General features: G+C 33.2%; 2 pseudogenes; one reads left to right on the top strand and one right to left on the bottom strand.

The window, feature by feature from the left end:
* Positions 1-44,743: 44,743 nt before the first annotated feature.
* On the bottom strand, positions 44,744-46,467 carry LOC141496504 (GTP-binding protein 10 pseudogene; annotated as a pseudogene).
* Positions 46,468-49,205: 2,738 nt separating this feature from the next.
* On the top strand, positions 49,206-129,613 carry LOC141496503 (heat shock cognate 71 kDa protein pseudogene; annotated as a pseudogene).
* The last annotated feature ends 14,566 nt before the right edge of the window (positions 129,614-144,179 follow it).

Raw genomic sequence — 144,179 nt, 5'->3', positions numbered from 1 at the left:
CTGCTACCCTCAGGTTACAAGTTATAGATTTCTGGTACTCTTCATTGCCTTGAGACTAAAACTCAGAACTACTATCTAGATCCAAGCATGTGCAATGCAAAAAAGATCTTTATTCTAGTGCAGAGATGGGGAAACTCTTTTTTTCTGCTAAAGACCATTTGGATATTTGTAACATCATTAATGGCCCATTCAAAATTATCAACTTAAAAGTTAGTCTATATTTGTTAAATGTGTCTAAAAAGCTCCTAGATTTATTAAATCGAGAGTCCTGTCTGTGGTTGTCAAGTTAGTTCCAGAGGAAATGATTTCCTGGGCAATATAAAGTTTCATTCCCCTTCTCTATTGTTACCAAAGGGTCTCTTTAAGCTCATTTTGATCAGATTTATGCTTTCTCAGTGTCAGTTGAGATGTCTGGAAGAAGCTGATTCAGTTACCCCACAATTCCTGCTACTGATTTCTTGTTGCAGCTTCCACTGTACTATGCTGAATTATAATGTTAATGTGATAGACTTTTTCCAAGACCTTCTCAATTGCCTTGAGCTAAAAAATAGTTTTTTTAATAGTTCTGATGTTCTTCAATTGGTTTTGAGACATTTTAAGAAGTTTATTTGAGGGGAATTTAGGAGGGGTTAATCAAGTTCCTGCCTTTTCTCTATCATATGGATTTGGCTTGCTGTATTTTGTAACAATTTAACTTTTGCAAAGCATTTTAACATTTATCATCTCATGGAATTTTCAAGTCAATATTTTGTGAGGTACTATTACCTATTCTACTGATATGGTTGAGAGAGGTGAAGTTAATTACTCAGGTCACACACTCAATACATAAAGACATACATATGTACATATATAAATATACATACATACATTATATATATAATGTGTGTGTATATATTTATGATAAAATTTAAATCTAAGCCTTTTTTGAGTTCAATACCTATCACTAAGCCACCTAATTGATGCCATTCCAATCTTTCCATCCCTTTGAACCGGCATCAGCACTTTACATCTGCAGTCTTTTTGTCTTTGGAAATTTGCGTATTGTATATCTCAAACATTTTTGAAAGCATAAAGGACTATTACTCTGAAACTAGGATGTTTTCAGGTTCATTCAATTTTGGTTTTTTGTTTTGTTTTGTTTTTTGTTTCCATGCTATACATTGATCAAAATTGAATGTGTTGAGAGACAAAACATATACTTGAGGACAAAATAAAATATTAGAGATAGTAAAATTATGTAGTACATAAGAAATATTTTTAAAACAAATTGAAAGTAATGATCTTTGGATTTTGTTTTACCCTTTTTTACAATTCTTTCTCTGGGTATAGATGGTATTCTCTGTCACTGATACCCTAAAATTGGCCCTGATTATTGCACTGATTGAATGAGCAAGTCCTTTAAGTTTGATCATCACCCCTGTGGTGCTGTTAGGGTACATAGTGTTCTTCTGGTTCTGCTTCTCTTGCTCAGCATCAATTCATGTAATCTTTCCAGGCTTCTTGGAATTTCCATCCCTTTTGGTTTCTAATAGAGCAATAGTTCTCCATAATATACATCTACCACAATTTGTTCAGCCATTCCCTAATTGGTGTACATACCCCTCAATTTCCAATCTTTACCAGCACAAACAGAACTGCTATGAATATTTTGGTACAAGTGATGTTGTTACCCTTTTTCATGATATCTTCAGGGTACAAAGTTGTGATATTGCTGGAATAAAAGGTATGCACATCTTTATTGCCCTTTGGCTATAATTCCAAACTGCTTTCCAGAATTGCTGAATCAGTTCATAGGTCCACAAACAATACATTAGTGTCCCAGATTTTCCACATCCCTTCTTACATTGATCATTTTCCTTTTTGGTCATATTGGCCAAGCTAAGAGGTGTGAGATGGAAGTTTAAACATGCTTTACTTCTCATTTCTCTACTCAGTAAATAATTAGAACAATTTTAATACATTTACAGATGGCTTTCATTTCCTCATCTTCAAATTGCCTTTGCATCTTCTTTGACCATTTGTCAATTGGGGAATCAAGTGTTTGTTTGTTTTTTTAATTTGACACAGTTCTCTATATATTTTAGGAATGAGTTCTTTGTCACAACACTAGTTGTAAAAGTTATTTCCTAATTTACCACATCTTCTGATATTGTTTATAGTGGTTTTGTTTATGAAAAACCTTTTTAATGTAATGTAAACAAAACTATCCAGTTTGTTTTTAATATTGTTCTCTATCTCTTCTTTGGTCATGCACTGCTCCCCTTTCCATAATTCTGACAGGTATACTATTCCTTGTTCTCCTAGTTTGCTTATAATATTGTCTTTTATATCTAAATCTTGTACCTATTTTGGTCTTGTCTTGGTATAGAGTATGAGATGTGGGTCTAATCCAACTTTCTGCCATACTAATTGCAATTTTCCCAACAGGTTTTATTGGAGAAAATTTTTATCCCAGAAGCTGGGCTCTTTGGGTTTATCAAAGAGCAGATTACTCTAATCATTTCCTGCTACCTCTTTGTACCTAGTCTATTCCACTGATCCACCACTCTATTTCTTAACCAGTACTGGATAGTCTTAATAACTGATGCTTTATAATATAATTTTAGATCTGGCAAGGTTAAGGCACCTTCTGATATTCTTGACTTTTTGTTTCTCGTTGGGAATATAGGTACATATTTTTTTTCTAGCTCATTAAAGCAATTTTTAAGAAGTTTCATTTATATGGTGCAAAGTAGATAGTTTAGGTAAAATTGGCATTTTTATTATATTAGTTTGATCTCACCATAAGCAGTTGAAGTTTGTCCAGTAATTTAGATCCAATTTTATTTGTGTGAAATAGTTGTTTTCAGCGAGGTTATGAGTCTGCCTTGGCAGGTAGACTCCCAAGTATTTCATATTTTCTGAAGTTATTACTCTTTCTACTTCTTGCTTTTTTTATCTTGCTAGTAATATAAAGAAATGCTGAGGCTTTATCTGGGTTTATTTTATATATCTAATGACTCAGTTAGAGTTGTTAATTGATTCCAGTAGTTTAAGAGTGAGAATTTAGTTTCTTCATTCCCATTCTAATTCCTTGAATTTATTTTACTTTTCTTATTGCTGAAGCCAATATTTCTAATACCATATTGAATAGTAGTAGTGATAATGGGCATTCTTGTTTCACCCCTGATTTTATGGGGAATGTCTCTAGTTTATATCCCTATTGCTCATAATGTTTGTTAATGGTTTCAGATTGATATTGTTTATCATTCTAAGGAAAAATCCATTTATTCTTTTGCTCTCTAGTGTTTTTAGTAGGAATGTGTGCTATATTTTGTTAATTTTTTTTAGAATTTATTGAAACAATCATATGATTTCTGTTGGGTTTGATTGATATGGTAAATTATACTAACAATTTTCCTAATATTGAACCAATCCTGCATTCCTAGGATAAATCCTGTTTGGTCATAGTGTATTATCCTAGTGATGACTTTCAGTAATTGCTGTTAAGATTTTATTTGAGGTATTTGCATCTATATTCTTTAAAGAAATTGATCTATAATTTTCTTTCTCTGTTTTGGCCTGCTTCTCTGTTTCTCTTCCTGGTTTAGGTATCAGCACCATATTGGTACCATAGGAGTTAGGCAGAGGTCCATCTTCACCTTTTTTTCCAAAGAGTTCATGTTGAAATAGAACCAAGTGTTCATTAAATATTTGATAGCATTCACTTGTGAATGCATCTTGCCCTGGAGGTTTTGTCATAAGGAGTTCAGTCATGATTTCTTGGATTTCTTTTTCAGAGATATGGTTATTTAAGTATTTAATTTCCTCTTCTTCAATCTGGGCAACTTATGTTTTTGTAAATATTCATCCAGCTCATTTAGATTGTCAAATTTATTGGCAAATATTTGGGCAAAATAGTCCTGCATTATTGCTTTTATTTCCCTCCTTATTGGTGATGAGTACACTATTTCCATTTATGATACTAGCAATTTGATTTTCTTCTTTTTTAATCAAATTAATCAAAGATATATCTACTTTATTGGGGTTTTTTAATAAAAATAACTCTTGATTATATTTATTATTTCAATAGTCTTCTTGCTTCCAACTTTATTAATTTCTCCTTTAATTTTAAGTATATCTAACTTGGTATTTAATTGGGGCTTTTAAATTTCTCTTTCTTTAATTTGTTTAGTTGCATGCTTAGTTTATTGATTTCTTCTTTATTTTATTCATGCAAGAATTTAATGACATATGCCCTAATAACTATCTTGGTGGTATCCCATAAGTTTTGATATGTTGCCTCATTATTGTCATTGTCTAAGATCAAATCATTAATTCTATCCATAATTTGTTGTTTAAGCCACTCATTCACTAAATTTTTTAAATTTAGTTTCCAATTAGTTTTAGGTCTATCACTCCATTTTCCACTAAGGCTTGTGACTTTTATTGCATTATGATTTGAGAAGGAACTATTCACTATTTCTTGATTTCTGAACTTGATTACACCTAATATGGTCAATTTCAGTGTAGATGTGTTATACTACAGAAAAAAATATTCCTATCAATTTTCTCCAAAGATCTATCAGGTCTAGTTTTCCGAACATTCTTTTTTACCTCTTTAACTTCTTTCTTGTTTATTTTATGATTAAATTCATCTACTCAGAGAGGAAGGTTGAGGTCTTTCACCAATAGTTTTGCTATATATCTTCCTACTCATTCAGCTTCTCCTCTATGAATTTGGCTGCTATACCACTTGTGCATACATACTTAGCATTGAAATTACTACATTGACTATGGTATCTTTTAGGATGGTATGGCTTCCTCCATTATATCTTTTAATGAGATCTATTTTTTGTAGCTGCATTGTCTAAGATAAGGATTGCTACCCCTGCCCTTTTCACCTAAGCTGAAGCACAATATATTTTGCTCCAACCATTTACCTTTAGTATATATGTAGCTTTCTGCTTCAAATGAGTTTCTTGTGAGCAGCATATTGTAGCATTCTGGTTTTTAATCCACTCTGCTATTCATTTATGTTTTATAGGAGAGTTCATCCCATTCACATTCAAAATTGTAACTAATTCTTTATTACCTTCCATGCTGCCTTCCCTCTATTTTTATTTTTCCCCCTTTTATCACCGTATCCATTTTGACCAGTATTTTGTTTCTGAATACCAACTCCTTCAGTGTGTTTTTCCCCTTATACCCAATCCCTTACATTTTCTTCCCCCTTTCCCCTTCTTCCTTTACTTCCTTCTGTCAGTTTCTGTTTTCTTCCCCCCCCCTATTCCCCCACTTAGTACTTGAAAGGTTACATATGACTCTAAACTTAATTGATTCTCTGTGTCTCAATCCTTCTTTGAGCCAAATCTGCTGAGAGTAAGATTAATTCAGGTCACAACTTTTCACTTTTCCCCCTCTACTGCAATGGGTCCTTTGAATCTCTTCATGTGATATAATTTTCCTCATTCAATCTCCTCCATCCTCCCATCTCTCATCTTTTTTGTTAGGTTTTTGCAAGGCAATGGGATTAAGTGGCTTGCCCAAGGCCACACAGGTAGGTAATTATTAAGTGTCTGAGGCGGATTTGAACTCAGGTACTCCTGATTCCAGGGCTGGTGCTGTATCCATTGTGCCACCTAGCCATCCCTGTCTCCTCTTTTTAAAGAGATTTTATTTTTAAAATCCTTCTATCACAGTCATGGACAAATCATGAATATCCATTACTTCTGGCTAAGTGTATTGTCTCTATTAGAGTTAGAATTCTCAAGTTACAAGAATTTTTCTCCCAGGTGGGAAATATAACCAGTTTCAGCTTATTACATAACACTTTTTTTCCTTTTCCTTCTTTAACCTTTCCATGTATATCTTGAGTCTTCTGTAAGAAGTTCAAATTTTCTATTTAGCTCTGCTTATTTCATAAGGCACATTGGAAAATTAGTTAAATGTCCACCTTTTTTCCTGATAAGGAAGACTCAAGTTTTGCCAGATAGTGAATTCTTGATTGCATTCCAAGCTCACTTGCCATTCAGAATGTTATATTCAAGGCCCTTCAATCTCTTAATGTTGATGCATCCAGGTCCTGTGTAATCCTTATTGTGGCTCCTTGATATTTAAATTGTTTCTTTCTGACTGTTTGCAAGACTTTCTCTTTTTATTCTAATGGTCCTGGAGTTTGATCATAATATTCCTTGTTGTTTACATTTTGGGATCCCTTCAAGAGGGATTGATGTATTTTTTTTTCAATAACTATTTTGCCCTGTTTCCAAAGTATCAGAGCAATTCTCCTTCACTATATACCTGAAGTATGGAGCCCAAGCTATTTTTTACCTCAATGTTTTCAGGAAGTGTAATGATTCTTAAATTGTTTCTCCTGTATCTATTATCCATGTAAGTTGTTTTCCCAATCAGATATTTTTCATTTTCTTCTATTTTTTCATTTTTTTGTTTTTGTTTAATAGACTCTTGTTGTCTCATGAAGTCTAGATTAGTTTCCACAGATTCCAATCCTTCTTAAGAGAAGAATTTTCTTAATTTACCTTTTGTACTCCTTTTCCTTATGAACAATTATGGTTTTGAAGGAGTTTTCCATTTGCTCAATTGTAGTTTTGAGATGTCTGATTGTATTTTCCTTTTCTTGTTGCAAGATGCTAATTTGCAAAGTATTAATTTGCTCCTTCACTACTTTTCCCAGTTTTTCCACTTACTTTTTAAACTCCTTCCTGATTTCTTAGTCTTTCTAAGCTGCTGAACAATGCATATTCTCCTCTGAAGCTCTAGTCCTCTGTGAGCTAGGATCCTTGTCTTCAAGGTAATATTAATTGGACCTACTTCTCACTGCCCTTTATTCAATTTCCTGGGATCTTGTGTTGGGGAAGGGACTGGTTCTTAGACATTTATTGTTGAAATCACTATAGGCTTTGCTCACTGGGTTTAGAAGCTCTAAATTGGGCTAGCACCTCTGAATTGTCTGTGACTTTGATTAGTGGCCCACTCCCTAGACCTGGGGGGTCCATGGGAGGCAACATTATCTGGTCATCCTTGAACAAATTAAACTGGGTCCTGAGTCTATATAGTTAATCTTCTTTATCCTTAATCAGCACTGGGGGAGATCTGCCACTCACACTTGAGCCTGGTTAGAGTTGCTACTGCCTTTGTTCTAGGAAGAGTTACTTTCTGCCAGGGATGCATGGGGAGGGGACTCAAATGGAAGCACAGGGACCCCACTGAAAATATAGGCCTCAGTACCCTGGTCTTCCCAACCACCTGAGCTGACCAAATCAATATATAACTGCATTCTGCAGCTCTCCCACCTGCTATGCTGGAATTGTCCCTCCATCCTAACTGTAACTCTCCTGCCTGCCACTCACACAGGCAAAAATTCCACAACTATTCCCAGGTGAGTCCCCCAGACTAACCCCAGTGTCCCTATGCTGGCTCTCTGCTTTCTACATCTGGCACACCCACACTCCTCTGAGATAGACTTTCTTGATATATGTTCATTTCTTGGTTTTGTGGATCTAAATTCTTTTAAGAGGCTTGATTCATGTTAGTTCTGAAATAAATCCCAGAGAGCTTAGGACAGTGCCTGGCTTCTCTCTGCCATCATGACTAGAAGTCCATTCAATTGTTGCTTTGTGTTCACTCTTGAATATAATTTGCATTACTTTGTATTTACTTGTCTATACACATAATGCTTTTCCAGAACAACAAATGCTCTTTGATGCTTGGAATTATTCCATGCTTACCTTTATATCTCAAAAGCCTAGCCAAAAAAAATAGATACAGAAAAAACCCTATTTGTTCACAGATACTAGTTTCTGACAAATTGAATTCATATAAATGCTTCTTGTTGACCATGAATAATCTGAAATAAAACATGGTAATACTTCAAAATAGAAATAATGATAGGGATTATTGATCAAGAGAGCTTCCAGAATAGAATGTAGAAGACCAACATATCCTATTTTAGTAAAAACCACAAATTCACAATAATTAAGAAATATCATGAAACAATAAACAAAGTAAAATTGGAAAAATAGATGATTAAAAGGTGGAGAGGGACAAGAAAAAAAGACAGTATCAAATAATAAAGGAGGGTGCTGAGGGTACAGACAAAGTTACATTATCAACACTGTTGCTTTCTTCCTATATATTCTACATAGCTTACCCCCAAAGGCATGGAAATAATTTAGAGTTTATTTAGATATTTCTTTTCTTTACCATTAATTATGTATTTTTATATGAATACTTTATTTATTCTCCAATTATATACAATAGGAGTTTCTAACTATTATTTTTGTATGTTTTTGAATTTTACAATTTTCTCCCACCCTCTCTTCACTTTCCCTTCCTCTTCCTTCACCCACAGAAGGCAATCTGTTAATTTTTACAATGTTTCCAAGCTATGCATTGATCAAAATTGAATGTGCTGAGAGAAAGAAACATCCTTGAGGAAGAAATAAAATATTAGAGATAGCAACATGATGTAGTATATAAGGCAATATTTTTTTTAAATGAAGGTAATAATCTTTGGTCTTTTTTTTAAACTCTACAATTCTTTCTCTGGATATAGATGCTATTCTCTATCACAGATACAACAAAATTTTCCATGATAATTGCACTGATGGAATGGGAAAGTCCATCAAGGTTAATCACTACTATGCTGCTGTTAGGGTATAAAAACTTTATGATTCAGCTCATCTCCCTTAGCATCAGTTCATGTAAGTCTTTCCAGGATACTCTGAAATCCTATCTATGACCATTTCTAATAGAACAATAATGATCCATAATATAAATATGACGCAATTTGTTCAACCATTCCCCAATTGATGGACATCCCCTCAATTTCCAATCCTTTGCTACCATAAAGAGTGTTTCTATGAATATTTCTGTACAAGTGATGTTTTTACCTTTTTCCCTGATCTCTTCAGGGTACAGATCAAGGGGTGGTTTTGCTGGATCAAAGAGTATGCATATCTTCATTGCCCTTTGGGAATAATTCCAAATTGCTTTCCAGAAACGCTGGGCCAGTTCACAGCTCCACAAAGAATTCATTAGTGTGCCATATTTTCCACATCCCTTCCAACATTAATCACTGTCCTTTCTGGTCATATTGACCAATCTGTGAGGTGTGAGGTGATATCTCAGAGATGATTTAATTTGCATTTCTTTAATCAGTAATGATTTGGAGCAATTTTTCTTATGTCTGTAGATAACTTTTATTTCCTCATTGGCAAATTGCCTTTGCAGATTCTTTGATAATTTGTCAATTGGGGAATGGCTTGTTTTTTTGTTTACAAATTTGAGTCAGTTATCTAAATATTTTAGGAATGAGTCCTTTGTCAGAAACCCTAGTCATAAAAATTGTTTCCCAGTTTACTACATGTCTTTTGATCTTGGTTAGAATGGTGTTGTTTTTGCAAAAGTTTCTTAATTTAGTGTAATTGACATTAGCCAGTTTGTTTTTGTAAGACGTTCTCTATCTCTTCCTTGGTTATACACTGCTCCCCTTTCCATAATAATTCTTTGTTTGTTATGATATTATTTTTTTCTAAAGCCTACTCCCATATTGATCTTAACTTGATATAGGGTATGAGATGTTGATCTAATACTACTTTCTGCCAAACTATCTTCCAGTTTTGCCAAAAGTTTTTAATCAAAGAATGACTTCTTATCCCAGAAGCTTGACTCTTTGGGTTTATCAAACAGCAGATTACTATAATAATTTCCTGCTTTCTCTTTTGCACCAAGTACATTCCATTGATCCACCATTCTGTTTCTTAGCCAGAACCAGAAAGTTTTGATGACTGTGTCTTTATAATATCATTTTAGCTCTGGTAAGACTAAGACACCTTCTATTGCACTTTTTTTCATTAAATCCCTTGATATTCTTATTTTATTTTGTTTCTTTATATAAATTTAGTTACAAATTTTCTAGTTCATTAAAGTAATTTTTGTAAGTTTGATTGATATGATGCTAAGTAAGTAGTTTAATTTAGGTGTAATTTTCATTTTTATTATATAAGCTCAGCCAATCATGAGCATTTGATGTTTACCCAGTCATTTAAATCTGATTTTATTTTTGTGAAAAATGTTTCATACTTGTTTTCATAGAATTTATGTATCTTATGCTGTCTGATGTTACTTTAAGTGGGAATTCTCTTTTTAATTCTTACTGCTTTATTTTGTTTGTAAAATATAGAAATGCTGAGGATTTGTGTGGTTTTATTTTATATCCTACAACTTGTCTAAAGTTGTTAATTTTTTCCAGTAGTTTTTTTAGATGTTTTGAGGTTTTCTCTAAGCATACCATAATGTGACCTTCAAAGAGTGAGAGTGTTGTTTCTTCCTGCCCTATTCTAAATCTTTCAATTTCTTTTTCTTCTCTTATTTCCAAAGCTAAACTTTCCAATACAATATTGAATTGTAGTAGTTATAATAGGCATCCTTGTTTCACCTTTGATCTTATTGGGAATGTCTCTATCTTAGCCCCATGTTTGTTGATGCTTTCAGATAGATGATGCATATCATTCTAAGGAACAATGCATTTATTCCTACATTCTCTAGTATTTTTTATTAGCAATGGGGACTGTATTTTGTCAAAGGCTTTTTCAGCATCTATTGAGTTAACCATCTGAATTTGTTAGGTTTGTTATTGTGATAGTCAATTATACTAACATTTTCCTAATATTGAACCAACCCTGCATTCCTGGGATAAATGCTCCTTGGTCATAGTACATTGTGCCAGTGCTAACTTGCTATAATCACTTTACTAGGATTTCATTATCCATATTCATTAGGGAAATTGATCTATAATTTTCTTTCTCTGTTTTTGGCTCTTGCTGGTTGAGATATCACAACCATATTGATACCATAAAAGGAATTAGGAAGAGTTCCATCTTCCCCTATTTTTTCAAAGATTTTATATAGAATTGGAAAACTTGTTCCTTAAATGTTTAATAGAATTCACTTCTGAATTCATCTGGCCCTAGAGATTTTTTCTTATGGATGGCTAGTTGAATTTCTTTTTCTGAGATAGGGTTATTTAGATATTCAGTTTCCACTTCATTTTACATGGGAAACATATTTTTTGTAACTATTCATCCATTTCACTTAGATTAACAAATTTATTGGCATACAATTAGGCTAAAGAGTTCTGAATTATTACTTTAATTTCCTTCTCATTAGTGGTGAGTTCACCTTTTTCATTTTTAATACTAGTAATTTGATTTTCTTTCTTTTTTAAATCAAATTAACCAAACATTTATCTTACTTTATTGTTCTTTTTCATAAAAGCAGCACTTGGTTTTATTTATTCTTTCAATGGCTTTTTTGCCTTCCATTTTATTAATTTCTCTTTTTTTTTGAGTTTTGGAATTTCTGATTTGGCATTTATTATGGGGTTTCTGATTTATTCTTTAATTTGTTTAGTTGTATGCTTAGTTCATTGATTTCCTCTTTATTTTAATCATGTAAGCATATTGTGATATAATATCTTCCCTTATAACTGTTTTGGCTGTATCCCATAAGTTTGGGTATATTGTCTCATTATTGTCATTGTCTAGGTTGAAATTGTTAATTCTATCTATTATTTGCTGTTTTGATCCAATCATTCCTTAAAATGAGGTCATTTAGTTTCCAATTAGTTTTAGGTCTTTCTCTCTATGGTCCATTTTTGTCCCTGATTTGAATACTATACAGCTTGGCACATACATATTCAGTAATGAAATTGTTTCATTGTGTATAGTACCATATAGGTACCTTCCTCATCTCATTTAATTTAATGAGCTCTATTTTTGCAGTTGCTTTGGCTGAGATAAGGATTGCTAAACCAGCCCTTTCCCCTCAAGCTTAAGTATAATATATTCTGTATGTATCTTCAAATGAGTTTCTTGTAAGCTATCTATTGTGTGCTTCTGGTTAATCCACTCTGCTCTGCACTTATGTTTTCTCAGAGAGTTCATCCCAGTCACATTCAAAATTGCAATGACTAATTCTTTATTGCCCTCCATGCTATCTTCCCTCTGTTTGCACTCTTCTCCTTTTTTCACCTTATCCCTATTGCTCTGTATTTTGCTTCTCGATACCACTTCTTTCAATGTGTTTACCCCCCTTATATCCAACCATTCCCCTTTCTTTCCCTTTTCCTTTTGCCCCTTCTTCCTTCCATTCCATTAGTTCCTCTTTTCTTCCCCCCTCCCCTTTTCCCCCTTCTTAATATTTGAAAGCTAAGATATGTTTCTAATCTTAATATAATCTGTGTTTGTCAGTCCTTCTTTGAGTCAAATCTGATGAGAATAAGATTTAGGCAGGTCTCATCTACTCCCTTCTTCTCCTCTATTCCAAAAGATTCTTTGAAATTCATGCAACATAATTTATCCCATTCAATCTCCCCCATCCTCCTATCTCTTTACCATCTCCCCTTTTATATGAGATATTATTTTTTAAATCATTCTATCAGAGTCATGGATAAGTCATAAGTGTCCATTATTTATGGCTGAGTATATTCTCTCTAAGAGAGTGTTGCAATTCTCATGATCTATGAGCATCTTTCTCCCAGGTGGGGATATAACAAATTTCATCTTATTATGTAACAATTTTACTTTTTTCTCTTTTTTGCCTTTTCATGTATCTTTTGAGTCTCTTGTTATAATTCCAAAATTTTCTATTTCACACTGGTCATTTCATCAAGAAACATTGGAAATTTAGTTAAATGTCCATCTTTACCCCTGATAGAGAAGGCTCAGTTTTGGAGGATAGTGAATTCTTGACTACATTCCAAGCTCCTTTGTTCATTGAAATTATCATATACCAGACCCTTCAATCCCTTAATGTTGATGCTGCCAGGTCTTGTGTAATCCTTATTGTAGTTCTTTGTTATTTAAACTGTATCTTTTTGATCATTTGAAGGATTTTCTCTTTTTTTCTGATAGTTTTGGAGTTTGATCACAATATTCTTTTGTGCTTTCATTTTCAGATCCTTTTCAGGAGGGTATCAATGTATATTTTCAAAAACTATTTTGCCCTTTGTTTCCATGATATCAGGGTAATTCTCCTTCACTATATTAAGAAGTATCAACACTTCAAGTCCATATTTTTTTCTCCTCAATGTTTTCAGGAATCCCAGTGATTCCTAGATTGTCATTCTTGGATCTATTCTCCAGGTCAGTTGTTTTACCAGTCAGAGGTTTTTCATTTTCCTCTATTTTTTCGGGATTTTTTGGTTTTGTTTAACAGATTTTTGTTATCTCATGAACCCATTAGTTTCCACAAATTACAATCTTTTTTAGAGAAGAATTTTCTTTACTTATCTTTTGCAACTCCTTTTCCAATTGGTCAATTCTGTTTTTGAAGGAGTTTTCTATTTGTTCTCTCATGGTTTTTAGAGAATTATTTTCTTTTTGCACTTGTTCAATTGGTTTTTTTTAAGTTCTTTTTGCAAGATGCTAATTTTCTCTTGAAAAATGTTAATTTTCTCTTACATTGTTTCCCCACTTTTTCCAAGTGTTTTTTAAACTCCGTCCTGATTTCTTCTAAGAAGAAATTTCTACTAAGAAGAAATCTAAGATTTCTAAGAAGTCTTTCAGGGCTGAAGATCAATTCATATTCTCCTTTGAAGCTCTAGTCCTCTCTGAATTAGGATCCTCACCTTCAAGGCAACATTAAATGGACCCCACTTTTCACTGGTCTTTCTTCATTTTCCTAGGATTTTGTGTTTGGGGGAGGGGTGGGTTAAAAGACCTTTGGTGTTGAGGTCCCTAAGGCCTTGCTCACTGAGATTAGTAACTTCAAGTGGGCTGGCCAGCAGGGGATACTAGCCACATTCTCTGGAATGTCTGTTGCCTTGATTAGTGGCCCACTCCCTAGGTCTGGGGGGAGGGAGGAGAGGGATGCAGAAGTACCTTGATTTTCCTTGAACAAATTTAGCTGGACACTCAGACTATATAGTTAATCTACTTAACCCTTTATCAACACTGGATGAGATCTTCTGCCTATACCTGACCTGGAAGCATGGGGTGAGGCAGGGATTGCTGTGTTTGTTTAGGGGAGAAACACTTTCTCCCAAAGGAATAGGCTGGAAGGGGACTCAACTAGAAACACAGAGACTTTGTTGAAAGCACTGGGGTTCTCAAACCTGGTCTTCTTGACCAGCTGAGCTGACCAGATCAATGTCTAGTCTTTGTGCTAGAGTTCTCTCACCACTGTGCTTAGGCTTTACTGCCCCCCCCCCCCCACTGCCTACACAGTCAAAGCATCCACCATTGTTCTCAGGTTATTCCACTTGCCTCATCCCACTGCCCCTGCACTGGGTCTCTTGTTCTCTGACCCTGGTTAACCCACACTCGCTGTGTCATGTTTTCCTTGGTTCTGCTCTGGGTTCTTTGGGTCCAAAACCTGTTAAGAGGTTTAATTCATGTTAGTTCTCAGGGAAAGGCAGGAGAGCTTCAGACAGTGCCTGGCTTCTGCCTGCCACCTTGGCCAGCAGTCCTAATTATACATTTCTACAAAAGATACCAAAAATATAAATAATGAAGTCAAGTTAAAAGTCAAGTTAAAATAAATTGAATGGATCTTCTCTCCATGATTTTAAAGAAAAGAATTCCATTTTCAATCAACTAGTCATGCTATAATTTTGTCCTTCAAAGTAATGCATAATAACATTTATATATTTCTATATTACACATTAATTCCACATATGGTCCAGAATTTTACCTTTTTTGTTTTTTCAGGGTTTTTTGAATAAGCTACTAAAAACTGGTGAATGTCAGAATTTTGGTACTAGAGAAAGTTTCTATGGGGAAAATTTGAAATTTTACAAGATTTTTAAGAAATGCTTTTTATTTTCTTCTTTTGAAATGGGTCTTCCACAGACTAATCCAGAAATTTATGGTTAGCTGCCCTAGGTTATTTTCATTTTACATTTATCAGAATCAAACCAAAATAAAGAATGAAAAATGGCCCAAAGTTGCCCTAAGTGAAAGCAGAAAGTTTACCTTCTTTCTTGAGCTGCCATTTCATCATGACTGGCAGTTTCACCTTATATACTGAATTGCAAAGAAAGAATGTTTGTTCAATTGAAGTGTTGAACAGAACACCTGCCCTTTACAATATATGAACAATCCTTGCTTGTACAAGATTTTCCAACTGTGGATGAGAAAATGAAATATCATTATATTTTTGCTTTACCTTGTCAAAAGTCTCAAAGACTTCAATATAACCAAAGAGACATATCTGAGTTGATACTGAAATCACAAAATAAAATGTCTTTCAATTTCCACTATAAGTTTACTATGGTACATAATTTTATTGAATTATAGCAATAAGAGTATAATTCTTTCCCTGTTTCATTATAATTTTTAATAATTAAGAATGTTGTATGGCTATAAAGAAATGAGACAGGTCATTTTTTAAAATTCCCATTTCAATATATATATATATGTACATATATATATATATATATATATATATATATATATATATATATATATATATATACATCAGAATTAATGAATTAATGCTGTAGTTTAAAGTATTTCCCTCAAGGCAGAATAAACCTTGCAATGCCACAATTTAGCAAACTATTATGAACATCATCTTTGAATTTGTTTCAGACCAACTTTATCGGTCACAAAATAAAATCTAAGCTCAAGATTTCATAGACACAGGACAAGATCCTTTTTCACATTTATTTTTCTTTATAATCCTTCTTCCTTCATTTGACTTTGTCTGTCTCTCTTTCCTTATGCCCCATGACCAAACGATCATCACTAGAGAATCTTCAGATAGGAAGGAAAGAAATTCTCTATCATGAAATGGGAAATAAGTCTGGTATAGACCAAGGAATCTTGGTTTATAGAAGTCTAAGTTCCTGATTATATAGTATGTAACTCCAGAATTGGAAGATTGATTCAACAAGGATCACTTTGATTAGGATAACAGGAATAAATATAAGTGACAGGGATGTGCCATTGGAAATCTTCTTATAATGTCATTCATAGAAAAACTATTTAAAAATAAATATAGTTTTTTAGATAATAACATTTACTTAAGTCTTTCCATTGGGCTGGGGTGCTGTTCTAAGAATATGGGAATGAATTTAAAATGTAGCAATGTCCTAGAAGTAGTGATTTTGGAGATGTAGTTCTTCTTTACAGATTAATAATATTAATGAGTGAAATTTCTTAAACATAATAAAGACTATTTTAAGAAAAAAAGACTGATAGGAAAAATTCATCAACATATCACTGAAATGGTAAAGGGTATAGAGTCCTCTTAAGGACTGATATGAGTTAACAGTTAATAAGACAGAAGGAATATGATGACCTTCATGTTAATTTGAAATGCTAAATTTTTAAAGATGTTCATGATGTATGCATATTCTTACAGAGATATTAAGGTTTTCTTTTTTATCTGTTTGTTTTAGCAAATTAAGATAGTCGGATTTGTACTTTTTAATAAAGGAGATGGAAAAGTATTTGAAAAAAAAATTATTCTTTTTATCTTCAAAAGGCCAAAATAACAACACATACACACACTGCACACACACACACACACACACACACACACACACACACATATCTAAATATAAATAATGATCAATCTTCAAATAAATTGATAAAGTAGGGAGTGAAAGATTTCAACACATAAGGATTTTATCAGGTCTTAGTAGATGAATTTTGGTTTGAAGCACCAGGAATTTTTATACTGGCTTTTTTTTCCCTTTCTGTTCCTTCCTTTTCTTCTTTCCAAAGTATTCTTTCCAGTTGTTGATTCTAATTTCTCTTTATTCTTAGGATGATTTTGGTTCATTTTGTGGTTTTTTAAATACATTATTACCTAATAGTTCTTTGGGGATATTCAAAGATCTTATGTCACCAATAATAAAATTATACAAGACATTTCAAAGAATTGTAAACTGTTAGATGAGTAAATTTCCTCTAGCAATGTGAATTGGCACCATTTATGATGCATATTGACTTAGAATATGGCCTACATCATTGACAAATTATATGTCTTGCTTCAGTTCCACAACAAGTACGTATGAAATTCAGGATTTGAAACAAAGTCATTCTTGGCTTCAACATTGACTTTATACAAAATACAATTTTGTATCTTTTCCAAATATAGGATAACATCAATACCAAGAGAACAGGGCTTGTAGTTGGCATACCTGTGACATATTGTATTACTTCATACTTCAGTGATTCCCAATTTTATCTGTGTACTTCTTATAATAATATAGATAATAGATTTTCCATTACTTAGAGAATGGTCTTACTGAGACTGTTGGATAAAAGTAATTCATAGTCTGCTTGCCAGAATCTGGGAAACATTCTAAACATTCTTTCTCTTTTTAGCTGGAAAAAAATCCTTCTCTCTCTCTCTCTCTCTCTCTCTCTCTCTCTCTCTCTCTCTCTCTCTCTTCCCCTCAGTATTTTTTTCCTTTCAAATTTCTCTTTTGCCCTAAACATAGAATAAACACTCTATTGTATAAATTCCTTTGCCTAAATTCCTCCCTAAGATTGGAATACCTTTACTTCCACTTTTTGTTTATTGATTTCCTGGCCATTCTGAAAATGCCATCTCCTCAAGGAAGCATTCCATGATAGGGTCAATAAATCTTCTAATTCAGATTACATACTTTATTTTATTTTATAATTTTCTTCAGAGACAATACTGAATTAATATGCATTAAATGAATTTGTTTCAAAATTATGTCCCACAGCTAAGTTGTAATTCCACATATGAAAGAAGAATTACATCTTGTATATTTGTACTGATTGTGTTATCATGTCAGTGAAACAGTCTCCAAGTATCAGGGAAAGGAAAGATGCATATCCTCTCAAGAATCTATCCCTGTTTATCTGGGTGATTTGAAAAAAAAATTCATCTAAAAGTGACATTTGAAAAGGATGTATTATTTTAAAGCAAGAGTCAAGCTTTAATTAAAGAAATCAGTTGGAAGGATTATTGATTGTGAAGACTAAAGAAATACGATTTGTTGAAAATAAAATGGAGATCTCAAAGGGCAGATTTAGATGATTTAAGAAATGGGCTAATCTGTTTAAAGTAAAACTCGGGAAGGAAAAGGATTAAATAGAATACAGATAGGAGATGTAGGGAGATGTAGGCCCCTTTGAGATTTAATAATTTATATTACATTGAGAAAAAATCACTCCCCATGTCAAATTAAGTTTGAAAAGAAAAATAAATAATGACATAATGTATGGACATTTCTGGACACTTGTTATGATTTTTGCAATGTAATTATTTAATTTTAAAAATGATTTATGCATTGTAATAATATATTCCATTCATAATTCTTGTAACTCAAATAATTTTAATATGTGAGGGGACATCAAAAGCAAATTTATGAAGTTAAATATCTAGCTTAATTTCTCCAATTCATCTATTTCTGTTTAGCAGAATATAGCAAATTTAGAAGTAGTCTGAAACAATTGCACCTTTGACCCATGACACTAGGTTCAGAGAGTACTAACAAAACTGGAATTCATTTATTTTTTAAATTTCTTTAGATTTTATTTATTTTGAGTTTCACAATTTTTCCCCTAATCTTGCTTCCCTCCCCCCACCCCACAAAGAAGGCAATTTGCCAGTCTTTACATTGTTTCCATGGTATACATTGATATATGTTGAATGTGATGAAAGATAAAATGTATAAAGAAGAAAAATAAAATATAAGAGGAAAGCAAAATTACATAATATGATAAAAATATTTTTCTAAATTAAAGGTAATATTATTGTCTTTGGCCTTTGTTTAAACTCCACAATTCTTTCTCTGGATACAGATGATATTCTCCATCACAGATAGCCCAAAATTGTCCCTGGTTGTTGCACTGATAAAATGAGGAAATCCATCAAGGCTCATTATCTCTCCCATGTTGCCTTTAGGGTGTACAATGTTTTCCTGGTTCTACTCATCTCACTAAGCATCAGTTCATGCAAGTCTCTTCAGGCTTCCCTGAATTCCCATCCCTCTTGGTTTCTAATAGAACAATAATTTTCCATAACATACATATACCAGTTTGTTAAGCCATTCCCCAATTGAAGGATGTACACCTAATTTCCAATTCTTTGGCACCACAAACAGGGCTTTTATGAATATTTTTGTACAAGTGGTGTTTTTACATTTTTCATAATCTCCTCAAGGTATATACCCAGTAGTGGTATTGCGGGATCAAAGGGTATGCACATTTTTATTGCACCTTTGGGCATAATTCCAAACTGATCACCAGAAATATTGAATGAGTTCACAGTTCCACCAATAACGTATTAGTGTCTCAGATTTCCCACATCCCTATAAATATTAATCATTGACCTTTCTGGTCATAATGGTCAGGCTAAGAGGTGTGAGGAGGTACCTCAGAGATGCTTTAATTTGCATTTCTCTAAGAAGTAATGATTTAGAGTAATTTTTCATATGACTACAGATGGCTTTGATTTTCTCATCTGTAAATTGTCTTTGCATATCATTTGACCATCTCTAAAATGTGGAATTACATTTTTTAACTTGACTCAGTTCTCTGTATATTTTAGAAATGAGTCTTTTGTCAGAAATACTAACAGCAAAAATTGTTACCCAATTTTCTACATTTCTTTTGATTTTGGTCACAGAGCTTTTGTCTGTGTAAAAGCTTTTTAATTTAATGTAATTAAAATTATCTACTTTGTTTTTAATGATGTTCTCCATCTCTTCTTTGGTCAAAAATTATTTCCCTTTCCATAGATCTGACAGGTAAACAAAACCTTGTTTCTTTTGTTTCCTTATAATATTGTTTCTTCTGCCTAAATCCTGTATCCATTTTGATCTTATCTTCATACAGGTTGTGAGGTGATGGTCTAACCTAAATTTCTTCCGTAATAACTTCCAATTTTCCCAACACTTTTTTATGGAAGAGAGAGTTTTTATCCCTATAACTGGGATCTTTGAATTTATCAAACAGCAGATTATTACAATCATTTCCTGTTATTGCACCTAGTCTTTCCCACTGATCTACCACTCTCTTAGCCAATACCAGACAGTTTTAATGATTGATGATTTATAATATAATTTTAGCTCAGGTAAGGCTAAATTACCTTCTTTTGCACTTTTTTTCATTGAATTCCTGGAAATTCTTGACTTTTTATTTCTCCATAAGAATTTATTTACATTTGTTTTCTAACTTATTAAAGAATTTTTTTGGAATTTTTACTAGGTAGGGCACTAAACAGGTTGTTTAGTTTTGGTAGAATTGTCATTTTAACTATATTACCTCCACCTATCCATGAACAGTTGATGCTTGCCCAGTTATTTAAATGATTTTATTTGTGTAAGAAGTATTTTGTTATTGTTTTCAAAAAGTTATTGAGAGGTGGCTAGGTGGTGCAGTTGATAGAGCACTGACCCTGGAGTCAGAAATACCTGAGTTCCAATCTGGCCTCAGACACTTAATAATTACCTAGCTGTGTGTCCTTGAGCAAGCCACTTAACCCCATTGCCTTGCAAAAAAAAAAAAAAAAAAAGAAAGTTATTGAGTCTGCCTTGTCAGATTAATTCCCAGCTATTTTATATTGTCTGAGATTACTTTGAATGAGATTCCTCTTTCGAGTTCTTTCTGCTGTACCTTGGTAGACATAAATAGAAATGTTGAGGATTTATGAGGGTTTATTTTATATCCTGCAACTTTATCAAAGTTGTTTATTATTTCTAGTAATATTTTAGATGATTTTTTTCTTATTCTTTTGGTATACCATCATTTCATCCTCAAAGAGTGAGAGTTTTGTCTCTTCCTTTGCAGTTCTAATTCCTTCACTTTCTTTTTCTTCTCTTATTGCTGAAGCTAATATTTGTAATATAATATTAAATAGTAGTGGTAATAATGGGCCTCTTTCTTTCACCTGTGATATTATTTGAAATGTCTCTAGCCTATCCCCATTGCATATAATGCTTATGATTATTGCAGATAGATACTGCTTATTATTATAAGGAAAATCCATTTATGGCTACACTGTCTAGTGTAAAAACATCACTTGTACAAAAAAAATCATAGCAGCCCTGTTTGTGGTGGCAAAGAATTGGAAATCAAGTAAATGTCCTTCAATTGGGAAATGACTTAACAAACTGTAGTATATGTATGTCATGGAGAAAGCAGAAGGGATGGGAATTCAAGGAAGCCTGGAGGAATTTAGATGAACTGATGGTGAGTGAGATGAGCAGAACCAGAAAAATATCGTAGACCATAACAACAACATTGATGTGATAATCAACCTTGATGGACATGCTCGTTCAATCAGTGTAACAATCAGGCAAAATTTTGCCCTGTCTGGATGGAGAATACCATCTCTATCCAGAGGAAGAACTGTGGAATTTGAACATAAACCAAGGACTATTCCCTTTAATTTAAGGGGAAAAAAGTTGATATCTTATTGTCTGATCTTGCTCTCTCTTATACTTTATGTTTCTTCCTTATGGATATGATTTCTCTCTCATCACATTCAATTTTGATCAATTTATACTATGGAAACAATGTAAGGATGGGCAAATTACCTTCTTTGGGGGTGGGGTGGGGGAGGGAAGTAAGATTGGGGGGGACATGGTAAAACTCAAAATAAAATCTTTAATTACAAAAACTGACAGAATTTACTTGTATATCCATCTGGCTCTGGAGAATTTTTTCTTAGGGAGTTCAATAATGGTTTGTTGTATTTCTTTTTCTGAGATATGGTTGTTTAGTTACTTAATTTCCTTTTCACTTAACCTGAACAACTTATATTTTTATAAATATTTTTCCATTTCATTTAGATTGACAAATTTCTTGGCATAGTTTTAAGCAAAATAATTCTGAATTATTACTGTACTTTTCCTCTCATTGGTGGTGAGTTTACCTTTTTCATTTATGATACTAGCAATTTAGTTTTCTTCTTTTTTCATTTTAAATGAAATTGACCATAGGTTTATCAATTGTAATGGTCTTTTTTCATAAAATCAATTCTCTGTTTTATTTATAGGTTCAAAAGTTTTCTTGCTTTAAATTTTATTAAGTTCTCCTTTAAATTTTTGAATTTCTAATTTTGTATTTAATTAGGGTTTTTTTGATTTGTTCTTTCTCTAATTGTTTATTTGCATATTCAGTACATTGATTTCCTCTTTCTCTAATATATTCATGTAAGCGTTTAAAGATATAATACATCAGGGGTGGCTATGTGGCACAGTGGATAGAACACTGGCCCTTTAGTCAGGAGTACCTGAGATCAAATCCAGCCTCAGACACATAATAATTCCCTAGCTGTGTGATCTTGGGCAAGCCACTTAACCCCATTGCCTTGCAAAAACTAAAAAAAAAAAAATAAAGATATAAGATATCCCCTGATTGCCACCATGAATGAATCCCATAGGTTTTGGCATTTTGTATCATTGTTGTCATTATCTAGGATAAAATATTTAATTATTTCTATAATTTGTTGCTTCATCCACTTGTCCTTTAAAATGTGGTGATTTAATTTCTAATTGGTTCTGGATCTCTATCTCACTGGACCAACATTGAATATGATTTTTATTGCATTATGATTAGAGAAAGATGTGTTCACTATTTCTGCATTTCTGCAACTGATTTTAAAGTTTTCATGCCCTACTACATGGTCGATTTTTCTGTAAGTGCCATGTACTGCAGAAAACAAGTATATGCTTTTTCTATTTCCATTCAATTTCCTCCATAAGTCTATCATATCTAGGTTTTCTAATAATCTACTTATCTCCTTAACTTCCATCTTCTTTATGTTAAGATTATATTTATCTAAATCTGAGAGTGGGAGATTGAGGTCTCCAATTAGTAGTTTTGCTGTATATGTCTTCTTGTTGCTCTTTCTACTTATCGTCTTACAAATTTGGATGCTATACTATTGGGTGCAAGCATATTTAACGCGGAAATTACTTTATTGTCTATGGTACCTTTTTAGGAGGATATAGTTTCCTTCCTTATCTCTTTTAACACTACCTCTTTTTGCATCTGTTTGCCTGATATAAGGATTGTTACCCCTGCTTTTTCCACTTCAGCTGAAGCAAAATATATTTTTTCCAACCTTTTACCTTACTCTTTATGTATCTCTATGGTTCAACTGAGATTCTAGTAAGCAACATATTGTAGGATTCTGGTTTTGAATCCACTCTGCCAGTTGCTTATGTTTTAAGGGAGAGTGCATCCCATTCACATTCAAAGTTATAATTACAAATTATTTATTGCCCTCTATGCTATCTTCCCTCTGTTTGTATTTTTCCCCATTTTTACTTTATCCATATTCCCCAGTATTCTGTTTCTGAATACTCCCCCTTCAGTTTGTTTGCTCTCCTTTATCAAATTCCCTCCCTTTTCTTTCTCTGTTCCCTTTTACCCTTCTTCCTTCCCTTCCTTCTATTAGTTACCCTTTTCCCTCCCCCTCCCCCTCTCCACATCCCCTTTTCCCCTTTTAATACTTGAAAGGTAAGAAAAATTTCTTAATTTAACTCTATGTGTGTGTGTGTGTGTGTGTGTGTGTGTGTGTGTGTCTGTGTGTCTGTGTGTCTGTGTGTAAGTTAACTTTAAGCCAAATCTGCTCGGGGAAGACTCAGGTGCTTCTCACCACCTCCTTCTTCCCCTCTATTACAAAAGGTCTTTGTACCTCTTAATGTAATGATTTACCCCATTCAGGATCCTCCAACTTCCAGTCTCCTTACTATCCCCCTTTTTAAGGAGGTTTTGTTTTTTAAATCATTCTATCTGAGTCAGAGAAAAATCATGAGCAGTTCATCACTTCTGGCTAAGTATATTTGCTCTAATAGAGGTACAATTCTCAAGAGTCATTAGAGTCTTTCTCCCAGGTAGGATATAGCCAGTTTCATTTTATTTGATAGCAGTCTCATGGATAAGTCATGAGTGTGCATCTCTTCTGGCTAAGCATATTCTCTCTAATAGAGTTTGAATTCTCAATAGTTATGAGAATCAACCAGGTGGAGATATAGCCAGTTTCATCTAATTGGTTAGAAGGTTTTTTTTTTCTTTACCCTTTCTTTCCTTCTTTTTTTTTATCTTTTCATGTGTCTCTTGTGCCTCCTGTTTGATGTCTAAATTTTGTATTTAGCTCTGGTATTTTCATCAGTAAATGTTGGAAGTCTCCCATTTCATTAAATGTCCATCTTTTTCCCTTGAAGAGAAGGCTCAGCTTTGCGGGGTAATGGATTCTTGCCTGCATTCTGTGCTTCCTTACTATTCAGAATATCTCATTCCAGGAACTTTGATACCTTAATGTTTATTCAGCCAGGTCCTACATAATCATTACTGTCTCCTTGGTATCTAAATTGTCTCTTTCTGACTGCAGGATCTTCTCTTTTATCTGATTATTCTGGAATTTGGCCACAACATTCCTTGGTGTTTTCCTTTTAGGATCTCTTTGTGGAGATCATAAATGTATTCTTTCAATAATTAATTTTGCCTTCTGGTTCCATGATATCAGGTCAGTTTTCTATCACTAATTCCTTTAACATTAAGTACAGGCTTTTTTTCTCTTCAATGTTTTCAGGAAGACAAATAATTCTCACATTATCCCTTCTTGATCTATTCTCGATGGCAGTGGCTTTGCTGATGAGTTATTATACATTTTCTTCTATTTTTCTATTTTTTCATTTTGTTTAATAGTCTCTTACTGTCTCATGAAGTCATTAGTTTCCACAGACTCCATTCTTATTTTTAAAGAAGAATTTTCTTCATTTACCTTCTACAACTCCTTTTTCAATTGGTCAATTGTATTTTTGAAGGAGTTTTCCATTTGACCAATTGAGGTTTTGAGAGATTTTCTTTTTGTACTTGTCCAATTGTATTTTCCAGTGATTTGTTTTCTCATTGCAAGATGTCTATTGTCTCTCCCAAATTTTCCAATTAATTTTTAAACTCCTTCCTGATTTCTTCAAGGGTGGCTTTCTGTGCTAGAGAGCTGATCATATTCTCCTCAGAGGTTCTAGAGCTCTCTGAGTTAGGGTCTTTATCTTCTAGGAATTTTTCTCTCCTTTTCACTGGCCTTTGTTTGTTTTCCTAAGACCTTGTGTTTGGGATGGGCTGGTTCACACAGATTTGGTGTTGGTAACCCTAGAGGCTTTACTCTCTGGGTTTAGTAAATCCATGTGGGCAGTTCAGTTGAGGGTGCTGGTTACTTTATCTGGAGTGTCTGTGACCTTGATTTGAGGCCCTCTCCTTTGGATGACCTTTGATGTATCATCTATATTTAAACAGATAATTCAATGATATCACATATGTGGTAATTCTCTCCAAAATTTGCATTCCAGTTCTATTCATAATCAACTACTCATCACAGGGTAATAATTTATAGTACTTGTCTTTAGTCCATAAATTCCTTGTTATGACTCTGGTCTGTGTTTTTATTTTTCTTTTCTTTTCATGTCATCTGCTTTTCATGTTTAAAAAATCTGTTTTTCAATTCTATTTACTTAAATGACCTTTTATTACCACACAATATGTGTTGCTATACACATTTATACAGATCAAATTGTGATTGTCTTGATATATGGAAAACCTGTGGTTTTGATTCTATAGTTGTTTCCCTATTACATATTACATAATGTTTTAATTAGAATGACTACATCCTTAACTTTGGAAGAGAGAAATTAAATTAAATTAAATATCTTTAGTTAAGTTCTCTCCATATAAGTTATTATAGTAGGTATTGGCAATGCAAAGCCAGAAGAGATGATCTCCCATGTTAAAGGTACTTCTATTGCACTTGTGATCAAAAGGGGGCTTATGTGTTGCATATTATAATTAGACAGATAAATAAATACCTAGAATATATACAAAGTCTTCAATTGATAGGTTTCCAAACAAGCTACAAACCCAGCACAAAACTCCAATATTAAAAATCTTGCTTTAAATCATGCCTCAAATGTTTTGAATTGAATATTCATCATACTAAATTTGTTTCTCCTGTCTCTCTGTCCAGCATATACTATTTTATATCAAAAGTTTAAAATAGATTGATCATGCTAGTGTCACCCAGGATTATGATAACAATACTTTCCCATCAAATAATTCTTTGGGGATGACTAGATGGCACAGTGGATAGAGCACCAGCCCTGGAGTCAGGAACACCTAAGTTCAAATCCAGTCTCAGACACTTAATAATTACCTAGCTGTGTGGCCTTGGGCAAGCCACATAAACTTATTTTCCTTGCAAAAACCTAAAAAAACAATTCTTTGATCTCCTGATTATATTGTGTTCACATCCATTCCATAAAAAGGAACAAGAGGGAATTTGATATCGTAATAAACTTAGGAAGTGTAAACTTCAAGCAAAATGGATGATTAAGCAAATACTTCACTTTTTTGATTTGGTTTTTAATGTTGTTTTCTTTTAATAATTCTTTGGTATAGAATCATGCTTTCATTGGCATAGATGGTTCCCTTTATGAAAACTACTAGAATTAATGCAATTTCATAGCTCAACTATACCTTAAATATAGAGATTAACTTGGTTCTCCCAAATTGAAGACATCAATTCTCACAAATTTATTAATAGCCAAAAATATGACTTGGAACACAGGTCTTCCTGACTCAAAAAATGACCTTCTTTAGATTAATACCATATTGTACCTTGGGATTTAACATTAACATTACGTACTAACACTGACCTCATCCATAAATTCAAATCCTTTATTGGATTTTGTCATTGTCATTATCAGCATCAGTATAAAAAAAACATTTATTGGACAGCTGTGAGGTGCTTGGGATCCAAATATGTTTAAATCATAATACTTGTCCTGTGGGAGTGTATGCTGTACATATTTCCTAAGGAAGCCTAGATTTTGGGAAAGAGTATTAACCTGGGAGTCATAAAATTTGAATTCAATAGTCTTTCCTTTGCTACTTTCTGGGACAGTCTTTCCTCATAAAGTTAAGGGTGTAAATTCATCTAATGAAATCACACATTATTTGATATTGGATGATATGCACAAACAAGACAATATGTAATACTATTAAACAAAGGGTAATTAACTGTAGTAAGTAGGATACTGGGCTAGAAGTCATAAAGAACTGAGTTTGAATCCAATTTCTACCATTTTATATATGTATGATCCTGAAAAATCATGAATTTCCATGAATTTCAATTTTTTTGTGTTTTGAGAGTGGTAATAACTGATCGGCAAAAAGGAGATAATATCACCAATAGGATGAGGTAGTTTTAAATCTCAAGGAACTATATTTAAAAATGCCTTGCAAGCTTTAAATAGCATAAAATATGAACAATGGTGATGCCGATGATGAGGATAGTGATAATGATGTTCAAATGAAATAAAAATCCAAATATAACTTTTCATCAACCATGCATATATTGTGGGCATGCATTTTTAGAATCTATAAGTACAATGATTGGACTTGATATAAGGGACTTTCTTTTTAATTTTTTTCCCCTTATTTAAAGCTTTGAGTTTAAGTGACTAGCACAAGGTCATACATCTAGGCAATTAATGAAGTGGCTCAGTCGGGATTTGAACTCAAGTTCTCCTGACACCAGGGCTAGTGCTTTGTCTACTGAGCCACCTAGTTACCCCATAAGAACCTTTTGACAGGAATCTTTTTAACTTTGAAAATGACTTTCTCTTACATAATACATAGTATTTATTATAAGTTTCACAAGCCTTACTTTCTGCAAAGCAATTCAAAGCAACTATCATTAGTTAAATTCACTCCATGTCTAAATCACAGTGGTAGATACAGGGTGACCAAATGCCAAAAGAGACAGTATTTAAACTCAATCAAAGTTCATTACACAGTAAACCAAAAAAGGTTGTAGATGATGATATTCAAACTAGCTCTCTTCTAGATTTTCTTTCTCTCCATCTTAACCACTAAAATATTATAATTTTTGTACATTCTAACCATTACATTAGAAGAAAGAATGAAGCTGGGAAAGCTTCTCTCTTTCAACTAGTTTAGAAAAGAGCATATATTTTGTTTTGTTTTGGAAATTGTTTTCCCTTAAAACAAAATGTTGAGTTTCACAGGAAACAATTACAGATGTCTCATCCAAATTACATTTCATTTTATTTACTATCAATATAGATGCCAACAGACAAAATAAAAATGGTATAGACTTCTAACTGTTATGCTAAGAAAAGGATTGAGGTTTAGATACAGAGGATATAGTTTAAAATTCTTCTGTATTTTCTAATGTTGAGAAAGCTTTTGGGTTTTTTTTTTGCTTTTTTTAGCTATAAAAGGAAGTAGTTTATTTGGAACAGGTTATCATAATTTTATTTTGTGTTCTAGAAACCTTTTGGCAGAATAATATAACCTATGAACCCCTTCTCAAAATAATGTTTTTAAATGCATAAAATAAACTACATAGTGCTACACAGGAATAAAGACTTTTTCCCCCCAATCTGTGTTCATGAACCCTCTGAAACCTATCAGTGGATCTCCCAACTCACCCCAAATCAGAATCCTCTAACAAAATTGGCATTTATGTGTCATTGTGATGGGGAAAATACTATCACACTCTTCAGAATTGGAAGGAACCTTAGAAATTATCTGTTCCCTCTCTTCATGTAAGTGAGGATCTGGCTCCACAGCCTTAGATTCTGGGGTATCTGGGGAACCATAGCTTCTGGGGTATCTTTGAATGATGAAGCAATCAAATTTTTAATGATATAAAAATAAAGAAATCCACACAAGAGATCAAAAAAGAATGCAGCCTTTTTTTCTTTTTAATCAATGACAAAAATAAATAATTGTAGAGGGAGCAAAGAAGATATTGGTGAATGACAATTTTGAGGACCCTTACACATCTTTTTTGAAGTTTCTACCTCTGAATTATTGCCGATATGCTTTAATGATGCCACATATGAGAAAACAGAGGATTGATATTAGTTCTAAAGATTTCATTAAATAGAAATTTATAAGGATTAAGGAAAAGTTCCAAGTAACTGGTTTGAATGATATTAAAAATTGTTCAAAGATCAGAAAGAAATTCAGAAGCAATAGAGTAGCTTCACTTGAAGGAGGAGCTTTATAAAATGACAGTGATGTGCCATTCAGAAGAATCTTCTATTTCTACTTATCCATCAGTTGGAATATTGTTAGGGTTTTTATCCCTTATACTTTCCCAGAAAAAGACACAGGGGATGTCACTTATTTAAGTAGTCTACCAGTGATTGGCCATCAGACTGTTTCATTCTTGTGATTTTATGTAGAACCCTAAAACTGACTTTTCATCACTTCATCCAGAGAAGAAATGATATTATGTGCATCCTTTATAAAATTAAGATGAATATAATAGTCAATAATGAATAGTTTAGAGAACTGCAAAAAATTAACTAATTGAATTCATTGAATGATCTACTGTTCAGATGCTAAACTTAATTCAGTGTTTTTTAGAGTTGTACTTGATTGCAGTTCTTGAAGTTCTTGTGCTTTGTACACTTAACGTTCCTTTAACATGTCTATTATGACATGACAGAATATTTATGGGTATGTGAATACACATAAACATATATATATATATATATGTACAAAGATAGACACATATGTCTATCTTTATGTCTGCATATATTTATATGTCCACTATGCATTGAAAGCACTTTTATGTAAGTTTTATGTAATAAGGTTGCCCCCTCCAAAAGGCATGCCAATTAAGTTGTAATAAATGTTATAAAATTATTGTAGTATTTTAGTTTTCAATTTAGTTTTCTGTATATATTCCTAAATGATGTAGTTGTTAATGCCTTGTATTTTCCATTGAATGCACACTACAGAACAGGAGCAGGAGTTAAATATATACATTGTGAGTCTTGCAGACCTAAAGATATTTTGAATAATGTAGATTTAATGACAATTCATCTATGAAAAGAGCCTCAAATGGAATGCTGTTTTTGAAATCAAGCTCCCCAGCCCTACAAAATTGGCTACATTGTGATAAAACTTGTGGCTTATTACAAAAAGAAAAAAAATTCTATTCCAACTTTCTCATTTTTCTAAAAAGAAAACAATTAAGACAGATTGGACTATTATTTAAATTTGCATGTTCTGACCTAAAGTCATCAATATTTTCACTAATCTTTGCCAGATTTCTGAGAGTAAGCTGATCTTAGATTAGTCAATTATCAAAATATATAATTTATTCCCTTCTAGAGAAACAGAGTATTGTTTATAATAGCTGTGAGGAAATTTTGTTTTTTCTTTCAAGGGCCATATGGATACTTACTGCATCATTCAAGGGTCATAAAAATTATCAGCTTAAATATTATACTGCTTTATTTAATTAATTCACACCTAAGAAGCCCCTAGATTTAATGGATGTTGAGTCCTGCCTGCTATTGCTATGGCAGCACCAGACCAATTGATTTCATAGGCCTTATATGGTCTGTGAGCTGGACATTCTCTGGCCCTGGTTTAAAGGGTAATATATCCAGACTTCAGAAACAATCATAATTAGCCCCTTCATTTTTACAGATGATGAAACTTGTATCCAGGGATCCAAGGAAGTAAACATCAAAAGTAGCATTTGAAACCAGGTACTTAAAGTCCAGAAACTCTACCTCTTTCCACTGTAATAAATGTTTTCTTACCAAAGCTTATACTCTATTGCCATATCTTTTAAGAATTCAGGCATCTGCTTATCTCAGTGGTCCACTAGAACAGGACTTTGGTGTAATAAGATTATTATTTGATTTGAAATTCTACCAGCATCAATAGGAATGCATTTTAATCTACGTAGAAGGAAATAAAATAAACATTAATGTCTAAAAACTTACAATGTTTTCCATTTTCTTAGAATTGTGATACTAAGCATACGTGGAAATTTTATTTTAAAATAATTAACTGAGACACACAGAATCAAGTGTGACACTGGTTATCCAACAAAATTTTGATCCAAGCTTTCTATAAACCCAAAGACCTTTAAAGAAAAATCATATCATTTCCTTTTTCTTCTTCAGACATAGTAATAGAGATTTATAGTAATTAGGGAGTGGGAGAAGACTTTGAATATTACTTTTTTTCACCTACCCTGTGATTCCTGTTGAAGACTATATATCCACATTATGATATGTATATTATGTTAATATGATATGTGTATATATATATATATGTGTGTGTGTGTGTGTGTGTGTGTGTGTGTGTGTGTGTGTGTGTGTTAAGGATGTCTGAAAATGCTTAGATTCAGAATTTAGCTTCTCCATGGAGATCAGAGTGAAATACCTGTGTTTAAATTTTTAGGAACTGAAACAGTGAAATTTCTAAAATGAATGAACCATTAAACTGTTTGAAGTTAGATACTCTGTTTTGTGTAGTAAGAAACAGGTAGCTAAGGGGTTGAAAGTTGTGAATTATGGGATAGTAGAAAGAAAGAGAGAGAGAGAGAGAGAGAGAGAGAGAGAGAGAAGAAAGAAAGAAAGAAGGATGGAAGGAAGGAAGGAAGGAAGGAAGGAAGGAAGGAAGGAAGGAAGGAAGGAAGGAAGGAAAGAAGGGAGAAGGAAGGAAGGAAGGAAGGAAGGAAGGAAGGAAGGAAGGAAGGAAAAGAAAAGGAAAGAAAGCTAAATAAAGTGGTGGAGATACAGATGATTGAAGTGTGGATGTTTAACCTGAAGGAGAAAAAATTCAGGTGATTTATGTGTGTCTATTTGGAGGGATGAGTGGTGGTATATGAGAACATAATCTTGATTGAACTGTTATTATACAAATAAGAAAAGAGACTTCTTTAAGTGTGTCTTACAGGATCGAAGCAGGAAATAAGGATCAAGTTTCAGAGAAACAGATTTCAGGCAAAACATAAAGTTGCAAACTACTAGAATTCTTTCAAAGTGGATTTGATTGCCCCAAGTGTACAAATAATTAGTGGGGTTGTTATAATGTGAGTAAGGAACCTCTGTGTTGAGGAACAAGTTGGAACTTGCAATATTTGAGTTACCTTTCAGTGGTGAGGCTGAATGATTATATTATACATATGTATGTATGAATATATATATGTGTGTGTGTGTGTGTGTGTGTGTGTGTGTGTGTGTGTGTGTGTGTTTCTGTATGAAGGGTTTTAAAATCATTTACTTTGCAATGTTTCTCTGAGTTAGTTAAAGCAAATGTTCACATTCTCCCATTTTTGGAAGAGGAACCAAAACTGAGAGACAAGACTTATTCAAAATCACCCAGAAAATAAATTTTAGACCTAGGAACCAATTTCTTTAAGTTCAAAAATAAAGTTAAGGTCATTGATAGTATACCATCCTTTTATGTCTCCTGGATGCTAAAGATTTCCTATTAGGACATGAAACATCCTTAACTGCTTCTAATTTGTTTGATATGTGCATACTATAACTAAAAACATGTGGATTGGTGCTATGGTATAGTGAATAGAAAATTTGCCTCAAAACAGGGAAGACCTGGATTCAACTTCTGCTTTTTACAAAGACCTTATGACTTTAGGCAAGTCACTTAATCTATCTGTGTCCAAGATAATTCTTTAAGAATATAAATTGCTCATTTCATTAGTGAAACAATCAGGGACAATTTTTGCCATATCTGTGATGGAGATTATCATCTATATCCAGAGGAAAAAAATTGTGGAATTTGAACAGACCAAAGACTATTACCTTTAATCTAAAAAAATCACGTTATCTTATGTGATCTTGTTATCTCTTATATTTTGGGTTTTTTTGTTACTTAAGGATGGTATTTCTCTTTCAACATGTTCAATTTTGATCAATGTAATGCATGGAAAAAAATGTAAAGATTATCAGATTGTCCTGTATGGGGGTTGGGATGAGGAAAGCAAGATTAGAGGGAAAATTGTAAAATTCAAAAATAAAGAATTTTTTTAAAAAATCTGAAGAAAGAGAATATAAATTGCAGAAAATGCGTTGACCTATTTTGGTAGAGTGGCTGTCTTTCCCTAGGAGCTAACTATATTAATGAATTCATAGGTTCAGTCCCTATTGCTATTTCTAACCTTATCCCTATTGCCAATAGGCATAGTGCCTGGCAAATATTAAATAATAAATGTTTATTGATTACATGACTATCCCTATCCAAATGCTGTATACATAGAGAGTATGAAAGGGCTTGGAGTTAATTTTTCTTTAGTAGGAATAAAAATGAAATCAAAAATTTTACTTTGTTCTTAGAGTTTGTGAGCACATAATCAATATGAAATACAATGCAAAAAAACTAAAATTCATAACTTGGATTCCAAAAAGACCAGAATCCCATCATTTCCAACATATTTCACTAGGGTGAGTTGCAAGTAACTTTTCATTACCGTACATCTTTCATCCATAATTTGGCAACTCCCTCCAACTAATTATTCAGTTTCTATAGTGTTTTTCCATTATGATATCTAACATTATATCTAAGACATCTAGAACATGATATTAATCTATCTTCCTATATTTCTTACTAGACATTTGCCCTTTAATTTGAAATGAATGCGTCTTAATATCTTTATGTCCTCCTTGAGGTAGTAGACTAGTTCCCTCTCTTCTTTTAAAGTCTGTATGCCCAACAGTTAAGCATGTTGTCTGAAACACAACAAGTATTTAGTTATTATTTTTTTTAATCTTCAAGTTCAGGAAGTCAGGAAATTTCAAGTTCTTCTCTAACTTCTTTGATCAACGAAACATATAAGGAGAATAATGCAGTACTTTAGATGGAATAAGATTTTCTTCAATAATTGTCTTTAAAAGCCCCAACTGTGGGGCAGAGTCAAGATGGTGGCCTGAAACTGAGAAGATCCTGGAGGTTTACCCAAAACAACTGTAAATGAAATCTTTTCAAACACCTTAAAGCTAAATATCCTGTGGGGGGAAAAATGAAAAGAAAATGAAAAAAAAGTAATCAACTTATAATATCATAGAGGAACTTTTGTAAGATCTATCTCACATGGGTAAAAGAAGAGGGTACTCCAGCACAGGCAGAACATCTGGAAAGATAGCAGAAGGCTCTTACACACAACATAGCAGAGTAACACTGAGGGTCCCAACCCCAACTCAGAAGAAAATGTTCAGACTCTGGGAATACAGAATGCAACAGATGGAACTTGGTTGGGCTATCCTAAAGGGGGGAACAAATTGTTGCATAGGCAATGCCATAACTAAGTGAAAAGCTGAGGGCCAGATCCTAGCCCCAACACAGAAAGCTTCCTATGCCTCAGAAGAAGAACTAGACTATCAAAATGAGCAAAACAGTCCAAAAAACAAAAAAAAAAACCTGTGCTATACATGAAAGTTACTGTGCTGATAGTAACAATAAAAATACCATCCTTCAAGAAGAAAGATATGATAAAATGCTTACATGTAAAGCCTCAAAGGAATTTATGAATTGGTCTCAAATCAAAAACAAAGATCTCTTACAAGAGAGTAAAAGGGATTTTAAAAAACAAAGACAAGAGGAAGAATAAAAATAGACAAAAGAAATGAGCCATGCAGGGCAATAATGAAATACTGACTTGAAAAGTCAATTCCTTTAAAAGTAAAACTGGCTAACTGGAAAAAGAATAAAACTGATAAAAAAGTAAAATTAACCAAATGGAAAAGGAAATCAAGTCATTTAAAAATAAAATGAACAAGCTGGGAAAGTAAATAGAAAAGCTAACTGAAGAAAATAAACCTGTAAAAATGAGAATTGGATAAGTGGAAACTAATGAGACACCAAGATTCCATCAAACAAAACCAAAAATTGGAAGAATAGAAGATAATGTAAAGTTACCTCTTAGGAAAATGATTGATCTGAAAAATAGATGCACAAGAGATAAGTTATGAATTACTGTTCTACCTGAAAACCTCAAATAAAAAGCAGCCTGGAAAATATCTTTTGGGAAATTATCATAGAAAACTGCCCTAAGAAGACAAAATAATCCTTGAAAGAATCCATCGAATACATCCATGGAGTGATCCCAGAATGAAAACTAAAATGGATATAGTAGCCAAACTTCAGAATTCTCAGCTAAAGTATAAAATATTGCCAAAAGATGCAATTTACCTCCTTCAGTATTGGAAAAAAATATTATTGTCCCAGTCAGTGCTCAATAAATTGCGTCAATTTTGGACCAAAATAAAAATTTCAAAAGATCATTTTTAGTTATAGTTAATTTTATATTCCTTCTTAGTGTCCTGTAAAATGAACTTAACACAACTAAATAACAAAAAAACTGCAGAAAATACCTATTTTTCAATATAACATATTCCCATACTGAATAAAGTAAAATACCAAGGAACCATAGTCAGCATTATAAACGACTTTTCATCTTCAACATTAAAGTATCAAAGGGCCTGGAATGTGATATTCTGAAAGCCAGAGGACCTTGGAATATAAACAACAAACAAATACCCTGCAAAATTCAGCATCTTCTTGTAAGGAAAAAATTGAACTTTCCATGAAATAGATTTTTTAACTGAAAAAGAACAGAATTGAATAGAAAATTTGATCTTTAAACAAAGAACTCAATAATTGTATAAAATGGAAAACATAAAAGTGAAAAAAACATTTGTCAAAAAACCTTTAACTGTTTTCACAGCTAAATGGGAAGTCCATACTTGTAACTCTTGAGAAGTGCATTTCTCATAGGGTAGTTTAAAAAAACATACTTAGAGGGTATTGGAATAGATTGATCATAAAAGTGATGATGGTTTACAGAATACTAATTTAGCTCATGAAGGAAGAATATATTTGGAAGGAGGATGTGCATATTTGTGGATTGTGAAATGAATTTGCTGTGCATAAAAGTTTGCTTACAGTTGGATAGATTATACTTAGAGTCTGTGAATAAAAATGGCTCATGAAGTGCTTCTGCTAAAGACTCTTTAGTTCATGAGAATTTCTATAGAAGGTTGTTAGAAAGTTGGCATGGTAAAAATTGATTACAATTTGATGGTATTTATAACCCTTGAGAATTGTATTTCTAATGGGACACTTGAGAAGATTGTACTTGGATAGAGACTGTGGGTATGAAGTGACTATGAGGTAATGATGCTTAAATCAATCAATCAATCAGTCTGTAGATATTATATTTCTATCAGAAGAGATAAAAAGAATATATCTTGATGGAGGTTGTGAACATAAAATATTTTTGGAACAATCAAGACATTATACTAGGATTATACTAGGAGAAGGTAAGAGAGAAAAGGTAAATATCACCACAAAAAGAACTATTATAGTAGAGGGAAAGAAGAGAGGATCTGAGCACTAAGTGAATCTTGCTCACTGTAGATTTGACCCAAAGGTGGAATAACATACATTCTCAATTGGGTTTAAAAATTTATCCTACCCTACAGGGAAGCAGTGGGTGGGGGACAAGGGAAAAGAAGAATGAACTGATAAAAGAGAGGGTGAAAGGAAAAGTAAAGCTAAAGTTAAAATTAAAAATAAAAGAAAAATGGGGAGGGGAGATGAAAAGAGAAAAGCATTGATAGAAAGAAGGGCTGATAGAGGGGCAACAGTCAGAAGTAAAACATTGATGAAGAGGTATAAGGTGGAAGAAAAGAGAATCATAAAAAGGGGAAAAAATATCATGTAGGGATACAGAGTTAGTAATCCTAAATGTGGATGGGATAAACTTTCCCTGAAAATGGAAGTGGGGAGCAGAGTGGATTAAAATCAGAATTCTACAATATGTTGTTTACCAAAAACCTATCTGAAGCAGAGATATACAGACAGGGTCAAGATAAAAGGCTGGAGCAGAATATATTAGGGGCAACAATTCTGTTCTCATACAAAGCAAAAGGAAAATCAGATCGCATTAAAAGGAATAAAAAAGGAAACTTCATTTTCTTAAAAGCTACCATAGGTGATGAAGTAAGATCAATATTAAATATATATGCAACAAATGTTATAGCATATGAACTTTTTAGATGAGAAGTTACATTTGTTACAGGGACAGCAAAGCTTTAATAGTGAGGGGGACTCAACCTCCTTCTTCCATAATTAGATAAATCTAACTACAAAATAAAGAAGAAATTTAAGAGGGTAAAAGGAATTTTAGAAAACTTAGATATGATAGATCTCTGCAGAAAATTGAATTGGGAGGGAAAGAATATACCTATTTTCTGCAATACATGTCACCTAAACACAAACTGATCATTAGGGCATTAAAACTCACAGTCAAGTGAAGAAAGGGAGAATATTAAATGCATCCTTTTCAGATCATGATGCAGTAAAAATTGCATACAATAAAGGACCATGAATAGCTAAAATAAAAAACTAATTAGAAACTAAATAACCTAATTTTAAATAAAAGAAATATTCAACAATTTCATCCAAAACAATAATAATGATGAAACATCATAGAAACTTATGGAATAAATTCAAAGCAGTTTTTAGGGGAAATGTTAAATCTCTAAATGCTAAAATGAATAGAGAAATCAATTAATTGGGTTTGCAAGTAAAAAATAAGAAAAATGACAAATTAAAAATCTCCATTTAAATGCCTTTATAGAAGTACTGAAAATTAAAGGAGATAATAATGAAATAGAAAATAAGAAAACTATTGGGGGCATCTAGGTGACACAGTGGAAAGAGCACCAGCCCTGGACTAAGGAGTACCTGAGCTCAATAATTGCAAACCATGTGACCTTGGGCAAGTCACTTAGCCCCATTGCCTTAAATAAATAAAAAAAATTAAAAAGCAGGAAAAAGGACTTCTGGCCAAGATGGCAGAGAGAACACAGACACTATGATAGGTGCTCTCTCTTTCCCCTCAGAAATAACATGAGAGAAACCTCTTAATAGAAATTTGATCAACAAAACGAAGAAAGAGAAGCTAGGAAAACACCTACCAAGAAGTTCTGTCTCAGGGGACCATGGGTGAACCAGGAGAAGAGAGCAGAGGATCAGCTTCAGACACCAGCTGGCAGAAGACAGAGGGTCAGCCTCAGTAAGAGAATTTGGTGCGTCACCGGTTCCAGATCCAACTTTAGCTGTGGAGACTTTGGCCTGGGGGAGAGGAGCAACAGTAAGGTGAGTTCCAGCACAAAGTCTCAGAGCACTCCTGGAGAAAAACCAGCTGTGCCAGGGACCTGAGCTGTGTACTTTCAGCAGAGCCCTTTGCCCAGAACAAATAATAAACACCCTGCCCTACAACCACCACCACCTCAGAGCAACAGAGTTCATTCAACAGAAAGAGATTAACTCCGTCCCCCAGGGCCCAGCCCAGTGCTCAAGGTCAACTCAGACCCTGCTGCTGAGGACCTCACTCTAGAGAAAGCAACCAGTAACCCCTATTATATGGCCCATGGAATTACTAAGCTAAGTGAACAAAGCCTCTAGAATCTTCAAAAGCAAACCTCTGAAAGCCAGCTTCCTGCCCTCTAACACAAGATGAAATAAGGCCAGAGAAAATAGAGGCCCATGGAGAATACTTAGAAGAGACAGATCCTAACCCAGAGAGATCTAGCACTGCTGAGGAGAAATTTGTCTCCAGCTCAGAAAGACTTCCTTGAAGAAATCATGAAGGAGTTTAAAAATCAATTGGAAAAAAATGGTAAAAGAAACTCAAGACAAAACTAACACGTTGCAAGAGAAAATTAACATTATGCAATAAGAAAAACAAATCCTTGGAAAATGCAACTGGACAAATACAAAATGAGAATAACACAGATCTTCAAATGGGCAAATACAAAAAGAAAATGATTCTCTCAAATCCACGATTGGGCAAATGCAAAAAGGAAATGATTCTCTCAAAACTACATTTGGGCAAATAGAAAAGCTCTTCAAAAACAGAATGTATGAACTGGAAAAGGAGTTGCAAAAGATAAATGATGAAAAATTTTCTCTTAAAAAAAAAATGGAATCAGTGGAAACTAATGAATTCATGAGACATCAAGATTGTTCCAGAACTATCAGATAAAAGAAAAATTCCAGGACTATCAGATAAAAGAAAAAATCCTGCAAGCAACCAGAAAGAAAAAAAAAATTAAATAGCAATGAGCCACAGTAAGGATTATATAGGACCTGGCCTCAGCAACTTTAAGCAATCCAGGGCCCTGGAATGAGATATTCTGAGGAGCAAGGGAGATTTGAATGCAGCCAAGAATCCACTACCCAGAAAAGCTGAGCCTTTTGCTCCAGGAAAAAAGGACATAAAATGAAATGGGAGACTTCCACGATTTCATGATGAAAAGACCAGAGTTCAATAATAAATTTGGACATCAAACAGGAGGTTCAAGAGACACATGAAAAGGTAAAACAAAACTGCTATACAATAAGATGAAACTGGCTATATAACTACTTAGGAGAAAGATTCTCAAAACTATTGAGAATTGCATCTCTATTAGCGAGAATATACATAGCCAGAAGTGGTGGACACTCATACCTTTTCTGTGACTCAGAATGATTTAAAAACAAAACCTCCTTAAAAAGAGGCAGAGTAAGTAGAAGGGTAGTTGGAGGAAGACAGAAAGGGGTAAATCTCATTATATCAAGATTTACAAAAGACCTATTGTAATTGAGAGAAGGGGGGGGGGTGAGAACCACCTGAATCTTCAGCTCATCAGGCTTAAAGTCAATTTAGACACACTTAATCAGGTTAATAAACTTATCTAACCTTTAAAGCATTAAAAGGGGAAAAGGGGAGGGAGGATGGGGAGGGGGAGAAAAGGGAAAAGGGAAAGAGGGGGAGGGTTGATATAAGAGGGCAAACAATAAAAGTGGTGATATTCAGAAACAAAGCACTGAGGATATGGATAAAGGGGGAAAAGGGGAAAAATACAAGCAGAAGAAAGATAGCATGGAGGACAATAAGGAATTAGTAATTATAATTTAAAATGTGAGTGGGATGAACTCTCCCTTAAAACTTAAGCAAATAGTAGAATGGATTAAAAACCAGAATTCTACAATACTCTGCTTACAAGAAACTCATTTGAAGCAGAGAAATACATATAGGGTAAAGGTAAAAGGTTGGAGCAAAATATATTTTGCTTCAGAAAAAGTGAAAAAAAAAAGCAGGGATAGCAATCCTTATCTCAGACAAAGCAGCTGCAAAAATAGATAGAGTTAAAAGAAATAAGGAAGGAAACTATATCCTTCTAAAAGGTGCAATACACAATCATTTCAATTCTAAATATGTATTCACCCAATGGGACAGCATACAAATTCTTAGAGGAGAAGATGAAAGATGTATAGAGATGTAAACAGCAAAACTCTACTAGTGGCAGACCTCAGCCTCCTGCTCTCAGATTTAGATAAATAAATAATAAAAATAAACTAGAGGGAAGTTAAGGAGGTAAATAGATTGTTAGAAATCCTAGATATGATAGACCTATACAGAAAACTGAATGGGAATAGAAAGGAATATACTTTTTTTCCTTCAGTACATGGCACTTATAAAAATTGACTATATACTAGGGCATAAAAACCTAATGATCAATTGCAGAAAGGCAGAAGTCATGAATACATCTTTCTTTAATCATAATGCAATAAAAATCATGTACAATACTGGGCCAGGGAGATATAGGTGCAGAACTATTTGGAAAATGAATAACCTCATGTTGAAGAATGAGTGGATCAATCAGCAAATTATAGAAATAATTAATTATTTCAACCTACATAATGACAATAATTATACAACATACCAAAACCTATGGGATACACACACAACAACTGTCAGGGTATATAGTATGTCTTTAAATGCTTACATGAATAAATTGGAGAAAGAAGAAATCAATGAACTAAATATACAACTAAAAAAATTAAAGAAAGAACAAATTAAAAACCCCCAATTAAATACCAAATTAGAAATTCTAAAAATGAAAGAAATTAATAAAATTGAAAGCAAGAAAACTATTGAACTAATAAATAAAACCAAGAGCAGGTTTATGAAAAAAAAAACAATAAAATTGATAAACCTTTTTCAATTTGATTAACAAAAAAGAAAGAAGAAAACCAAATTGCTAGTATCATAAATGAAAAGGGGGAACTTACTACCAATGAGGAAGAAATTGAAGTTGTATTTTGGAATAATTCTGACCCACTTTATGCCAAAAGAAATTGACAATGTGAGTGAAATGTATGAATATTTACAAAAATATAAGTTGTCCAGATTAAATGAAGAGGAAATTAAAAAACTAAATAAACCTATCTCAAAAAAAGAAATTCAACAAGCCATTATTGAACTCCCTAAGAAAAAATCTCCAGGGACTGATGGATTCACAAGTGAATTCTACCAAACATTTTAAGAACAATTGCTTCAGTTCTAAATAAACACTTTGGAAAAATAGGTGAAGGCAGAACTCTGTCTAACTCTTTCTATGACACCAGTATGGTGCTGATACTTAAACCAGGAAAATTTAAAGCAGAGGCAGAAAATTATAGACCTATCTCCCTGATCAATATAGATGCAAAAATCTTAAATAAAATCTTAGCAAAACAATTAAAACAAATTTTCACTAGGATAATACATTTTGATCAAGTAGGATTTATACCAGGAATGCAGGGCTGGTTCAATATTGGGAAAACATAATTAATTATATCAATAACGTATCTATCAGAAATCATATGAGCATATCAATAGATTCTGAAAAAGCTTGTGATAAAATACTACACCCATTCCTAACAAAAACGTTAGATAGTGTAGGAATAGATGGTTGGTTCCTTAAAATAATAAGTAGCATATCTCTGAAGCCATCAACAAGCATTATGTGCACTGGGGATAGGCTAGAGGCATTCCCAATAAAATCAGGGGTGAAACAAGGAAGCCCATTATGACCACTACTATTCAATATCATATTAGCAATGTTACCTTCAGCAATAAGAGAAGAAAAAGAAGTAGAAGGAAATAGAATAGAGAAGGAGGATACAAAACTATCACTCTTTTCAGATGACATACCAAAAGAATTACAAATAGTCATCTAAAAATTACTAGAAATAATTATCAGCTTTAGCAGTGTAGCAGTATATAAAATAAATTCTCATAAATGCTCAACATTTGTACATATGACAAGCAAGATATAGCAGAAAGAGAGAGAAAGAGAAATCCCATTAAAAGTAACCTCAGACAAAATAAACCCTGGGAATCTCCCTGCCAAGGCAGACTCAAAAAAAATTTTAAAACAATTAGAGGGAGGCTAGGTGGGGCAGTGGATAGAGCACCAGCCCTGGAGTCAGGAGTACCTGAGTTCAAATCCAGACTCAAACACTTAATAATTATGTATCTGTGTGGCCCTAGGCAAGCCACTTAACCCCACTGCCTTGCAAAGACTAAAAAACAAAACAAAAAATAAAACAATTACAAAACTCTTCTCACACAAATAAAATCAGATTTAAATACCTGGGCAAACATCAATTGTTCATGAATATATTAAGCTAATATAATACAAATGACAACTCTAGGAAAACTAAACTACTTGTTTAGCACCTTACCAATCAAAATTCCAAAAACCTACTTTAATGAGTTAGAAAAAGTTGTAAGCAAATTTATATGGAAAAATAAAGTCAAGAATGTCCAGTGATTCAATGAAAAAAATTGCAAAATAAGGCAGCTTAACCTTGCCAAGTTTAAAATTATGTTATAAAACATCAATCCCCAAAACTGTCTGGTATTGGCTAATAAATAGAGTGGTGGATCTGTGGAATAGACTAGGTGCAATAGCAGGAAATGATTATAGTAATCTATGTTTAATAAACCTAAAGATCCAGCTATTGGGATAAGAAATCTCACTTTGATAAAAACTGTTGGTAAAATTGGAAGTGAGTATGGAAGAAACATAGATTAGACCAACACCTCACACCCCTTACCAAGATAAGATCTAAATGGATACAGGATTTAGACAGAAAAAACAATATTATAAGCAAATTAGAATATCAAGGAGTAGTATACCTGTCAGATCTATGGAAAAGGAAGCAGTTGCTGATCAAGGAAGAGATGGAGAACATCACTAAAAAATAACTAGATGATTTTGATTGCATTAAATTAAAAAGCTTTTGTACAGACAAAACCACTTTACCCAAGATCAAAAGAAATGTAGTAAATGGTGAATTTTTGCAACTAGTATTTATGACAAAGGAATCAAATCTAAAATATACAGAGAACTGAGTCAAATTTTCGAAACAAGCCATTCCTCAATTGACAAATGGCAATTTTCAGCTGAGAAAATCAAAGCAATCCTTAGTCATATGAAAAATTGCTTCAAATCATTACTTATTAAAGAAATACAAATTAAAGCATCTCTGAGATACGACCTCACACTCCTCAGACTGGACAATATGACCAGAAAGGACAGTGATCAGTATGAAAAGGATCTGAGAAATCTGGGACACTAATACATTGTTGGTGGAGCTGTGAACTCATTCAACCTTTCTGGAGTACAATTTGGGATTATGCCCAATGGGCAACAAAAATGTGCATACCTTCTGATCCAGCAATACCGCTATTGGGTCTATACCTGGAATAGATTATTAAAAAGGGTAAAAACATCACTTGTACAAAAATATTTATAGCAGCCCTGTTTGTGATGGCAAAAAATTGGAAATTTAGTGAATATCCTTCAATTGGGGAATGGCTTAAAAAAAGTGGTACATGTATGTCATGGAATACTATAGCTCTATTAGAAACCAGGAGGGACGGGAATTCAGGGAAACCTGAATGAACTGATGCTGAGCGAGATGAGAAGAACCAGAAAAACATTGTACACCCTAACAGTAACGTAGGGGTGATGATCAACCTTGATGGACTTGCGCATCCCTTCAGTGCAACAACCAGGGACAATTTTGGGCTATCTGCAATGAAGAATACCATCTATATCCAGAGAAAGTATTATGGATTTTGAACAAACAACAAAGACTATTACTGTCAAATTATAATAAAAAATCATTATATTATGAAGTAATTTTACTTTGTCATACTTTATTTTTCTTCCTTAAGTAAATGATTTTTCTGTCATCATGTTCAACTTAGATCAATGTATAACATGGAACTAATGTAAAGACTAACAGAATGCTTTCTGTGGGAGGGGGTTGAGGGGAGGGAAGCAAGAATGGGGCAAATTGATTATGAAACTCAAAATAAATGAAATATTTATAAAAAATAAAATGAAATGTAAATGGAACTTAAAAAATAAAAATAAGAAGGAAAAAGACAGAAAAAAGAAAACTATTGAATAATTACAACTAAGATTTGGTTTTATGAAAAAAATCTAGAAAATAGATAAAACTTTGGATATTTTAATTAAATCAAAGAAAGAAGAAAAACAAATCACCAGTATCAAAAATGAAAAGGGTGAACAGAACATCAATAAAAGGTAATTAAAGTTTCAACTTGGAGATTGTTTTTTTCCATCTCTATGCCAACAAAATGAAAAGTGGAGTAAATGAATATTTACATAAACATGAGCTACTCAGAAAACTTGAATACTAAACAAATTGTTGAAATAATCCCATTTAACTAAAAGAAATTGAACAAGCCAATGATAAACTCCCTAGGAAAATATTTCCAGAACCAGATGTATTTACAAAATGAATTACACCAAACATTTAAGGAACAATGTAATCTAATTCTATAGAAACTACTAAAAAAAAACGGGTGATGAAGGAATTCTGTCAAACATTTTTTCAGATATATTGCTGATATGATGCTTATACTTAAGCTATGAAGAGTCAAAGACAATTATTGACCAATCAACTAATGAATATTGATGCAGAAATTTTAAATAAATTTTAAGAAAAAGATTATAAATTATCACTAAGATAATACACTATGATCAGATACATTTCTTTTTTTTGCATAAAATGTTTTTAATGCATTAAAAATATACAAAATAACAAAAGAAACAAATTATATTGAATTAGAGTTAATAAAATATTTTAAAACTAAGTTTATGGACCCTAGGTTAAGAAATGTTCTGAAAACCCTAATAACATATTAAAAATAGTAAAAATCCCCTTTATAAATAAATATTTTAAATGTTTTCACAATCTGCAAAGACATTGCTAGTGTCTAACAGTGTCATGTAAAAAACACTTGAACATTTTCTGACTGACCATGTATTTCATTACATGCCACATTTCTTGAATACCGTTGGGAAGTAAATGCTTAATTTATTTCTTGTCACTCCAAATTGCTGTCTTCTCCCCAACTCCCTATAAAAGGTAAGGTTCTTAAGATGACATGTGAAAAGAACAAAAGATCTGGAAGGATACTTTCATGTGCAAGCATGAAAACATATCATAGGATCGCATACTGAGTGGGACGTAATCTTCAAGGTCATCTAATTTAATTAATAGTGTGAATGACATTTTAATGAAATTTAGTTAATTCCATTCTTGTATATTTTTGATGATGACTCAACATATGATTATTTTGAGTTCTGTAAATTAAGCAACTGTTTTTTAGTGAACTTTTCATTTTCCTGATTGGATTGTCCATCTAGAGATATTCTTAGACAGTTCTTTAATTCTTCAATTCCTTCTCCAGTTTGTACAGATAATGGGATGATATGCTGGAACTCCATAGTTTTCCCTGGAATTTCATCTTTTTCAAAGAGATGTGAAAAATCTTTAGGATTCTATAGTTGCTTCACAAGTTCATTGAATTTATCTTTAGCATCTGGTAAATCCATTTTATTAACTGCAAGTAGTGAAGGTTTCATCATAAGGTCTTCTTTGTATAGCTCCAGCTCTTTTGTAAGCAATGTTACAGTTTCAAAGGCAGATCTGAATTTAGTTTTTGAAGAAAGCTGAAACCCAGAGATATCAACAACAAAAAGAAGCTGTTTGGTTCTTTCTATACGTTTGAGAAATTTATGTCCCATTCCTTTGTTCAAATGTGCTCCTTATATTAAACCTGGAAGATCATCTACAGATATTTGTTTGAAATCCTTAAACATAATCTTTCCCAACTGAGGTCTTAATGTTGTAAATGCATAATCTGCAATCTCAGGTTTTGCATGGGAAAGTTTACTTAATAAGGATCTTCCAGCATTTGGAAATCCAACAAGGCCTATGTCAGCTATAAGCTTTAGATCAAGGTGAATTATTCTTTTCTGGCCCTTGGATGGCAAGAAATTTGAAAGCAAATTACCCCCCAAGTCCTCCTTTTGCTATTAAAATTCTATCATCCTCTTTGTTGAGTTCTCCTATAATTTGGCCTCTCTCATCTACTACTGTAATGCCCACAGGAACAGCTATTTCATAATCCAGGCCTTTCTCTCCCTTTAATGCACTGATTCGGCTGTTTGCTGCTTCTCCTGCCGCAAACCGTTTCTGAGAATATTTATCCTTGATTTTTTTTTAAGCTCATTCTCCTTTTGGCTACCACCCAGATATCACCACCTCTGCCGCCTTCTCCACCCAATCGAGGCTAACCCATTCCACCGGCTCCTCCTTTTGCAAAGAGTCTTAGATTGTTGATGAAGTTTCCATACTTCTTCAGCAGGGAGCAGCCCTGGCGCACCGTGGCGGCGGCGGGACCCCTCGGACCGGGCCGCGGGGCCCGACACCGAGCCCTGAGCCCCCTTCCGATCAGATACATTTCATACTAGGTATGAAGGGATGGTTCAAAATTTGGAAAATAAGAGGCAGCTAGGTGGCACAGTGAATGAAGCACCAGCCCTGGAGTCAAGAGTACCTGGGTTCAAATCTGATCTCAGACACTTAATCATTACCTAGCTGTGTGGCCTTGGGCAAGCCACTTAACCCCATTTGTCTTGCAAAAATCTAAAAAAAAGTTGGAAAGTAACATAATTGACTATCTGAATTACAAAATTCACAGAAATTTTATGATTCTCTCAATGGATACTGAAAAAGCCTTTGATAAAATAATACATCCATTTATAGTGAAAATATGGAGGGCATAGTGCATAGGAATAAATGGAGTTTTCCTTAAAATAATAAGCATTCTTTAACTAAAACCATCAACAAGCAATATATGTAATAGAAATAAATTAGCTACATTTCAAAAAAGATCAGGGATGAAACAAGAATGCCATTGATCACCACTACTAATCAATATTATATTAGAAATTTTAGCTTTAGCAATAAGAGAAAGAAAAGCAATTGAAGGAATTAGAATTGACAACAATACAATTAACAACTTTAGCAAAGTAACAGAATATAAAATAAACACTAATAAATCATTAGCATTTCTATATTTGACCAATAAAATTCACGATCAAGAGAATGAATGTGAAATGCATTTAAAGTAAGTCTTCTTGGAAATCTACCTGTTAAGAAAAACTCAGAAATTATATAAAAAGAATTACAAAATATTTTTCACACATAAATTCAGATGTAAAAAAATGGGAAAATATCAATTTCTCATGGTTAAACCAAACTAATATAATAAAAATGATAATTCTACCCAAATTAAATTGCTTATTCAGTGTCATACCAATCAAATAATCAGAGCTAGGAAAAAATAGCAATAAAATGTCAAGGGAATGAATGGAAAAAGTTCAAAGGAATGTGGCCTGGTTATACCAGACCTAAACTATATAATAAAGTGATAGTCATCAAAACTGTCTAATAATGGCTAAGAAATAGAGAAATAAATCCATAGATTAGATTGAGTGCAGTAGGGGTAAATAACTATAATAATCTCCTGTTTAATAAACTCAAAGACACTGGCTTCTGAGATAAGTATTCAGTATTAGACAAAATCTTTTGGGAAAGCTGGAAAATAATGCAACAAAAGTAGGCATAGATCTACTTTGTACACCCATTCAAAAATAAGATTGAAATGAGTACAGAATGTAGACATAACTGGTGATACCATAGACCAATTAAGAGAACAAGAAATACTGTCAGATCTAAAGAGAGAGAGAAGTTTATGACCAAACAAGAGATAGGCAATATTATAAATTGCAAATTGGATGATTTTGACTATAGTAAATAGAAAACCTTTTGCATTAATAAAACCAATATCATCAAGATTAGAAGGAATGCAGAAAGGTGAGAAACAATTTTCATAGGTAGTATTTCTAGTTAAGACTCATTTCTAGAAAATGTAGAAAACTGAATCAATTCATAAGATTAGAGGTTATTCTCCAACTGATGAATCATCAAAGTATATGAACAGGTAGTTTTCAGATGAAGAAATTAAATCAATTTATATTAATGCAAAAAATGGTCCAAATTATATTTTATAGAAATTGCAAATTAAGATAATTCTGAGGTACCAACTCAGACCTATCAGATTGGATAAGATGACAAAAAAAGGAAAATGAATGCTGGTTAGGATGTGGGAAAATTGGTACACAAATGCACTGATTTTGGAGAGGTGAACTGAGCCATTCATTCTGTAGAGCAAACTGAAAGCATGACCAAAGGGCAATAAAATTGTGCATACCTTTTGCTCCAGTAATACAATTACTATATCTATTAGATTGCTCTGTATGATCTCAAAAAGATAATAAAAATCAAGAAAAATCTCACTTGTTCAAAAATATTTATAGCAGCTGTTTTTGTAGTGGAAAAGAATTGGAAATTGAGGGGATGCCTATCATTGGGGAATAGTTGAACCAAATATGATTTGTGAATATTATGCAATTCTATTTTCCTATAAGAAATAATGAACAAGGGCAGCTAGGTGGAAGAGTGGATAGAGCACTGTCCCTGGAGTCAGGAGTACCTGAGATCAAATCCCGCCTCAGACACTTAATAATTACCTAGCTGTGTGGCCTTGGGCAAGTCACTTATGCCCATTGCCTTGCAAAAAAAAAAAACCTAAAAAAAATAATGAGCAAGCAGACTTCAGGGAAGCATGGAAAGACTTCTGTGAACTAATGCTGGGTGAAGTGAGCAGAGCCAAACACTATCAGGATGAAACAAGGATGCAAGGAAATATCAATAGCAATATTGTAAGATGATCAGCTATGTTCGATGCAGTTCTTCTCAGCAGTTCAGGGATCGGGGACAAATGGAAAATGCCATTCACATTCAAAGAAAAAAATCTATGGATTTTGAATGCAGAGCAAAGTGTAATACATTTACTTTTTTAATACTTATTTTTTCTATCTTTATCATTTTATCACTTAGTTCTAATTCCTCTTTCACAAAAATGACTAATATGGGAATGCATTAATTATGATTTTACATAAACAACTTTTACAAAATTGTCCCCTACTATGGGGATGGGGGTAATGTAAGAAAAATGTGTAACTCATAAATTTGCAAATCAAAAAATGAAGGAAACTATTTTTGCATGTAATTGCAAAAATAAAGAAAATAATTACAAAAATGTCAATTACACTATCTATTCAGACAACTGGTATGGTTATTCAGGTATATGAAAGCAAGAGAGACATGACAAAGTATAACAACTTACTTGTCATATGTGAGATCACAGAAATACTCCTAGCACCTAGGGATGTTCCACAGATTGAAGTGACATTTGCCATTGATGCAAAAGACATCCTCAATGTTTCTGCTGTGAATAAGAACAAAAGCAAGGAGAACAAGATCACCATCAATGACAAAGGTCATCTGAGCCAAAAAGACATTGATCGTATCATTCAGAAGGTTGAGAAATACAAGACTGAGGGTGAGAAGTAGAGACACAATGTGTCTTCAAAGAATTTCCTGGAATCATACTTTCTACATAAATCTACAAAAAAGGAATGAAAAAAACTCAAGACATAAATGGCAATGAAGACAAAGAGAAGATTATTTTTAATAAATAAAAGAAATATTTTAAAATTTATTTTTAGTTTTACAATTTTCCCCTTATCTTGCTTCCCTCCCCACCCCAACAGAAGGCAGTCTGTTAGTCTTTGCATTGTTTCCACGTTATATATTGATCTAAGCTCAACGTAAGAGAGAGAAATTTTATCCTTAAGGAAGAAAAATGAAGTATAAGAGATAGAAAAATTGCCTAATAAGATAACTTTAAAAAAAAATTAAAGGTAATAGTCTTTGGTCTTTGTTCAAATTCCACAATTCTATCTCTGGATACAGATAATATTCTCCATCACATATAGCCCAAAATTGTGCCTGATTGTTGCACTGAAGGAATGAGCAAGTCCATCAAGTTTGATCATCATCGCCATGTTGCTATTAGGGTGTACAATGTTTTGCTGGTTCTGCACATCTCGCTCAGCATCAGTTCTTGCAAATCCTTCCAGGCTTCCCTGAATTCCAATCCCTCCTAATTTTCAATAGAACAACAGTGTTCCATGACATACATATGCCACAGTTTGTTAAACCATTCCCCAATTGAAGAACATTCACGGAGTTTCCATTTTTTGCCACCACAAACAGGGTTGCTATGAATATTTTTATACCAGTAATGAAACAGAAGATTCTTGACAAATGTAATGAAATAATTGACTGACTGCTTAGAAGGAAGAATTTGAGCATCAGCAGAAGGAATTGGAGAAGTTATACACCACATCTTTAATAAGTTATACTCCAGTGCAGCGGTAATGCCAGGAGGTATGTCAATAGGAATGGGTGGTGAATTCCCAAGGGTTATAGCAGACCCATCTGGAGGTTCTAGATGCACCATTAAGAGGTCAACTAAATGCACAAAAAGCATGAGCATTCCACATAACTTTCCAAAAACTGAAGGATTCAAATTTATATGCAAGGCAGTTAGAGTTTATAAGTAACATTTAAGCTTCTGTGTAAATCTGGGCATGCAGAATCCTTGAATCTGTTTAAAGGGAAAGAAGTGAACAAAAATGCATGGAATCAGTACTGCAAATAAGTGGAAATGCAAATTTTGTTCAGGAGAAAACATCTACATAAAATTGCCACCATTAAAAATGTCAGTTATTCAAACATGGGTAAAGAAGGTAGAAATAAACAAAAAGTTCATACCAGGGAAATGTTCTGTTTGGTGAACAAGCTCAATACACAGCAATAGTAGGGTATGGTAGGCAAAATTTAACTAGAACAACAGATATGATAGTAACTCTGCTGTCCTCAGGCCTGATCAGATATCAACTAAGGCATTGGGTTCATTTCAGGGTGTTTTTCATTGCATCAAGGACAATGGTAAAATGGAGTGTGTCCAGAATAAAGTTGCCAAAAGGATGACCAAAGTTTAAAGATTAAAATACTATTCTAGAATACTATGAATATTTATTCAAGGCAATAGAAGATCTGACAACCATCTTTAAATACTTGAGTAGCTAGCTGTCATGAAAAAAGAATTAGGTTTGTCTAACTTGGTCCAAAAATGAAGAATTAGGGGAAATAATTGGAAGTTGCAAAAAAAAAAAAAGTAATTTTACTAGAATATAAGGCAGGGACATGGGAAAGAAGAAAATAACTATTTTAGAACTAAGGACTCAACTAATGAATTGATCAGGAAATATACATTAAGCCATTATTATCAGTTCAGCACTATGGGAGATACTGAAGATACACATGCAAACATGAAATACTTTCTGCAAGTAAATTACATTTCATCAGAGTGACATGGTGAACAAATTCAAGATATATAGATAGATAGATGATAGATAGATATACAAAATCCATGCAAAACAGCTTTGATGTGGAAACAACTGGAAGAATTATAAAAATTCTCTTAAAGTAGATAATACTTTAGGTGAATTAGAGTTTATGGGAAACAGATGAGGGATTAAATTTGTCCTGGAAAAATGAAATCTATTTAATATTGGCACAATAAAAACATCAATTACACAAAGATGGAGTAAGGAAGAAAGAAATAAACACAAGTTAATACCAAGAAAACAAGCTCGATATGCAGCAATAAGAAGATATGGTAGGCAAAAGTTAACTAGAATAATATATTTCATAGTAACTCTGCTGTCCTCAGGTCTGATCAGACATCAACTGAGGTACAGGTTCAATTCAGGAGAGAGAGAGAGAGAGAGAGAGAGAGAGAGAGAGAGAGAGAGAGAGAGAGAGAGAGAGAGAGAGAGAGAGACTATGGACTAATTGGGGACAGATTTAGAAATCACAGAGAGGAGTTTATATGGCATTTTAAGGCAAAGAAACTTCTTTAGCGTAGGAGTGACAAGATCACTTTAAGAAGTGTTTTAGGAAGATTAATTTGGCAATGGAGTAGAGGATATTTGAAGAGAGATGGGATGGATGCAGGAAGATAAATTAGGATTCTAATGCAATCACCCCGATAAGAGATGATGTCAACCTTGACTATTTTGGCTTTGGTAAGAAGATTAATGGATGATGTGTACAGGTGGAATGTTGGAGATGGCTGAAATATGTGCTTGTGTGGAATTGTTATTCTAGGAAATCTCATTAACAAACCTACAAGAGATTCCACAAAATTTCTGAAGCCTTTGACAGATTATATCTTTAATCAAATCAAAAGAAAAGGGCATTTTCACCTGACATTCAAGGCCAGCCATAGGGGAATTATGTCTCTGAATTTAAGGAGTTTCCAGTTAAAAAATATTTCCCTTTTCAGGAAGTATGATCTTTCTGAGGGAAGGAGGGAACTGCCTTATTTAGATATTTATTTTTCACTCATATGTATTACTGACAATTTTTTGCTTTTACATAAATTAAATTTATATAAACTCGCCACATCTCTCTCCCTTTTCATTCACATTATGAAGATTAATTATATATAATAAAGAGGTATTTTTTTAAAAAAGAAGGAAAATAAAATGAAAAAAGAGGAAATGTCATCAGAAGTGATCACTACTACATTAAAAAATCTTAAAATTATGCAGTCTTAAAATATATTTCACTGCCAAGGATCTCCTACTTCTGCGAAAGGTAGATGTGAGGGTGTTTTTTTTTTTTCACTTCAGGACTGTGCTTCTTTATAATTTGACAGTATTTATTCTGATTATTTGCATGTTTTATTTCTATTCATATTATTGCACTCAATTATATATTGTCTTTTTAGCTCAACCTAAGTAATTATGCATATATTTGTGTAGATCTTTACAACAATTTCTTATTCATCCTTTGTTATTGGAAAATAATCTTCCAATACATTGATTTATCAAAATGTGCTTAGTCCAATAAATGAGTATTTTGCTTCCAGTTCTATACTACTATAAAAAAGTACTACCATAAATGTTTTGATATTTAGGGTACATTCTACTTTTCAGTATTCTCTGAGGCATGTATGTCTATAGTGGAATCATTGGTTCAAAAGATATGTACATTTAAATCACTTAAATTGAGTAAATCCAAATTGTTTCCTAAAACATGTACTGATTTACAGTTCCAACAGTAATGCACTAATGTTTTGTCTTTATACAACCTTTTCCATATTGCCTATTTCCTTACTTTTGTAATATTGCCAATTTTCTAAATATGAGAACTACCAAAGTTTTTTTTTGGGGGGGGATTCAAGGCAATGGAGTTAAGTGACTTGCCCAAGGTCACACATCTGACCAAAGTTTTAATTAACATTTCTCTTATTATTAGTTAATTGGATAATTATTTCATGAATATTAATGGTTTGAAAATCTTTTTTCTTGGAACTTCTTGTCCATAACCTCTGACCCCTTAATTTCTTGGAAGCAAGGTTTTCAGAGAGAAAGCGAGAGCACATTACACAAACACACACACACACACACACACACACACACACACACACACAGAGACTAAATATATATATATATATAAAATTTAAAGTATAATATAATGTTATCATAAACTACATATATGATTGCATATATATCTAGTTTTATGACTGTACCTATGTGTAGCTTAAAGATACAATATATTTCACATATTATAGTATATATATGTTTGGTTCCTTTATATTTGAGATACTAAAACTTCAATCAAGAAAGTTGATACAGATTCCCATTCCCCAAATCCATGTACTAATTCTCTTCTTATTTTAAGAACATTAATTTTCCATGAACAGAAGCTTTTCAATTTTATGTAATCATAATTATCTATTTTATCTTCTTTAGTTGCCTCTATCTCTTCTTTAGCTAAGAATACATAACCTACTTATAGTTACAAGAGACATATTATCTGCTTCTCTTTTTTTTTGATTACATGATTTTTAAAGTTTAAATATCATTTGATTTAAATGTGAAATAGGAGGGAAAATTAGTATAAACCTAAATTCTGCCATACTATTTTTTGGTTTCCCAACTGTTACATTTTTAAAACAAATACAGAGTTCTTTTCCCTAGATAGTTAATTTCTATGGATTAATGTAGCAATTTCAGTGAGTTTAAATGGTATATTATGCTCCTTTCTCTGAATTAAATGATTCTTTAGTGTATTCTATTCATTTCTGAGATTCAGAGATTCTTCTATATTATTGTTACTGCTTAATACCATAGAACTAGTCATCAATTCTACCTACCTGCAAATTCCCCTGATATTAAATACTGTTACCAAAAAAATGCAGAAGAAACTAAAAATTCTGATATCTTTAGAATACTTTTGAAACGATTTCCAAAAGGAAGTATTGGAAGGATGGATGAGTGTATGCGGGGTGTGTTTGTAATATGGTTAGTTTCTGTAGCCTTAGATCCATCTCATCTCAGGTCTTGAAGCAAAGAAAGCATCACAGCTTTTTTAGGTGTGGTGCAGACGATTATGGCATATCTACTTTTGTTAATTTAAAAAAAAATTTATTAAAGATTTTCTTTGAGTTTTACAATTTTCCCCAATCTTATTCCCTACCCCCACCACCCCTATGGAAAGCAATCTGTCAGTCTTTACTTTATTTCCATGTTGTACGTTGATCTAAATTGAGTGTGATGAGAGAGAAATCATATCCTTAAGGAAGAAACAAAAAGTATATGAGATAGCAAGATCAGACAACAAGATATCTGTTTCTTTTTTCTAATTAAAGGGAATACTCCTTGAACTTTGCTCAAACCCCATGGCTCTTTATCTGGATACAGATAGTATTTTCCATTGCAGATGCCCAAAATTGTTCCTGATTGTTGCACTGATGTAGCAAGCAAGTCCATCAAAGTTGAACATAACCCTCATGTTGCTGTAAAGTTGTACTGTGTTTTTCTGGTCCTGCTCATCTTGCTCAGAAACAGTTCATGCAAATTACTCCAAGCTTCCCTGAATTCCCATCCCTCCTGGTTTCTAATAGAATAATAGTATTCTATGGCATACATTTACCACAGTTTCCTAAGTCATTCCCCAATTGAAGGACATTTACTTGATTTGCAATTCTTTGCCACCACAAACAGGGCTGCTAAGAATATTTTTGTACAAGTGATGTTTTTAACCGTTTTCAACATCTCTTCAGGGTATGGACCCAATAGTGGTACTGCTGGATCAAAGAGTATGCTCATTTTTGTAGCCCTTTGGGCGTAGTTCCAAATTTCTCTCAAGGAAAGTTGAATGAGTTCACAGTTCCACCAACAGTGTAATAGTGTCCCAGATTTCCCACATTCCTTCCAACAATGGTCATTATCCTTTCTAGTCATATTAAACAGTCTGAGAGGTGTGAGGTGGTACCTCAGAAAAGATTTAATTTTCATTTCTATAATAAGTAATGATTTAGAGCAATTTTTCATATGGCTATGGATCGCTTTGATCTCCTCATCTCTAAATTGCCTTTGCATATCCTTTGACCATTTGTCAATTGGGGAATGGCTTTTTCTTTTAAAAATATGACACAGTTCTCTGTATATTTTAGAAATGAGTCCTTTATCCGAATCATTAATTTTAAAGATTGTTTCCCAATTTACTACATTTCTTTTGATCTTGGTTACAGTGCTTTTATCTGTGCAAATGCTTTTCAATTTAATGTAATCAAAATGATCTAGTTTGTTTTTGGTGATGTTCTCCATCTCTTCCTTAGTCATAAACTGTTCCCCTTTCCATAGATTTGATGGGTAAACTAGTCCTTGATCTTCTAATTTACTTATAGTGTTGTTTTTTATGTCTAAATCCTGTAACCATTTGGATCTTATATTGGTAAAGGGTGTAAGGTGTTGGTCTAATCTAAGTTTTGTTCCATACTCACTTCTAATTTTCCCAGCAGTTTTTATCAAAGGGAGAGTTTTTATCCCAATAACTAGACTCTTTAGGTTTATCAAACAACAGATTACTATAATCATTTCCTGCTATTGCACCTAGTCTATTCCACTGGTCCACCACTCTATTTCTTAGCCAATACCAAACAGTTTTCATGACTGATGCTTTATAATATAATTTTAGATCAGGTAGGGCTAAGCCCCCTTCTTTTGCCCTTTTTTTCATTAAATTCCTGTAAATTCTTGACATTTTATTTCTCCATATGAATTTTCTTACAACTTTTTTTACTCATTAAAGTATATTTTTTTGTAATTTTGTTTGATAGGGCACTAAACAGGCAGTTTAGTTTTGGAGGAATTGTCATTTTTATTATATTAGCTACCTGTCCATGAGCAGTTCATATTTGCCCAGTTATTTACATCTGATTTAAATTGTGTGAGAAGTGTTATATAGTTGCTTTCAAAAAGTTTCTGAGTCTGTCTTGGCAAATAGACTGCCAGGTATTTTATAATGTATGAGGTTACACTGAATAGGATTTTTCTTTCTAGCTCTTCCTGCAGTATCTTCTTAGACATATATAGAAAAGTTGAGGATTTGTGTGGGTTTATTTATAAGCTGCAACTTTGCTAAAATTTCTAATTGTTTCCAGTTGTCTTTTGGATGATTTCTTGGGATTCTCTAGGTAGACCATCATGTCATCTGCAAAGAGTAAGACTTTTGTCTCTTCCTTCCCAATTCTAATTAATTTAATTTCTTTTTCTTCTCTAATTACTGAAGGTAATATTTCTAATATAATATTGAATAATAGTGGTGATAATGGGCATCCTTGTTTCACCCCTGATCTTATAGGGAATGCCTCTAGCCTCTCCCTATTTAATATAATGCTTGTTGATGCTTTTAGATAGATACTGCTAATTATTGTAAGGAACAGTCCATTTATTCCTACACTCTCTAGTGTTTTTAATAGGAATGGATGCTGCATTTTTTCCAAAAGCTTTTTCAGCATCTATTTATCAATATATGATCATATGATTTATGATAGGTTTGTTGTTCATATAATTGGGTATACTAACAATTTTCCTAATATTAACCAACCCTGCATTCCTGGAATAAATCCTACTTGATCAAAATGTATTATCCTAGTGATAACTTGTTGTAATAATTTTCCTAAAATTTTATTTAAGATTTTTGCATCTATATTCTTCAGGGAAATAGTTCTATAATTTTCTTTTTTTAATTTATTTTTATTAAAGATATTATTTGAGTTTTACAATTTTCCCCCCAATCTTGCTCCACCCCAGAAAGCACTCTCTCTCTCAGTCTTTACTTTGTTTCAATGTTGTACCTTGATGCACATTGGTTGTGATAAGAGAGAAATCATATTCATAAAGAAGAGAAGAGAAGTCTAAGAAGTAACAGGATCATACAATAAGATATCTGTTTTATTCTAAATTAAAGGGAATAGTCCTTGCACTTTGTTCAAACTGCACAGTTCCTTATCTGGATACAGAACACACTCTCCTTTGCAGACAGCCCAATATTGTTCCCGATTGTTGCACTGATGGAATGAGCAAGTCCTTCAAGGTTGAACATCACTCCCATGTTGCTGTTATGGTGTACAGTGTTTTTCTGGTTCTGCTGATCTAATTCAGCATCAGTTCATGCAAATCCCTCCAGGCTTCCCTGAAATCCTGTCCCTCCTGGGGGACAGGATACCACATCATACCACAGTATGCTAAGCCATTCCCCAACTGAAGGACATTTACTTAATTTCCAATTCTTTGCCACCACAAACAGGGCTGCTATAAATATTTTTGTACAAGTGATGTTTTTTACCCTTTATCATCATCTCTTCAGCATATAGACCCAGTACTGGTATTGCTGGGTCAAAGGGAATGCACATTTTTGTTGCCCTTTGGGGATAGTTCCAAATAGATCTCCAGAAGGGTTGGATGAGTTCACAGCTCCACCAACAGTGTAGTAGTGTCCCAGATTGCCCACAACCCTACCAACAATGATCATTATCCTTCCTGGTCATATTGCCCAATCTGAGAGGTGTGAGGTGGTACCTCAAAGAAGCTTTACTTTGCATTTCCCTAATAATTAATGATTTAGAGCATTTTTTCATATGGCTATGGATCGCTTTGATCTCCTCATCTGTAAATTGCCTTTGCATATCCTTTGACCATTTGTCAATTGGGGAATGGCTTTTTGTTTTAAAAATATGACCCAGTTCTCTGTGTATTTTAGAAATGAGTCCTTTGTCAGAATCATTTGTTGTAAAGATTGTTTCCCAATTTACTACATTTCTTTTGATCTTGGTTACATTGGTTTTATCTGTGCAAAAACTTTTTAATTTAATGTAATCAAAATCATTTAATTGGTATTTGGTGATGTTCTCCAACTCTTCCTTAGTCATAAACTGTTCCCCTTTCCATAGATCTGACAGGTAGACTAGTCCTTGATCTTCTAATTTGCTTATAGTATTGTTTTTTAATGTCTATGTCCTGTAACAATTTGGATCTTATCTTGGTAAAGGGTGTGAGGTGTTGGTCTATTCTAAATTTCTTCCATACTACCTTCCAATTATCCCAGCAGTTTTTATCAAAGAGGGAGTTTTTATCCCAATGGCTGGACTGTTTGGGTTTATCAAAGAGCAGATTATTATAATCATCTCCTGCTTTTACACCTAGTCTATTCCACTGGTCCACCACTCTATGTCTTAGCCAATACCAAACAGTTTTGATGACTGATGCTTTATAATATAATGTTAGATCAACTAGGGCTAAGCCACATTCTTTTGCACTTTTTTTTCATCAGGCTCATGGCAATTCTTGACTTTTTATTGTTCCATAAGTATTTACTTACAATTTTTTTTCTAACTCGTTAAAGTAATTTTTTGGAATTTTGATTGGTAGGGCACTAAACAGATGGTTTAGTATTGGTAGAATTGTCATTTTTATTATATTAGCTCTACCTATCCATGAGCAGTTGATATTTGCCCAGTTATTTAAATGTGATTTAATTTGTGTGAGACGTGTTTTATAATTGTTTTCAAAAAGACTCTGAGTCTGTCTTGGCAAATAGACTGCCAAATATTTTATATTGTCTGACGTTACTTTGAATGGGATTTTTCTTTCTAGCTCTTCCTGCTGTTTCTTACTAGACATATAAAGAAAAGTTGGGGATTTATGAAGGTTTATTTTATAACCTGCAACTTTGCTAAAATTGCTAATTGTTTCCAGTTGTTTTTTGGATGACTTCATGGGATTCTCTAGGTAGACGATCATGTCATCTGCAAAGAGTAAGACTTTTGTCTCTTCCTTCCCTAATCTAATTCCTTCAATTTCTTTTTCTTCTCTAATTGCTGATGCTAACATTTCTAATACAATATTCAATAGTACTGGTGATAATGGGCACCCTTGTTTCACCCCTGATCTTATAGGGAATGCCTCTAGCCTCTCCCAATTGTATATAATGCTTGTTGATTGTTTTCGATACATACTGCTAATTATTTTAAGGAACAGTCCATTTATTCCTACACTCTCTAGTGTTTTTAATAGGAATGGATGCTGTATTTTTTCAAAAGCTTTTTCAGCATCTATTGATATGATCATATGATTTATGATAGGTTTGTTGTTGATATAATTAGGTTTACTAACAATTTTTCTAATATTAACCAGTCCTGCATTCCGGGAATAAATCCTACTTGATCATAATGTATTATCCTAGTGATAACTTGTTGTAATTGTTTTGCTAAAATTTTATTTAAGATTTTTGCATCTATATTCATCAGGGAAATAGGTCTATAATATTCTTTTTGTGTTTTAACTTTTCCTGGATTAGGTACCAGTAGCATATTGGTTTCATAGAAAGAGTTAGGCAGAGTTCCATCTTTCCCTATTTTTCTAAAGAGTTTATATAGGATTGGAACCAATTGTTCCCTAAATGTTTGGTAGAATTCATTTGTGAATCCATCAGGCCCTGGATTTTTTTTGGGGGGAGTACAATAATGGCTTGTTAAATTTCTTTTTCTGAGATAGCGTTGTTTAGGTATTTAATCTCTTCTTCATTTAACTTGGGCAACTTATATTTTTGTAAATATTCATCCATTTCACTTAGATTATCAAATTTATTGGCATAGAGTTGGGCAAAATATTTTCAAATTATTACTTTAATTTCCTCCTCATTGGTGGTGAGTTCACCTTTTTCATTTATGATACTAGCAATTTGGATTTCTTCTTTCTTTTTTTAATCAAATTGACCAGGGGTTTATCAATTTTATTGGTTTTTTTCATGATACCAACTTTTTGATTTATTCATTAATTCAATACTTTTTTTGCTTTCGATTTTATTAATTTCTCCTTTAAATTTTAGAATTTCTAATTTCGCATTTAATTGGGGATTTTTGAGTTGTTCTTTCTCTAATTTTTTTTTACTTGCATGTTTAGTTCATTGATTTCCTCTTTCTCCAATTAATTCATATATGCATTTAGAGCTATAATATATCCCCTGACAGTCTCTTTGAAAGAATCCCATAGGTTTTGGTATGTTGTTTCATTATTATCATTATCTAGGATAAAATGTTTAATTCTTTCTAGAATTTGTCTTTTGGTCCACTCATTTTTTAAAATGAGGTTATTCAGTTTCCAATTTGTTCTGGGTCTATATCTCCTTGGCCTAGTATTTCTTATGACTTTTATTGCATTGGGATCTGAGAAAGATGTATTCACTATTTCTGCCTTTCTGCAGTTGATCATTAGGTTTTTGTGTCCTAGTACATGGTCAATTTTTGTATAAGTTCCATGTATTGCAGAGAAAAAGGTATATTACTTTCTATCCCCGTTCAGTTTCCTCCATAAGTCTACCATATCTAATTTTTCTAACAATCTATTTACCTCCTTAACTTCTTTCTTGTTTATTTTATGATTCAATTTATCTAGATCTGATAAAGGGAGGTTGAGGTCTCCCCCAGTAGAGTTTTGCAGTCTATGTCTTCCTGTAGTTCTTTCAACTTCTCCTCTAAGAATTTGGGTGCTGTCCCACTGGGGTCATATATATTCAATATTGAAATGACTTTATTGTCTATGCTACCTTTTAGGACGATAAAGTTTCCTTCCTTATCTCTTTTAATGCTATCTATTTTTGCTGCTGCTTTGTCTGAAATAAGTTGCTACGCCTGCTTTTTTTAACTTCAGCTGAACCCAAATATATTTTGTTCCAACCTTTTACCTTTACTCTATATGTATCTCTCTCTTTCAAATGAGTTTCTAGTAAGCAGCATATTGTAGGCTTCTGGGTTTTAATCCACTCTGATATTTGCTTATATTTTAAGGAAGAGTTCATCGCATTCATATTTAAGTTTATGATTACTAATTCTTTATTGCCCTCCATGCTATCTTCCCTCTGTTTGTATTTTTCCACCTTCCCCCCCCTTTATCCATATTCCCCCGGATTTTATTTCTGAATGCCACCCCCTTCAGTGTGTTTGCCCTCCTATATCACAACCTCCCCTTTCTTTCCCCTTTCCCTTTTTGCCTTCCCTCCCTTTTCTTATTCATCCTTTCCCCCCACTCCCCTTCCCTTTCTCCACCCCCCCTCCCCTTTTCCCCTTTTAATATTTGAAAGTTTCGATGTTTTATAAGTTAACTGAATATATGTAGGTTGACTTTAAGGCAAGTCTGATAAGAAGAAGATTCAGGTGTTTCTCCTCTGCTCTTTTCTTTGCCTCTATTATCATAGGTTTTTGTATCTCTTAGTGTAATGAGATTTACCCCTATTCAATCCCCTCCCTCCTCCAGTCTCTTTCTTGTCTCCCTTTTTAAGGAGGTAGTGTTTTTTTAGATCATTCTTAGTCATAGAAAATTTTGAGTGTCTGTCCCTTCTAGTTCAATATATTCTATTGAATACAGTCAAAATTCCTGAGAGTTCTCAGAGTCTTTCTCCCAATTGGGGTTAAGGCCAGTTATATCCCATTAGATAGCAGTCTCATGGATAGGTCATAAATGTCCATCCTTTCTGGCTAGGTGTATTCTCTCTGTTAGAGTTACAATTCTCAATATTTATGAGAATCTTTACCCTCCCCATGCTGGGATATATTCAGTTTCATCTTACTGGATTGCATTTTTTTTCCTTTTACCGCACCCCCCCCCCTTTTTACCTTCTTATGTGTCTCTTGAACCTCCTGTTTGATGTCCAAATTTTCTGTTTAGCTCTGGTCTTTTTATCATAAATTTTTGGAGTTCTTCCATTTCTTGAAATGACCATCTTTTTCCCTGGAAGAGAAGGCTCAGTTTTGGAGGAAAGTAGATTCTTGGCTGTATTCCAAGCTCCCTTGCTCTTCGAAATATCTCCTTCCAGGCCCTTCGATCCCTTAATGTTGATGCAGCCAGGTCCTGAGTGATCCTTACTGTGGCTCCTTGATATTTAAATTGTTTCCTTCTGGCTGCATGCAGGATTTTCTATTTTATCTGATAGTTCTGGAGTTTGGCCACAAAATTCCTTGGTGTTTTCATTTTAGGATCTTTTTCTGGTGGAGATCAATGTACTCTTTCAATAACTTCTTTACCCTCCAATTCCATGATATCAGGGCAGTTTTCCATCACTAGATCCTGTAATATTACGTCCAGGCTTTTTTTCTCTTCAATGTTTTCAGGAAGTCCTATAATTTTTAGGTTTCCTCTTCTCAATCTATTCTCAAGGTCAGTGGTTTTGTTGATGAGGTATTTTACATTTGCTTCCATTTTTCCTATTTTTTGATTTTTGTTTAACTGACTCTTGCTGTCTCATGGAGTTATTAGTTTCTGTAGACTCCATTCTTTTTTTAGGGAAGGAGTTTTTTTCATTAATCTTTTGCAACTCCTTTTCCAATTGGTCAATTCAACTTTTGAAAGAGCTTTCCGTTTGACCAATTGAGATTTTGAGGGAATTAATTTCTTTTTTCATTTGCCCATTTGAGGATCTGAGGGATTTATTCGCATTTTGTATTGGTCCAATTGATGATGTGAGAAATTTATTCTCATTTTGTATTTTTCCAGTTGAGGATCTGAGAGATTTATTCTCCTTTTGTATTTGTCCAATTGTTCTTCTAAGGTTTTGTTTTCTTGTTGGAAGGTATTGATCGTCTCTCCCAAATTTTTAAGTTCCATCTTTATTTCTTCAAGGAAGTCTTTCCTTGCTGGATACCAGATTGTATTCTCCTCAGACATTCCAGGTCTCTTTGACTTAGGGTCTTTCCCTTCCAGGAATTTTTCTATTGATCCAGCTTTCCACTGACCCATCTTCATTTTGCTAAGAACATGAGTTGGGGGGGGGGGCTGGTTCTCCATGGCTTGGGATTGCTAAAGGCTTTTTTCCCTGTTTCTCTGGCTGGCCAGTAGGAGGTGTTGTTTGCTTTCTCTGCAGTGTCTGTAACCTTGGCTGAGGCCTTCTCCCTTTGCTTGAAGGGAGGAGTTGCAGCTATTGAATTCTTTTGCCTTCAAACAATGGTGTACTTTACCCTAGCCTGAGGTCATTCCTCAGCTGGGCTGGTTCTTCTGCTCACACACCTGAGCCTGAGGTAGAAGTAGTTTGCATTTGTTTGCTCTGGGAAGAAGTCTGAGTTGTAATGGGGCTCAAAGTTCCTCAGACAAAAGGAGCCCAGGGATGGTATCTGCAGCTCTCCTGCACCAGAACTCCATCCCCCCCCAGCCCCGTCCCCAAACTCCAGGGGGACAGCACCAACACCAGCACCTCTGCTGCCCTGCAGACCCAAGCCCCTGTCATCCAGCCCCACATCTGATCCAGCAAGTCCGGCTCTCAGGCCCTCGGACTCCTGGTTTCAATTCAGCTGTTAATCTGGCTGATCCAGGGCTGATCCTCTCTTTGAACCCAGACTCACCCACCTGACTTGGGCCAAAGCTGCTGCCAGAGCCAAATCCTGAGGTAGATGTTCTTCTCCTGGCTTTTCTTCCTGGGTTTTGTGGGTCGGATTTCTTTTAAGAGGTTTGTTTTATGCGATAGTTGGGGAAAGAGCAGGAGACTTTAGAACTGTGCCTGTCTTCTCTCCACAGTCTTGGCCAGAAGTCTAGGCTATAATTTTATTTCTCTGTTTTAACTCTTCCTGGTTTAGGTAACAGCACCATATTGGTTTCATAGAAAGAGTTGAATTTTCCCTATTTTTCCAAAGTGTTTATGTAGAATTGGAACCAATTGTTACTTAAATGTTTGGTAGAATTCACTTGTGAATCCATCAGGCCCTGGAGATTTTTTCGTAGGGAGTTTAGTGATGGCCTGTTGAATTTGTTTTTCTGAGATAGGATTGTTTAGGTATTTAAACTCCTCCTCATTTAACCTTGGCAATTTATAGTTGTTAATATTCATCCATTTCACTTAGATTATCAAATTTATTGGCATAGATTTGGGCAAAATAATTTTGAATTATTACTTTAATTTCCTCCTCATTAGTGGTGAGTTCACCTTTTTCATTTATGATACTAGCAATTTGGTTTACTTCTTTCTTTTTTTAATCAAATTGACCAGAGGTTTATCAATTTTATTTTTTTCATAAAACCAACTTTTGGTTTTATTTATTAATACAATAGGTTATTTTGCTTTCAATTTTATTCCTTTTTTCCTTTAATTTTTAGAATCTCTACATCGGTATTTAATTGGGGATTTTTAATTTGTTCTTTCTATAATTTTTAGTTGCATATTTAATTCATTGATTTCCTCTTTCTCTAATTTATTCATGAAAACATTTAAAGATTTTTAATATATCCCCTGAGAGCCACTTTGAGTGAATTCCATAGGTTTTGGTATGTTGTTTCATTATTGTCATTATCTAGGAAAAAAATGATTGACTTTTTCTATAATTTGTTTTTTGGTCCAGTCTTTCTTTCTATAAAATGAGATTATTCAGTTTTCATTTGGTTCTGGGTCTATATCTCCTTGACCCAATATTGCATATGACTTTTATTGCATTGTGATCTGAGAAAGATGTATTCAGTATTTCTGCCTTTTTGCAGTTCATCATTAGGTGTTTTTGTCCTAGTACGGGGTCAATTTTTGTATTAAGTTCCATGTACTGCAGAGAAAAAGGTATATTCCTTTCTATCCCCATTCAATTTCCTCTGTAAGTCTACCATATCTACTTTTTCCAACAATCTATTTACCTCCTTAACTTCTTTCTTGTTTATTTTATGATTCAATTTATCTAGATCTGAGAGTGGTAAGTTGGGGTCTCACACTAGTAGAGTTTTGCATTTCATGTCTTCCTGTAGTTATTTCAGCTTCTCCTCTAAGAATTTGAATGCTATCCCATTGAGTGCATATATATTCAGCATTGAAATAATTTTATTGTCTATGGTACCTTTTAGGAGGATAAAGTTTCCTTCCTTATCTCTTTTAATACTATCTATATTTGCTGCTGCTTTGTCTGAGATAAGGGTTGCTACCCCTGCCTTTTTCACTTCAGCTGAAGCCAAATATATATTATACTCTATATGTATCTCTCTGCTTCAAATGAGTTTCTTGTAAGCAGCATATTGTAGGATTCAGTTTTTTAATCCACTCTGCTATTCGCTTGCGTTTTAAAGGAGACTTCATCCCATTCACATTTAATGTTATGATTACTAATTCTTTATTGTCCTCCATGCTGTCTCCCCTCTGTTTCTATTTTCCCCTTCCCCCACCCTTATCTGTATTTTCCATTATTTTCTTTCACAATACCAACCCCTTCAGTGTGTTTGCCCTCCTATATCACCTAATCCTTCCCCTTTCTTTCCCCTTTCCCTTTCCCTTTTCCCTTCCCTCCTTTTGTTATTTCCCCTTTCCCCCTCCCCCTCCCTTTCTCAGTCCCCTCTCCCCTTTTCCCCTTTTAATAATTGAAAGGTTATATTTGTTTTAAGTTAACTGAATATGTGTAAGTTGACTTTAAGCCAAGTCTGGTGAGAAGAAGATTCAGGTGTTTCTCATCTCCTCCCTTATTCTTCTTTATTACCATAGGTATTTTGTACCTCTTAGTGTAATGAAATTTACCCCATTCAATCTTCAGCTTCCACCCATTTCCTTCATGTCCCCCTTTTTAGGGAGGTAGTGTCCTAGAAAATTCGGAGTATCTGTTACTTCTAGCTAAGTACATTCTATCTAATAGCATTAAAATTCTGGAGAGTTATTAGAGTCTTTCTCCCAAGTTGAGTTATGGCCAGTTTTATGACATCGGGTAGCAATCTCATGGATAGTTCATGAATGTCCATCACTTCTGGCTAGGTAGATTCTCTTTGTTAGAGTTACAGTTCGCCAGGGTGATGAGAATCTTTTCCCCCATGCTGGGATATAGCCAGTTTCAACTTACTGGATAGCAGTTTTTTTTTGACTGCCCCCCCCCTTTTTTACCTTTTCATGTGTCTCTTGGACATCTTGTTTGGTGTCCAAATTTTCTATTTAGCTCTGGTCTTTTTATCAGGAATTTTTGGAATTCTTCCATTTTGTTAAATTTCCATCTTTTTCCCCTGGAAGAGACAGTTCAGCTTTTCAGGATTGTTGATTCTTGGCTGCATTCTAAGCTCCCTTGCGCTTCAAAATATCTCATTCTAGACCTTTTGATCCCCGAATATTGATGCAGCAAGGTCCTACATAATCCTTACTGTGGCTCCTTGATATTTAAATTGTTTCTTTCTGGCTGCTTGCAGGATTTTCTCTTTCATTTGATAGCTTTTGAATTTGGCCACAACATGCCTTGGTGTTTTCATTTTAGGATCTTTTTCTGGAGGGGAATGATGTATTCTTTAAATAACTACTTTGCCCTCTGCTTCCATGATATCAGGGCAATTTTCCATCACTAGATCCTGTTATATTAAGTCCAGGCTTTTTTTTCCTCTTCAGTGTTTTCAGGAAGTCCAATAATTCTCAGATTGCCAAACTTGACCTATTTTTGAGGTCATTGGTTTTTCTGATGAGGTATTTTACATTTTCTTCTATTTTTTCTATTTTTTTTAATTTTGTTTAACAGGTTCTTGCTGTCTCATGGAGTCATTAGTTTCTGCAGACTCCATTCTTTTTTTTTAGGGAGGAGTTTTATTCATTAAACTTTTGCAACTCCTTTTGCAATTGGTCAATTCTACTTTTGAAAGAGCTTTCCATTTCCTCAATTGAGGGGTTTTTTTTAGTTTTTTTTTTTGCAAGGCAAATGGGGTTAAGTGGCTTTCCCAGGGGCACACAACTAGGTAATTATTCAGTGTCTCAGACCAGATTTGAACCCAGGTACTCCTGACTCCAAGGCCAGTGCTTTATCCACTGTGCCACATAGCTGCCCCCCCAATTGAGGTTTTGAAAGAATTATCTTCTTTTTGCATTTGCCCAATTGAGGATCTGAGAGAATTATTCAAATTTTTTATATGTCCAATTGAAGATCTGAGAGATTTAGTCTCATTTTTGTATTTGACCAATTGTATTTTCTAAGGATTTGTTTTCTTGTTGCAAGGTATTAATTGTCTCTCCCAAATTTGCAGTTGATTTTTAAACTCCTTCCTTATTTCTACAAGGAAGTATTTCTGTGCTGGAGACAAGATCATGTTCTCCTCAGAGGTTCTAGTTCTAAGTTAGGGTCTTTTACCTTCAAGAATTTTGCTATTGAGTCACTTTTCCACTGGGCTTTCTTCATTTTGCTAAGACCTTGAGTTAGGGAGGGGCTCATTTAAAGGGGTGTGGTGATGGGATACCTAAAGGCTTTACTCACTAAGTGCAATTTCTCTGGCTGGCCAGTAGGAGTTGCTAGTTGCTTTCTCTGATGCGTCTGTCACCTTGATTGAGGCCTCCTGGACTTGATTGATCCTCCTGGACTCACCCACTGCTGCAGAAGAAAAAATCCTGAAGTAGATGTTCTTTCTCCTGGCTATTGTTTCTGGTTTTTATGGGTTGGATTTCTCTTAAGAGGTTTGTTTCATATCATAGATGGGGAAAGATCAGGAGACTTTAGAACTGTGCCTGTCTTCTCTCCATCATCTTGGCTGGAAGTCCCCAGGTATGTCTACGCTAATGATATAAATGATATATTTATCTATTTAGACATTGACACTTTTTGTTCAATGGCTTGTTATTTTCCTTCTATATGACAATTCACAAAATTATAACAATATAATCTCTCCCAATAATAGTAAAATTTATTCTATAGTCCATATCAGGCACATAAGCAATTTCTTCTAAGACTAGCCTGTCTAAAGGAAAAAGTATTCTATTCTCCCTTTTTATTCAAAAATATTTTCTTTTTTGTTTACAACTATGATGTAGTTATATACAGTAAAGCTACTAGTCAGTTTTAATCTGGGATGAAATGATAACATTTGGTTTAACCTGGATGGTTTAAATTTAACTCAAATAACATTATATCTGTGTAAATGCACATATATAATATACACATATGTATTATATATGTTATATTGATACAGTATATAAATGGATAAAATATATGTATATTTAATTCAACTGATATAAAAAATAGTGCTTTCTGTATCTTGTGCCAATAAAAACTATTATAGAAATAATCTTAGCACTTTAAAAATACTTTATTTTGTTCTCTCCTTCTTTAATTTTTGTATAATTTTTTCTTTAAGTAGTATGCTTCAAATAATTCCATTAGCTTTCTTTTTTCTGCTTCCAACTAATGTATCAGCTTTTCATGTAATCTTTATTTTTAAATGGACATGTATAACAAAATTTGATGGTTAAATTGTATGATAATTTAATATACTTTCAGGGACTTTTAGCTTGATTTTTACAGATTCTCCCTAATATGCAATTTGATTCAAGATGTTTGATGAGAAAAAGAAAACCATTTAAGTCTTTTTTTCAAAAGGAAGACAAGTATCTAGGGGAAAAAAAAATCTGTACCATTTTTAGAAATGTGTATTTTAAGCACACATTTTTCAGGGCTGATAAATGTATAAAATCTCTTCATGAAAACTTAAGCAAATAGTTAGGAAAGCATATGAATTTGCCATTGAAAAGCTTTGGGAAAATGTGATTTTTTTTCTATAAACAAGCTTATTTGCTTGTTACTTATCATTGTTCTTAAATTGTGTTTTCTTTAAGAGATGACTTACTGAATTTAGCAAAAAGTCAATGAGAGAAAAGGAGTTTGTTCTTGGATTTTGATCATGAAGGGGCACTGGCAGTGACAAAGCCCCAGTTACTTCTTCCCCTCCTTCCATTTAGCATGGCAGTGACTGCCCAGGGAAATGGCAAAGAAAGAAATTAAGAATAGATGGTTTCCAGGGTAACTGTTGTACATAAGGTAATACATAAGTACATTTTCAGAACATTTTTTTCAACAATGTGAAGGAAAATATGCCCTGTTTCATATTATAGACACAATGAGCACTCAAGAATAAAGGTATGTAAAAATAACATACATTCTAAGAGAAAAAAATGAAAAATACAACAAATGAAGAGGGGAAGGAAATTGCATACCATACAATTAGGTTTGTTTATATATTATTCATTGCTGTAATAAGAAATAAATATTACTATTACTTGAGTTAAAAACAATCCTGGTTCTTTGGATTGGACTTTCTAAAACTGGATAGAAATGCAAAAATCAAAACTAGAATAAAGGATGAATTTTTATTTAAATTTTCCAGCAAATTGTTTCATTTGACTTTATGTGCAAGGGATTTTTGTTTGTGGGAGTACTCACCTGAGGAAGCAAACTCTTATCACCTGGTGTCCTCAAGCAAAGGAGACTTTTACTGGTTGATTGGACAGTGCCAGAGGAGTGGGAGTGGACCAGGGACTGGGGAGGATATTTAAGCATTTGTATTTGGTTTAATAAATCTAGAACTTGCCATTTTTTGTTCTGTCTCCTCAGCTTTCACTTGAGAACTTGACTAAATCTGGACTGAGTCAAGTCATAGTTTATGAATAAAGGATAAGCTAGATAGGGACATCACTATTTTGAGAAATCTTGTTATTCAAGTAATCATAGATTTGAAAATTTTCCACTTAAACACTATGAGTTCACAAATGCGATATTGGGGTGATGATATGGAGCACTTAAATATATATATATATATATATATATATATATATATTACTGAAGCCTGAATTATATTGAAATGAGTTGCTATACCAGAAAAAAGTCAAACCTTTAAAATTAGACCTATTCTGCTTCCTTCACCAGATTTAATCTTGTGAAATAGAGAAGAAGGATAATAGTAGGACTCACTTTGCCTGGGAAATGAATATATCCTCCTCTCAATGTTCTCACCCAGTTACATTCCTGTTGGTAATTTTTTTGTCCTTCATTTTCCAAGAAGACCACAACATCAGGGTGGTAATGCTGTGACAAATACAAGAATTGGATTTGAGTGAGGGGGATGCTAAGTCACCAGCTTCACTTTATCCTCCAGAGTCTTCTGTATCCAGTGGCTGGATATGAATCATAATAACTGGAGATGAACCTAGCTGCATGGCAATTAGGGTTAAGTGACTTGCCCAAGATCACACAGCTAGTAAGTGTCATAGTTGGGATTTGAACTCCCACCCTCCTAACTCTAAGGTTAGTGGTCTATCCACTTCACCATCTAGCTACCCATTCCTGTTGTAAGAGGCCTAAGGAATAGTCAACAGTTTGTGACCATAGAGGGTAGAACCAAGATGATGGAATAAAGTTAGGTATTCACCTGTTAGAGTTCTACTATATCCCTTCTGACAATTTTAAAAATAATGAAGCAAACCATATTATCAGGTGAGAGCATTGTTGAAGTGTAGAGTGAATAATTTTGATGATTTTGAATTAAAGTTATCTTGCATGAATAATACATATGTAGCTAAGAATAGAGGAAATGCAAGAAAATTCACAAAAAGCTTTCATGGACAATTTCTGAAATAGAATGTGATGGAGTTGGGATATTGCTATGTTGTAGGAAATGATGAGCTGATTGATTTGGAAAAGTACAGAAATACTTCTATTTATAAAGGAGAATGCTCTCCACCTTCAGAGAAATAAATATACAGTGAGATAAGTATGGGTGTGCAATTTTATATATTTATATATATATATATATATATATATTTATGAGAATGTGTGTGTATACATGTGAATGATTATAATTATCTAGGTATATATGTATATGTGTGTACATATATATGAACACATTTTAATATATATGTATATCTAGTTATATACAGGTATAATGAATGTGGGTATATACATCATATATGCACACACACATTCACATGCATCTATATATGCATCATGATTAAGTGTAGTTTGGGGGGGGGAGTGAGGGAAAGGAAAAATTAAATGGATCCACATAGCAAAGAATGAAATAAGTCTACAAGTAAGCCTAGAAAAGCTGGACAGCTCTATGGAAATTTATTGTTTTATATTGAATCCATTTATAAATTCTGTGTACATTATAATACCATTTTTATTGTCTTGTTTTGTGTTTATGCTTAAAACACATATAAATAAATAAATGAACAAGTAAGAATTAATAAAATGAGATGATGATAAAGATGCTCTCAGAAAATTTGAACTGATTCAAAGTGAAGTTAACAGAATGATGAGCATTGTGCTTAACAGTAATATTTTATGATGATCAACTGTACATAACAACTATTCTCAGCAACACAAATTTCAAGGACTTATGATGGAAAATATTATCCACTTCCAGAGAAGGGACAGAATCTGAATGCATATTTATGCATGCTTATTTTTTACTTTATTTTTATGTTGTTTTTATATATCTTTTCTTTCATATGAGTAATGTAACAATGCATTTTGCTGTTTTGCATGACCACAAATAAACATCATATATCAAAGTGTTTGTTATCTTATGGAATGATATGGTATGGTTGGGAGGGAGAGAATTTGAATTGCAAATTTAAAAAACTAATGATAATATTTTAAAGTATATAATTAAACAAATATTAAAAAAAGTGATCTTGAAAGAAGTGTTTAGATTAAGCAGATGACCCATCCAGTACCTTGGAGGATTGCTTTGCTCTGACTGTGAATAAGGCATACCACCTCAATTAATGAAGATAAGGACCAAATTAAGAATGCAATGGTAGAACAATTGTAAGAATTTCATTTGATCTCACATTTCTCACCCTCTTTTTTTGAAGAAAACTTTACAAACCATTCAAAATTTGCTGAAAAGGGGGAGAATGGTGGTAAAGTACATTGTAAAAAATCATAATAAATTTCAGTTCAAGCTCTGGATTGAATGAGTTGCTGAATGTGGAACTATCACTTGTTATCTATAAGATCAATGACATTCCAACACTTCAGGTCTAGCATATTTTGATTCTATGAATTTACTGAACCTCTTTCATGGAGACATAAAGAATAGAATTTCTTGCAGAAATGTAATTAAATTTTCTCTTCCTCCCACATCTCTTCACAATGTCATAGATTAGGACAGGAAAATACTTTAGAGATTCCGTAATTTAATTATTTTTTTATTATGAATGAGAATTCGGAATTTCAAATAAATCAAAACTTAATGTCACAGAGGTAGAAAATATCAGGAGATAGGATTCAAAACTACATCCTCTGATTCTACAGTCACTGTTCTCTCTAGTGTTTGACATTTAAGTTAATAAAATTACACAAGAATTTTAAAAGTAATCTTATTGTTATATAAAAGAAGCAGTGAGGTATAGTTAGAGAGTCAACTTTGGAGTAAAGAAAACTTCAGTTCAAAATTTGTCTCTGAACTCTTCCCAGCCTCTGAGTATATCAGACATAGGTAAAAAATTATGATTTTCAGAGTTTGAGCTGATCTTCATTGAGAGATGGATTTTCTTACTGTTAACTAATTTATTCCAATGAAATTAAACATATAGTTAGAAAAGATAGCCAAGGAATTTGCCACATTCCAATGTAGTTTGGCTATTCATCTACATATTGAAATATGTGTGAAATTATTAGACAATCTTAACTCTTATTCTTGTACCAATAATGGTTTAAGGACTGCACAATTCCTTTAACAAATTATGTATAAGTGAGGGAAAGAAAATCAATCTCTTTTGTTTCTCTTCAATAAATAAACATATCACATAGATTTATAGAACAATAAATCTCAAATGTTTGAAATGAATAACATATAGTTTCCTCCCCTCCAGCTCCCATATTAGTTTGTTAAAAACAAAACAAAACAAAAGAAACTTAGAGGTCATCACTCGATTTCCAGCATTCTCTTCATTGAACTATCTATTGTATATCCTTAGGCCATGTTGCAGATGACTAATTAGTTTGATTAGTTTTTTCAGGCATTTGAATTTCCCCCCCCCCTATTCTAGAAAATACATAATAATTGCCATCAGCCTCATGCTATAGTACAGTAAATGGAATGTGTGAAATTCATTGTCAACTAATGCTTCTCTTCAACCAATTTCTTACAACTGGAAAAGGAAATTCAAAACAATTGCAAATTTTGGTTATGTCCTTTACCAGATTTTTTTGAAAACTGAAAACAGTTTACCTTCAGATTCATGTAAATATGACCTGTCTCTCTCTGCTACTGCCAAGGTCATTTTTTTGTGATGTCACAGAGATTTGAAGACAAAAGTTTGTCTTCAGGAAGTTGAAGAGGGTTTTGATATGTGAACTCTTCCTATAGTCTCTGTTTGTGCCTATCAATATATGACAGTAGAAGCCAGAGGAAACAAGACATTATCTCTTTGTCATTTGAATGTCTTACCCTTTTGTTTTTAAAGTTCCATTGCCATTCCAGACAGGTTAATTATTCTTTGTTGAATGTCACCCACTTCAAAGAAGAAAAAATTGTGGTCATATTATACTGGAAATACAGAAGTTATTATAGGGAAAATAATAAATGTTCAATAATTCTATCTTACTGGAATTAGTCATTAATCTGCATGAGTGATGGGAAGACAAATAACATTTTTAAAAGCTTGCAGAGGAATATTAAGTCTGTCTCAATGCCACAAAAACAAGTTAGGCATAAAACAGTACACTTTCTCAATTTGATATGAATAAATCTATTTGAAGACAGCATGAGATAATGGAAAGATCCTGTATTTGAGTTCCTTGGAGACTGATGCAATCTTTATCAATTTGCTTTACTACATGATAGGCTAGGAAAAACTCCAAGGTAATTTCTATCTTAAAATCTATGATTCTCTAATTGAAATCAACAGAACTAAATTTATCAATCAACCCAGAACTATTTATTAATCATCCATTCTGCAATGGGTACTTGATAAAATATTAAAAGAAAAAGAAAACAAAAGTGCTCTCTGCTCTCAAGGAGCTTACACTCCCTTTTGTGAAGAAAACATATAAATTAAAAGTATATAAAGAATATATTCAAAAATAATAAAAATAATTTTGGGAAGAAGGATATTAGAAGCCAGGAGAAGAGATTTTATGTACAAGACAATGCATAAGTTGAGCCCTGAACAAAATAAAGGTTCTTTAAGGCAGAGGTAAGATGGGAGAATATTCCAGTCATAGGGCTTAATCAGTACAAAGACATTGAAATAGGATGAGGAATGATATAGGTGGAGTACAACAAGAAGTCCAGTTTGTTTGTACCATATTGTATACAATAGGCTAAAGAAGTAAGTTGACATTATGTTGTAAAGTGCTTTAAAAGATTAACATAAGGCTATATATTTTTGTCAACTGATACTTTATTTTATTTTTGCAGTCACATATTATGAAAGTTTTTCAATATTCATCCATATGCATCCATATACTTTCCTTCCACCCTCCCTTCCCACCACCCCCCTTCCCTCATTGGCAAACAGTCTGGTGAACATTATTTTTTTTAAATTTTTATTTATTTAAGGCAATGGTATTAAGTGACTTGCCCAAGGTCACACAGTGAGGTAATCATCAAGTATCTGAGTACAGATTCAAACTCAGGTCCTCCTGACTCCAGGGCCTGTGCTCTCTATCTACTGTGCCACTTAGCTGCCCCAGTCTGGTGAATATGATCTATATACAATTTGTGTTTAACATGTTTACAATGAATAATGTTTTGTATTAGGAATTAGGATTAAGGGAAAAGAAAGAAAACCATGAAGTGAATGCAAGGTTCATTCAGATTCTGTAGGGGTTTTTGTTTTGTGTTGTTTTGTTTTGTTTGTTTTTTTCTTCCTCCAGATGGGGATAACATTGTCTATAGCCAGTCTCCCAGGGTTGTCCTAGTTCTCTGAACTGTTGAGAGGAACTGCATCCATCAAGACTGATCACCTCACAATGTTGTTGTTAATGTGTACAATGTTCTCTTGGTTCTGCTCATAATGATTTATATTTGAAACAAGAGTCAGTAAGAAACCGATGGAATTTTGCTATATTGACTTTAATTGACTTTAGCAGTAGTAGGCAGTTATGTGGTTCAGTGGTGAGCATTGAACTTAGAGTTAGGGAGAAGTGAGTTCAATTCCTACCTCAAACACACGTATGTGTGAGTGTGTGTGTGTGTGTGTGTGTGTGTGTGTGTGTGACTCTGTGTCTCTTATATTCTAATTAGCCACAACTTGTTCATTTCCCATTATTCATGGTAATAAAAAGAGTACCTCACAGGGATGTTATAAGGATTAAATGAGGTGACATGCGAAATGCTTTACAAAACCTCAAATATATACCTATATGTGACAGGCATTATGAAGATGAATAGATTAGAAAGGGAAAAGACAAGGTAAGGAGGACAAATAAGAACCTATTGAGGGGCAGCTAGGTGGTACCAGCCTGGAGTCAGGAGTATCTGAGTTCAAATCTAACCTCAGACACTTAATAATTACCTAGCTGTGTGGCCTTGGACAAGCCACTTAACCCCGTTGCCTTGAACAAAAAAACCTATTGATGTCACATCCAATCTGAGATATTTACTAACTTTGCAATCCTCGTGCAATCAAAAACCTCTGCCTTTCTGTTAGCTTCCTCATGTATAAAATGGGGTGGGGGAATAATAGCACCTGATTCTCAAGGTTGTTATTAAGACAGGATGAAAAAATACAAATAAATTATATTGAACATTTATAGCACATTTAAATGCTAATTATTATTGTTATTGAAGTTGTTGAATATGTGGGGTAAGAAGAATTGAAGACCAAAGTAAAACATTTCAGAGGCTAGAATGATGAAAGTATCTTTCAAAGAAAGGGAAGATTGGGAAGGGACACACTTTGTTGTGAGAAAGAAAATAAGATTGATTTTGAACATGTTGAGGTTAAGATGCCCATGGGACAGTTAATTGGAAATGTCCACTAGGTCATGATAATAAACTAGTGCTCACTCAAAAAGACTAAGGCTAAATATATAGATCAACAAATCATCTGAATGGCCATGGTAATCAAATCTATAGAAACTAATAAGGCCATCAAGTGAACAAGTATAGAGGAAAGAAAGAAGAAGTTCAAAGCCAAAACCTTGGAATTGATAATTACATTAAATTGAAAACTATAAAAATAATTAGTGTAAATTTCTTCCAAAAGAACTGCCAGTTGATCTATGTTGCCCCACCTTATAAAGAAAAACTAAGAAAGAAATCTTAAAACAATAGAATGGTCAATCTTATTGATATTACATAGTAGTTGATGGAATCAATGATCCTTTATCCACAAATTAGAAACATCTGTTGTGAAGGTAAAACCCATGGTTTTTCCTATGGGGAAATCATCTGTAACATTTTATCATTATATCCTGAAACAATACATTGTTATGTGGCAAAGGAGATTAAATTATTAGATCTGTAATTCTTATCCCTTCAAAAGTCTTTTGTAAAGTTCTACAACAAAGACTATTTAAAAATGACACCAAAAACAAACAGCAATATGTGATTTTTCACCATTGAAAAACAAGGGGATGGATGGCTAGGTGGCGCAGTGGATAAAGCACCAGCCCTGGAGTCAGAAGTACCTGGGTTCAAATCTGGTCTCAGACATTTAATAATTACCTAGCTGTCTGGCCTTGGGCAAGCCACTTAAACCCATTTGCCTTGCAAAAACCTAAAAAAAAGAAGAAAATAATCAAAACAATGGGAAAAAGTCAGTCAATGGCAGGAACATCTCAGGGCAGAATGCACTATGTGATTATCTAAAGTTAGTCTTTGGACTAATCTTGTTTAGCAATTTGATAACTGATCTAGATAAGGGAGTGAGCAATAATACCTACACATTTTCAAGGAATATTAAGACTTTCTGGAAAAAAAAAATCAAAAGGGACAAACTACAGGAACATCTTCCTGGTAGATTATTTTAGGGTCACAAAAGTAAGAGATGAATATATATATATATATATATATTTGCAACTATCTCCCACAAATAGTAACACCAGAATGCTGCTCTATCCTCTACCCATTCTTCCTCTATTCTCAGTCATTCATTCAGTAACTATCTTGAGCAAGGAAATTTGCTAGATACTTCAGAATCTTTTCCTCATTCAATAAATTTGCTATTGTATATCTGTAAGATTAAGTAATATGGATGAAATAGCTATAATCATCAGTCATCCCCCTTTCCTCATCTTCTTTTCATTGTTAAGAGCTCTAAATCACAATAGCTAAACAAAGGGCACAATTGGCCATACTCCAAGCCATATGTCTATGACCTTCAATTTGGCTAAGAGTCAAAGAGTTATCAGTTATTTTCCTATAGAGAGGCAATGAGTTGGTGTGAAATAAGCTTAAAGTTCTGAGTACTGGATAAAATGTGGTCCCTGAGTCTAGACATATAGATTAAGAAATGTTGTTATTTTTCTATTAATATGAGAACTCACATTGAGGAAACTCCTTTTACCATGTCAAATCAGCATCTGCCTACTGTGCAACTTGGAGAATTGCCCAAAATAGTCCAGAGATCCTTAGAATGTTTGACAAACCCTGTAAAGTCACACACATAAAATTATTATGAAGAGAGAGAAGCCAAGACACACAATGCAATGAGAGAATAGAAGGATACAAGATAGAAAACCAAAGAAATTTTACTTTCAAGATTAAGCAAGTACCCCCCCCCATACTTACAAAGAACTATTATGCATTCCTTTTATTTCCTGTGGCTAAAATAATTATAATTATGGTTAAAATGTACATGGAAATGTTATGCAAAATTTTGAAGCCAACAATTCAATGAATTTGAGCAGTTTCATCAATTCCGATTATCCTTCCTGGAACTGTCTGTGACTTATCTTCTAACATTAGAAAAACAAAAATGAGGGCAGCTAGGTGGTGCAGTGGATAGAACACCAGCACTGGAGTCAGGAGTACTTGAATTCACATCTGGCCTCAGACACTTAATAATTACCTAGCTGTGTGGCCTTGGGAAAGCCACTTAACCCCATTGCCTTGCAAAAAAGAAAAAAAAAAACTAAAACAAATGGGAAAAAAGAGAGGGACTTGACTTTCTTTCCACTGTTACTCCCAAACCTTCCTCTGGTGTCTTCACCTGGTAAGCTATCTTCTTTTGAGATGTATTAGAAGCACATATATAATGTAGACCAGAAACCTATTCCTGCAACTTACAGAAGATTATAATGATTTCCATGCCTGTATCATGATGTTTAGTACCTAAATCACAGAGTGGTAGTTACCTGACTGCCACTGCCATGCATGAGCACTTCAGTATAATTGTTGAGATTCACTTAAATGACCTAATGTCCCAGTTTATTAACTTCTCTAACTCTAATTACCAATACTTCCAAGTTATCCTATTTTATCAAGGATTGTTATATGATCCATTATTCTCAAGGTTTCCTGCAACTTGAATTATGATTTTTCTTTTTTTCCCCCTGCTTCTTCCTTTATACCAGTCTGCCATATGCTTTAACCTCACTATAAATTCTCCGCAAAGATCAGTCCTCAATATATCATCAAATTTTTTTCTTTTAAGCTTTGATTTTAAAGTTGCCATTTCCACACTTTCCTGAATGCTTTACTAGAATTTCCTTGAATAATTTCTTGCCTTCTGTCCTACTGTCATTCACATCATTCAATCCTTGGTCACAAAACCACCTACCTTGTCCCCTTCTGTCCTTATGCTTCTTTATATTATTGAAAAAAATGATACTCATGCCATCCTTCCTGGGCCAGGTACAATGCCAAGTACTTTAGAGTTCTCTTTGATCATCACATAAACCTTGAGAGATGGATATTATAATTATATCCATTTTACAGATAAAGAAACAGACAAACAGAGCTTAAGGGACTTACTCAGGATCACACAACCAGTAAGTCAGGACTTCCTATCTCCAGGCCCACCACCACCTTGCTATCCTTAACTGAGAATGTTGTTCCATTATCTAAGACCCTTTAAAGTGCTATCAATTTTAAAATTAAAACATCTTAGGATAGCATAAATCATCTTCCACTATCTGACTCCATCCCTATTCTTTGATATTGATATTATGCTTTTCTTATATTCTGTTACTAATTCCAAATGATTCATCAATTACCAACAAAGAGCCTTCTTTGTAACTTGAAATTAGAAACAAATATAAATTGTGGATATCAACACATCAAACTGTATATAAACAAAATATTTCAGTTCTTTTTTCCTTTATGTAATTGGGATCATTTTGACATCAAAATAATTGATGCAATTAAAACATTTATTATAAAAGTGCTTGAGTACATGGTCAAATCAATCTTAATGGAAAAAAAACAGTCTTAATAAAAGAGATCAATGACTTCAATGTGCATCATATAAATATATGTATATGTATGGTTGCACATATAAAATCAACAATCAAAAATCTGCAAATAAATAAAATATAGTTCTAAAAATAAAAAGAAAGAAATTTAGAAAATAACCTGAAAATAACTATAAATATATAAAAAATTAAGTCAATTATAAAATCAGCAAAGAAGAGGAAAATAATAAAATGAAACAGAAACTAGGAAAATTTTCATAAGCCCTATAACCAATATCATATCAATAAAACTTAAAACATTAAGGGAAGGGGCAGCTAGGTGCCACAGTGGATAGAGCACTGACCCTTGAGTCAGGAGGCCCTGATTTCAAATCTAGACTCACATATTTAATAATTTTCTATCTGTGTGAGCTAGGCCAAGTCAATTAACCCCATTGCCTTGTCAAAAAGAAAAGACATTATGGGAAAGAAAATGCATGACAGAATGATGTTTACAGTATAGAACAAGAAAGTGAGACTCTCAGTAATTCAGAATTAGAAACTGAATTGTCAAAAATAGTAATGTTTGTAATGTTCAAAGAGGAGAAAGCAAGTCCCAGATTCACAAGATTCACATATAATTTTATTAAACTTGTAAATGATATTTTTTCACAAAAATTGAATTTTTAAAACACATTTAGCAAACTACTTTCATGAGTCAAGTATATTCTAATATCCAAAGCTTGATAAAAGCAATCAGAAATGATAAATTATAATCTATTTCCATTAATGAATATTGATATACAAATTTTGGATAAAATATTAGTGAAGATATTAAAATGACATATTCTATAAATTATTCAAAATGACCAGGTGAAAATTGAGGCTTTCATGCAACATTTCAGATAAGGCATCATTAAAAGCATGCAATCAATAGAGATAAGGAAGGAAACAGTATCATGCTCAATGTCATCAAAGATAATGAAGCAATAATATTCAATTAAATTAAAATTTAAATTAATATCAAATTAATATTACATAATATTGAAGTACTTAATGGAAAAAGCTAAATGTCATAAAATGGGACTTCTATAATGGCAATTAATTTTTAATTACTTTAACATATTTTACTCAAACTCTTAGAAATTAAACACATATATAAAAAAACTCTTAGAAATTAAACACATATATAAAAACCATAAAGGTATTTATGGATCTGAATAGAATGGGGGGAAGGAGAAAGAGGAAATAGTATCTTTCATAATATTTAAATGTATAGCAAAAATAGCATTTTTAAAGTATGCTTTAGTTTCAGTTTTAATGAAGTTTTTAATTTTAGTAGGGTTTTCGCAAGACAATGGGGGTAAAGTGACTTGACCAAGGTCACACAGCTAGGTAATTATTAAGTGTTTGAGGTTGGATTTGAACATAGGTCCTCCTGATTCCAGGGTAATTTCCTCTCTACTGTGTCATGGAACTACCCCTCACTGTACCACTTAGCTGCACTGAAACTTCTTTTAAAAAATAGAAGAAATTTAAAAGCAAATGCTGTCAGAAATACTAAAGATGGTCATTGCATACCATGACACGATAAAAGTATGTGTAAAGAAAATATAAGTAAAAGATATAGACTTAGATTAATACTAAGTAATTATTGCCAAAATAATGACTGAGAAAGAATGAATAAAATATTCTTATATTAAACAGAATAATTTTCATATGTATGAAAAATTATTGGACACTGATAAAGGTATATTGAGTAAAATATATGTATGCTTTTTTCAAATTCAACAGAAACACAATAACTTTTATTCTCATGACAAGTTCAATTTGTGTTTATTTCAAATGCACTAAAATATTTTTGCTTTTAAGTTGATCGATTTTGCAACACTTCTGTTTTGTCAGAAACTTTAATCAGATGATTATTCAGGACTGTAATTGGTTACTTTTACCCTTATCAATTAAAATATTATAAAAGTCAATGAAGGAGGCACTCATTTAATATGAGGATGTGAGGAGAAGTTGATGAATTTGTGAGTTATTTTATTATTAAAATCAAATAATTAAATTATAACAATGAGAGCAGTCAATATTGGTGGTGTTCTGGGAAGATAAGTACACTAATACAATATTTGTGGTTGCAAAGTGGGAAGCATTTTAAAAATCATTTTGGAATTATTTTAATAAAGCAATTTAATTGTCAAATGTATTTAAAGTAGAGATTCAATAAAACTTCCATATAAGTAAATTAATAGTATTAACCCAAAGGAGTCATGAATAAGGAAAAATTTCATATACTTCAAAATAATTTTTAAAAAATCATTTTTGTGATAGGTAATAATTAGAGGCAAAGTAGATGCCTATCTATTGGGGAATGACTAAGAAAATTGTGATATGTGAATAAAATGAATTATTTTCATACTTTAAGAAAAGATCTCTAAGAAATACAAAGAAACATGGAAAGATCTATGTCCCTGATATAGATTGAACTATCAGAGACAAGAAAATTATATTTATATGCAATTATACATACACATGTGTGTATATCCTAACTATAACAATGGAAATGGAAGAATGATACAGGAAAAAAATTGAAAGTAAATGTCTTAGAATTATAAAATCTAGCATGACTCAAAGATATATGAGAAGAATGCTTTAATCAATTTTGTTAAGGTGAGAGATCAACAGCTGTTACACATTGTAGATTATTTTGGACCTTTCCAATATACTGTTCAGTTTTGTTGGCTTCTTTTTTTCTTTTTGAAAAAAAATCAAATGAAATCACTGTCAGGGAGGGGTAGAAGTAATGACAAATGGAATACTATGATTATATGAGTAAAAAGTATTGATGAAGCATTTAAAAATTAAATTATTTTGGCAACTGATTAGATGTGGAAAGATGGATTGGTGAAAATTTGAGAAAGAGATGCTGTGTGATTGAGGTGATAGAGTAGGAATAGTTGGGTTCAAGTTACACGTCAGGCACTTAATATCTTTGTGATAATGAAGAAATTGATTAATTTACCTGTGTCTGTATTTCCCCATTTGTAAAATAAAGGGATTAGTCCTTATGATCTCTTGAGTGCCTCACAACCTAAATATATGATACTATACTCTAAGATCATGTATTTGGAATAATGAAATAATAGTTTTACTATGGAATGAAATAAGAAATTTAGGAAGAGGGTTGCCTTTGAGGATAAAAATAATGTGTTCTTTTTGGATCTGTTGGTGTTGAGGAGCTTATATAACAACAATATAACATTTATTCAGTGGAAATGAAAATAATCAATTCAAAAATTGTAAATGAAGCTTAGGAAAGGTTTTAGTTCTAGGTATAACAATATTTGATTCATTTTTAGAAATTGCTTTTGAGGAGCAGTTAAGTGGTGTAGTGGATAGAGCACCCAGTCCTACAGTTAGGAGGACCTGAGTTCAAATCCAGACTCAGACACTTAATAATCATTTATCTGTGTGACCTTGGGCAAGTCACTTTATCCCATTGCCTTGCAAAAAAACAAATAAAAAATTGCTTTTGAAAATATTCAAGTCTTCCAATTATTTTTGGGAAGTCTGTGGACAGGGATTTTCTTTCCTTGTATTCTAGTTTTTAAACTTTGTTTTTTTTAAAGATTTTTCTAAGCTTTTTCTAAATTCATAGAACTTCTTTATAGTATTAGTGACTTCTCTTGTTTGCTAGTTTACTTAATGTTTTTTTTCTTGTAGGAGTTTCCTCATGTAGATCTTTTCCCATCTTTTAAATCCTGTTGTTCTTTTTAATTTATTGGATATTTCCAAAGATTTTGTGTGAATTAGGAGGAACAGGACATTGATTAATTACCCTTTACATGCCAGGCAAAATAAATGTCAAAGAAAAACGGTTCCTGATCTCAGGATGCTAGTAATCTAATATAGGAAGGTAATAACACATTGTAAACAAAAATACTGTGAGATGATCAACCTTATTGGAAAGCAGTTTCTCTCAGCAGTTTAGAGAGCTAGGACAACTTTATTAGACAGGCTATGGACGATGTTATCCCCATCCAGAGGAAGGAAAACAAACAAACAAAAAAGAAAAAGAAAAACCAGTCTGATGAATATTTTATAAAAATCATCTCTTATGTATCTCTTTCCCTTAATCCTAATTGCTCATACCCAAAATGACAAAAATACAAACATGTTTATCCAAAATTTGTATGTAGATAGCTAACCTAACTGTTCACTGCTATGAGAATTAGAGTGGGAAGGTGGGGTGGAAGGAAATTTTGTAACTTAAAAATATATATGCATATATGGAAGAAAATAAATACATAAAAATTTAAAAAACCAAAGGAAAATAAAAATTTTGGAACTTCATTGTTCGATTAATTATCTTCTGGGGATTGGAATTGCTAGAGTCTACTCTGCCATCCTAACCATCCAATTATTCTGCAATTTCTCTTGATATATGTTATGTTCATTCCTGTGTGTTTGTTATTTTCCACCAATGAAATATAACCTTCTTAAGAGAGAGGGGGGAAAAATCAATCATATTAGCTGATAGAAAATCAAGTTTAGCTACAAAATTCTCAGGCTTAGAAGTGAATTTTATTTCTGCCTGTTCTCCAGTCCTCAAAGTATAGGGGATAACCAATTAAAAGTGCTGAGGTGTTTAGTATGAACACTGGATCAGTCTCTACAATGAGATTTCAGGTGACAGACTTATCTTATGTGTGTGTGTGTGTGTGTGTGTGTGTATGTGTGTGTGTGATAAGGTTCTAAAATTAAGGTTTAAAATCAGATGTTTTTAAAAATATTTTTCTCTTTATGGAAATATCCATTTATTAAGATTAACTAAAATCACAAATCTTGCCTAGAATCCATGAAAATTTTAGACAGTGATACCATAATACTGAACTACAGAAATAATGAACATCCATCCAGAGATACAATACTGAGATAGTTAAATGATTTCACCAAACTATTCTCAGTTCACCATTAGCCAGGCAGCATTTTAACTGGCAACTCTTTTTATGACTTACAATTAACATTCAGAAAAGTTGAAAAGTTAAAAGTTCTTTGATCTCAACATCAAAGAACAATTGCATCAAGTTAGAGAACAAATAAGTACCATGGATGGCAACAGATTTCGATAGCCAAGTATTCTAACTAGTCCAAAAAGCAAAAGCAAAGTAAGACAAACAATAACAACAAAACGTTAGGCTGAGATTAATTCTTCATTTTAAATGTGATTTGTATACAGACAAAATGTATAAAGAAAAAATATTCAAATATTACTTTCTCTTTCTTCAATACTTCTTTACTTCAAATAGATCTATGATATTGTTAGTGCAATATTTTCTCCTAATGATTCAGATAATAAATCATGTGGGACTTTTCATTTTGCATTTCTTGACTATGTTTTCTCATTAAACTTCCAGAAAGAATGGACTTACATTTGTGTAGACTCATTTTTACAAATTGTGTTGTTCTGTGGCTACCTTGGCACAACCAAGGCTTTCCCTCAACTGTTCCTCCCCTTTACTGTATTGTACACCCCTATTTCTAATCCTTCTTTCGTAAGTCCTGTTTTTTATATCACTTCAAGTTCTAGCAACATGAAAACATATTTGTTTAGAATTATAACTAGTCAAATTTAGATTTCAATTGTATGAAATTTTCACTATTCCTAAGTAAATTTTTACAACTTTAATAATTTATATAGTCAATTGAGGAACATGTATTCAGTCAATAAACATTTATTAAACAGCTACAGTGTGCTAAGTGTTGGATACAAAGGAAGAGAAAAATAAAATTCTTGGGCATAAGGAATTCATAATGTAATGAAGGAGACAATTTGCAAATAGCTATCTTCAAATAAGTTAAATACTGGGTATATTAGATGTAATAACGCAAGAGAGATTAGTTTAAGAGAGATTGGGAAAGAATTCCCTAAGAAGACAGGATTTTACTTGCAACTTGACAGAATCCAGGGGGAAAGGGAAGGCAGAGATGAGAAGAGAGAGCATTCCATGCATAGAGATTAGCCAATGAAAATACCATAGCCTATTAGTCAAAGATGGAGAATCTTGTTCAAGGAACACTAAAGTGAGTATGGAGATAAGACAGGTGAGGGACAAGATAAGCAAGTTGTAAGAAAGTTGTAAAATTGGTGGAGTGAAGGTTGATAGAAACAGCCTGGCAAAATGGATGAAAATGGGCCTTGAAAGCAAGAAAACTTGACTTTAACTCTTGCCTCTGATTACACTCTCTTCTTTAGTCAAATCATTTAATCTTTCAGTATTATTGGTAATTCAATAATAATATTGATAATAATAATAATAATAAATACTAAATATTGAAAAGAAAGTACTGTCCTACATTGGTTATTAGATGAATTTTCTCATTTTTCAAGTCCTTAAACCAATGAAATCATAGGTCCAGGCCCTATCCCTATTCTTGGTTTTGCATTTTTTCCAGGACAATAAAATCTGTGAAATATTTATTAAAACTAATTGGAATGAATTGACTGTCTTCCTATGATGTTACAGGTTCATTTAATATTCATAACAAATAGTAAATAATAATAATAAAAATAGCAAAATAATAAACAGTAAAAATAATAATAAAATATCAAATAGTAAAAAATAGAATTACAAAAAAAGGATGAAGAAAAATAATGTATCTTGTAGAGGTGAGGTGAAGTATGCCATTTTATTAATATCTTGTTTGCATGACCTAGAAGTTTACTGGAAAAATCAAGTTTACATGAAAAGTTTTATAATTACATTGATGGTATTTCACTTATCTCTTCTTCAAAATCTTTTTTTTGCTTGATGATCTGAGTTACCTTTCAAATCTAAAATACATAAAGGAATATTGTGAGTAGTATTCAGGATAGATATATTTTAAATAAAGTTTACATAATTAATATATCTAGCTTTTATTAATTAACAAAAACTTATCTGTTGAGCTGATATATTATAAAAGCCATAATTATCTTTTTTTAAATATTAAAGGAGATATGTCATTTGTAAAATTCCACAGTTAAAAATGTTTCACAAAATCGCTTCATAATTACCTTAAAATTTAATTCAACTAATTTAGTGTGTTCCATTCCAAAATGTCCTAACTCTTCAAAAATATTGCTCCCTTAATCATTTCAGAAAAATACTTTAAAAAATTCATTGATCAAGTTTTAGTTTCAAACTATTCTTTTCTACCTTCTTCTATTTGTTTCTGATCTTTCAGAAAAAGAAATTCTCTTCTTCATTATTTACTTTATTTAATCATTTGAAGACCATTTATTCAGTCAATAAACATTTATTAAGCAGCTATTAAGTGCTAAACATTATAGCCTAGATTCCATTCCTACTCTTCTGTCAAAACTCTTCTTTTAGCTAACATTCATTAATGTCTTTTGTTTCCTTGTTGTTGATGCTATTACTATTCTTGTCCAATTCTTGCTATTTCCTTCATTAGCTCACTTTACCGATGAGGAATCAAGGCAAACAGGGTAAAGTGTCTTCCATAACTTAAGTGTCTGAGTTCTGAAAAATCAACTCATGAAGATGTCTTCCTGATTCCAAAGCAATAACTCCATCCTCTGTGCCAATTAGCTGTTTTTGATTAGTGACTTAATAATTTTCAAATCAAACTATTTTTTTTTCTGCTGAATCCTCCCTGACCTATCAGTATTTAAAAAAAAATGAAAGTTCTCTTTTGGTAATGGAGTCTTACTCTGGTTGTTCCACTGAATGTTTCAGACTGGGATAGAGACTTAGAGCTAAATCCTTACACTGCTCCTAGTCAGAACCCCACAGTTACTATTTTTTTTCTGAAATGTTTCCTTAGTATACTTCCTAGGAATTATAAGCACTCCTTACCTTGGAAAGTCACCCCTAAATATATAGATGTCCCTTCTGCCATTTTTATGTCACTTTACACTGTAGGAAGTGGTAGAGCTGTCGTTGGTACTTTTTCACAAATATGTCCCCAGGTTTGGGCTTCCCCACGAATCTCTTCTTGATCTCATACATAGTTTCAGTCCTCTTTCACTCTCTGGGTACTGGAATACATCATGATTTCAACCCCTTGATCAGTGCTTATACTGATAATCTGCAGATCTTAATCTTTCTTTTCTATAGACTGGGCTAGGAATTAAAAAAATAAGGACAATTGTTTCCTCTTGTATTTCCCTATTAGGGCTTATTCTGATAGTTTTCAGTTTATTTTCCTTTTTTTTGTAGAGAGGTCATATTAAGGAATTTGTTCGATTCCTTTCCATGCTCTTCTACCATTTTTTGGCATCCCTGAGTATTCTTTTTAACATTATACTGCCTAGATGTATCCCCAAGAAATTGTTTTAGTCCTCATCACTGTGGTAAGCACTTTTCAATTATCACCTCATTTGATCCTCAGAAGAACCTTAAGAGGTCAGTGCTATTATCACCTATATTTTAGATGAAGAAACTGAAGCAGAGAGAACTTAAGTGTTTTATTTTAGGTCACATAGCTAGTAAGTATTTAATGCCAGACAGGTACTGAAATCTTCCATCTACAGTCCTACTGCCCAACTGTGTAATGGGCATTTACATCTAGATGACTCACTGGCATGTCAATTCAGTATGTTTATATCTGCACCTATCACCTTCTTCTGTAATCCTGTCCTTCTTCCTAACTTACTTATTTTGGTGGATGGGTTCACCTTGCATCCAGAATGAATTATCATTCATCATTCCCTCTCACTCTCTCTAATATTTATGGTCAATCAGTTCAAGCCATTTCAAATATTTGGGGAGAGGAGCAGGAGGAGGGTTTATGACTCTACAGAAAGTAATATAAAGAGAGAAATAGATTCAATTATACCATTGCCTGAGTGATTTTCCTAAACACAACCTAATGATGGTCACATATTCTAATATGATCATGTTTCTCCAGAATCTCTCTAAACCTCCACAATGAAATATAAACAACTCCATTGGACATGTGTTCCTAGCCAACTTCCCAACTTTAAGGCACATTATTTACTTTCATTCTATTTATGGTCTGATGGAACACTGTTTGAAAAGGGATTATTATACTTCCATTCTAAATATCAAGAAGGTATCAAGTCATTAATAACTGAAAATTATGTTATTGCTCAGAATGGCTAAACAGGTATGCTCTATCTACAATCTTCCCTTAGTCACAATATTGATTTGGCATCTTATTTCTATAAAATAAAATGGATAATTTTTATCTTTGATTTTTAAAGCCTAGCACATAATCTGCCTCCCATAAATATTTTCTGCTTTTTCTTATCCTCTGACCTGTATACATTTCAGGTTCTGTTTAGTTTGGACTATCTACTGTTTGTTAATTTTATCTTGCTCTCTCCTGCCTTTTTTAATTAGGATTGTCAGTCTTCCCAACTGGGATCCCCCAACCTCATTTCTCAACCTGCTGTAATTCTTCCTTCTTTCAAGACTAATTTCAGGTATAACTTCTTTGAATTCTTTCCTAATTTTCACACAGGTGCACCTCTTCCAGAACCTTTCATGCTGCTCTATATGCTTCCCTAAATTTATCACATTTGAAAATATTATCAGCTCCTTGAGGTCAAGGACCATGTCATTTGACAGCTCCTACCTTTAACTTGACATTCCTAGTAATGATCAAAGGTCCCAATTCATTGCCCACTTAATGTTGCCTAATAGAATTATACTGAGTTCACTTCTACAAACAGCAGAAGAGACCATTGGGCTATTTTAATTTTTCAATTCAAAATCAAGAATTCAAAGTAGAACAATGCCTGCTCATACTACTTTCCTAGTAATCAAATTAGATCAATGGAAAAATGGCTCAGAATTAATTTGTAATGAATTTCTCCTATTGAAGAACCAGTTTCCATGGTTATCAAGGCTGCCTAAACTTCAAATAGTACTTGCTTTTAAACTAGGTAAAAAAGTATATTTAAGAGAGACTGTATGGTATAATGGAGCAATCACAGGTCTGGGATTTAGGAGATCTATTCTAATTCCTGGTCTTTTAACTATCCATGGAACCTTGGGAAATTACTTTACCTTTCTAAGCCTTAGTTTATGCATCAATAGAATGTGTGAGTTGGATTATATGATTTCAGAAGACCCTTCTGCATTTAACAGTTTATTGTTTCTTGAGAAATAATATCTCAATATTTCTCCCCACACCAAATAGTCCAAGTTCCTTTAACTTCTCTTCATAGATCTTGCTGTTTTGTTTCATTTTGTTTTGCTGTTTTTCCCTTCAAATTCCCACTTGCCATATGAACTCTATTCAAGTTGTCTACAGTTGTCTGGAAAGAAGGGTAAAACAGGTTTAAACCTTGAATTTTTGAAAGTTGTTTATTTGATATCCAGAATTTATGATAATTCAGACCCACTCACAAGAGCGAATCATATTATCAGCAATTTGGTGAATTAGTCAATTTTTCCATTTTTTTAACCATCCCTTCCCTATTCCACAAAATCGAAAGTGAATCATACACTATGCATAGAAAAATATAGAATACTGATTCCTAAATTTGTAGGAATTTGTATGGGGCCCAATGCTGTGGGAATACAATCTACTACAGGTGCTGTGCCTGAATATGCAAACTTACATTCCCATGTCATAGGACATAACAGTAGAAGTTTATATTCAACTAAAAAGAAAAGAGACCAATAGAGGAGGAATCAGGTGAAACAATACATAATGCCATTTTGACCAGAGTTTGGAGGAGTTTGACCGCTAATTGCAACCCCAACCTTGTGGTTATTCTTCTGGAATGGTGTGCTCTTTTCTCCTAATTCACAAAGAACAAGACAAATTCGATGCTGAAATTGAAGAAAAGAAGAACAGAAGGAGAAATTAAATGTAATACCTACAGATATCTGTTTAATGTACAAAAGAAAGCAGCTTCAACTCAGATGGATGCAGGTATCTCTTCCAGGATTATTCAAGACTGTGATCTAGGTCAGTGAATCTCAAATTATCCATCTCAAGAAGAATATGGTTGACTTTTTACCCACACTGGGAAAAAGTAAAAAACAAAGGGGAAAGGCAAGAAATAGATGAAAGAGGGATTTAAAAAAGTTGAATTGACAAAGATATCAGGAAAAAATTTTAAATAAAAGGCCAGACTATAGGCAGGCAATGCAAATTAGAATATCCTAAAATCAAAAGGTCATTACTCATAAAAATATGAATTTAATTTTAAAATATTACAATAAAAGATAGTAAATAAGGGGTCCAATAAAACACAAACTCTAGAGAGCATGAAATAACAAATATATCTCCAAAGCAATTAAAAAGAAAAATAATTGATCAAGAATGTTAGAAACCAATAATGATTAGAAATTAGATAAATCAAGACGAACTAAAATTGTAATTAATAATTAGAAAAACATTAATATATAATAGAGAATCTTTATAAAGAAATAGAAAAGTGATATATTTGGAACCCAAAAAATAATAAAGTAGAAGAAAACTCAACAAAAGAAAGTCACAGGTCAGAACCTTTAACTCATTAATTCTGTACAAGTCAAGTCAATTAAACTTGAAGAAAGTAAAAAACAGAAGTTACTTAAGAATCTTCTCACAATAATCCAAAAAAATTAAAGAATCTAAAGCAATAGTGTGAAAAATGCAACACTGACAAAGAATATGACGATGATAACTATTATCAACAGCAGAAACAATAAAAATATTAAGAAGCATATGAAGATTTTTTTTTACTGTAGACCATAAACCTTGAATGAAAGATTCTATAGATCATTTCATGGAATATGAAGAGGTAATAATAATAATAGTAATAATAATAATAATAATAATTGCAACAATGATAAAAATATTTCAAATTCTTGGAAACAATGGATTTAGAAAGAATACAAGCAAAAAAGTTTTTGAATATGATTGAAAAAATCAGCATTAAAAGTTAATTTCACAATCACAAGAAATAATTTAGAATATAGATGATGTCAGATTTTTAAATTAAGAAACCTGAATTCCAAACAATAAATATGAGCATGATTGTAAATGTATAAAATAAATTCAAGAGAGAAATGTGCTTTTAAAATATTCCTAAATTAATTAATACATAAGCATGTAAATTATATACATATATCATATATACTTCATAGCAATTACTAGCAGAATATTCTATTTGTAAATGCAATAGCCTGCATACATATGAAATTATTTCAATTTTGTTCACCAAAATTTACCCTAAATCTGCTGTAGTATGCCCTTATATTATTTTGCAATTGAATATGAAATGGCATTTAATTCATTTTTTTAAACTTAAGGTGACAGTAAGTATATGACCTCTTTCATTTGTTCACATGCTCTTCGAATATAATAATATCCAACAAAACATTTATCTACACTTTAATAAATGAATTTTCTGAAGGTACAGTTTTACATTATTCGTCTTTGTGCACTTTATGTTCCAAATTATCCCTTTTTATCCTATTTCTTACAAACAACATAGAATTTCCTTTTTGAATATATTTTCAGATTACATTACTTTTCTTAGAATGCTTTTTCTCATCATTTCTTCTTCTTAGAAATTTTAATTCATCTCAAAGTTCTTTTCAGATGAATCCCCTTATAAATGATCTTTTGTGATATTCCACCTGATAGTACTTCCCTTGAAAAATAACCTCATATTTATACATCTATAATTTATTTATGTGTACAAGTATGCTTATATGCCTATATGTAAACATGTAAATTTTATATATGCATTTATATATGTTTATATGTATTTACATATATATTATTTTTTCTTACCTATTTCATCTTCTAATAGGATATGCCTTGATGATAGGGATTATTTATCTTTATACATTCTTATTATCTAATGAAATGCCAGACACATCTAGGATTCAAATAAATATTTTTAATTGATAATTGATTAAATTAGTTCATTTCAAAGCTATAAATTGGATGATTATGTCTCAATATGTTTTGTGGAGACTTTTTAGGAGGATAGTATGAAAGAATCATAAAAGATGAGAGGATAGAGTCACCAGCACTAAGCACTGCCCCTGGAGTCAGAAGGACCTTAAGCCTCAAATACTTACTTGCTGTGAGATCCTGGGCAAGTCACTTAATTCTGATTGCCTCTTTAAAAATAGATTGATTATGGATAGAAGGCTATCTGTAATATTTGAGGGACTGTCTAAATGATTAAACCCACATATCCATTAATTAGTAGATGCCTTTATTCCAGAATCATATATATGGAAGAACACATGAAGATTTTTAACTTTGGAGATCATACATCTACAATCCTATTTCACCACTTTTAATAACAACAAAAAAGTTTCTGGAGGGAAAGGACTCTCATTTTTGTCTCTGAATACTTAGTGTCTACTTCAGGGTACATTTAATACATGTTTTCTGAGGTGAACTGTGTTATGCTCCTTGAAACTCCTTTGGTCTTTTTCAATTCTATTTACTGGACTCATAAATGTACATATTGAATTTGTTCACTATGTCTTTTCCTTTTGCTTCAGTTTCATCTATTATATGGTACTTCAGCCCATATTTCTCCTCTGATATCTATTCAGAATTACTCCATTGAGTCAGAGCTCAAAGAAATTAAAACATGAACTGATTTTGCCCAAGGGGTACTGCAATCTCTGGGTAGGTAAGGAGAGGTGGGGAGGATAGTAATTTACTGCTAAGCATGTGCTTTTAATAGCTATTTTATTATTTTTCCTATTTAAAGTTAATTGTATTAAGTCTTAACATGGGGAGTTGAGGAAGGTTTTACAAGCTTTAACCAGTGAGCCATGCAGGATAGCAGTAGAAATTTATTTTTTTAATTTGTTTTTAATGGGTTACTCTTTTAACAGTCAATAACATCAATCAAATCAACTTCCTCTTTCCCAAAGAAATTTCTTACAAAACTGCATCCTCTAAGATTCTTTAAGTAGGTGAATAAGGCTGGTACAACTTCATCATATCTTAGGGGTTGGATGGATCAACTGAATTGTGAAATTGCATAAAACTTGAAAGGTACTCAGGCAGAAAAGGATTGAGTCACTTGATAACTGGGCTGCTAGAGATAAAAAAGAATTATGCAAATATTATCTCTAAAAGGCCAAGTTGGTAAGATTATAAAGTAAAAACTCAGGTTGCTTTTTTATATATTTTTGGCATCTAATCACAGAAATAATAAAGGAATGTCACATAATTTTCAATCTGAAAGAGTCTGTAATAGTTCATCACCTTCAACAGCTTCCTTTGGAGAAAGAGACCCAAAGATTCATGCAGATGGCAAAAATTTGAACTTGCCTCTCTTAATTCCCTGGTCTTTTCTGTAGATATGAGTACAGTCAAGTCCATAGTTCAAGACCAGACACCAAAATAGACTAAATTAATAGTAAACAAACCTATTAAAGCAATCTCTCTGAATTTTCTAAGGAGTTTGTACAGCGGTGAACTGTTAAATGTTAAGAACCAACTTTCCACAATTATATATTCATATACATGCATGTGTATGTGTTGATGCGTTTTGCATTGTACATGCATGTGTATGCTCGTATGTGTGTGTTTTTGAACAACTTTTGGAACAATTGCAAGTTTTTTTCTGTCACTCTCATATTTCTGGACAATCAACGACAATAACAACAGCAAAAATTAAATTGAATCCTGGTCTGCAGCATTTGCATTTTCTGATGGGTAGATGTTTACACTTGAAAATCTGACAAAGACCTCTCACTAAACGATATAAACTGGTTTCAGCACAAATTGGTTCTTTGCATTATCCATGTTGAAATTAAATGTTAATCTTTTCACATCATAGGCTAGACCAATTTTAGCAGAGTTAATTTTGGAGAAACTAGCCAAGAATTTGTAGCTGGCCTATTATCAATTAAGTACCTATGTATTTAACTGTAAAATAACAATTATTTATAATGTCACAGTCTAGAAGACACCTTCTATTCTTTTATTGTTGAAATGAGAATCTCTATGAAATGCCTGTATATGCTATTACCAATGAAATTTCCAAAAGAATGATTTATAACAAAGGAATCATATATGTGACATAAATGCAAAACCACTGGGTGTAGAAAAAAAAGATGAAAATTTAATGAGAAATATTTAACAAAATAATTAAAATAACATTAATACATAGTATTTGGTTTTCCTAGTCCATATATACCTATGGAAATGATTGTGTACAGCTGAAAGCACCCATTTCTATTAAAGTTGGAATAATGACCCATAGAAACAAGGCTCAGAATTTAACTATTGCTTGCATTTGACATATACTTCTTTTTGCTTCATATTATTTTCTATATCAAAGTGCATTATTGTCAGCTGGTTGCATACCAGCTCTCACTTAAAATATATTTTCTCACCAGTCCTCCTCCACAAAAGGAATTTCATTTCTGTTTTTAATTTCATATCTCAAGGTAATGAGGACAAAAGAGTTACCTAGCTCCCATTATCACTCAATCTCTTTGTTAGAATGTGTCAACAATGCTAATGGACTTCCAGACAAAGTGACTGAGAGAAGACAGGCAATGTGATAAGGTCTCCTGGCTTTCCCTCATAAATAATATGAAAGAAACCTCTTAACAGAAATTCAATTTAGAAAACCCAGAAAAAGAATCTAGGAGAAGAACATTTACCAACAAGGTCTGTCTGCAGGGATCATGGGTGACATGGGGGGCAAAGAGCAGAGAGCCAGCAGGGGCAGGGTGAGACCAGGTCTAACCTAAGATGAACAACTGAAGATTTGACTATTGGAGCAGAATCTGGGAAGCTCCAAAGGGGCCACAAGGCTAGTTCCAGCACAGACAGTTACAGAATGTGGCTGTACATGGATCCACACGGCTCTGCTGTTCTGGAGGACCACTGGCTAAATAATTTCATTTCATCTGAGTCCTCTTCCCAGAACAAACACAGTAACAGCTCCCCTTAGGCCCCCTCAACCCCACCAGTCTCAGAAGTAGGCAGCAGGGCTCCCTCAGCTGAATAGGGAGATTAATATTCTCACCACAGGATCCAGCCCACATTGTTCAAGGATAACAGTATCCAGCAGCAAGGGGAGGAAAAGAGGAAGTAACAGAAGGAAGAGAATGAAGAAGGGGGCAAAGTTTAAAAGGAATGAAAGGGGAGGGGGCTTGCATATGAGGCAAACACACTAAATGTGGTGGCATTCAGTAACAAAATACTGGGGAATATTGAGAAACTGAATAAATGGTAAAATACAAACAGAGGGAAGATATCATGGAGGGAAACAAAGAGTTATTAATTTTTGAATGTGAATGTGATGAACTCTCCCTTAAAATGTAAGTGAATAGCAGAGTAGATTAAAAACCAGACTCCTACAATATGCTGCTTATAAAAAACTCATTTGAAACAGAGAGATACACATATAGAATAAAGGGAAAAGTTTGGAGCTAAATATGTTTTGGTTCAGCTGATGTGAAAAAAGCAAAGGTAGCAATCCTTAGCTCAGAAAAAGCAGCTACCAAAATAGATCTCATTCAAAGTGATAAGGGGACTTCTGGCCAAGATGGCAGAGAGAAGACTATCACAGTGCTAAATCTCCTGATGTTCCCTCAAAAATAATATGGAACAAACCTCTTAACACATCTTATCTACAAACCTCATAAAGAAAAGCCAGGAGAAGAGCATCTACCACAGGATTTGTCTTCCCTGATCATGGGTGAGTCTGGGTACAGAGGACAGACTCTGCTGGGAACACAGACCAAGAGAGAACCTAAGAGGGCAGATTAGCCTCAGATTATCCTTATTGTGGGGCAGGAGCCTAGAGCCTTAGGGCATGAGGACTGGATTGATCAGTAGTGGGGCTAGAGCCTGGCTGGCCATGGGGGCTCAGTCCAGCTAGAGAACAGAGACATTGGTAGTAGCACTGACCATCTGGAGTTTGCTCTCAGGACTGGAGGGAGAGTTCTGGTGCAGTAGAACTGCAGACATTGATCCCTGGGCTCCTCTGGTCCAGAGGAACTCAGTCCATACCTTCATTTCAGCTGAAGCCTCTCCCCAGAACAAACACAATTGCAGTGCACCTTCTGCCCCAGGCTAAGACCAAACAGCAGAACTACCTCATTTGTGAATAGGGAGAGTGATTACCTCACCCTAGAGTATAGTCTACCACTGATCAAAGATAAATGAATTCAACATCTTCTACCACTCCCTCCAGGTCAAGAGAGAAGGTCTTAATCAAGGTCACAGACACTCTGGAAAAAGCAACCAGCACTCCCTATTGGGCAATTGGAAATATTATACTCAGTGAGCAAAATCTCTAGCACCACCTAATTGCAAGCTATAGATATTATACTCAGTCTGTAAAGCCTCTAAGGATCTCAACACCAAACCTCTGTGAACTAGCACCTCCCCAACACAAGGTCTTAAGATAATAAAGAAAGACTAGTGAAAAGGAGGGTGCATAGAAAAATTCTTGGAAGGAAAAGACACTAACTCAGAGAGACCTAGGATCTCTGAGGAGAATATGACCTGCTCTTCAGGACAGAAAGACTTCCTTGAAGAAATAACAAAGGCATTTAAAAATGAATTTGAAAACTTGGGAGAGAAAATTAACACATTGCAACAAGAAAATAATTCTCTAAAAACTTCAATTGGTCAAATGGAAAACTCTTACAAATAGAATTAGCCAATTGGAAAAGGAGTTGCACAAGATAAATGAAGAAAGTTCTTCTCTAAAAAGAAAATAATGGAGTCTGTGAAAACTAATGACTTCATAAGAAAAAAAGAGTCTGTTAAACAAAACCAAAAATTGAAAAAAAGAAGAAAATGTAGCTACCTAATCAGCAAAATCAATGACATTGAGAATAGTTTGAAAAGGGACAACCTGAGAATTTTCCTGAAAACATTGAAGAGAAAAACAATGTGGACTTAATATTACAGTATCTAGTGATGGAAAATTGTGCTGATAGCATGGAACGAGAGGGCAAAATAATTATTGAAAGAATACATTGAAGCCCTCTGGAAAGAATACTAAAATGAAAACACCAAAGAATGATGTGGCAAAATTCCAGAAGTAGCAGATAAAAGAAAATCCTGTAAGCAGCCAGAAAAAAAAAATTAAATATCAAGGAGCCACAGTAAGTATTACACAGCACCTGGATGCATCAACATTAAGGGATTGAAGGGCCTGAAATAAGATATTACAAAGTGCAAGGGTGATTGGAATGTAGTCAAGAATCCATTATCCAATAAATTTGAGCCTTCTCATCCAGGAGGAAAGATGGCCATTTAATGAACTGTGAGACTTCCAACGTTTTCTGATAAAAGACCAGAGATAAAAAAGAAAATTTGGACATCAACCAGGAGGTTCAAGAGACAAATGAAAAGGTTAAAAAACAAGTTGGGGGTAAAGAGAAAAAAATAACCCTGCTACCCAATAAGATGAAATTGGCTATATCACAGCATGGGAAAATATTTTCACATCTCTTGAGGATTGTAACTCTATCAGAGAGAATATACTTAGCCAGAAGTGATAGACACTCATGATTTATCTATGAGATTGCTATTCAATGGGAAGAAACTGGCTATATCCTTATTTGGGAGAAACTCTCAAGAATTGTAACTCTATTAGAAAGAATATACTTAGCCAGAAGTGATGGATCCTCAAGACTTTCCTTGGCTCAGAAGGAATGATTTAAAAACACTACCTTCTTAAGAAGCAGGACAGGAAGGAGAGAGGAGAATGGAGGTCACTGAATGGGGTAAATCTCATTACATAAAGAGGTACAAAAGAGCTATTGTAATAGAGGGGAAGAAGTGAGGAGTTGATAAACACCTGAATCTTCCTCTCTTCAGACTTGGCTTAAAGTTAAGTTACACACACACTCAGTTAACTTAAGGAACATTTTACCTTTTAAGTATTAAAAGGGGAAAAGGAGAGAGGGGGAGTGAGGGACAGAAACAGGGAGGGGGAGAAAAAGGAAAGTAACAGAAGGAAGGGAAGGAAAAAAGGGAAAAAGGGAAAGAGGAAAGAAAGGGGAAGGGGTGGATATAGGAGGGCAAATACACTGAAGGTGGCTGTATTTGAAAAAAATACTGGGGAAATATGGATAATGTGAAAAATGGCTGGGGGAATACAATCAGGGGGCAGATAGCATGAAGGGCCATGAAGATTTAGTAATTATAATTTGGAATGTGAATGGAATGAACTCTCCCTTAAAATGTAAGTGTATAGCAGAGTGGATTAATATCCAGAATCCTACAATATGCTGCTTACAAGAAACTCATTTGAAACAAAGATCTACTTATTGAGCAAAGGTTGGAGTAAAATATAATTTGCTTCAGCTGAAGTGAAAAAAGCAGGGGTAGCAATCCTTTTCTCAGACAAAGCAGCTGCAAAAATAGATAGCTTTAGAAGAGATAAGGAAGGAAACTATATCCTCCTAAAAGGTACCATAGACAATAAAATGATTTCAATACTGAATATGTATCCACCCAATGGCATAGCATCCAAATACTTAGAGGAGAAGCTGAAAGAACTACAGGAAGACATGGACAGCAAAACTCTACTAGTGGGAGACCTCAACCTCCCACTATCAGGTTTAGATAAATTGGGTCATAAAATAAACAAGAAAGAAGTTAATGATGTAAATAGATTGTTAGAAAACCTAGATATGACACTTTTGGAGGAAATTGTATGGGGATAGAAAGGAATGTACTTTTTTTTTCTGCAGAGCATGGCACATACAGAAAAATTGATCATATACTAGGGCATAAAAACCTAATGATCAATTGCAGAAAGGCGGAAATAGTGAATCCATCTTTCTCAGATCCTAATGCAATAAAAATCATATGTAATATTGGGTGAGGGACATGTAGACTAATAACTAATTGGAAACTAAATAAGCTCATTTGAAAAAAATGAGTGCATCCAAGAAAAAATTATCGAAAAAATTAATTATTTCACCTTAAATAATGACAACAATGAAACAACATACCATAACCTATGAGATACACTCAAGGTGGATGTTAGGGGATATATTATATATTTAAATTCTTACATGAATAAATTAGAGAAAGAAGAAATCAATGAACTCAATATGCAACTAAAAAATTAGAGAAAGAACAAATAACCCCCTAAAATAAATAACAAATTAGAAATTCTAAAAATTAAAAGACAAATTAATAAAATTGAAAGCAAAAACACATTGAATTGATAAATAAAACCAAGAGTTGGTTTTATGAAAGAATCAATAAAATTGATAAACCTCTGGTCAGTTTACTTAAAAATTTCCTTAAATCAATTTTTTTGAGAAAAAGGAATAAGAAAACCAAATTGTTAGTATCATAAATGAAAAAAGGCAAACTCACCATGAAAGAGGAGGAAATTAAAGTAATAATTCACAATTATTTTGCCAAACTCTATGGCAATAAATTTGAAAATCTAAATAAAATGGACTAATATTTACTAAAATATAAGATGTCCAGGTTAAATGAAGAGTAGATTAAATACCTAAACAACACTATCTCAGAAAAATAAACTTAACAAGCCATTATTGAACTTCCTCAGAAAAAAAATCTCCAGGGCCTGATGGATTCAGAGGTGAATTCTATCAAACATTTACGAGACAATTGGTTCCAATTCTATATAGACTCTTTGGAAAAATAGGTGAAGATGGAACTATGTCTAAATTTCTCTATTGCACCAATATTGTGCTGATACTTAAACCAAGAAGAGTTACATCAGAGAAAGACAATTATAGACCTATCTCCTTGATGAATATAAATGCAAAAATCTTAAATAAAATCATAGTTAAAAGATTACAACAAGTTATCACAAGTATATTGCAATATGATCAAGTAGGATTTATCCCATGAATGCAGTATTGCTTCAATATTAGGAAAGATGTTAGTATAATAAATTATATCAATAGCAAAACTATAAGAAATTATATGATTATGTCAATTGATGGTGAAAAAAGCTTTTTGAAAAATACAACACCCATTCCTACAAAAAACACTAGAGAGTGTAGGCATAAATGGACTGACTGTTCCTTAGAATAATAAGTAGTATCTCTCTGAAGCCATCAACAAGCATTATATACAAAGGGGAAAGGCCAGAGGCATTCCCAATAAGATCAGGGGTAAAACAAGGATGCATGTTATCACAACTACTGTTCAATGTTGTATTAGAAAAGTTAGCTTCAGCAATACCATAAGAGAAGAAAAAGAAAATCAAGGAATTAGAATTGTGAAGGAAGACACAAAATACTCACTCTTTGCAGATGACATGATGGTATACCTAGAAAATCCTAAAAAAGTCATCTAAAAAACTACTGGAAACAATTAGCAACTTGTCCAGTGTTGCAGGATATAAAATATACCCTCATAAATCCTCAATTTTTCTATATATGACTAGCAAGATATAACAGGAAGAGCTAGAAAGAGAACCCCCATTCAAAGTAACCTCATATAATATAAAAAAAAGCTGGGAGTCTATTTGCCAAGGAAGACTCAAAAACTTTTAAAAACTATTTACAAAACACTTTTCACACAAATAAAATCAGATTTAAATAATGAAGATTCCATGAAAAAAACTGAAAAAGAAGGTGGCTTTACCCTACCATATGTAAAATTATATTAAAAAGCATCAATCATCAAAACTGTCTTGTATTGGCTCAGAAATAGAGTGGTGGATCAGTAGAATAGACTAGGCACAAAAGAGACAGCAGGAAATGTTTATAGCAATCTGTTGATTGATAAACCCAAAGAATAGAACTCTTGGGATAAAAACTTTCTCTTCAATCAAAACTATTGGGTTAATATGGAAGAAACTTGGATTAGACTAACACTTCATACCCTATACCAAGATATGATCAAAATGGATATATGATTTAGACATAACAGACAATATTATAAGGGACCTAAGAGATCAAGAAATAGTTTACTTGTGAGATCTATGGAAAGGGATGCAGTTTATAACCAAGGAAGAGATGGAGACCATCATTAAAGACAATCTAGATAATTTGGATTACATTAAATTAAAAAGCTATTGCACAGAACAACTATAACCAAGATCAAAAGAAATGTTGTAAATTGGGAAACATTTTTTACAACTAGTATTTTCGACAAATGACTCATATCTAAAATAAATAGAGAGCTGAGCCAAATTTATAATAAAACAAGTCTTTCCTCAGTTGACAAATGGTCAAAGGATATATAGAGGCAAGTTAAAGATGAAGAAATCAAAGTGATATGAAAGTTATATGAAAAATTACTCTAAATCATTAATTATTATAGTAATGCAAATTAAAGCAGTTCTGAGGTACTAACCTCACATCCCTCAGATTGGTCAATATGACCAGAAAGGAGAATGATCAATGTTGGAAGGGATGTGGGATATTTGGGTCACTAATACATTGTTGGTGGAATTATGAGCTCGTCCAAACTTTCTGTATAGCAATTTGGAATTTTGTTCAAAGGGCAATAGAAATGTACATACCCTTTGAACCTGCAATATCAATACTGGGTCTATACCCTGAAGAGATCATGAAAAAGGGTAAAAACATCACTTGTACAAGAATATTGACAGCAGCTCTAACTGTTGTGGCAATGAATTGGAAAGTGAGTGAATGTCCATCAATTGGGGATGGCTGAACAAATTGTGGTATATGTATGTTATGGAACACTATTGTTCTATTAGAAACCAGGAGGGATGGGAATTCAGGGAAGCCTAGATGGATTTTCATGAACTGATGCTGAGCATGATGAGCAGAACCAGAAGAACATTGTACATCCTAACAGCAATATAGAGTTCATGATCAAACTTAATGCACTTGTTCATTCTATCAGTGCAAAAATCAGGGGCAATTCTGTGCCATCTGTGTTGAAGAACACCAATCAAAAATAAATAAATACATTTTAAAGAATGCTAGTGGAAGAACCCCATAGGGAAACAAAAATATTTTTATTTTTTATTTTTTATTCAAGAAATATTTTATTTATTTTGAGTTTTACAATTTTCCCTCTAATCTTTCTTCCCTCCCCCCCACCCCACAGAAAGCAGTCTGTCAGTCTTTACATTGTTTCCATGAGATTGATCTAAGTTGAATGTGATGAAAGAGAAATCATATCCTTAAGAAAGAAAAATAAAGTATAAGAGATAGCAAAATTACATAAATAGATAAAATTTTTTCTAAGTTAAAGGTAAAAGTCTGAAGTCTTTCTCTTACCTCCACAATTCCTTCTCTGGTTACAGATGGTATTCTCCATCACAGATAGCCTAAAATTCTCCCTGATTGTTGCACTGATGGAATGAGCAAGTTCATCAAGGCTGATCATCATCCCCGTGTTGCTGTTAGGGTGTACAATGTTTTGCTGGCTCTGCTCATCTAGCTCAGCATCAGTTCATGCAAATCCTTCCAGATTTTCCTGAATTCCCACCCCTCCTCATTTCTAATAGAACAATAGTGTTCCATAATATACATATACCATAGTTTGTTAAGCCATTCCCCAATTAAAGGACATTTACTTGATTTCCAATTCTTTGCCACCACTAAGAGGGCTGCTATGAATATTTTTGTACAATTGATGTTTTTATCCTTTTATATAATCTCTTCAGGGTATAGACCCAGTAGTGGTATTGCTAGATTGAAACATATGCACATTTTTGTTGTTTAGGGAGCATTTTTTGATATTTTATTTTCCCCAGTTACATAGAAGAGAAAAATATTTTAAAAGAAAATGAAGAATGGAGTTAGCTGGTCAGATATAAATATTTCTCATAGCTCCTGAAGACATAAGAGTTTTGCTAATTGAAACAGAATTCTCAGATAGCAGATAGCAGCTCTATTTATCTGATAAAGAATGCTTATTATAATCTAAACTCCAAACCACTTCTCATGTAATCTCTCAGATCTTGACCAATTTCTGATTTTAATATAATTATGTTTTACTGCTGTCTCTAATCCCCATTCTTTCTAGTCAATACTACACCTGCTCTGCATTTTATTCAGTTTGGGTTATGGAAATTCTGGTCCTTACATGTACGAAGAATTACTCAACATTTCATGATCTAGAAGATATCAACTCTGTAATATAATGAGGCGTAACTTACAATTTGCAAATGTGTGTGCAGTAACAGAATCATTGAAGATACTGGTTGAGCCCAGTCACTACAACTTCAGAATCCTTGACCCTTCAATTCAGCTTCTTTCCTTCTTTTGAACAGATTTATCTTCTTGCATCCTAGAGTTTCTTCTTATTAGTTGATTTCTAGCCCTATGTCCATCAACTCCTCAAAAAAAGATTTTAAGTAATGGATTTCCTATATCCTAGCCTTATCAATGTTTGATCATCTTTCCTCTCCCTACTGGTAAAGACCCCCAGATGAATATGTAATCAGGTTCTAGGACTGCAGCTCAGTGCTTTTCCTACTTTGACTTTTACTACTCTGACCTTCCCTTGCAATATCTCAAAGCAATATCTGAAATCCTGGATTCCCTTGGAATGTGAAAATTGTATTATTGTATAACATTACATTGTATTGAGAATCTATACAATTGATTTGAGGGAAAAAAATCAGCAAATGACCAAAATTTAATTCATTTCATCAAACCACAGAATAAGGTCTCTTCAATGAAATCTATAACCACTAAAAGGAGATCAACTTCATAGGAAATGCAAACATGTACATATTCATACATACATGCATGCATACATACTTATATATGTATACACACACACTCATTTTTGGTCTGTTCTCTACCTCTATTTCTTTACTCTGTGCTTTTGTCTCTTTTTTCTCTCTCTCAAATACACACACATAAATAAAATGCATCAGGGAGCAGCAGATGTATGCTTGGCTATATCGACTGTGTTTGTAGTGGGAAGACCATTGGGATCTAGTCAAGGGAATAGAAGTCTCTCAAAATGACAAATAACCTGAACTGCAAGACAGGAGATGCAGGGACATCAGATACTTTTCCCATACAGTGTTATGTCTTGTGCAAGAATGGTTTTGTGATACTCAAAGATCTGCCCTCTAAGTTAGTTGAGATCTTCACCTTCAAAACTGGAAAGCATAGTCATGACAAGGTTCTTCTGGTTAGTATCAATATATTTTCTGGGAAGGAATATGAAGTTATCCTTTTCACCTCACAGCATGGATGTGTTCAATATCAAGAGAAATAATTGCCATTTAATTGAGATTCAATATGCCTACTTGTCACTACTCCAGGATACTGAGGAGGTGACTGAGGACTTTTATTTCCCTGAGGGTGACCTTGGTAAAGAGATGGATTAGAAGTATAACTGTGGATATGAGATCCTGATCCTGATCCCTTTTCCTACAGATGATGTATTGTCAGCCAAAAAATAAAAAAAGGAATCAAGTATTGCAATCAAGGCCTTGGTCAGATAACTGTATCCCAGGGTGGTGGCTGCAGCACTAGCAGTGATCAGCACCTAGGAGACCTTCCCTCTTCTCTCCAATCTTGTCAGACATTGACCCCACCCTGGTAGGGCACCTCCTCTATTTTTTTGATATTTTATTTTTTTAATTTTTTTTGTCTTGGTCCTGGTAGCTTCCCCACCCCTACCATTTTAGTCCAGCCCTATCTCCATCAGCTCCTCAAGATGGGGCAGGACCTTGGTAAAACTGCCTCTTTTTCTTCCTCACCTCACACTATAACCCTGTGGGGAGAGGGAATGGGTGTCCTTTAAGGTTTGTTTTCCTTTTTTTACTATTCAATCTAGAATCAGAAAACTGTGGTTTCTAGATTCTGACATAAGTCCTTGGCCTCCTCTCCCTACCTGTCTTTTCTCTATATATGGTTCAACATAACTCATTTAACACCTTTCCTTCCTCCCCTCTAATCCTACTGTAACTTTGTTTTCTGTGTCTGTCCCCATATTTCTTTAGTGGGATAAAAAGCAGGAATGGAAGAGCCTCTACTCTGCTTCTCAGGCATTCCACCTCAATCTAGGTGGAACCTTCTAACACCCATGGATCCTACCCCTCCTTGAAGTTTTGTCCCTGATACATGTGATAAAAATAAAACCTGAATAAAAGTACAAGTTTAATATGAAAACAATGCATTATGCTCAGATTAGACTTTGTAGATGGACAAACAGCTATTTGAAGTAGTTCACATATACTTTGGTTAAGTATTGGGAAGAAAATATTTTTTTAAAGCACATCATGAGAGTGGAGTCAAGATGACAACATGAAGGCAGCATTTCCTGGGAACCCTGCCCAACAGAACTACAAAAACCATCAAATTATGACTCTAGCCAAAATTTAGAGGGGCAGAAACCACAGAAAGATTGAATGATACATTTTCCTAATCCAAGATAACTAGAAGTTCCATGGGAAAGGTTTGTTTCACCAGGATCAGGAGTTAGAAAAATCCTTGGATGCAGCTCAACCCTGGAACAGTTTGAAGGGGCAGAGAGTGAATTCTGTCACATCAGAATGAGGGTGGAATGAAGAACACAGGCCCCAGAACCTACAGCAAGAATCAGGAGAAACCAGCCTGCACCTCCAGAGCATAGCCCACAGTAGTAAGGGGTCAAGCAAGACTGCACAAATTTCTCTGTTCTCCCTAGGGGCAGGACTCTGTTGTTTCAAAACACATACTCAGATGATGATAAAATCAAAGCTTCTGTATCCAAAATCTCCAAGAGAAATAGAAATCTGAGCCTATGGATGGGCTCACAAAAGAATTTGAAAAGCAAATAGGGGAGGTGGAGGAAAAATTGGGAGGAGAAATGAGAGTGATGCAGAAAAATCATGAAAATCAAATTGACAGTTTGGTGAAAGAAATACAAAAGAATACTGAAGAAAATAATATGTTAAAAACCAGTTTAGGCCTAATGGGAAAAAAAGCAAAACAAAAGGCAAATGAAGTGAAGAGTGCCTTAAAAAGTAGAATTGGCCTTCTGGAAAAGGAGATAAAACAATTCTCTAAAGAAAATAATTCCTTCAAATGCAGAATGGAATGAAAGGAAGCTGCTGATTTTTCAAGAAATAAGGAAAAATAAAACTCTTTCAAAAAAGCCAGAAATTAGAAGAAAATATGAAATATAGCATTGCAAAAACAACTGACCTCGAAAACAGATTCAGAAGAAATAATTTAAAAATTATCAGGCTACCTGAAATTCACAACCAGGAAAAGAGCCTAGACTTAATTTTTCAAGAAAAAAATACAGCAAAATTGCCATGAGATCCTAGAATTAGAGGGTAAAATAGAAGTTGAGGGAATTCACTGATCACCTCCTGAAAGAGATCCCAAAAGAAAAACTTCAGGAATATTATAGCTAAATTCCAAAACTCCAAAATTAAAGAGAAAATTCTAAAAGCTGCCAGAAACAAACAATTCAACTACTGAGGCTCCATAGTTAAGATTACACAGGATCTGGAAGCATCTATATTAAGGGCTCATAAGGATTGGAATATGATATTCCAGAAGGTAAAAGATCTTGGTTTATAACCAAGAATCAACTACCCAGAAAAACTGAACATCCTCTTTCAGAGGAAAAGATAGACTTTCAATGAAAGAGGGGACTTTCAAACTTTCCTATTGAAACAACCAGAGCCGAACAGAAAGTTTGATCTCCTAGTAGTATAGGACTCTGGTGAAAATAGAGGGGGTGGATGAGAAGGACTAACTATGAGGAACTTAATGATACTAAACTATTTGTATTCCTGTATGAGAAGAAGATACTGATAAGTCATATGAACTTTCTCATTTATAAGAACTGTTAGAATGAGCATATATAGACAGGACACAGGAAGGAGTGGAATATAATGGTATAAAATACTAAAAAAGATGGAGTCAATGGGTGATAAAAGGAAAGTACTGGAAGGAAGGGAAAGGAGATAAACAAAAAGCTAAGAAATTTTACTTAAGAGTCAAGGAAAACACTCTTTCCTTGGAGTAGAATGGGGGAAAGCAAGGGGAAATGAGTGAGCCTTCATTCTCATCAGGAATGACTCAAAGAGGAAATAACATACACACTTAATAGGGTATAGAAATCTATCTTACCCTAGAGCAAAATAAGAAGAACAAGATAGGATAAGGGGCAATGGAGGGAGGGAAGATGGAATAGGTGATAGAAGAGAGGGAAGTTTGAGGGAGAGGCCACTCAGGGTTAGGATGAAAGGAGAGAGAGAGAGAATAAAATAAATCAGAGTGGGGAGGAATAGAGTAGAGGGAAATAAAGTTAGCAATAGCAACTGTGGGAAAAATATTGAAGCAACTTCTCTGGTAGACTTGTGATAAAGAAAGAAACTCACCCCAGAGGCAGAGCCATTGGCATCTGAATACAGACTGAAGTATATTTCTCTCTCTCTCTCTCTCTCTCTCTCTCTCTCTCTCTCTCTCTCTCTCTCACTGTTCTTGAGATTTCTCATCTTCTTGGAGGGGAGGGGGTTTTATGTTTTTTTCTTATAACAAAATCATTGTAATAATATAAAATAAATCTAGTGAATCAAGGATTAAAAAAAGAAAAAATGCTAATTTTAAAAAATAAAAATAAAATAGCCATCACATTATATGTTATTTGAATAATTCTATAGTATTTCAACAATTTCCGGCTACATCATATCATAAAACTCAACTTTCTTGTAGCAATAGCTCCTTAAAGAAATGTGAATAAATCAAAGAAAGTATTAGTGAAGAATCAGGTTATGAGATTCATGATGATTCTTCTAGCTGTTACAATATATTATAAAATAAAACTTGTATGCAAGAATTGCCTTCAAAAGCATCAACAAAGACACTTATGAAAAGGGATGGAGCTAGAACATTGATGTAATGAAAAATATGGAATTACAAATGTGTAATCCAAATATTGTGCTAATAGCTATTGGAAATTGAAAGGTCTAAGGTAATACATCCACTATATTGAGTAGGTCTATGAAGGTTTTATGAATGGGTATTAAAAATACTGCAGAGGATGAGAAAGTATAATATCCTCAAACTATCATAGACTGGTACACAAGCTCCACCTCAGTCACAGCTGGGGAGAAATCAGTTCTGTACTTCTTATTTTTGAGGCTCATCTCAGGTGTTATTTTCTCTGTAAAATCTTCACTTTTCTCTCTTTCCTAAAAATTAGTTTTTATATGCTTCAAAACATACCCATAGAATAGTCTAATATTACTCTGTTAAGTCACTTTCACTTCTTTTATACTTTGATTTTCATTTGTCAAAACAGGAAGTTTACATTAGGTTACTCTAAGTTTGTCTTTGAAAAGATGCCAATTTATGTCATCAAGAGACATTTCTCACTGTGAACTATTTACAATGATAAAATTCTAAAACTTATCTTAAAAAATTGACATTAAATCTGATCTGCCAATAGAGTGTAATTCATTTAAGATAAGGATTTTTACTTCACTCACACAGGACCTTATGTATTGTAAATGTTTAAAAAAGTGTTTGTTGAGTTGAATTGCCTACATACACTGTCATTCACCCTCCTCTGTAAACATTGAATTGGTCCTTCAGCATTCTCCTACTCTATCCACATTCCTTCAGTCGCTATTCTGACACTCTCCAATATACTTAAGGATGCTTTAACACTAAGCTCATTTTTTATTCATTTACTTTTCTCTCCATGATGTTCTCAATCTATATACTCCTTTCTTTGTTGTACTCAGGGATGCTTCTCACCATTCTATGACCCGTTATTTGCAGAACTAAGACTGTGTCCTGGTAGTCTTAAAAAGACCTGATTATGGGATGGTAGAAAGAGTTTGCTTCTCACAAAATCCCCCATAATTTGCTTCTACTTTTATTTTCAGTCCTAAAACATTCATACGTTCTGGCAAGATTTCTATTTGTGCCACTAGGGACAGTTCTCACATCAAAGTAAAGGTAGAACAAAATTGAAAGGAAACAGGTAATATTTGCCCAATTTTACTTTCTAATCTAAAGAGCTTGTTTTAGAAACAAATCATGAAATTAAAATAGTTTAAATTTTAAATCAAAGCTTAACATCAGCAATTTAAGCTGATCATTTTTGTCACATAATTCACCTCAATTTCTACATTTTAAGACAATGAATATTTATTGAAAGTATTGTGTGAGACATCACAGGAAATGGAAAGATATGTGAGATCAAGAAGTTCAAGAAGCAAAAAGGGAAAATAAGACATGCTCAGATGACTACAATATACATTTGAATATTATAACCACACAAGAGAACTGGGGGGTTCATATGCATTTTCAGGGAAGAGAATGGTTGCTGAAGCAATCAAAGAGAGTTTCATTTCATCTGGGCTTACATAATCAATATAATTTCCAAAAGAATTCCAACAGAAGTTATAAGGTATTTTGAAAGGGAAAATCTAGCAATCTCATTTATCTAGATGGTAAAGTATGTGAAAAGAATAAGGAGTTTAAAAGCAAAGTTTGGATGAGAGATATTTGTAAAATAGTCAAAAACATAGGATTTGGAGTAAAAGTATCTTGTTCTGAACCCTGACTCTGCTGTTCATTAATTAAGTTCTTTTTTTCTCTTCTGATTCTTATTCCTCACCTGCTTAATGTGGAGATTGTTCTGGATGCTCTCCTTCTTGAAATTGTTTCCAGCATTAAATTTTATGATTCTAAGGACATGGACTGGAGTTAGAGCATGGGATTTGGGATGAGTTGGGAGGGTGCTTACTATTCTCAGCTTAGAAATTGGGATATTATTTGACAGGTGTTGAAGGAAATATTAAAATTTTGATTGACAGTAAAACAGTCATTTTTTGGTTGTTTTCGCAAGGCAATGGGGTTAGATGACTTGCCCAAGGTCACACAGGTAGGCAATTCATAAGTGTCTGTGGTCACATTTGAATTCAGATCCTCCTGATTCCATGGCTAAGGCTCCAGCCACTGTGCCACCTAGATCCCTCAAAACAATCATTTTTAAGAAAGGTCTAATTTTGGGAACCAAGATAACAGTATGAAGGCAGCATCTCCGAGAACTCCAATCCCCCCAACCCTCCAAAAACAAAGGATGACTCTAGCCAAAATTTAGCAGAGCAGAACCCACAGAAAGACTGAGTTATATATTTTCCCAGTCCATGGGAAAGGTGTGTTTCACCATGACAAGGAGTTGGGATAAAAGCCACTGCACAGCCCAGCACAGCCCAGACCATCTCAGTACAGCACAGCCCAGAGATCAGCAGCAACAGCTTGAAGGGGCAGTGAGAGAACTGTGTTGCACCTGGGTGAGTGTGGAGTGAGGAGCATGGCGGCAGAATCTGCAGTGATAATTGGGACAAAGCAGCCTCCACCCCCAGAGACTGTAAGGGAAGTCTGCTCTCCCAGGGGTAGGACTTTATTGTTTGCCTACACTCAGATACTGCAGTTTGTGCTTCCATACTAAGATAGGTGAATCCTGCCTTATAGCCCCAGGGCATAGGGAAGTACTGCTCCATCTATATATCAAAGCACAGGCTAGAGAGCAGAAGACTTTGGAGGTATAAAAGTGCCAGTGGGCTGTCCCCCAAAAAACAGCCCCAAAGCCTTGGAAGTGCTATAAATTAGACTTGGGCTGAGGAAATGAGTAAACAACAGAAAAAAGAAGGATCTGACTATAGAGAATTAATTTAGTCCCATGGAAGATCAAAACACATACTCAGATGATGACAAAATCAAAGCTTCCATATCCAAAACCTCCAAGAGAAATAGAAAATGGGCTCAGACTGTGGATGAGCTCAAAAAAGACTGTGAAAAGCAATTAAGGGAGGGGGGAGGAAAAATTGAAAGGAGAAATGAGAGCAATGCAGAAAAATCATGAAAACCAAACCAAAAGTTTAGTGAAATATATACAAAAAAATACTGAAGAAAATAATATATCAAAAAGCAGTTTAGGCCTAATGGAAAACAAACAAAAGGCAAATGAGGAGAAGAATGCCTTAAAAAAAAGCAGAATTGGCCAGCTGGAAAAGGAGATTAAAAAGTTCCCTGAAGAAAATAACTCCTTCAAATGCAAAATGGAACTAAAGGAAGCTGATGCCTTTGCAAGAAATCAGGAAGAAATAAAACTCTTTCAAAAAAGCCACAAATTAGAAGAAAATGTGAAATATCACATTGGAAAACAACCGACCCAGAAAACAGATGCAGAAGAAATAATTATAAAAATATTGGATTATCTGAAAGCCACAACCAGGAGAAGAAGCTAGACTTCATTTTTCAAGAAAAAATACAGCAAAATTCCCCTGAGATGCTGGAAGCTGAGGGTAAAATAGAAATTTAGAGAACTTACCAGTCACCCCCTGAAAGGGATCCAAAAGAAAAACTTTCAGGAATATTATAGCCAAATTCTAAAACTCCCAAATCAAAGAGAAAATTCTAAAAGCTGCCAGAAACAATTCAATTACCAAGGCTCCATAGTAAAGATTACACAGGATCTGGCAGCATCTACATTAAGGGCTCTGAGGGATTGGAATAAGATATTCTGTAAGGCAAAAGATCTTGGTTTACAACTGAGAATCAACTACCCAGAAAAAATGGACATCCTCTTTCAGGGGAAAAGATGGACTTTCAATGAAACAGGGGGCTTTCAAACTTTCCTATGGAGATGACCAGAGCTGAAAAAAAGTTTGATCTCCAAGTACAGGACACTGGTGAACCATAGAGGGAGTGCAAGAGAGGGACTAACTATGAGAAACCTGATGATGTTGAACTGTTTGTATTCTTGCATGGGAAGAAGATAATGATAACTCATACGAACTTTCTCATTTATAAGAGCAGTTAGAAGGAGCAGAATATAATGGTATGGTGTGGTAAAGGGATGGAGTCAGTGGGCGATGGGGGAAAGTACTGAGAGGAAGGAAAAGGAGATGAAGAAGAAGTTGAGAGATTTCACATGTGTCAAGAAAAAAGCTTTTTCCATGGAGTGGGGGGGGGGGAAGCAAGGGGGAATGAGTGAGTCTTCATTCTCACACACTTAATAGGGTGAGGAAATCTGTCTTGCCCTGGAAAAGGATGGTAGAAAAGGGACAGGATGAGGGGGAATGGGGGGAGGGAAGGGGGCAATAGGTGATAGAAGAGAAGGAAGATTGAGGGAGAGGGTATTCAGATGCTACACACTTTTGTACAGGGCCAGGATGAAAGGAGAAAGAGAGAGAATAGAGTTAATGAGAGTGGGGAGAAATAGAGTGGTTGTACAGCTAGTAATAAGAACTGAGGGAAAAATATTGAAGTAACTTCTCTGGTGGACTTATGATAAAGAAAGCAACTCACCCCAGAGACAGAGCCATTGGAATCTGAACACGGACTTAAATACATCTCTCTCTCTCTCTCTCTCTCTCTCTCTCTCTCTCTCTCTCTCTCTCTCTCTCTCTCTCTCTCCTTGAGGTTTCCTAACTTCATGGTGGGGGGTTATGTTTACTCTTATAGTATTCAATTTACATCAATGTATGGCATGGAAACAATGTAGAGACTGTCAGCCTTCTGTGTGTGGGGGGGAACTGTAGAATTCAGAGTCTTGCAAAAAATGATGGGTGCACATTACTATTGTATATAATTGAGAAACAAATAAAATGTTAAAATGTTTAAAAAAAGAAAGGACTAATATTTAATAACATATTGGATGGATTAAAAGAGAAAGTGGCTAGTGGAAAGCAGACCAATAAGAAAAACTTGCATAATCAAGGGAAATGCTAAAAAAATCTGAATAAGGATGGTAACTTTGGGAATATAGTAAAAGGGAAAAAATGAGAAACAGAAAGAAGAGAAAGGATTTATCATATTTGACATGTGCAAATTTCTCAATATGGAATTAAGGGTTCTTCCACAACATGACTCTAACCTACCTTTCAAAATTTATTTCAAAATACTACAACTTCTTTCCCAGATTTCTCCTCATGGCTTCCTTTTTTTATTCTAACTTACCTTTCCATTTTTGTATCTCATATTGACTGAAGAAAGTGAACAGAAATTGAACAGAAAGAAGTGGTATGAGGAAATGTTATATATGCTAAGATGAATAAAATTATTGTCTCCTAGTTTCAAAGAGTTCAGTTGAGATTAAGGAGTAGGAATTTTCTGTGGTTAGAATATCCTTTGGAGTATAAACTAAATATTACAGTAGAAAGGACAATTCACAATTTTATAACATTTAATAGCAGCAAGTTATCTTACATATATTATCTCCCTAAAATTAACAGTTCTTTAATGCAATATAAGAATAATTATCTCTATTTATCAAAAGAACCAGGCTCAGAGAAAATTTAATAATATGATCACACAGCTTACTAGTTATAGAATCCAAGGCCAATCCTGAGTTTTCTGATGACACATTCACTATACAGTTCTCTAATCCATGATTCGCAGCTAAGCATCTAAGTAGGTCTTTAAAAGATATGTTCAGAGGCAGCTAGGTGGTGCAGTGGATAGAGCACTGGCCTTGGAGTCAGGAGTATCTTAGTTCAAATCTGGCCTCAGACACTTAATAATTACCTAAATGTATGGTCTTGGGCAAGCCACTTAACCCCATTGCCTCCCAAAAACCTAAAAAAAAAGTCAAGTTCAAAAATGTTTTTAGCATATAGACTTAAGTTAAAGTATGTTCAGGTCAACCGTTAAAATGTCTTTCCATAGGGTTGCTTCAAGTTAAAAATAGAGTCTTTAAAACATGAGAAAGATGGTCTTGTGGTAATAAGCTGATGAATGACATATTCTTAATAAAGTCAAGTTGTTTTTTGATATATGATTATAATTAGAATAATGTCCTCTGTCTTATAAACTTACTATAGTTTCCCAAATAATGATAAGGTTCATAAGAGTTGCATGTATCCTTGCCCAAATAGGAAAATAAAAGTCTTATCTTTACTGTCTCTTGTGATAATTCTTTCATGTTTAACTTTTCAAGCTTCTCTTCAGTCTTTGGTTTGAATTAAAATTTCCATTCCAGTGCTACTTTTTTTTCATCTACAATGCTAGAAAGTCCTTTATTTCATTATATGACCATTATCCCCCATGAAGAATTATACTGTTTTGATTGTTAGTTCCTTTGCTTTGCAGAATACCTTTTTTCAAGTCATCCACTATTTTTAATATGGAACTTGCTAAATATTTTGTGATACAGACCATGGCTCCATGATATTTGAAGTATCTCTTTTGGCTGTTTAGAACATTTTTTCCTTGACCTTGTAGCTCTGGGATTTGGTTAAAATATTCCTTGGAATTCACTTAGAGATCTTTTAGTAGATAATTAGTGGGTTCTTTCCACTTCACTTTTATTCTCTGTTTCTAGAATATCAGGACAGGTTTCCTTGGTAATTTCTTTATAAGTGATGTCTAGGCTCTTTCTTTGATCAAAACTTTTAGGTATTCTAATAATTTTTAAATTATTTCTTGATGATCTATTTGTTAAGTAAGTTGTTTTTCCTATTAGTATTTCACATTTTCTTTCATTTTTTTCATTCTTTTGACTTTGATTTTTTCTTAATATTTCATAAAAATCATTAGCCTCCAAGTTCTCAATATTAAGGAATTACTTTCTTTAGCAATTTTTGTCCCACCCTGCCCATTTGGTCAATTGTATTCTTTTAAGTGGTAATTTTCTGTAGTGTATTTTTGTGCCTCTTAATGGTAAATTAGGTCAAATTTTTTCTTTAAGGATTATTTTCGTCAGATCTGTTGTGTCTCTTTTTTCAAGCTCTTAATTCGAGGAACAACGAGGAAAAGAAGAAACAGAAGTAGAGAATATGAAAAAGGAAGAGAAAGAGGAAAAATATAGAGGGGAGGATAAAATGAAGATGAAAGGAAAGAGAAAGATGAATAGCAGCAACAATAACAACAATGACAAACTACAACATTATGTTGGTTTATAATATGTGTGTTCAACTTCATTGGATCCTTCTCTACAAATTTTTTTTTGTTTCACATGAATAATTAGCTTCTAGAATTCTCTGTTCCTCATGTGCTTAGCTGCAAATGCTTAAGCAATAATAATTAGTCAGCAAGTGAGGAAAAACAAACATGGAACATTTACAGAATATAATAAATTTATAATTTCTAGCTATGTTTGTTTTCCAATTTCAAGATGAACAGGGGCTCTAAAGAATGACAGAATCACAAGGAAAGGTATACTACATAGAGGGGAGATAGTCTGAGTTCTCATGAAACTATCTCAGAACCACAAGCTTTCTAGTCCAGCTTTTTCCACCAGTTCTAGAAAGCATTAGCAATCATTTCTGGAGCTTGTTTATTCTAAATATAGAATTGAGTTCATCTTCACCACCTTCATCTTCACTTGTTAGTTTACAAGTTTCGTCCCCTAGTAGACTCTCAGCTACTAGAGGAGAATCACTATTTCATTTTTGTCATTATAACCCTGATTCTTTGCATAAAACTTAGTATGTAATAGAAACTTAATATAAGCATGTTTAGTTCATTTAAAATTAATTGTGGCTAGAAAGATGTGAGTTCAAAATTTGCCACAGATATTTACAAGATATATGACTCAGGATAATTAACTTTAATACTGTTATCAATAATAACATTTTTTAGAAAAGTAGAATAATAATAGTACCTATGTATCAGAATTATTATGAGAATCAAATGATGTGACATAAAAGATGCATTGTAAACCTTAAATATATATGTTTATATGCCAGGGATAATGATAATGATGATGCAGCATAGATTATATAGGAGAGTCTTTTGTCCTATTTTTTGAATTTTATTTAATTTTTTCTATTTACATGTAAATATAGTTTCCAAATACACTTGTAATAAGATTGTGGACTGCATATTTTCCCACTTCCATTCATTTTCTCTGCCCTACCCTTGACAGTGAGGAATCTGATATAGGCTTTTACATGTTCAGCCATGCTAAATTTATTTCCATATTAGTCATGTTATGAAAGAAGAATCATAAAAAGGGAAAATACTGTGAGAAAGAAACCACAAACAGTAAATTTAATCAAGTGAAAATAGCATGCTTTGGTCTGCACTAAGGTTCATAATTCTATTTCTGGATGTGGATTGACATTTTTCATCACAAGTCTTTTAGAACTATCTTTGATCCCTATATTGTGGAGAAGAAGTAAGTCTATCAGTGTCAATCAGCACATAAGTTTGATGCTAAGGTATACAGTGATATCCTGATTCTGTTCACTTCACTCAATATCAGTTCATATGAGTCTTCCCAGGTTTTCTGAAATCCACGTACTCATGATTTCTTACATTCCATCATATTCATATATCACAAATTTGTTTATTCATTCCCCTATTGTACATCCTCTCAATTTTCAATGATTTGACAATACAAAAGGAACTACCGTAAATATTTTTGTATATACATGCATTCTTTTCCTTTTTCATGACCTTTTTGAGAAATAGCACTCATAGTAGTATTGCTGGATCAAAGAGCAAGCATGATTTTATAGGTCTTTGGGCATAGTTCCAAATTGCTTTCCAGACTGGTTGGATCAGTTCACAACTCTTATAGAGCATTAATGTACCAGTTTTCCCACATTCCCTCTAATATTGATAATATTTTCCTTTTCTGCTATATTAGACAATCTTAGATTGTACCTTAGAGTTATTTCAATTTGCATTTTAGGGAAGAAAGACTTGAAGCAAGGAGGACAATTAGAAATGTATTGAAATATCTCAGGCAAGAAAATAAAGGAGTCTGAACTAGGTCAATAAATGTGTATGTAGAGCAAAAGGGTTAAGGAAAAGATATTATTTGTGTAAAAAAAAAAAACTTCTGAAAAGTGGTTAAATATATAAATTCTGTCTGAATATTATTTAATCCTTCAATGATTAAATAAAGAAAATACCCTGCTAGTCAAAATAACAGTTATCCCTTCCATGTTGAGACTTTCAGGAAAGTTTAGTTTTGATATATTGTAGGTCAGCAAAAGAACATAAATTGGAATTTGGGGGAGTTTTACTGAAGCTACAGACAACATGTGTAGGGTTGGAGATGACACGGAAAATGTTTAGGAATTCAGAAATGATGAATAGAATGTCGAAAGAGCCTTTCAGACTATATGACAATTATGTTTCTTATAGAGTTAAGTTAAATAATGCATGTACAAAATTTAGGTTGTTGTTACTACTAGAGAACATGAGAAGAGCTAAAGGAATGCCTCTCTACTCTTTAGATCATTAGCACAAAATACAAGAAAATGTACTTCTGTGGGAAATAAAAATGAAAAAATGCAAAGTAATAAAGAGAATTGGGAAGCTCTCTAGGCATTGAAATAAAAGCTTTGGCAGCACAAGAGGTCTTTTCCTCACAGCCGACATTTTAAGGGAGGACTTTAAGAGAGGATAAATTTGGGAAGTAAACCCATAAAGATAATATTAAAAATATGACATGCATTTTGTTCACCACAGCTTAAGATGTAAGAAAGATTGGTTGTTTTTCTTTTTTTTTTAAATTTTTACAAGGTAGTGGGTTTAAGTGACTTGCTCAAGTTCACACAGCTAGGTAATTATTAAATGTCTGGATGTTTAATCAGTAGTAGTGAAAATATATTTGCCTGAGACCTTGCCAATCTGATAATGATTGACTCAAAATGAAAATGGAGAGGAAAAGAGACAAACATTCAGAATTACCTGCCAAGATAAATATCATAGAAATTAATTACCCAGCAAACATAGGAAAAGAAACATCTATGGACACAATATCCAAGAGGAATAGCAGTGGTAGTAGTAGTAGTAGTAGTAGTAGTAGTAGTAGTAGTAGTTGTTGCTGCTGTAGTAATGGTGATGATGATAATGATAATAAATACATACAGTACTTTAATGGTTTGACAAATATCTAGAATAATCTTCTTGACAACCTTAGGAGACAGGTGCCATTTTCCTAACACAAAATATCTTTCCTATTAAAATCTAAAACACCATAAAACACAGTAATAAATGGAGCTGTCCTTAAAACGATAAGTAATATTTGTCTAAAGTCACCAGCAAGTATTATGTGCAACAAATACAAACTAGAATCATTCCCAAAAAGAATAGGATGAAGCAAGGATGGCCACTATCATTACTATTCTTCTATAGAGTATGAGAAGTGCTAACTAAACAGAAAACAGTATAAAAAGAATTTGAACGAATTAGAATAGGGAAACAAAAACAAAACTTTCACTCTGCAGTGATGGAACATCCTAGAGAATCAACAACAGCTATGTGAAATGTTGAACAACTTTCACAAAGTTGCAGGTTATAAAATAATTCCATGTAAATCATCAGCATTTCTATATATGAGTAAGAAAATCCAACAGCAAGAAATAGAAGGAACAATTCCATTTAAAATAACTGTTGACTATATGAAATACTTGGAAGTCCACCTGCCAAGATAAACTCAGTAACTATAGTAACAAAATAGCAAAATATTTTTTCACAAAAATAATTCAGATCTAAACAATTCCTTGAGATACTTGAGACCCTCTCAAGGGACCAAACATTCAGATCTATATTCATAATATTATTTAGATTTTTAATTTTCTATTTTGGTAAATACACACTTATGGAACAGGAGAAGGCAAGGGATTTAAAGGGGAGGCAGAGGGAACTACACATTTGTCTATATATCTAGATAACTATTTAGGCATATAGATCATGTAGCAGAATATCCCAGTCAGTGTAAAAAGAATACCCTAGAGCACCTAACAATTTACAAAATGTTTTTCCAACAACCAGGGTCAGACAACATTAGTTCAAATGTGACCTCAGACAATTACCAACCATATTGTCCTGGATTTTTAATCTCTATCAGTTTCTATTTCCTCAGTTGTGAAAAAGGAAATTTATGCTAGCAATACCTTTGCATGGTTTTTACTATCTTACATTGATATGGGATTTGTATAGCTTTTTTAAAAATTCTTATATAAATGCCAGTCATAATAGATGCAGAAGCTGAGTCTCAGAGAAGGGACAATGACTGGCTCAAGATTAGAAAAGTATTAAGTAGAAGAGCTGGGATTTGAACTGTCTATCCTAACACAATATCTTAGCCTTTCTTCTGTGTCAAATAGTCACATTCTTTTTGTATACAGTACATAGGGTTAGGAAAACTAGTTTTTTTAAATAGAAAAGCTTCAAACAACGAATTTCATTCTATGCTTTTCACTCCATGAATCTCCACATATTGAGTTGAGAATGTTAGGAAAACACTGGTTGTAAATTTGTTATGGAATTCCAAACTTGTTTTGAGATAACCAGATTCTCTCTCTCTCTCTCTCTCTCTCTCTCTCTCTCTCTCTCCCTTCCTCCTCTTCTTGCTTCTTGATTCTCTTCCTTCTCCTCCAGCAGCAGCAAGTACAATAAAAAGATCACCATTATCATTGTTAAAGCTCATTATTGTGGCTTAGCCAGAGCACGAAACTAGTGCAAGTTATACGGATGTTGTTGTGTTTTGTTTTCCTAAGACACTGACATGACAGGAGTTTGGAAACGGCCCTCATTTTCATTCTTCCTCTATAGTCTAGAGAGAATTATGCCTTACATTCTATAGGCTTCAATAGACCTATATCCCTGTAGACTTTTTATTGGTTTTTTTTTTGTTGTTGTTGTAGAGAAAGGTTTAAGGGCAATAATCTTTCTTTATCCTTTATGCTCCTGATAGTTCCCCACTCCATTCTCTCTAGCTGTCCCCAATATTCATTCAGTAATCACCTGACTAGAGGAACCATCAAGTTACAGATATGAGATTTTTATGCAGAGATGACCTAAAATGGTTGGCATAGGAAATGGAATTATGTCAAGAAGTCCTGAGTTTGAGACCTGCAATCTGAAACTGAATAAATTTTGCCCACAGCTTCTGGATACAAAGAGATCAAGCAAAATACATCTTCAACATGATATTTGGAGATAATACTAAATTAAACCTCTCTGTTGTCTTCCCTTTCTCTTTACATATTCTTCTTTGAACTGCTTATTCATCTGTTGTCATTTCTTAACATGTCTTTTAAGTTGTTTTTGCTTTTTAGGTCAGAATTGGAGAAAGGTGTTCTCTGATTATAAGCTCAATTCTTTTCAGGTTTTACAGAGTATGCTGATTACAAAATCTAAAATCAAGATTTTGTGATGATAAATAAATTAAAAGTGATTACCAGTATAATTTATTGAAGTAGAAGCAAGTGTTAAAGCTATAATTAGAATTTTGATTATTAATCCTTGCTGATCTCTACAAAATGTTTGAAAGTAGTTTTGTATTATTTTAAATGCATGTTCCACTCAACCAGCTTAATTGATGCAAAATAATGAAAATCACTTAATTAAACATTCATTATATATTATATATATATATATGTATGTACAAAGATAGAAAGCACTGCAGTTTGAACAAAATCTGTACAAGTGGAAGATGCCTAATGATTTCAAAATCATGAATTTTCTATTCCTAATTAGTGATATTGCTTTAATTTCTATGATATACAATTACAATTCTGTAAATACAATTATTTAAAAATAAATGAAGAAAAGAATCGATGGAGGTCTCTTCCTACACGTTGGATTCTAGAGCACTTGGATAAGAGTTTGTTATTCTGATACATTAGAGATCAGGTTTTACTGAGATGAATTATAAAGTCAACCCAATCCAGTAGAAACAAAACTATATATACCAGTGTGTATGCATTTATGAATCCACACATATTTCATACATGTATATATATATATATATGTATTTGTAATTTTTACAGTCTATAGATTGAAATATTTTCAAAGTTCTGAGAAGTCAGAGGCAATGTAAGAAATGAGGCAATATAAAAAATCTGTCTTATTGAAGATGGATTATGATAGAAGTTTTCTTGAAGGAAGATCTGTACAACTGTGTCTGGTTTCCTGACTCTCTTTTCTCTAATCAATCATTTAAGTACAGCTGAAAACCTTGCTAAAGAGAAACTAAATTCATTAACCTTAAGTAAGCACCAATTCCTAAAATTTTCTGCTGATATTACTGCATTATCCATTTTCTCAGTAACCAATTCTTGAAAGTTTTGTTACCTCTAAATCCTCACTCTACCTTTCCATGCACAATTTCCAGCTCCCCAATTCAAACTTTTATTAGATAATATTACTTTTCCTTCTTTATAGCTTTCTTTCCTTTTGTATTTCTGCAATCAATTCATTAGTTTTTTTCACCAAATGACTTTATTACTAAAATGGTTACCTCACTGATCTATATTTGCACAACTTAAATAATTTTCTTCTTCAAACATTATTTCTTTCATGGTTTATTTAAGAGAACCAATATGATGTCTCCAAAACTGAAGTTCTTGGTTTATCTTTGATGCTTTTCATTAAATTCATGGAATTCATCAAATTTCACTATAAAATACAACCAAAATTTTCATTTTGCTTAGTTACTGGTGCAAAGATAAATCTTCATTTATAGCTAAAATTTCCTCAAATAAGTAATACTTTAGTAAAATTTCATCTTTGGTTTCGAAGATGATTTTAATGTTTGGGGAAAAAAACAAACCAATATTCACCTTTCAAAAACAAATCAGTTAAGTATGTGATAGTAAATCAAGTGAAAAAAAGGAAAATATCAGATGCAATTAGAGCTAGTCATGCATTATTATACTTCTGAACTTTAACATCATTCCATTTTCTCTACATTCATAATATAAAGGAAGTTTTGAAAATAATTTGGAGAATTTAATCAGTGTGAAATGCTCTATAATATAATTTTAGTGGAGGAAAAAAGAAATAAAACTAAAAGTGAAGTGATATTCTTCCAACTAAACCTAATTAGATATTGAAATAAATGAGGATTATCTGAGGGGGAGGAGAAGATCTAAGTCATTTGTAGAACTGGATCCCCAAATGTGATATGATGAAAGCTTGAGAGTGGTCTAGAAGGTAAAAATGATTTTTGTAATCAATCTGTGACATATTAAATTTCAATATGATAAATGAAATAGCTATGATCCACAAAATAGAATATCATAAGGAATTGTTCAATAAGTTTATAAAAATGGCTTCTCAAAACCAAAAATTTTAAGTTATTTTTTTAAAGAAAGAGATTATTTATGTTGAGTTTTACAATTTTTCCCCCATTCTTGCTTCCCTCCCCATCCCCCACAGAAGGAATTCTGCTAGTGTTTACATTGGTTTCAAGTTATACATTGTTCTCAGTTGAATGTGATGACAGAGAAATCATATAAGAGTTATTCTTATATAAGAATAAGTACCTTAGTAGAATGGAAGATCTTTGAAATAAGGGAGGAGCTGGTTTTCATTTCAGCTTTGTATTTCCAATACAAAGTACAGTCAAACCAGCAGCTAGGTGACCCAGTGGATTGAGCACTGACCCTGGACTCAGGAGGACCTGAGTGCAAATCCAGTCTCAGGCACTTAATAATTGCCTAGCTGTGTGACCTTGGGCAAACTACTTAATCCCATTCCCTTAAATAAATTTTAAAAAAATTAGAAAAAAATTTGCAAAGTATTGCCTATTGTATAAGATAAATGCTTAATTACTATTTATTGGATTGAATTTAGTAAATATCATAATTGTGTAAAAGAGAGACAAAAGGGTCAGAGGAATGAAAATAAGATATTAACTCTATTAATTTAGCACCTCTAAGATAAATGGGCAATGTTTGGTGAAAAATGTCCTTGACCTCAAGGATCTTATTTAAATAAGTTTCTGTGGATTTACTGAGAGAGAATTACCAAATAGAAAGCAGATTTATGAGGACAAAGAATTCATCAGTGTAAACCCTATACAATAAAATGGGTTTGCAATTTTTCAAGGGACTTTGAAAATAAAGTTCAATACATAGAAAAATATTACATAAAGGATAAATTGCTTTAGGGGATATTGACTGGAACTTTCAAACATGAATTTCATACATCTAAACAAATAAATTCTAGAATCATAAAAGGATTTTCCAGTATGCTTTCAATTTTATACACAAGTGAGCTTAATAATATACTCCAATGATTAATGTCATTTCTGTGTATCAGTTTTCCAAAACATACACTCTATAGTGGCATCAGGTAAGGAAGACTTCAGTGTTTCTAAACTTGTCTAGACATAAGAATTCCATGTTATTACTTTTTTGCATTTTTATTGATTTTTCTAAAAATTATACATATATGTATGTATATACATATATATAATCATATGTATGTAACCTTCAAATATGATACTGATTATTTAAAGTTAAGCAGAGTCTTTTCTAAAGAAGTTTTGTTTTGAAGCTGGTTCTCTTATCCTATGCCAGGCCAGATAATAAATGAACCATTATTAGAAATAAAATCAGAGGGATATTGTAATGCAGTTTGTGGAGATTCTGTAATTGTAACAAAGTCAGAGTATTTCAACACCAGAAGATACTTTAGAGATTATATAAAGTGAATCTATCAATTTAGAGATCAAGAAAATGAAGCCCAGTAAAGTAAATTAACTTTTATAATGTGAAATAGTGAGTCAGTGGCAGAACTCACATTGAAGACCACTGTTTATATAGTATTATATATTAAATTACGAAACTAGATTTGGCAGAATATCTCCTATATAGGATAGTCAATGATGAATTTAGTAATTCAAAAATAGTTGAAGAAATAACTAATTATAAAAGGAATAATAATGTGTATATATATATATATATATATATATATATATAATATGGGGTTTAGAGTATACAAAGTTTTTCAAATGTTATCTGTTTTCACCTCACAATAACCCTGATATATTTATATATATATATATTTATATATGCATATATATATATATATGTTGTTTAATTATCTCCATTTTGTGGACATGGAAAATAACACAGAAAAGGATTGAGTGATGTTGGAACTGATTATCAAAGATCAGATAATTCATTTATCTCAGGCTTATCTCTAAGTATAATCTGTTGAAAAATGAAGTAAGAACTATAGCTATCAATAAAGGCAAATATAAATGTAGTGAAAATATGAAGGAAAGTCTTGATCTATATCATAAACATTGACAACTTTGGAAAGGATAGTTTTCATTGAAAGATTAAGCTGAAAGGGAGACTGCAGAAGCTATAACAGAAATAAAGAGCAAGGTAGGTGGAAGCTTTTAGAGGAAACTCTAGAAGTTTAACCAAGAAGAGGAGGAGGTCTATAAGACAATAATTAGTGAAAATAATTTGAACAAGTATAGATTTTTAAAAAATTTATTTTGAACATCAGGAAAGTGAGAAACTAGGGGATTAAGTTGGAGAAAAGTATAGACATAAGAGGGGAAATTAGAATGACAGTGGGCCCTTTGATTCAGCAATATTACTACTAGAGCTGTATTCCAATGAGGTCACAAAAAGGGGAAGAGTCCCATATGTAGAAAACATATGTATAGCACCTTTTTTATAAAGGCAAAGAATTGGAAACTGAGGGGATGTCCATTAATTGGGGAATGATTGAACACAATATGGTTTATGAGTGCAATTAAGTACCTTTGTCCTGTAAGAAATCGTGAGCACCTAGACTTCAGAAAAGTCTGGAAACACTTACATGAACTGATGCTAAGTGAGCAGAACCAGGAGAACATTGTACACATTGATAGCAACATAGTGTGATGATCAACTATGATGGACTAAGCTCCTCTCAGTGGTTCAGGGATCAAGGACAATTCTAAACGATTTGTAATGGAAAATAGTATCCACATCAAGAGAAAAACTATTAAATCTAAATGCAGACCAAAGGATACAATTTTCAGTTTAAAAAAAATTGTCGTTTATTTTCTTTTTCTCATATTTTTCCATTCAGTTTTGATTCTTCTTTCACAACATGACCAATGTGTAAATATGTTAAACATATCTATTAAAAAATAACCTATATCAGATTGCTTTGATGAGAAGAAAAAAGCAATGGGAAAGAGGTAGAAAAACATGGAAATAAAAAGTATAGAGATAAGAATGTTTGAAAGTATTTCTGCAAGTAACTAAAAAATTCAAAAAAATTCAAAAACAAAAGAAGGATAATAAGGGTAATCTGCTGCAGAAGATAGCAGGGGATCAAATTAAGGATGCATAGAAAAATAATCATATTGGTGAGAGAAGAGTCACCTCTTCCATGAGAATAGTAAAGTCTTTTCCATTTTAGAAAATATCTATTTAATTAAATATAAATCTCTTCAATAACAGTCCTTTGAATGATAATTTTTAGTCTCCTTTTAAATAATGTCTTTAAAAAACATTTTATCACCTCTATGACAATACACAGCCATGGAAAGCTTTTCTTAGAACCTAAATCTTGGTGCATTTTCATTCATTCTATCCTCAGAACAAGAATAAGTCTAACCTTTCTTCCACATTATGATCTTCAAATATTTGACAAGAGCTAACAGCCCCTTGAATAGTCTATTCTTCAAATCAAGGTCCCTCAATTTCTCTATGATCCCAATGTTTGAAAATTGTAGCTATATTTTGATATAACTATACCATTTATTGTTATTTACTCATTTACTCATGTGTGACTCTTGATAACTTATGGATTTTTTTGTTCATGGACATTTTTGGCAAAGATCCTTGAGTGATTTATTACTTTCTTTCCCCATATTATAGATGATGAACTGAGGCAAATAAGGGTTAAGTGTCTTTTCCAGGGTCACATAGTATCTGTTGCCAGATCTTCTAGCTTCCAGAGTGTCTACTGTAATACCTAGCTTCCCCAGCAATATCATTATTATATCTATATCCCAAAGAGATCTAAGTAAAAGGACTTATAGATTAAGAAAGGCTATACTAATTTATATTAATTCATTTTGTATTAATAATACTAATTTATACTAATTCATTCTGTAAGAGTAAAAATACCAATTAAGGATTCTCCAAATCCTTAATTGAGGCATAAGGAAATAATGTTATATATTTATAACATAAGAAATTATGAAATAAACAGCTCCAGAGGAAACAGTGAAGTTCTCTGTGAACTTATGTAATATAGAATAAAGTGTGGTTGCCATTCCCAGTGGTTCTTTTGAACCAGATGGGGATTCTACTTCCCAAAGTACATTCTACCCAGTAGGATTGTAAGAGACATAGATGTTTGCGCATTTTAAAAAGATAAATTTAAAAAAGGGGAGAACTATGAACTATTTTGGGTAGTTGAAATTTTAAGGTTTACAAATGATTAGATAAAGAGAATTAAGCAGTGGTTAAAGGGAAGACTTCCCAAAGTAGGGATCTCATAATCAAAATTAAGAAAATTATTTCTCACGGTTAAAGATTTCTATCATATTGCTAATATGAATCCAATTAAGCAAGAAGTTGATAACTTGATCTCACAAACAACCTAGATAATTTTTAAATTTATTGACTTCAGTAAAAAGGAATTATTAAAAAAATCCAGTCATTGAACTAAGGAAAATAGGTCAGAGTTAGATTGTGGAGGACTTTAAAAGTCAATTAAAGCATACATCTAAAAGAAAATATCTAAAAGGTTGTGAAATATTATCACTCCTTGAGCAGGGGAATAATTTGAAAATATATATTTTTTCAGACTTTGCAAATATATATTTCAGATCTATGTTATTAAATATGGATTGTAGAAGAGTAAGACTGAAAGCAAGAGAACCAATTAAGACCACAGTTTGTACTATAATAACCACATTGTGAATACAGATTTGAAATACCTTAAGCATTCTAAGCATTTCAATGACCATGATTCTAGAAGACCAATGATTTATAACACTCCTATCAATAAGTCCTTGCATTTGATGTACAAAATGATAAATAGATAGGTAGAGTTTCAAAAGTTTGCTTTATTTACATAGTTTTGTACTTGTTTTCTTTTTAATTTCTTTGAGAAGGTGGATAGTGAGGAGAGAAAAGATGTTTGCTAATTTACAAAATCTATGTTAAAAACCAAAAAAGGGGACAGGTGTGAGATATTTTTGGAATTGAAATTTCAAGGATTATAAATGATTAGATATGAAGAACTATGTAGTTGTTACAGGGTTAAAGATTTACTTTTGTGGACCCAGCTAACTAGAAGTATAAATATTATTATAAGAAATAGGGAAATCAGAAACTTAGAGGAATTCAGGATAATGATTATATGTTGTGTGTTAGACAATAGTTAAGTTGGAAATTCCAAGGGTCATATTTCTATATTTTCCAATGGGTCATTGTTTTCATTATAAAATTTGAAACTTGGGGAAGCTAGGTGGCATAGTGGATAAAGCACCAGCCCTGGAGTCAGGAGTACCTGGGTTCAAATCCGGTCTCAGACACTTAATAATTACCTAGCTGTGTGGCCTTGGGCAAGTCACTTAACCCTATTACCTTGAAAAATCTAAAAAAAACTTATAAATTTTGAAACTTTCAGGAAAAAAATTTCCCTGAGAAATGTAACACATAGTCTTAAAATTGATTTTGGGTGCAATGAGGAAATATCATTAATATTACTGTGGTTCCTGCCTAGGTACTACTTGTCTTAAATATGTATTTTAATTAAAAAATCCCTGGAGTTATTTTCAAGAAATAATGTAAAATTTGTACACAATCTGCCATGAAATCTGAGAGTAGAAAAAGAGAAACTGAAGAGAAAAATCAATCATCGCTAATAGAAATCTTGAAATTGCTATTAACTGGTATGATTTAGGGTGAATACTCAACCTTTAATTGTGAATTTGATTTTTATTTTTGAAAGATAATATTTTGTAATACTTACTCTGAAACCTGAACAATATACCAGTGCCATACCAGGAAAATGAATTACTTCCACTTTGAATAGCCTTACGAAGATTGTGAAGATCACTTGACAGGAAAAGTTACCAGACACTGAGGTCTTTTTTAAGAATTAAATAATCAACCATCCATACTCTGTTACAAAGTGGGTAACTACATAGAGTTAGTCACATTGTTCAAAGGCCAAATGTTGGATGCTTGGTACTTGTCCTTTGTTATCTCCAAGAAGACCAAAATGACAACATTATGTTTGAGACAAACTACAGTGTGTCTGACTATGACAGATCGAACTAATAGGATCTCAGAAAGCTCTGCCACAGGTTGGGCACAAATAGTCCTTTTGAATATTTGGGGTGGGTAGTCTAAACTTATGTATGTCATGTTTCCTTTGAGCTGCTTAAATTCTGCCTTCCTCATAGAGTGCAGCACCTTCTCTAATGAATACATGCCATGGTGGTCAGTCCTTAAGCTGTACAATCAATTCTAAAGCTCTTCAATGAGACCTTAAGGGTTTCTCAGTATCACTTCTTTTGGTCCCCTTGTCAGGACTTGCCCTGTGTGAATTCTCTATAAAATAGTTGTTTTTGGCAAGCATTTTGTCTGACATCCTAACAACATGCCCATCCCTTTGTGTTGCACTTTCTATAGTAATGTTGGAAAGGACTTCATTGTCTGGTATCTTTCCTGCCAGTAATCTTCATAATCTTTCTAAAACAATTTAAATGGAAGCAATTCAAGTTTCCTGACATGGTGTTGGGAGATTGTCCATGTTTCACAAGCATATTGCGATGAGGTCAAGACAACAGCTTTGTAGACCTTCAGTTTGGTAGTCAAATACTTTTCTCCCATAGTTTCTTTCAGAGCCTCCCAAATACTGAGCTAACTCTGGCAATGCAAGTGTCAACCTCATTGTAAATGGGTACCTTCCTGGAAAACACACTGTCAAGGTAAATGAACTTGCCCACAGTGCTCAAAACTTCTCCATTTGCTGTAATAGATGATTCTACATATGGATGGCGATGACTGATGGAGCAACTGAGTATTTTGGTATTGTTAGACTAAAATTAGCACAAGCAGCAGAGAATCGATGCATACTTTTTGAATCTCAGCTTCAGAGGCTGCATTGGATATTTACCTCAAGTTTAAGTCAGTTGCTAGCTGAAGTTTTAACTGAAGAACAGGTTTTGAATTCCAGTCAGGCTCCTTTTAAGTGGCAAAGTATCTGGGGCTGATTCTTTTCCAGCTGAGATTTACAAGGTGTGGGGTCCACTGCTCATCCAAAAACTGACTGAAATTTTCCAAGTCATATGGCATAAAGAGGTTATCTCCCAAGAATTCAGGGATGTTGCCATTGTCCATGTCTATAAAAGTAAAGGGAATAGACTGATCTGTGATAATAACAGGGATAATTTCTCTTTTAGTCATGGCTGTAATATTCTTTCCAGAGTACTTCTCAATAGACTGATCCTTCACCTGGAAAGTCACTTCCCTGAGAGCCCGGGTGACTTCAGAAATGGCCGAAGAACAGTCGATATGGTGTTCTGCAGAACAACTCCAAGACAAATGCCAGGAACAGAATAGAGGTCTGTATACAGTATTTGTAGATCTAACCAAGGCCTTTGTTATTGCATGTTGTTAAGGTTTTTGGAAAATTATGTCAAAATTTGATTGCCCAGAGTTCACTAGTTAAGTGTGTCAATGTCATGATGGCATGCATGCCCTGGTTCTGAATGGTGGATAATGCTCTCGAGACTTCTCAGTCATCAATGGAGTCAAACAAGGATGTATCCTTGCTCCTATACTTTTTAGCATGATATTTTCAGTCATGTTATCAAATGTCTTCATTGGGGATGAACATGGCCTCAAATTCAGCTATTACACTAATGGCAAATTCTTACTTGAAAAAAGCTACAAACTGAAATCACAGTGAAGGGAGTTTTGGTGCATGATCTTCTATTTGCAGATTATTATGCAATACCAAATGTATAATTTAGCAAAACATCTACTTTAGGGAGAACTCATATAAGAAAAATGTTCTCAAAAGGTTCAGAAAAATGGCTACAAGAACACTCTCAAGTTCTCTCAAGAATTAAGGAATCAATTATGCAAAATGGGGGACACAAGTACAGTACCTCTCAATATAGCATACTCTCAAATGAGAGGATTGTGTTTTATGAGGAAAGTAAAATTGAGGTAGTTCAAAGGCAACATGAGAAACACGTTTAGAGAATCCACCCTACGTCTTCACATGGATTGTTTGTGCCGAACCTGTAATTCAGCTTTCCAAACTTGTATTGGTATGTTGAGTCATAGTGAAGCATACTGTAAGGCTAACAAATGGGTGTGGTTTTGATTCTCTTTGAGAAAGAAGGACACTTCAGAAAAACCTGGAAAGACTTACATAAACTGATGTTGAATGAAGTGAACAGAACCAGGGGAACATTATGCACACTAACAACAACATTGTGTAATGATAGAATATGATGGACTTAATTTTCTTCAGTAGTTCAATAATCAAATACAATTCTAAAAGACTAGTGATGGAAAATGCCATTCACAACCAGAGAAAGAAGTATGGAGACTGAATATAGACTAAAGTAAATTCTTTTTAATTTAAAAATTTGTTTTATGCTTTATGTTCTTTCTCCTCTCATGGTTTTTGTTCCCTTTTGTTCTGACTCATCTTTTACATATTGAAATATGTTTAACATAGTCATGTATGAATAACCTATATCTCATTGCTCACTGTTAAGGGGAGGGGTGGAATGAAAGGAAGGAGGGAAAAAATATGTAACTCAAAATCTTACCAAAACCATGAATGCTGAAAACTATTTTTGCATGTAGTTAGAATAATAAATAAATACATTTAAATTGAAACAAAAAAGATAACAACCACTGCTGCCTTTTTTGAACCAGAGTTATGATGTTATTCAATTATTTTATAAGTATATATTAACAAGTTACTTCTTGTCATTCACTTTGAGGACAGAAAGACCAAAAAAAAATTAAATAATTTCTGCTCCCCGTAATCCTAGATTCTAATAGTAGATCTGACTTGTTTATATAGGATAAAGGTGTAGAATTAAAATTTTTTAAAAAGTAGTCAAATTCAAGTTAGTGAGTATGGATTGACACAAGAAGTTGGGGTAGGAGATGGGGAAAATTGGCCCTTGAATTTCATACTAAGGGATTCTGTGAATAAAAGGTCAGGATAAAGTATATTCCAGGCATGATAAATTGACAGTGAAAAGGCAGAGGATAAAGCATAGTGTCATTTTTGAGCAAATGAGAAAGGTTATTTTACATTGTACTTAGGATTCAAAAAGGGATAAAATGTATAACATGACTGAAATGAGAGATTTGGGTCAGATCGTGAAGGTCTTTATCATGCAAAGAGAATCAATAGATGATAGATAGACAGACAGACAGATAGATAGATAGATAGATAGATAGATAGATAGATAGATAGATAAATGGATGGATGGATACATGGACAGATAGACAGATATAGACAGATAATAGAGATAAATCCATATATATCTAGCTATATCTCTATCCACATCTATATATTATCTATATATGTTTTCCTAGTGTCAAATAAGAGTTTATCAAGTAGAGGAGAGACATAGTAAGATTTGTGCTTAAAGAAAATTATTTTGGAAGTCTTGTTGAGGGTAGATTTCATATTAATAGTTAAGGGAAAACTCAGAAAGAAAAAATACATCTTTAAGGCAATTTGTAATCAAAGATAGTTGTCTTGGTATATGACAAGTTAGATAATTTGCTTAGGACCACCCAGCAAGTATGTATTAAAAGTGGGAGTAGAATTTAGGTCTTAATTCTTAGGGAAACTTTGCTAACCCTGTCATATTTCATCTTGATTTTTCTTGCAATTGTTCCATTCAGTGAATTCATTGTACAGACAAGGAAAAGAAAGAAAATCTTATAATACAGACAGTGTTTGATATGGACTTGGAGGCTTAACAAATTGATATACAGAGATATTTCTAGGGTAATAGGGTGTTCCTAGAAGAATGTGAAGAATATCAATAGTGTTTTCCTCTCAGTCAAAAGGAGACTGCAATACTACCTCCCTGACAAATTCAATAGTAATGTAAATGATCCAGGATGTGAGTTCTCCATTCATGAAGATCATAACTCCTCTATACAACAAGAGATTGTTTCAGGTGTTGTTGTTGTGCTCCCAAGAAAACACATATCTATATTCTGATGGGGATGAGCCTTTGCTTAGTAAGTCTGAATACTCTTCAGACTGCAGACTGTCTGTCATTGGACCAGCATTTGAAACCCTTCTCACTTAGTAGAATCTGTCCAGTAGGAATCTGACCTAGGTTACATAGAAGTAAGTGAAATATAGGGAAACAGGAATCTAGGCCAATCTGCACAGTTGTGCTTTTAAAACTAGGGCACACACATACATTAGGGATCTGTCAAGAGATTTCAGGCTATCCATAAACCTGGATGGGAAAACAGATACTTTGTGGTTTCCCTTGTAATATTATGTATTTAATTGTATACATTTGCATATTATTCATACATTCGCTTATACATTAAATATACATTATTCCAAGAGGTTCATAGGACTTTACTAGACTACCACCAGCACAGTCAATGATTCACCAGAGATTAAAAATCTCTATTCTAAATCAGCATCAAAAAGACACTACTAGAAATTGCTTCATGAAAAAGCAATGAAAAATGTGGTCCAACAGAAAAGAATGTAGTCCCTATGAATAATAATAGAAATATTTGCCTAATTATCTATTTTTCAGTACTAGAAGTAAAGTAGGCTAATCACAACTCATTTACCCTCTTTCACTTTATCCATCTTGACTTTGGTCCAGCACTAAATATTTCCTTTTCATTGTTCATCCTTCAAATTATTCTGTGACTACTCAATCTGCTTATGAGACTAAAAGTTGTCTAGTAATATTCTATTTGAGGAGAGATCCTAGCTATTTCATCTGCTTTCATGACCGTGATCCAATTCTTCAATTGTATGCCTAAATAATAAAAATACTACTAGAAGATTCCAAGTATTAAATTAATTATCTGGTCACCAAGGTAGGATTAGAACTAAATGTTGAAATTCCATTCTGGAGTCTTTTCTCAAAGCAAGACAAAGAGACAGAAATAGAGAGAAAGAGCTGAATTGGGATCCAGATACAACACACATGGACAGTACCAGAAACAAAGGCTATAACATCTTTTATGGATGGGGCAACATGTTCAAGTGTCTCGCTGGAATATATATGTATTTGTATATATTTGCACGTATACATATATATATATATATATATACACACATATATATGTGTGTGTGTTTGTATATATATATATATATATATATATATATATATATATGTATCTTCAGAAAAAGAGATAGAAACAGAAATTGAGATAGAGTCAGAGATAGAGAAAGAGCTGTGTTTATAATATGCACCCACACATCTGATAGGAATCGTTCACTCTGATAATATCATGGACATAATATGATATTGAAGTAAATATTATTCATGCTTTCCCCATCTGGTAAAGTTACTGCTTGATAACATTTGTTTCAAAGGGAGGTCAAATCTGCAGAACAAAACATCAAATTACCAGTAATAAACTTTCATCAATTTACAATGTCTGCTGAGTGAAGTATCCTAGGTTACTGAACGTTCTAATTACCATCTGTACTATATGCACATTACTAGTTTTCCAGATATTTTATTACAATAAAATAGTATGATATCAACACTGCTGAATATATTTTAGTCTTTCCCAAGTAGTGTAACTGGAAAACAGGTCCTGAGTGATACCTTTTAATTTTGCATGTGGTACCTCCATTGATTAGAAATATCAATTTTCATTCTCAATGGAGAATCACAGAATTATGATATTTTATAGATAGAAGGAACTTTAGTTTTCTAATCTAATCCCCTTCCCTCTTCAAGGAGTGTTTACTCTGCAATATAGAGAATTTGCCATCCAGTCTTTGCTTGATTAATTTTGGTGTATGGTAGTTTAGACTCACCTGTAGGAAATGCTCTTATTGTTAGCAAATTTTTCCTGCATATTAAGTAAATATTTTACTTCTATCATCTACTCTTTACTTTGAGATGTTTCCACTGAACTCAAACAAAATAATTGAACTTCTCTGCCACCTAGCTAACTTTTAATACTTGAAGAAAACTATATGTTCTCCCATTCTTGTTTTCTCCACGCAACACATCTTCATAGACTCAATACATTTAGTTATCTTTGTATACCATTAACTTAATGCTCCCAACCATACTGTTATCCTCCTCTGAATGATATCAAGTTTATCTGTGTAATTACTGCAATGCATTAGACATAATCTAATCAAAGTAGACTACAAAGGGACTCATCTTATGATTCTTAGGAAACATGACTCTCAATGCAGTGCAAGATCACAAGTCTTTTTGACTTTCATATCAAAATATTTACCCATGTTGAACTGACAGACCACTAAAGGATGGCATTTACTTCCACATATAAACTGTGGTTTTTTCTTGTTTTTTCCATCTTCTCATGAGTTGAACTTTTGAGTAAACCTTTGCAAATTTAATACTCAGATCTATGAACTTTCATGTATATATGTATATATGACCTCCCATAAATTCACAATAGAGGTATATGTCATGGATATTTCATTTTGGATGGGAATCACCCTTGCTTTCACCTAAGAACGTAAGGATACCAGTGGAATTTCTAGACTATCCCACAGTTAACATCTGCTCTTTAGCCATCTATTTTGTTTAATTAATAGAAAGTTCATCAAGGAATGAACCTTTTCCTCCAGGAAAATATCCACTTGTTACTCAATGGACCAGGGATATTTAATTTAGAGCAACAGAAAAGAAAAAAAGTTAAGTTAAAAAAAGTTCACTTTCAATTGTGCTGCTTCTTTGTGATAATTCTGTGATCATCTTTTTAATGGATACATTGCTGATGAATCAATTAAAATCATTGTCTTTCGGTTTCAATATAACATTTTCTTCTTTTTTGAAATTGAAGATGTTTGTATTCAAATTTTTGTTATTTTTCCTGTTTTCTCTAACTTTCTTTTTCTAATATCACTGATGGTGATTCAGGCTCATTTACAAGTCTGAGGTTGTAGCTTATTTCCATCAAATGACTTGAATTTAACCAAAGTAACTAGGTGCTCTATTAGTGATGATTCCCTTAATTATCTAGTTATCAATTTCCTATGAGTAACTTTTATTTGATCCTTTCTAATCTGGTGATAGGTATATCCAAGTAGTTGTCTTTTTGAATAAAGTCCTGATCATTTCTATGTAATTTATCTGTTTCCAGTTATTTGATCATCCTAGTTATTAATTCAAAGTATTTGTCATCTCACTCTTTAATTCTATATGGACACAATATATTTATCATGTATATATCTTTGTCAATATTATATGTGTGTGTGTATATGTAATAGTAGTCAACCTAGAATCAACAAACCTTTAGAACTTTTATAATCTACCTATAGAACAAAGATAACAATTTTCATTCTCATCAAGTAATTATTCTTCTTTAATTCCTACATGTTTAAAGGACCCTCCCTATTCATGAATAATTCAATATCTCTAAAAGCAGTATATTCCTCTTTCAGACATTTAAAAATATTAAAGAAATCATCTTTATGATAAGCACCTAATAATCTACCTCCTTATAATTTCCAACCAATGGAGCTGGCAGTTCTCAAATTTCTGTTCTCTATGGGTCATGAAAAATAAATCTATCGGTTATTTCACATATCAACTCTTCAAATATTTGAGTACAATGCTTGTGTCCCAGCTGAACTTTTGTCCCAGTTAGATTGCTCAAAATATATCTTTTAAAGCCTGATACCTAATTGGTCAGTCATACCACATACTCATTTACCTAACATAAGTGCAGAACATCCTCACATGGTTAAGGAGAAAAAAAATGATGACAATATCTATATAAAGTGTATAAAAAGTGTGAAGGATATTACTGCTCATAGATATGTATGACTAATTTGTAGAAATAAGATCAAGGTATAGGCAACAATTAGTGGGAAACTGTCTAATTTCAGCTGACATAGTAAATAGAAAGCTGTACCTGGAGTCAGAAAGACTTCAGAACCTTTCTAACTGCATTTCTATAGGCAAATCACTTAGTCTTGGTCTGCCTCAGTTTCATCATTTATAAAATAGGAGAAATATATCCTAGGATTGTTGTGAAGATTAAATGAGTAATACTTTTGAAGTAATTTATAAACTTTAAGGAACTCTATTAAGCTAACTATTATTACTTGTTTCAGTGAAACCAACTGGAGGAAGAGAGGCAATAGTTAACATGAAGTTACTTAACTTTCACCTATAGATGATTATATATATATATATATATATATATATATATATATATATATATATATATAATCTTGAAAAATTCATTATTAACATCACAACTCCAGAATAAACTGCTGTGAGTATCCATTGATCACAATGAAAGGAGGTGACCTTTGTGGTTGAAAGAAAAAAAAATGCAATTTTAGCTACACCAATATATCTCACAAGCAAGGGTCAGGTTTGTACCCTTATTCTCCTATGACTATCATAACTAAAACTATACTACATTTCTACTTTTCTCAAGCATTTGGTGAAAATATTTTACTACATTCTAATTTTTCCTTCTTAAAATTAGAATTTCAGAACACCTAATATAAAATGCTATTTTTTCTTTTACCAATTCACATTGATAAAATGTTTTCTATTTAATTAAGGAAATTAATTCAATTCAAAAATTCTCATTTACTTGATTTTCTTCTGACCAAAAGCTTTTTATTTTGTTTCAATTCCTACCCCTTTCTTCACCACTTTAAAATTTAAACAATAAATAATATATTAAAGATAATATATTATATGACATACATAAAATATAATATAATAAATAAATAAAATTTAAATAAAAAGAAAATAATTTACATTTCAAATTGCATCATGAACCTGTAAATACATCTGCCCACATCTGCTATTCTGCTTTCATGACTTTATTTTTCTTAGAACTCTTCAGGGATTGACTAACATCTATATAATATTCTCAAGAATTAAAGTTTTCAGTGGGATGATTATTTTTGCTGACGTGTGGAAGTAGAGCTAAACAGCCATCTGTATGTTAGCAACTCATTATCTGAGGAGTTAACAGTGTCAATAATAAAAAAGGGAAAATATTTGAAGCTTATCTTTCACATTATTATAAGTTTACAGAGCTGGAAGGAATCTCTAGTCACAGGAACACAGATATAGAACAAATGAATCTAGACAACCTTTTATTTTACAAATAATGAAACTAAGTGCTGGAAAGGTTGAAAGAAACAATAGCAATATATTTTATGGTCTAGTACCTTCCAAATTATATATAGTACTTTACAAAACTTAAAGCTGTATTATGTATGTATATATGCATGTATAATCTAAATTCATCTTCATAGCAGTTGCTGTGAGGTAAATGTGTTTATTATCGATCTTTCAAAGAATGAATGAGTCAGAACTTACTACCTCTTATCAACTTGGAATAGATTACTTATGTTTTTTTGAGGATCAGATCTGGGCAGCTAAGTAGTTGAGTGATTACTTGTTGGGGGCGGGGGGAAGAGGCTTAGCGGGGGAAACATAATCACCTTATAAGGGAATGTTACAGAACTCGGCCCCTCATTGAGTAAGAGTTCATGGGAGGGAGGACAGAGGGGATAAAAGTGTCTGCTGAGAGGTTGGGCGGGAGCTGGATGTGATCACAGAAGAATAAAGACTCATTATCCACCTCAGGCGCTCTGTCTGGTTCTTCCCCCATCAAAGAGTGGGGGCCGGAGGTACCCCGAAGACTCATCATGCGTTGGACTGGTGAGTAAGCGGACGGACTAGCATAAAGAAGCCGGCGTTGTAAATAAAAACCCGGCAATTACTGACTTTGGTGTCAGCAAGAATGATATTCCTGGGATCAAATTTGATCTCAGACACTTGCTAGCTATGTCAATTCACCCTGCTTGCCTCAATGCCGCCCCCCCGCATCCACTCTAGAGAAAACCAAGACTGCAAGTGTCATTTTAACAACCAGTTCACCAAACTCTGCCTAAAATTAGGTATCAGTTCTGCCAATCTACTGGAAACTGACTGAATCCCATGTAGAGGCTTGTTCCCATAAGCCAAACCAAGACTAATGTCATACATAGTTAACAGTGTTTAAGGCAATGCTCAAAAGATTTTTATAGCTTATAGACATAAATTTATGGGCACATATTTGAACATTATTTTGGACTACTCAATTATCACATCTGTATCCTGCTATGTACCTTCTTACACACAACATTTCATAAAAAAAATAGAACAAAAAACAGATAAACAAAACCACTAAGTATCCTGGACAGTATGTGAATGAGAATGGCCTCATGAGGTGGTGAAAGGTCTGGACAAAGCCATTTGAAGATTCAGGAAATGTTAATTTTGGAGCAGTGATGACAGTATCATGATGATTAGCTTCAAGTACTGGAAGGATTTTCATTTGTGCCATAAAATGACTTATTCATGTTGCTCTCAAAGCTGGGATTGGGAGCTATGAGTTAACATCTTAGAGTAAAATAACAGTTTTTTTTTTTCTAAAGAAGAGCAATTACTTCAGTAATAACACTACCACAATCATCAATAACAACAAAAATGTTCTAAGGATCTCTCTTATTCAAAAATGGAATGGACTGCTATAAGTGATAGATTCTTAGACACTGAAGATTTTCAGTCAAATTAAATAATCACAGAAAAATGAAAATTAAAACAATTCTTTTATTTCATTTTACTCTCATTTATTAGGGGTGAAGGTGAGTCACATCAAAGTAACTTAGAGTATTCAGAAGTATCTTTTAATTGTGATTCTTTAATTTTGTATGAGTACTTGGCTGTTTTTCCCTCTCCTAAGAAAAAATCTCCTGATACTGTCATTAAAAGCCCATGAAATCTGAAAATCTTTCCATTATTCCATGCTCTTTGGGGATAGATCTCCCATGAGGATGTAAAAAAATCTTTCCATTATTTTCTTTTACTGTTTATTTTCTTCATATGTGAAATTCAAGTCAAAGTAAACCAATCTCCATTTTCCTTATAAACTATATTCTCCAGTATTTGGCACTTAAATCATGTTGTAGCTGGAAAAGATCCTTCTTTTCTGTACATTCTTCCTCCCTAGGAACATGGCAGATGCTACCCTATCCTAAACCATTTTTTGCTTCCCTATCCTTTCCTCATTTTATGCTAAAACTGTGTTACAAGGATGCATTTGATAAGTGCAAATTCCAAATCTAGAGAAAATGCTATTATTTATTTTAAAAAGATAGAACACTTTACACTTTAGTTGAATTCTAGGCTTATCAAGAAAAAATTGCAGATTGAACACTAGATGCTAAAAAACATATGATATAAGAATACATTGAGATCTATGCTATAAAAATAATGAAAGGCAGTTTGAAAGAAACTAGGAAGAATTTTATGTAGTGAATGGAAGCAGGAAAAATTATAAAATAGTAAAAACTATTGAAAAACCAAATAATTTTTAAAGGCTTAATAATTGTGATCAAGGCAATGGTCAACCAGGATTCCACAAGATTAATAATGAAAAAATGTTATTAACCTATGAAAATAGAATTGATAGACTGAATATACTAAATAAGATAGATTTGACCAAAGGATATGAATAGACAGTTATCAAATGAAGAAATTAAAGTTATATGCAATCATATGAAAAAATGCTCCAAATCATTAATAAATGCGAATTAAAACAACTCTGAGGTATTACCTCATACCTTTCATGTTGGATAAGATGACAAAAAGGGAAAATGATCAATCTTAGAGTGGTTGTGCAAGGATTGGTATATTAATGCACTACAAATAGGGTTGTAAACAAATCTAACCATTCTAGAGAACAATATAGAACTTTCCCCAAAAAGCGATAAAAGTGTTTATATCCATTGACCCAGCAATTCCAATTCTAGGCCTATTTTCCCAGGGGAAATCATGACAAATGGGAAAAATCCTACATATTCCAAAATATGCATAGTAGCTCTTTTATAGTGGAAAAGAATTGGAAATTGAGGGGATGCCCATCAATTGGGGAATGGCTAAACAAGTTATAATACATGAATATTATGGAATACTATTGTTTTATAAGAAACCATAAATGGTTGGACTCTAGAGAACTATAGAAGGAATTACAGGATCTGAAGCTGAGTGAAGAGAACAGAAACAAGAGAAGAATGTACTCATTACCAAAAACATTGTAAAATGACCAACCTTATTGGATGCATCTGCTCTCACAGTTTGGAGAGCTAGAACAACCCTATTAAGACTGGCTATGGACAATGATATCCCCATCCAGAGGAAGAAAACCAAAACTAAATAAACAAAAATCTTTTGTAATCTGAGGAACACTTCATTCATTTCTTTTTTTAAAATTTTTATTAAAGATATTATTTGAGTTTTACAATTTTCCCCCGATCTTGCTTCCCTCCCCCCCACCCCCACCCCACATATAGCACTCCATCGGTCTTTACTTTGTTTCTATGTTGTACCTTGATACAAATTGGGTGTGATGAGAGAGAAATCATATCCTTAAAGTGAACAGAATTCTCAGAGGTAACCAGATCAAACAATAAGACATCTGGGTTTTTTTCCCAAATTGAGGGGAATAGTCCTTGTACTTTGTTCAAACTCCAGAGCTCCTTATCTGGATACAGATGGTATTCTCCTTTGCAGACAGCCTAAAATTATTCCCAATTGTTGCACTGATGGAATGAGCAAGTCCTTCAAGGTTGAACATCACTCCCATGTTGCTGTTAGGGTGTACAGTGTTTTTCTGGTTCTGCTCATCTCACTCAGCATCAGTTCATGGAAATCCCTCCAGGCTTCCTTGAAATCCCATCCCTCCTGGTTTCGAATAGAACAATAGTGTTCCATGACATACATATACCACACTTTGCTAAACCATTCCCCAACTGAAAGACATTTACTGGATTTCCAATTCTTTGCCACCCCAAACAGGGATGCTATAAATATTTTTGTACAAGTAATGTTTTTACCCTTTTTCCTCATCTCTTCAGGGTATAGACCCAGTAGTGGTATTGCTGGGTCAAAGGGTATGCACATTTTTATTGCTCTTTGGGCATAGTTCCAAATAGCTCTCCAGAAGAGTTGGATAAGTTCATAGCTCCACCAACAGTGTAATAGTGTCCCAGATTTCCCACATCCATTCCAAAAATGATCATTATTCTTCCTAGTCATACTGGCCAATCTGAGAGGTGTAAGGTGGTACCTCAGTGTAGCTTTAATTTGCATTTCTCTAATAATTAATGATTTAGAGCATTTTTTCATATGGCTATGGATTGCTTTGATCTGCTCATCTGTAAATTGTCTTTGCATATCTTTGACCATTTGTCAATTGGGGAATGGCTTTTTTTTAAAATTTGACTCAGTTCTCTGTATATTTTAGAAATGAGTCCTTTGTCAGAATCATTAGTTGCAAAGATTGTTTCCCAATTTACTACTTTTCTTTTGATCTTGATCACATTGGTTTTATCTGTGCAAAAACTTTTTAATTTAATGTAATCAAAATCATCTAACAAAATTGATGAAGTTTAAAAATATTGGAGTGTGGTCTAGTTTCATATTTGAATGTGTGAAGAATTAGCAAACTCTTCCTTAGTCATAAACTGGTCCCCGTTTCATAGATCCGACAGGTAGACTAGTCCTTGATCTTCTAATTTGCTTATAGTATTGTTTTTTATGTCTATGTCCTGTAACCATTTGGATCTTATCTTGGTAAAGGGTGTGAGGTCTTGGTCTAATCTAAGTTTCTTCCATACTAACTTCCAATTATCCCAGCAGTTTTTATCAAAGAGGGAGTTTTTATCTTGGTGGCCTGACTCTTTGGGTTTATCAAACAGCAGTTTATCAAATACCAAACAGTTTTGATGACTGATGCTTTATAATATAATTTTAGATCTGGTAGTACTAAGCCACCTTCGTTTGCATTTTTTTTTCATTAAGCTCCTGGCAATTCTTAACTATTTATTTCTCCATATGAATTTACTTACAACTTTTTCTAACTCATTAAAGTAATTTTTTTGAATTTTGATTGGTAGGGCACCAAACAGATAGTTTAGTTTTGGTAGAATTGTCATTTTTATTATATTAGCTCTACCTATCCATGAGCAGTTGATATTTGACCAGTTATTTAAATCTGATTTAATTTGTATGAGAAGTGTTTTATAATTATTTTCAAAAAGATTCTGAGTCTGCCTTGGCAAATAGACTCCCAAGTATTTTATGCTGTCTGAGGTTACTTTGAATGGGATTTCTCTTTCTAGCTCTTCCTGCTGTTTCTTGGTAGTCATATATAGGGAAGTTCAGGATTTATGGAGGTTTATTTTATAACCTGCAACTTTGCTAAAATTTCTAATTGTTTCCAGTAGTTTTTTAGATGATATCTTGGGATTCGCTAGGTAGACCATCATGTCATCTGCGAATAGTGAGAGTTTTGTCTCTTCCTTCCCAATTCTAATTCTTTTAATTTCTTTTTCTTCTCTAATTGCTGATGCTAACATTTGTAATACAATATTGAATAGTAGTGGTGATAATGGGCACCCTTTTTTAATCCCTGATCTTATTGGGAATGCCTCTAGCCTCTCCCCATTGAGTATAATGCTTGTTGATGGTTTCAGATAGATACTGCTAATTATTTTAAGGAATAGTCCATTTATTCCTACACTCTCTAGTGTTTTTAATAGAAATGGATGCTGTATTGTGTCAAAAGCTTTTTCAGCATCTATTGATATGAATATATGGTTTCTGATAGGTTTGTTATTGATATAATTGAGTATACTAACAGTTTTCCTAATATTGAACCAACCCTGCATTCCTGGAATAAATCCTACTTGACCATAATGTATTATCCTAGTGATGACTTGTTGTAGTTGTTTTGCTAAGATTTTATTTAGGATTTTTGCATCTACATTCATCAGGGAAATAGGTCTATAATTTTTTTTCTCTGTTTTAACTCCTCCTGGTTTAGGTAACAGCACCATATTAGTTTCATAGAAGGAATTAGGCAGAGTTCCATCTTTCCCTATTTTTCCAAAGAGTTTATATAGGATTGGAACCAATTGTTCCTTAAACGTTTAGTAGAATTCCTTTGTGAATCAATCAGGCCCTGGAGATTTTTTTTTCAGAGTTCAATAATGGCTTGTTGAATTTCTTTTTCTGAGATAGGGTTGTTTAGGTATTTAATTTCTCCTTAATTTAACCTGGGAACCTTATATTTTTGTAAATATTCATCCATTTCACTTAGATTATCAAATTTATTGGGTAAAATAATTTCAAATTATTACTTTAATTTCCTCCTCATTGGTGGTGAGTTCACCTTTTTCATTTATAATACTAGCAATTTGGTTTTCTTCTTTCTTTCTCATCAAATTGATGAGAGGTTTATCAATTTTATTGTTTTTTTCATAATACCAACTTTTGGTTTTATTTATTAATTCAATAGTTTTTTGCTTTCAATTTTATTAATTTCTCCTTGAATTTTTAAAATTTCTAATTTGGTATTTGATTGGGGATTTTTGATTTGTTCTTTCTCTAATTTTTTTAGTTGCATGTTTAGTTCATTGATTTCCTCTTTCTCCAATTTATTCATATAAGCATTCAGAGCTATACTTTATCCCCTGAGAGTTGCTTTGAATGAATCCCATAGGTTTTGGTATGTTGTTTCATTATTATCATTATCTAGGATAAAATGGTTAATTCTTTCTATAATTTGTTTTTTGGTCCACTCATTTTTTAAGATGAGGTTATTCAGTTTCCAATTTGCTCTGGGTCTATATCTCCTTGGCCCAGTATTGAATATGACTTTTATTGCCTTGTGATCTGAGAAAGATGTATTCACTATTTCTGCCTTTATGCATTATATCATTAGGTTTTTATGTCCTAGTACATGGTCAATTTTTGTATAGGTTCCATGTACTGCAGAGAAAAAGGTATATTCTTTCCTATCTCCATTCAGTTTCCTCCATAAGTCTACCATATCTAATTTTTCTAACAATCTATTTACCTCA

This window comes from Macrotis lagotis, chromosome 8 (genome assembly GCF_037893015.1).
Source record: "Macrotis lagotis isolate mMagLag1 chromosome 8, bilby.v1.9.chrom.fasta, whole genome shotgun sequence".
NCBI classification, from domain to species: domain Eukaryota; kingdom Metazoa; phylum Chordata; class Mammalia; order Peramelemorphia; family Peramelidae; genus Macrotis; species Macrotis lagotis.
The sequence above is the reverse complement of the archived record's forward strand: the minus strand, read 5'-3'. Positions and strand labels throughout refer to the sequence as shown.